Source organism: Brachypodium distachyon, chromosome 3 (genome assembly GCF_000005505.3).
Source record: "Brachypodium distachyon strain Bd21 chromosome 3, Brachypodium_distachyon_v3.0, whole genome shotgun sequence".
In the NCBI taxonomy this organism is placed as follows: domain Eukaryota; kingdom Viridiplantae; phylum Streptophyta; class Magnoliopsida; order Poales; family Poaceae; genus Brachypodium; species Brachypodium distachyon.
In genome coordinates, this window is record NC_016133.3 from 33,243,308 (window position 1) to 33,382,097 (window position 138,790).

At 48.6% G+C, this 138,790-nt stretch overlaps 11 protein-coding genes, 2 long non-coding RNA genes and 1 other non-coding gene across 17 annotated transcripts; 5 read left to right on the forward strand and 9 right to left on the reverse strand.

The window, feature by feature from the left end:
* Positions 1–13,424: 13,424 nt before the first annotated feature.
* On the reverse strand, positions 13,425–20,604 carry LOC100835343 (plant UBX domain-containing protein 10). Its single transcript, XM_003574162.4, has 4 exons — positions 19,667–20,604; positions 15,688–15,858; positions 14,707–14,910; positions 13,425–13,833 (listed from the first exon to the last, which is right to left on the reverse strand). Exons 1-4 carry the CDS (start codon positions 20,447–20,449, stop codon positions 13,603–13,605), a joined length of 1,389 nt encoding a protein of 462 aa, XP_003574210.1. The 5' UTR covers positions 20,450–20,604; the 3' UTR covers positions 13,425–13,602.
* Positions 20,605–20,876: 272 nt separating this feature from the next.
* LOC100835650 (zinc finger HIT domain-containing protein 2) lies at positions 20,877–25,295 on the reverse strand. Of its 2 annotated transcripts, XM_003574163.4 has the most exons (5): positions 25,013–25,295; positions 24,807–24,879; positions 23,368–23,521; positions 22,263–22,304; positions 20,877–21,956 (listed from the first exon to the last, which is right to left on the reverse strand). In XM_003574163.4, the coding sequence occupies exons 1-5, from the start codon at positions 25,096–25,098 to the stop codon at positions 21,079–21,081; spliced, it is 1,233 nt and encodes a 410-aa protein (XP_003574211.1). In that variant the 5' UTR covers positions 25,099–25,295; the 3' UTR covers positions 20,877–21,078. The 2 variants fall into 2 exon arrangements, with proteins under 2 accessions (XP_003574211.1, XP_010234920.1); XM_010236618.3 differs by lacking the exons at positions 24,807–24,879; positions 25,013–25,295 and adding an exon at positions 24,650–24,796.
* Positions 25,296–26,756: 1,461 nt separating this feature from the next.
* On the reverse strand, positions 26,757–31,119 carry LOC104583686 (5-oxoprolinase). The gene is made up of 2 exons (XM_010236619.3): positions 30,912–31,119; positions 26,757–30,774 (listed from the first exon to the last, which is right to left on the reverse strand). The coding sequence occupies exon 2, from the start codon at positions 30,718–30,720 to the stop codon at positions 26,956–26,958; it is 3,765 nt and encodes a 1,254-aa protein (XP_010234921.1). The 5' UTR covers positions 30,721–30,774; positions 30,912–31,119; the 3' UTR covers positions 26,757–26,955.
* Positions 31,120–31,804: 685 nt separating this feature from the next.
* On the reverse strand, positions 31,805–35,751 carry LOC100843174 (probable S-adenosyl-L-methionine-dependent RNA methyltransferase RSM22, mitochondrial). The gene is made up of 12 exons (XM_003571930.4): positions 35,505–35,751; positions 35,150–35,427; positions 34,978–35,051; positions 34,808–34,902; positions 34,278–34,375; positions 34,032–34,115; positions 33,868–33,948; positions 33,688–33,792; positions 33,517–33,612; positions 32,841–32,920; positions 32,641–32,729; positions 31,805–32,557 (listed from the first exon to the last, which is right to left on the reverse strand). Exons 1-12 carry the CDS (start codon positions 35,638–35,640, stop codon positions 32,223–32,225), a joined length of 1,551 nt encoding a protein of 516 aa, XP_003571978.2. The 5' UTR covers positions 35,641–35,751; the 3' UTR covers positions 31,805–32,222.
* A 2,798-nt stretch (positions 35,752–38,549) lies between these two features.
* LOC100843476 (probable trehalase) lies at positions 38,550–42,902 on the reverse strand. Its single transcript, XM_003571931.4, has 11 exons — positions 42,127–42,902; positions 41,492–41,611; positions 41,226–41,341; positions 41,028–41,128; positions 40,820–40,929; positions 40,579–40,651; positions 40,237–40,404; positions 40,052–40,139; positions 39,366–39,483; positions 39,039–39,252; positions 38,550–38,842 (listed from the first exon to the last, which is right to left on the reverse strand). Exons 1-11 carry the CDS (start codon positions 42,714–42,716, stop codon positions 38,753–38,755), a joined length of 1,788 nt encoding a protein of 595 aa, XP_003571979.2. The 5' UTR covers positions 42,717–42,902; the 3' UTR covers positions 38,550–38,752.
* A 2,042-nt stretch (positions 42,903–44,944) lies between these two features.
* LOC106866513 lies at positions 44,945–46,759 on the reverse strand. Its single transcript, XR_001406890.2, has 3 exons — positions 46,566–46,759; positions 45,619–45,710; positions 44,945–45,444 (listed from the first exon to the last, which is right to left on the reverse strand). It is a non-coding gene; the product is annotated as an uncharacterized LOC106866513 (long non-coding RNA).
* Positions 46,760–48,677: 1,918 nt separating this feature from the next.
* Positions 48,678–50,344, reverse strand: LOC100835958 (actin-depolymerizing factor 10). Its single transcript, XM_003574164.4, has 3 exons — positions 50,087–50,344; positions 49,613–49,881; positions 48,678–49,131 (listed from the first exon to the last, which is right to left on the reverse strand). Exons 1-3 carry the CDS (start codon positions 50,132–50,134, stop codon positions 48,975–48,977), a joined length of 474 nt encoding a protein of 157 aa, XP_003574212.1. The 5' UTR covers positions 50,135–50,344; the 3' UTR covers positions 48,678–48,974.
* A 3,672-nt stretch (positions 50,345–54,016) lies between these two features.
* Positions 54,017–54,087, forward strand: TRNAC-GCA. Its single transcript has one exon. It is a non-coding gene; the product is annotated as a tRNA-Cys (tRNA).
* Positions 54,088–77,501: 23,414 nt separating this feature from the next.
* Positions 77,502–83,527, forward strand: LOC100836268 (mitochondrial inner membrane protein OXA1-like). Its single transcript, XM_003574165.4, has 9 exons — positions 77,502–78,049; positions 78,163–78,253; positions 79,034–79,075; positions 79,434–79,492; positions 79,819–79,894; positions 79,970–80,101; positions 81,403–81,510; positions 82,925–82,979; positions 83,085–83,527. The coding sequence occupies exons 1-9, from the start codon at positions 77,589–77,591 to the stop codon at positions 83,330–83,332; spliced, it is 1,272 nt and encodes a 423-aa protein (XP_003574213.1). The 5' UTR covers positions 77,502–77,588; the 3' UTR covers positions 83,333–83,527.
* A 17,904-nt stretch (positions 83,528–101,431) lies between these two features.
* Positions 101,432–102,919, forward strand: LOC100836884. Its single transcript, XM_003574167.4, has one exon. The coding sequence runs from the start codon at positions 101,600–101,602 to the stop codon at positions 102,653–102,655; it is 1,056 nt and encodes a 351-aa protein (XP_003574215.1). The 5' UTR covers positions 101,432–101,599; the 3' UTR covers positions 102,656–102,919.
* A 2,102-nt stretch (positions 102,920–105,021) lies between these two features.
* Positions 105,022–107,184, forward strand: LOC100844686. The gene is made up of 3 exons (XM_003571933.4): positions 105,022–105,720; positions 105,843–106,588; positions 106,705–107,184. Exons 1-3 carry the CDS (start codon positions 105,702–105,704, stop codon positions 107,038–107,040), a joined length of 1,101 nt encoding a protein of 366 aa, XP_003571981.1. The 5' UTR covers positions 105,022–105,701; the 3' UTR covers positions 107,041–107,184.
* LOC100837191 (probable E3 ubiquitin-protein ligase XBOS33) lies at positions 107,154–111,763 on the reverse strand. Of its 2 annotated transcripts, XM_003574168.4 has the most exons (10): positions 111,342–111,518; positions 111,190–111,249; positions 110,793–110,864; positions 110,488–110,696; positions 110,246–110,406; positions 110,096–110,154; positions 109,935–109,981; positions 109,661–109,804; positions 108,825–108,916; positions 107,154–108,073 (listed from the first exon to the last, which is right to left on the reverse strand). In XM_003574168.4, exons 1-10 carry the CDS (start codon positions 111,516–111,518, stop codon positions 107,532–107,534), a joined length of 1,563 nt encoding a protein of 520 aa, XP_003574216.1. In that variant the 3' UTR covers positions 107,154–107,531. The 2 variants fall into 2 exon arrangements, with proteins under 2 accessions (XP_003574216.1, XP_024317561.1); XM_024461793.1 differs by lacking the exons at positions 107,154–108,073; positions 108,825–108,916 and adding an exon at positions 109,181–109,573 and having other exon boundaries at positions 111,342–111,763.
* A 586-nt stretch (positions 111,764–112,349) lies between these two features.
* Positions 112,350–118,928, forward strand: LOC112271802. 2 transcript variants are annotated; one of them, XR_002965252.1, is made up of 3 exons: positions 112,350–112,363; positions 118,660–118,686; positions 118,789–118,928. It is a non-coding gene; the product is annotated as an uncharacterized LOC112271802 (long non-coding RNA). The 2 variants fall into 2 exon arrangements; XR_002965253.1 differs by lacking the exons at positions 118,660–118,686; positions 118,789–118,928 and adding exons at positions 117,941–117,944; positions 118,067–118,204.
* A 4,125-nt stretch (positions 118,929–123,053) lies between these two features.
* On the reverse strand, positions 123,054–127,726 carry LOC100837498 (shaggy-related protein kinase alpha). Its single transcript, XM_003574169.4, has 13 exons — positions 127,322–127,726; positions 126,161–126,415; positions 125,984–126,076; positions 125,648–125,707; positions 125,269–125,541; positions 125,099–125,173; positions 124,911–124,967; positions 124,697–124,837; positions 124,237–124,287; positions 124,063–124,158; positions 123,903–123,986; positions 123,541–123,643; positions 123,054–123,446 (listed from the first exon to the last, which is right to left on the reverse strand). Exons 1-13 carry the CDS (start codon positions 127,379–127,381, stop codon positions 123,385–123,387), a joined length of 1,410 nt encoding a protein of 469 aa, XP_003574217.1. The 5' UTR covers positions 127,382–127,726; the 3' UTR covers positions 123,054–123,384.
* Between the last annotated feature and the right edge of the window lie 11,064 nt (positions 127,727–138,790).

Here is a 138,790-nt window from a genome sequence, read left to right on the forward strand (position 1 = left end):
GCCATATCAGCGGCATGGACCCCTACTGCTGCAGGGGTTCCCTCGGTTGCCGGAGGGACGTCCCCGGCAGCCATCTGGGGGGTGACTGAAGGAGCCAGTTGCTTCTGACAGAACACCCCCGCCGGAGGCTTCCGGCGCTCTGCTGCCATCTTGGCCAGCTCATCAGCAGCGAAGTTGTCCTTCCGCTTGACGTGTTCGAAGCGCAAACCCTTGAACTTCCGTTCCAGCTTGCGGACCTCTTCCACGTACGGCGCCATTTGAGGGCAATCGTAGTCCTTGTTCACCTGGTTGATCACAAGCTGGGAATCACTGCGAACAACCAGGCGCTTAATGTCGAGGGCGACCGCTGCCCGCAGCCCGGCAAGCAGCCGTGTTGTTGGTGGAGTTAGCGAAGTCGAGTTGGACGGCGAACCGCAGCTGGTCCCCTGTGGGTGACTCGATGACGACCCCGGCTCCCGCTCCCTGGAGACTGAACGCACCGTCGAAGTAGAGGACCCAGGGGCCCTCGTCCAGCTTGCCGGGAAGGCCGGTCTCCGACTCACTTTCTTCTACGCCCGTGGACGTCCACTCCGCTACGAAGTCCACCAGGGCCATGCTCTTGATGCTTTTGGAGTTGGCGAAGTGGAGGTCGAACTCCGACAGCTCCATCCTCCATTCGGCCACTCTCCCGGTGGCTTCACGGTTGGTGAGGGTCTTCCCGAGGCAGAACCCGGACACCACCGTGACGCGGTGCGCCTGGAAGTAGTGGCACAACTTGCGGGACGCAAGGAGAATCCCCAGAAGGAGCTTCTGTACTTGCGGGTATCTTGTCCGCGCGTCGCGCAACACCGTACTGACGAAGTACACCGGTCGCTGCACCAACCGCTTCCGCGGCGCCGAGATTGCCGACTCTGGGGTGGTCCCTGGGCTTGTGGTGGTTGCCGGAGGCTGCTCAGCCACCTGCCCCGCAGCCCCAATACCCGGGACGTCTTCCTCCCTCTCGGCAACCAGCACCGAGCTGACCACCTGGTCAGTCGCCACTAGGTAGAGTAGCAGCGGCTCGCCCAACTTGGGGGCGACGAGGATGGGCGGTGACCTCAGGTATCGCTTGAGTTCCTGGAGCGCCGCCTCGGCCTCGACAGTCCAGTCGACTGGACCCTTCTTCTTCATTACCCGGAAGAAAGGCAGGGCACGCTCGCCCAGCCTGGAGATGAAGCGTCCAAGCGCGGCAACGCAGCCGTTGAGGCGCTGCACATCTTTCACCTTGCGGGGGGCCTCCATCTTCTCGATGGCTTCTATTTTGGTCGGGTTGGCATGTATCCCCCGGTGTGATACCAAGAAACCCAGAAGCTGCCCGGAGTTGACACCGAAGGTGCACTTATCCGGGTTCAGTCTGAGCTTGATCTTGCGGAGGTTGTCAAATGTCTCCCGCAGGTCATCAATCAGGGAGTCCCTACGCTTCGATTTGATGACGAAGTCATCCATGTAGGCCTCCGTGTTGCGGCCTAGCTGGGGCCCCAAACATTCTCGCAGGGCGCGCTGGAATGTGGAGCCCGCGTTCTTCAACCCGAAAGGCATGCATGTATAGCAGTAGCAGCCAACCGGGGTGATAACACTTATCTTTATTCACAATAACTAGTGGTTTACACGCGAGGGCTGCCCGGCTACACTAGTTCGAGAGGTATGCATCGGCGGCATCACCGATCATCAGCAACATGACGATGACCAAGGTGTTGGTGGACAACGGAGCGGGGCTAAACCTCCTGTCCGCTAGGTTGGTGGAGAAACTCCAGTTGCCGGTGGAGCAGCTGAAACCCACTGACCCATTCCGGGGAGTGAACCCCGGGATCGTGCGCCCCCTGGGGCGCATCACGCTGCCGGTGACCTTCGGGTCCAGGGAAGCGTTCAGGACCGAGCACATAGTGTTAGACGTGGCGCACACCCCGTTGCCCTACAACGGGATCCTTGGTTGGCCGGCGCTGATCAAGTTCATGGCAGCGATGCATTGCGCCTACGGCGTGATGAAGATGCCGTCCGTATACGGAGTCCTCTCCATCAGGTGCGACCTCAAGGACGCGGCCCGCTGCGTCGGCGAGGCCATCAGGGCCGCCGCTGCAGTCGACGCCGGTGACGAGGACGTTGCCGGAGACGAAGGCTCGCCGGGCGACGCCCGGCAACGAAAAAGGCCCGCGCTGCCCCGCAAGAGCTTGCCGGGGGAAGCGCAGGCTCGAGCTCGTGCCCCGGCAAGGGCCAGAAGCTCCGGGAGGAGGCCAACAAGGTGAAGAAGCTGCCCCTCCAAGCCGGCACCAAGGAGCGCACCGTCACCATCGGTGCGAACCTTAGTGCCGAATAGGAAAGCGCCCTCGTCACTTTCCTCTGGGAGAATGCCGACGTGTTCGCTTGGGAGCCATCGGACCTTCCCGGAGTCCCTAGGGAGGTGATTGAACATGGAATCGCAGTGCGCCCGAACGCCCGCCCCGTCAAGCAGAAGATTCGACGGCAAGCGCAGGAGCGCAAAGATTTCATCAAGCAAGAGGTGGACAAGCTCAAAACTGCCAGGGCTACCTGGGAAGTTTTGTACCCCACTTGGTTAGCTAACCCTGTAGTAGTGCCCAAGGCGGGGAATAAGCTTCGCATGTGTGTAGATTTTATTGATCTAAACCGTGCATGTCCCAAGGATCCTTTCCCTGTACCCCGCATCGATCAAATAGTTGACTCCACCACTAGTTGTGACTTGCTGAGCTTTGTAGATGCTTTTTCCGGCTACCATCAAATTAAGATGGCGGTTGAAGACGAGGAGAAAACGGCGTTCATCACCCCGGTTGGTTGCTACTGTTACACGTGCATGCCTTTCGGGTTGAAGAATGCGGGCTCAACATTCCAGCGCGCGTTGCGCGAGTGTTTGGGGCCCCAGCTAGGCCGGAACGTGGATGCCTACATGGACGACATCGTCATCAAGTCGTAGCGCGGAGACTCGCTAATTGATGACCTGCGGGAGACGTTTGAGCAGCTGGTGAAGACGTGTGAGGCGTGCCAGTTCCACTCGAAGAAGAGCAACCACCCGGCGCAGGCCCTGCATGGCATCCCGTCCTCGTGGCCATTCGCGGTCTGGGGGCTGGATATCGTCGGCAAGCTGCCGAGAGCAGACGGCTACTACGAGTACTTGCTCGTGGCCATCGACAAGTTCTCCAAGTGGGTGGAAGTGGAACCAGTGCGGAAGGTGACCGCCCAGGCGGCCATCAAGTTCATTAAGAACATTGTGTGCTGGTTTGGTGTGCCTAACGGCATCATCACCGACAACGGCACGCAATTCATGAGCGCGGTGTTCCAGGCCTATTGCGAGGGCATGGGCACCAAGATACACTTCGCGTCCGTTGCTCACCCAAGGAGTAATGGGCAGGCGGAGCGAACCAACGCAGAAGTGCTACGGGGCTCAAGACAAGAACCTTTGACAAGCTCAAAGGCCACGGGAAACACTGTGTCGAAGAACTACAGCCCGTGATGTGGTCAATCAGGACCACACCTAGTCGGGCAACGAGCGAAACCCCTTTCGCCCTTGTCTACGGGGCAGAAGCAGTGCTGCCCTCGAGCTCAAGCACGGATCTCCCCGGGTACGCGCATACGGCAACTTCAGCCAACACGATCAAAGGGTTGACGATCTGAACTTCATCGAAGAGCTTCCATGCTGGGCTGCTGTGCGAGCCGCACGCTACCAGCAGGGATTCCGTCGTTATCACGACAGAGTCCGTCCCCGGGGGCTCAAGAACGGAGACCTTGTCCTGCGCCGGATACAAGGAACGAAGGCCGGGAACAAGTTGACTCCGAAATGGGAGGGCCCCTTCCGGGTAGTGGAGGTGACCAGACCGGGGGCTGTCCGGCTGGAAACCGAAGAAGGCTTGCCGGTGCAAAATAGCTGGAATGTTGAGCACTTGCGTCAGTTCTACCCGTGAAGCGGCGGAGCTCGACCCTCAGGTGATGCCGCCGATGCATACCTCTCGAACTAGTGTAGCCGGGCAGCCCTCGCGTGTAAACCACTAGTTATTGTGAATAAAGATAAGTGTTATTTCCTGAATTTTAAGATTGCCTCATTTATTTGCATGTTCCTCCTTCTTCTGTCTCCTGCTCTCGGTGCACAGAAGTGTCTTTCCATACTGGATTGTGAGCAGGGGGCTGCCTGGAGCCTCGAAAACATAAACCCGCTGCCGGATCGCTCCGGCACGGGACATGTAGTTGTCGGGCTTCCCGTAAGATGCATCACGGGACATGCGGTTGCCGGGCTCTCCGCAACGTGCATCACCGGACATGCCGTTGCCGGGCTTCCCGCAACGTGCACCACGCAGTCGCTACGTCTCTGAGAAATAAAGTGCTCACATCCAAGTTTGGCATCGACCCTTCCGTGCCCGGGGGCTGGGAGGCAGGAGATTAGAGATTATCCATATTGCTCTGTGTTTTCATGAATTTCGAAATTTTTTGCAGCATCTCGGGCTTGGTAAGAATCTAATGTGCAGGGTAAATGCGGAATCTTGCGCACTGTAATGCTCATGGACCGTCCACAGGCTGTGGCGCGTAGCGACGCCTTGTGGTGTGGAGCGACCGCATCACGAGGGACTCGCCGCACTCCGAGGCCTTTGACTCAGGAGGAGGCCGCCACGTGTGCCACAGCAACTTGGCATGAGGAGTGGCGAAGACCGTACCGCACTTCAAGGGGCGGGGTGCCACGGGTGCTGCACTGGCCCGTTGTGCGCGGTGGCAAGCCCTTACCCCGCCATGGAACGGCTCAGAGTGAAACCAAGAGGCTGCAAAGGCGGGCGGTGCCGCAGAGGCGCGATGGGAGTGCATGCCATCCGCGCCCAGCGCCGACGGTGCACTGTCGTCGCGCCCTTGCCGCATCCCCCACCGAGCCCACTCCGAGGGGCGTCGCAGAGACACGGTGATGGTGCATCCCACCAGCGCTCGGCGCTGGCGGGTGCGCTGCCACCGTGTCCTTGCCACACCTCCTCTAGCAAGCGGCTCCGGGGCGAGGGCTGCCGCGGAAGCACTGTGGTCGTGCATTCCATCGGCACTTGGCGCTGACGGGTGCACTGCCGCAGTGCTCCTGCCGCATCCCTCCAGAGGGTATCTCCGCAAGGAGCGAGGGTTGCCGCGAAGACACTATGGTAGTGCATGCCATCCGCGCTCAGCGCCGAGGGGTGCACTGCCATAGTGTCCCTGCCGCACCCCTCCAGAGGGTGCCTCCAGAGGCGAGGGTCGTCGCGAGGATGCTGTGATGGCGTCGGTGCCGGCGTCCGCCGTTTGCTCCGGCCCACCACAGCGTCCCTGTTGCGTCCCTCAGGCCAACTTTCCCCAAGCAGCGAGGGCTGCTGCGGGGACGCCGTGATGTCGTCACCACCCGCGTTTGCCCGTGGTGGCGAGGAAGTCACGACGTCCCTGCTGCACCCCTCGGAACAGGTTCCTCCGAAAGCAAGAGCTTTTTCAATGGCGAGGGTTGTTGTGGAGGCGCGGTGGTAGCATCATCGTCGGCGCTTGTCGCCGTCGGCGATCCTGCCACGGCGTCCCTACCGCATCCCTCGAGCAGGCTCTCTCAAGGGAGACGTGCCAGGCGCACACCTCCGGCAAGCGTGCCGAGCACGAGACCGAACGAAAAGCTAAATGCTTGAACCTGAATGATAAACTCTTTAAGAACTGAACGTAACTGAACGCTGCCTCGCTAAGTGTGACCCCGGAATCTGCGTGTGGCCGGGGTGTTAGAAGGACGCTTGCGGGGGGAGTGCGCTCCCCTTGCAGCTGCCGGGTCCGTCCCGGGAAGGCATGGCTTGGAGTAGTTACCCCGCAAATGGAGTGGCTCGCCGCTACTGCTTGACCCCAGGTCAACACTGCGGGTCCATCCCGGGTCCCTGGTTTGGTCAAGGGTGAGGCGCGCGAGTCCCCGGCAACACAAAGCATAACACACAAGGGCGAAGGGATCCACCCCGCGAGGCAGCCCCGGGAACAAGGAACAAGGATTAAGCAGAACTAAAGAGCTTGCCGCAGCTCGCTCACCTCATTGCCACAGCTCGCCATGCTGGCTCTTGGCGATCGCGTGGTGCTCCCTCACCTCGTTGAAGGAGGTGACGAAGGCCAGTTGCTGGTCCTTGACGGCATCAAGGAACCGGTGCCCCCGGTCGAAGACGCTCGGATCCCAGGTGATGGGATTCCAAGCCACCCCAGCAAGGGTGCCGAGGTCGATGTCGAAGGAAGCGGCCGACGACGACGAAGCCCCCGCCGCTACCATATAGCTGGGCGGGGGGTCGTCCGCTTGCGGCGAAGCGTCCGGTCGCTCCTCCCCGGCAACCTCCCCCTGACCCACGCCCGGGAACTGCGGGGCTAGTGAGGTTGCCGCGCCCCCGGCAGGGACCGCCCCATACTGGGCGGCAGAAGGATCCGCGCCGGCGGCGTCTACGGCCGCCGGCCCGGCACCCCACACCGTCCCAGTGGCGGTGATGGTTGCCGTTGCCGCTGCGGCCGACGCAGCAGGGCTTGGCGTGGGGGCTGCTTCCGGCCCCTCCGCCGTCCCTATAACCTCGACGTCGGAGTCGAGGTCAACCACAATAGCACTCACTTCCCGTGCGGGTGCGCTCGGGCCTGCAGCAGTGGGGAGTGTGAGAATTGGAAAGCTAAAGAAGTTGCCCGGAGGCGGACAAGGGTGGTTACCTTGCAGGGCCGTTGGGCTTGCGGGGGGAGCCTCCCCCTCCTCTTCCGTCCCGACAGGGGTCTGCAGGAGGCTTGCTGCGGGTGGAGTGCCGCCTACGGAAAGACAAGGTACGGTTACATCATTAACTGACAATTGAAAATGCAGGAAAGGAGGAAGAAAGGAGTTGTACCTCTTGCCGGCGCCACCTCCGTTGGGGCTGGGTCGTCGGCAGGTGCTATGGCGGCGCCACTGGCCCCTGTGCCGGCCGAGTCGGCAGCACTGCCGGCGTCCGCGCGCGCCTTCTTGCTCGGCACGGCAGGTGGGGAGTCGTCCCTCCCCCACTTGCTGGCTCTTGCCGACGAATCAACCTTCCGGGGCTTGCGCCGAAGCGCAAAGCCCCGGAAGACCCCCCGAGCGGGCGGGGCCGTGGGTGCCCGTGGGGGTGCCGCGGCCCGGGGCACCGCGGGAACCGCCGACGGGGCCGCCACGACGTCAGGGGTCGTCACTGATGTGGCGACCGCCGCGGCCCCGGCAGCTGCTGCTGAGGTAGCCGCCGCCGGGTCGCTAGCGGTCGCTACCGGGGTAGTCACCGCCGTGACTCCGGCAACCACTGCAGGGGTGGTCGCCGCGGAGGTGCCGGCGGACGCCCCCAGGGCGGCTGCCGCCACGGAGCTGGTAGCCGCCATAGGGGCGGATGTCGCCGCAGCCACCGTGGAGGTCGCTGCGGCCGCTGCGTGCGCCCTTGATCTGCGCACGATCAGGGGCGCGTCGTCGCTGTCCTCCTCATCGTCGTCCACGGGGACGACTACCTGGGATGCGGCAGGCTGGCCCGCCTCGTCGTCCGAAGAATGAAGGGAGGGCTAGCTTACCTCCGACTCACCCCCGCTCTCCTCGAGCACCTGCTTCCCGCGAGGTGCCGGCGGAGGAGCGAGCGGAGTTTGAGTGGGGGAGTTGTCTATCAACCCCCACTCGTTGCAGGGCGGGAAGGAGGCGACGATGTCGTTCAGCCCCTGAACGCCAACATGGAGGGAGATAACCCCCGGCGGGAACCCCGTAGCGGGAAGGTCCTCGCCGGAGATCCCCTTCACCCACACCTGCAGGGATTCCCGGTCCACACCCTCGCGATGGAGGCGTGTCCTGTCCCCGGGCCCCGTGTACATCCACGCGGGGCGGGAGCGCAGTTGGAGCGGCGCGACTCGCCAGCTGATGAAGGTTCGCGCCACGTCGACGTCGGTGAGCCCCGCCAGCCGCAAGGCCTTGATCTTCTCCACGATGGGGAAGAGATCGGCGTCGCGGTGGTACAGGTCCCGCCAGCCACTGTTGGGTTGCAGCAGCTCGGTGGGCGAGAGGATGAACTCCTCGGGGTCTTGCACCCGGACCCAGCACCAGTCGCCCCGCCATTCCTTCTCGATATTCTTTTTCGACTGGATGATTAACTCGGACTTCATCCGGTCGCGGGCGCGGAACACCACCCTCGACAACATCGAGTTCGCGTTATCGATTCGGGGGTAAAAGTAATGCCGGAAGAGTGCCACCGACGGCATTACCCCGACGAATGCTTCGCAGAGGAACTGGAAGGTGGCGAGGAGATAGAGAGACGTGGGGTGGAGCTGCGCCACCCGCAGCTGGTACGACTCCATCAGTGCGTGGAGGAACAGGGAGAACGGCAGCACTAGACCGGTAAGGATGAAGCGCCCGAACACCCGGAAGTCATTTTTCTGGTGGTCGACGCCCGCGGGGAAGATCAAGGTCTCCCCATGCTCGTTGAACCCGGAGGCGACGGCGTGCCGGATCTTGGCCAGCGCCTCGCTGTTGTAGCTAGGCCGGTAGAAGGCGAGCGTGGCCCTCATCGCCCGCTTCTTCTGATCCTTGTCGGCGGCGGCCTTGGCGGCCGCCTCGCTTTTGCTGGCCGCCGGTTTCCTTGGGGCCTTCCCCTCCTTTCCCTTCCTGGTGGTGGGGGGCGCCATGGGGGGCGGAGGCAGAAGCTAGCAAAGCTCTTGGGCTCAAGATGCGAAGAAGTTGGAAGACGAAGGCTGGGGGGCTAAGGGTTTTCCCCTCAACGCAGCAGTAAAAGCTTTATAACACCCCGCCATTTGGTAACGGCCGGTTCCGCACCCTACGGGTGCACTGGGATAATTGCTAATGAAAGGGATAATGGGAAGAGTGGCCTTAACTTTCTTGTTTAAGGGGGAGGTTACAGCGGAGATCTTGACCCACTACTCTGTCCGTAACGGCAGGGTATGTGAGACGGCGAAGAGATGCGGGCCCGAGGCGAGTCGGGACCCACGCGTCGATTGGGGCGTAGCCCGGCAACCGACCAGGGAAGGGTCCGCCCGGGAACGGGTGTTGCCGGCCCACGCCCGGGGGCTACTGTCGCACCAGTGGCACCCGGGGTACCACTGCTGCACGACACGTGGGTCGCATCGCTGAGTTCCCGGAAGGATTTCACCCCGGGCGGCAACGTGCAGGCTGCCCGGCAAGCTACCAGCCCGGAAGGGCTAGCGGGGCTTCGGGGAATAATCCCGCCTGGGCACCTCTTGGGAAGGCACTTGCCGGGAGGAGGTGTTCCCGGGCACAGGTTCCCGCCGTGAGGGCGGGGCCGAGCGAGCAGAGAAGTGGCGCCACATGGGCGCGCGGCAGGCGCCCAGTGTGCAGTCTCGCCAGGGCAAGGAGTGAAACGCACGACGCATTTAATGAGCCGACAGGAGGGACGTTATCCGTCTAGTCGGACGAACAGTGGCTGTCCAGTCCTATTTTTTAGGCCCTAGGCCCCTAGCAGCGGGGTTGCATGCCAGCGCACCGAGGGTGAGCTGCCCAAGCTCCTTGCTCCTCAAGCACTTGGACAAGTTTTATAATAAACGAGATATTCCCTAGGTACAACTTCTGTGGAATTCTTATTACACTGATACTGTACCCCATGCTGTTGCCCCTTGTGGCTCTTTTTGGTGGAGAGACATATTCAAACTGAACCCTATCTTCTGAGGTTTCTCGAATTGCGTTGTGTCAGTCGGTGATAGCTGCACTTTTTGGAAGGACTTATGGAACGGCCGTATCTTGTCGGAGGAATTCCCTCGTGTCTTCTCCTTTGCACTTCAAGAAGATATCAAGAGCTTCATCGATGACATGCCGCAGGCGCAATCGTTGCAGGCTCCTGCCCTAGCTTTCACTGAGTTCAACACTCTTCAGCAAAGCTTAAATCAGCTGACTTTGGAACCTAGTGAGCAAGATACTTGGATTTATCACTGGCAGAAACCTTTCACACCTAATTGCTTCTATGGTCATTATTTTGCCTCTCTGCCTAGGCACCCGATGCTGTTGCGTATATGGAAATCCAAGTGTGTTATGAAACACAAAGTGTTTGCCTGGCTGCTCATTTTGGACAGGCTGAATACAAGGAACATGTTGAGGCGGAGGCATTATATCATTGCATCTGGCTGGAATTGCTTGCTCTGTACTTCCCCTCCCGAAGATCTTGATCACCTCTTTTTTGCTTGTCCATTGAGCCAGCAATGTTGGAATGATCTTGGCATCCAGTGGCAAATGGGTCTGCCATTGACTGAGCGTCTCTCAGCTGCACATAGTGTGTAACGCTTGTCTGTTTCACAATACCCCTCACTCTAAAGCCACCTGAAGGATTCTCCTGCAAACTGAGTTAAAGCTTCTGGCTCATCCCTCCTCCAAGGAGAAATTCAAAACCAAACTTAACCAACTTCTTTTTTTAACCTCTGACCTCCTAATGTAACATGTACAGTTCTGCTAACCCATTAATACAAAGTGCGGTAGGAGTCTCTCCTGATGTTTTCTCCAGTCAAAAAAAGACCTATCGGGTTTGCAGGTGTCGGATAACCATTGCCATCCATAGATCCATATAGTTCCTATTGCATTTTGTGTGCACAAATCTGATCGGTAGAAAAGGCAAAACCATTGACCTGCTTAAACTATGGGCAGAGACCAGCAAACTTACTGACCAAAATCACCAATTCCATCGTCCTATGTCGATTTATTAAAATAATCTACTACCATTTACTCTCTCCGTTTCATAATTCTTGTCTCATGACCAAAAATAGATGTATGTATTTATAAAATGTGTACATGTGATGTTTTGACAAGAATTACGAAACGGAATAGAACTTTAATATATTTTTGGAGATTCTAAGCGGGGCACTGCACTGCCCCCCTTAGTCTTACCATACGGCGCATTCTCGTCCGTTCGATCAGTTCCATCTTTCTTTTTTTGACGAAATCAAATCCATCTTCCTCTCCGTCTTCTCCCGATCCCCTCTCCCTCTCTCATTTCCTCCTCCCGAATCTGAGATGGCGCTGCAGACCGTGGCGGGGCCGCGGGGGCCCAAATCCTAAGCAGGGAGCGACGGACGTGGCAACGGCGACGGAGCAGGGCGTGGCGACGGCGACGGTGCAGGGGCGGACGCAACGGCAGCGGAGCAGTGGGGCGACGCACGACGGAGGAGCAGGGTGGCCATGGCGGCGGAGCAGACTACAGCCGCGGCACAGCGGAGGGCGCGGCCCCCAAATACCGAGGAGGGCGCGGGCTTCGGCGCCGGTGAAGGCGCCGGCGGCTGCGGTGGGTTCGGCCAGCAGGAGCCCGGCGTCTCGCCTGAGGCGGAGAGCGTCGACGAGGACGATGGCGAGGTCCTGGACCAGGAAACGGCAGATCGACTGACCAAATGCCGCCATCAATTCAGGTGCGGGTCGTGGCGGCAGTGGAGCGGACGAGGCAGCAGCGCACACAGCGGTGCATCACCAAGCGCGGCTGCGGCAGAGAGTTGATGTTGAACAGGAGATGCCGACCATTCCTTGGTTCCTTTTTTTATCACTGATGATGTGTTGTTGAGAATACAATGCTACGGTGGGTAATCTTCTTTTTAGTCCGTGCTTGCTAATCCGGCTAGTGCTTGTTTAATCTTTGCTTGCCAGTTACTCACATTGCTGAGAAGCAGGATTAGAAAGTTAATGTGGGTTTTCAGACCTCGGTAAACTATTAGAGCTTCTTAATTATCTTTGAGATATCGGTCCGTGTGCATGTATATTTGGGGCGATAAATAAGCATGGATGAACCGAAGAGCGGACACAGCTAACATGATAAGCATGTGTAGTTAAACCGATAAGTAGGTGTGAATGAGCCGACATGGATAAACTTGCAAATAGACGCAATTAAACCGGCAAGTATACGCCGATAAAGTGACAAGTCGGTAATTAATTATGTACAAAACGGTAAGTATGCTAGGATAAAACAACAAGTATGCACAATTAACTTCACAAATGAGCATGATTAACATGGCGAGTATGTGCCGATAATCTGGCAAGTAGGTATCGATAATCTAGCAACTAGGCATAGTTAAACTACAACTAAGTGTAGATAATTTGACAGTTGTGTGCATAATCTGGCAAGTAGGTGTAAATAATTTGGCAACTAGGCACACTTAATATGACAAGTATGCACAGTTAACCTGGCAAATGGGCATAATTAACATGGCAAGTAGGTGTCAATAATCTGGCAAGTAAGCATAATTAAACTAGCAACTAGGTGTGGATAATCTGGCAGTAGATGTGGATAATCTGACAAGTAGGTGTGGATAATCTGGCAAGTAGGTGTAGATAATTTGGCAACTAGGCACACTTAATATGACAAGTATGCACAGTTAACCTGGCAAATTGGCATAATTAACATGGCAAGTAGGTGTTAATAATCTGGCAAGTAGGCATAATTAATCTGGCAACTAGGTGTGGATCATCTGGCAAGTAGATGTGGATAATCTAGCAAGTAGGTGTGCATAATCTGGCAAGTAGGTGTGGATAATCTGGTAACTACGCACACTTGATATGACAAGTATGCATAGTTAATCTGGCAAATGAGCATAATTAGCATGGCAAGTAGGTGTCAACAATCTGACAAGTAGGCATAATTAACTGACAATTAAGTGTGGATAATTTGGCAGTAGGTGTGGATAATCTGACAAGTAGGCACACTTAATATGGCAAGTGGACACAATTAAACTGGTAAGTATGTGTGGATAATCTGACAAGTAAATGTAAATAATCTAGAAAGTAGGCCTCGTTAGTCTGGCAACTAGGCACACTTAATCTGACAAGTATGCATAGTTAAACCGGCAATTAGGTGTAAAAAAATTGATAGTAGAATTAATAAATTAACAAATAAACACAATTGAACTGGCAAGTAAATGTGGATAAACTAGTAAGTAGACGGGATCGATAAATTAGCAAGTTGATAAGTAGGCATGTATAAAATAAAATAAACGAGTAGTACGTACGGATAAACTTACGGTATAACTTTGTGATTATGTTAAAGTGCCGCTGTTTTTCCAAAGACTGAGTAATCTAGAAGAAGAAAAAAAAGACTAAAAAAAGGTGGGCTCAATGCCCAGGAAGACGACAGTCACGCCGCTGGGATGGGCTTGCGCTGTGAGGCTTGCGTGGGCTGGCGCGTGGCTGCGAGCGGGGCAGCTAGCGCGGGAGCGCGAGCGAGCGCACGCGGCAAAGCGCCGCTGGCAACGCTTCGGTGGGGCACGCCGCTAGGTAGCTTTGTCTTGTAACTTCTTGATATTATAGAAATTGACAGATTTTTTTTAAAACATAGTCTAAGTTTGACTTGAACAAAGATATGACTTATTATCTTATTTACGAACGGAGGTAGTATGATCTAACTTAACTCGTAGAATAACTTGAGATTTTAGGTCACGTGACTACCAAAACAGATCCACAAACTTGATAGATAAGACACATTGCAGCAGTCAACTGATCTGGGTGAACCTGAACTTATTGAACGAATCAGTAGCACAAAACCAGCATTTGCATCGAAGTCGTTTCTCAGTATATTGTCATACAACTGGAAGTCCCACTGTTGTCAAACAGAGTATAAAAGGAGCACCTATACTTCGCAAGTTTCAGTACAGAACTTACAAAACTGGAGACATTCACTGTTCTATCTCGATAAACAGGCTTGCTTGTGGATGCAAACTTGCTTCCACCAGTGTTTGGGAGTGCTTTTCTGGACCGTATGTTACCCGTGGAAAATTTGAAACTAGGCTGTACTTTTCTGCTTTCAAGCAATCCAAAGAATCAACATAGTCATATAGGGAGGTAATGGTGGCGGAACTGTGGAATCTCCTTTCTTTGCGCTCTCCAGTTGGAAATCTTATGAGAACCTGCATAATTATAAGTGCATGGCTCCCAGTTAGTCCAAGGACCGCTGATGAAATTTTGACACTATTACTACAAGTGAAAACATATACTCCCTCCGTCCTCAAATGAGGGTACTTCTAGCTCTTGTCCCAAGTCAAAAGATTTGAATTTCGACTAACTTTATTGAAAAGAATAGCAATATATATAACATAAAATCAGTATAATATGAAACTATATTTCAAGACGGATCTAGTGATACTAAATTGGTGACATAAATGTCGTTGCTTTTTCCCATAGTTGGTCAAACTTTAAAATATTTGACTTAGAACAAGAACTAGAAGTACACTTATTTGAGGATTGAAGGAGTACTCATATTCAGACCATGAAGTTTGTGTGTATGTAGATACAGCAAATTCAGGTACAATGTGTTCGTATCTAGGTGTGTTTGGTTTGGTGCCAAGACATGCCAGACCAAAAATTTGGTAATTGTTTGGATGGTTGCCAACTACTCCGTATTTGGCAAGCCAATTTCCTTTAGTCAACTCTAGTTTAATTTTTTAGCCAAAGTTGGCCAACTCAAGAGCAACCAGAACTACAACCAATTATATGGCAAGCCAAATTTTGGTAGGGCAAGTGTGGGCTCAACCAAACACACCCCTAGCCTCTCTTTAAAAGCTGTAATAAGTATCTCACGACAGAACTAAAGGAAGCTTAGCAAGTTTCATCACTAGAAATGCAGTATAAGGTAGGACATAAGGAACGGAAAAGATCCAGGTACAACATTGATAGCCGGTGATCAACGACAGAAGAAAAAAAAATGCCTCAAAAGAAGAAAGAAATGGTTCTGAGAAAGAATTGGTAAGAGGTTGTTGAAGGCAAAAGAGAGTTCGACATACTCGAGTAACGTCAGGCCCTTTCTCAGGCTCAGCTCCAAGAGCCATTGCCTTCTCTTGTCGCCTCCTTGCAAGAGCAGCTTCCTTTTCAGCTGCTTCTTGGACTGCCCTGACTTGTGCTTCCTCATCTTCTTTACGCTTCCTCTCAGCTTCTGCAGCTTCTCTTTCAAGTATTTCTTGTTCCTCTCTCCTTTGGCGTTCCCTGGCCTGGTAAAGTTATATAAACAATGCCCATAAAGAAGATTGATTAAATTATTGTTACCATCACAACATTTAAATACTAGCAGAAATTTTAGCTGCATGTTTCTACAATCTGCTTGAATTACACCTCAATTGATGCATTTACTCTACCAATATAGCATGTACAAGTAAGATCCTAATGAAGGCATGGTGTCCTTTACTGAAGAAAACCAAGTCACAACGTGTCTGACCCACATTCTGTTCTTGTTAGGGCATCTCCAATAGTCAATGTCGCAGTTGCTAAAAACGTGCCACGTCACCATTTGGATGATGTGGAGGAGAAAAGAGAAGAGAGAGAAATAAACCATTACTCTGGAGAGAAACCACTTGGCTCGTGTGCCAAGACGTGGTAACAACATTGTAGTCTATTGGAGACATCCTTGTTACTAAAATGCTCAACATGTGGGTTCCCCCCTCTCACACAAATATATTACTCCCTCCGTTCCATAATTCTTGTCGAAATATTACATGTATCTAGACACTTTTTTTGAAATAGATACATCCATTTTTGGGCGAATTTAAGACAAGAATTATGGAACGGAGGGAGTACTGTTTTATCTTAGTTAACAAGTCCTAGTAACAACTTGTTGGAGTGGTTGTCACTATTGGTACATTGAGATATTCTCTTTCTCTTCTAAGTAATGGTTTTAGTAACCACTTTGGAATATCCTTATTCACAGAGAGACCAAAGCAACAGCACTGTAAATAAAGAAGGATGCATAGGGACTATATAGCTCAACATACCTGATCAGCTTCAAGTGCAGCCCTGTAAGCAACATCTTGTTCCTCGCGCAAACGTTGATTGTTTAGTCTCTCTTCAGCTTCAATCCTGGCAGCAACAAGTGACGCGGTGCACTCTTCAACCACCCTTTGAAGAATTGTTATCATCTGTTCAGGTGATTTGGGGCCCTCAACCTTTGAAACATCAAAAGAAATGCATGAGGCCATGAGCAAAACTGAACAACTGTATAAAAACGTAACTGAAAATCCTGACACTTCAATAGGCTATAGTAGGAAACATAGTGGAGAGTAACAGTGAAATCTAGAGAGCTCTGAATACATTAATGACTAATGTTCTTCATTAGATGCATAATTTCACTCTACAGTCAGGTAAGGAAAGGAACCTATTAATCACACATGATGTACAAATGGAATGCAAGCAACAGATAAGAATATAACACGACATTTTACTCCAGAATCATATATTTTAATGTAACAACGTAAGAACAGAGCATTAGTCCTAACAAAAATGACAGCTAAGCTAACCAGTAGTAGCATCACCCATAGTACAAAATGGCATTGCATCATCAAATCATACATGATCACACGCATACAAGTCATATGCACTCCAACTAGAGGTGGTAACCATGGATCAATGTCCAAATCCAAATACAAAGGGTGCAACTGAAATCCGACTCAAATTGATCTAATCCATATCCAACCAAACGAAATAAGCCAACATCCAAGACCATCCAAATCCAAATACGGAAGGATATACAACAAGAATAGTAGATTCTACCTTCCAGTACTTGCAATTAAGACAAGGTTGCAACTAGAATTGGATCAGGCAGATATACAACAAGAATTCATTCAAACAAAGAAAAAACGGCTAATCTAATCAGAAGACGTGCTCATGGTTATCTTTTGGTGCGGCGGATTTCCAGTGAAGTGCGGCCTATAGTGGACCGAAGTATGCATGGACAACATTTAATTGGTAAATTCGAATTTTCAAAATGATTTATCTCTTAAATCGTTAATGCGATTAAAGATCCGTTTTCATGTTGAGTTCATCTCGACGAGGGCTTCAAAACAAGACCACATCTCATTACGTTTTGATGATTTTTTTTGGCGACACCACAAGTTACCAGATTAATCCATCATGGTTATCATGTTAGCAGTGAACGGTTACCATATTAATAAGAGATAAATGCACCCGTGGTCGTACTATTATTGAGTTGGTGTCACTTTAGTCCTAAAATTATGAAATTGCACACTTAGGTCCTAATTTTATTTTAAATGGCTCACACAAGGCCCTAAGCTGGTTCTGGAGCGTTTGACCCGCTACGTGACACGTTGACCCGATACATGTCAGCAATGGGGGCCCACAGACCATAACCAATGCCAATGTAATTTAGCAGAAACCCCCTCGCGGAAGGAAAACAAGGGGAGAAATAAAAGAGATGGCCCTTATGCAACGGGGTTTCTGCTTAATTACATCGCCATTGGTTATGATCTGTGGGCCCTCTCGCTGACGTGTACCGGGTCAACGAGCCATGTACGCGGGTCAAACGTGCCAGAACCAGCTTAGGACCTCGCGTGAGCCACTTAAAATAAAATTAGGACCTAAGTGTGCAATTTCATAATTTTTGGACTAAAAAGACACCAACTCAAAAATAGTAGGACCGCATGTGCATTTACCTCTATTAATAATATGTGGTTACCAGTTAAACAATTACATGTACTTTATGCACTGCAATGTTTGCAATCTCACAAGTGAGTATCCAATGATAATCAACAATTAAGAGATGGCATCAGACATACAATGATCCAAGTTTTACATGGGTGTAGAGTGTTCTTCCAGAAATCTGTGACCGAGGGATATAACCTGGTAAACATGTGGTCATAATATGGTAAACAAGTGGCTATAACCTGGTAAATAATGACTGAAAAAAGTCATCAAAACATATCAACACAGGATCTATTTTTGAACATCTCACCGCGATGAATCTAACAGTGAAAATGGATCATTAATCGGATGCACGGTTTGGGAGATAAAAGAATTACCGCTGGATCGAACTTACGGTGAGCACGTGTGCTGAATAGTTCAGTCCAAGAAAAAATATGGAGACGCAAGCCTGATTTCTGAAAAAGAAAGGGACTCGATCTCGTGATCTCTTCAGTTTCTTTTATTGTTTGGATTCAGTAGGAAGAAAATGTGAGGTTGCTAGTTCCTGAGGTCTGGGAGAAGACTTTGACTCTCAATATCCAAACGGGGTGCTAACTGAAGCAGGATAGGAGTCACAGGCTGACGCGCCACCAGGCCCACGCGGCGCTTCGGAGGAGAAAAGCAAGCGCTGCCTTAGCTGACACAAGACAGGAAGATGAAGATGGGACGGGGGAGCCGCCGGTTGACATGGCACGCAGGGACGAGGAGCGGCGCCGACGCAAACCCGAATATGGGGAACAAATACCATGCTGGATTCAATGAATCTTGGACACACCAGTATAATACCCAAAAATGAATCCAATCCTAATTGGACTTGACGACATACAGACATCCAAGTCCAACGCAATTAGGTCCAAGGCATTTTGGACAGCGCAGATCCGATGCCATCTCTACCTACGATAGAGTACACATGGAGTGGAAGACAAGTATACCAATTTTGAAGTAAGTAATAATGCACACATTTAGCCTAGTAGCTTACAAAATAACCAAAGATTGGCTGCTTAGACCAAGTGAATTTTCCTGATCTCTTTTTGTCATTAGTCTAACCATCCATCATTCCATCTACAAGAAACTGCATCAGCTACTTAGTGACCGGATGGTAATGTGATGCAGTAGTACGTGAGCATTTATCTACATGGAAGGACCTATGCTTGTGCACAAAAGATGATGTTTCTTGTAGGGAAAATAAGGTAAAAGTAAAACATTATAAGCACTTTTTTTCAAAGCACCATTCATTAAGGAAACTCCAGTCCCCTTTCTTGAATCTTGTGGTGATTCCTGGGTCTGGTTGATAAAAAAAATCTCAGGAATAATTACCGAACTAATTTACTCGTATCAGGAGCAGTTTTTGCTTAAATTCATTAGAGTACATGCAATTCTAGTATAAAGGTTTGTTGAGGAATCATGTAAATGCAACAGTGCCCTACAGTATGTTGGGTTCATGCAAAATTGGTTAACCGGAATGGGAAACAAGGGGTATATTGTTGGGTACAGGACTAAAGGACCTGATAGTTTTTGGGATTGTGTAATCTGAAAGGAGACCATTTCAATTGTTGGAGGAGATTGGGAATTGAAAATTGAGTACAAAAAAACTCCAATCAAGATTGACAGGGGACAGGTTGTGAATGATAGTAATAACTGAAACTACTCACCTACCCAACCCCACCTCTCAACTCAACTTTAAATCCCCATCAATGTAGACAAATAAACACTAGAAGAATGCTGATAAAGAACTTGTTAAGGATATCACGCACTTTCCTGTTCTTGATTAGGAGTACATTACAACATATGCAGTTATGCACACGTCCATAACAAAAGCAGTAAGATAAAAAAAAAATGTAGCTATAGAGGGCAACATTTCAAATAATCCAAATGTGTATGACAACATAAACACATCCACACCACCAAACTCAAATATCTATCAAGAGAAAATTATATCCTTAATGCAGGATCCAGCAGCAAGCCTATAAGCACAAGGGTATAGCAATATGCTTACCTAACTCCCACACGGCCATAATTATTTTTCTAAGCTACTGGATAGACACATCATAATAATAATCAAACATTCTAATTAAGAATCACAATCTCCTCTCAGCAGGCCCTACAAATAACGCGCATACTCTACCAAGATTACCTTATATTATGAAACTTTATCAACCTAAATCCAGCAGATCTGAAGGTTTTACACAAAGACCTATAGTATCATATCTGTTAGTAATCTACGCAGCACAGAAGCTAGACCTTAGACAAAAACTGAGTGGCACACAGACACCATACCTGCTGCAATAGCATAATTCTCTGGTTCGTAGATGCCATGACTAGCGCACAAAACGGGAACCGTGATGCATTCAGGCTGTTGCTCATCTTGAACCCTTCAGTCCTTCTGATGCTACCACCCCACGCAACAAAGTTCTCATCTATGAAGGCAGCAACCGGCTCGGAGCAGAGGCAGCCACCGCAGAATGCAGGGGTATCCGGGTGGTCAGGGGAGTGGAGGTACACGAAGAGAAGCTTGTACTCACGCTGAGCACGCTGCAGCGCATCAGCGAAGCCCTCAGCAACGAAGTGTGGGCCACGGCCAGCCCCGAAGTCGCGCTCGAACTCCGCTAGGAAGTCGACCGCCTCCGCGGCGGATGGAGCCATCTCGAGCAACCGGTTGCCACCGCCACCCTGCGCGAGCCCGAGGAGGGAGAGGGACCGGGACAGCACGCCGCCGGCGACCCAGACACCGAGGCGGATGGAGCCGGTGATGAGGCCTACCCCACCGGAGACCACGTAGAAGGGGAGCGTCACCAGCCTCCACGCGATCCCCGGCTGCTGCTGCGGAGCCGGCGCCGCGAGCGCGGACGGGGACGCAACGAATTCCGGCTGGAACTGCGGCGGAGGCGGCGGGGGAGCGTATGCGGACGGCTCGGGCGAGGAAGGGTTGGCGGTCATGGAGGAGACGGCGAGCTGGAGGTCCCAGTTGTGGGCGGCGAGGATCTCGGTGCAGAGGTCGGGGTCGGAGATCCCGGTGACGGCCTGGAAGTAGCCGACCTTGTCGTCGACGGTCTCGGCCATGGCGGCCGGTGGTGAGACGGGGGTTCCGAGCTAGGGTTTGGGGATTCGAGGGAGGGAGGGCGGTTGTTAGGACTCGCGAGGAGGAGATGCGAGCTAGCGAGATGCGAAAGGAAGTCTCGACTCTCGAGTTTGATTGGTGGCCACAGCGAGGAAAGAGACGACTCGGTGGTGACGTGACGTCTCGCCTTCCTCCTCTACTGGATCAAGTCGCCAACGGAACGGAAATACGGAATGCTGCTCTACCGTATCTTTGTGGGAGTGTGGTGTAGTCTGGATTTTTCCGCGAGATCCTTTGTGTGCACAAGACATGAATTCCGCAGGAAACAGTGTGCGATTCTACGATGGGACAAAATGATATTAGTACACCGAAAAATCTTTGGCGCAATACTGCTAGCTGCTAGGAAACATATATTTGCACCTTAATACGGAGTATGAGCTACAGTATATTTTTTTCGCTTGAAAAGTATGATCAGAACAACAGAATTTTGAAAGATCACATATTCAAAAGATCATAATTTATACATTGAACCAGTGCACTGGAAGGTGAAGAAAAGCACCGAGATGTCCTTAACAAAGATAGAAACCAAGTTACACGGTGCGGTATTCTAGCAGCAACTGCATTCATATGCTTACACCTCCTCGATAAGAACTTTGGATTGCGGGTTGCTCTTCCTACCTGCATTTCGCGGCTGGCTACCACTATCCAACTCCTCAAGAGATGCTTTCTGCACCTCAACAATGCGAGCCAACGAAGGCCATGAATCATTTGGTTGCTCGTGAGCCCAGCAGGTCATGAAGAACAGCTTCCTGTTCGCGCTGCGGAGCTTTTGGGAGCTATGCGCCCTTTCCGTCCTGCCCACTTTCTCTTCCTTGAGCATCCTCTCAGCGGCTTGAATGAGCCTCTGGAAATCACAGAATGCGCACACAACAGCGGTGCCTCCTAAGGAGATGATGGTGATAATATCATCTACGAGTCCGATGGCAAACCTGAAACCTCCGGTGTGCCTGTAAGCTGGAGAGCATGTCTCCTCTATGCAGGTCGCGAGCGCTTCTGATACAGTCTCAGGTTTAGCATCCTCTCCCATGACTTTCGACATTGATAAGGCAACAGTTGAAGCACCAAAAGGATCAGAATGCCAGTCACCATTGTAGAGGCGAAGCGTGAAGCAGTAGCTGTACAGAATATCAACCAAGTGAACAGTGAGCAGAGGAGATGGCTCTGCCCTGGTTAGCTGTTTGAGTGATGGGAGAGGAATCTCTGGCCCTTCTGGGATTTCATTGATGACAGACTCTGATGCAGTCATTGGACTTGATAAAGCAGTGTCATCTGTACTTATTTCTCTGATAAGCTGGCTCCCATCAGGGCTAAGAGAGATCGATTTAGCAGAAGGATTTTTCCACCATGGTGTCCATGGCTCAATCATCTTGCTGAGTTCACCTGATGCCAGAGCTTGACGAAATCGTTTGATTTCATCGTCAGAGAGGTCCTCAAGCTTGATACTGTCACCTGTTTGGTAGAACGTAACAAACAAGAAGTTAAGAACCCAATATAAAAGCTGGCAAATATGGGAAATTTACTGGTTCGCACAAACATCCAATCTAATATGACAAAGCCGTAAACAAAAAATAATGTGGGGGCAAAGAAAGGTGGTAAAAATCAATTATCTAATGCTGTTAACATCTGAACTACACTTAAACACCAAATAAAACAAAATTGGAAAATGAACGACATTGTTTAAAGAACCTATCATAGTGTTGCCGAAAGTTACTGATATGTCACACTATAAAGGCATCAGGAGTACATATAGCATACCAGAGATGGCTTTCTGGATAAGTTCCTCGGACAACATTGACTCTGCAGGATAAAAAAAAGTTTAATATTGTCAAAATGAGAATCATTGCTGGGTGTAAAAAAACAAAAACCTGATTAATTATCTAAAAGATAGATCAGGGTTTATCCATGATTACCCAAAAGATGCATAGAATGAATTCGCAAAAGCCAGGTCTTACTAACTGATAACTACATTCAAACCAAAGTGTACATTAAAGACTCCAGGACCAAGATTTGGTCGCCTAGGAAGCTGCTACATATATTTCCAGATTCCAGAATGTACCACCAAGTAAGGAAGAGGTGTCCTCCTTTCCCCAAGAGTAGGAACTAATTCAATTATTTTCCCCAAAACCTTAATTTCAACTATTTTTTGTGTAATGCAATTAGCTGGCAATTGCAGCCTGCGGGTTTCTATCTTTGGTGACTATTACAACCAAATATAAGCACCAACTAGACATTGCACCATATATCACGCTAAGTAGAGAAGCCATCTAGTTTGCTACTCGTGACCAATAGACGATATAAGAATAAAAAGAACTCAGGTGAGTATCTCAAAGCAATCAAAATGCCGGTTAGAATCAGTAACTGAAAAGGCAAAGATCCACTTATAGTATGCAAATCAGTTTGAGAGGAAATGGTATGCAAAAAGACATAATATTTTTACAAGACTGACAAACGAGGAGATAATTCCTAGAGCTTCTACTTCACCACAAAACCTAAAACAATATTTCAATAAAGCTCAATGTGACTAGGGAGACAAGCAAACACATTGAAGCAATACACGGCAACGAAGGCTTCAACATGAGTGACAGATGCACAGCTAAATTGCAGGAGACTGGAAATTGGGGTGCCTGTGGGCAGGGGCGGAGCCAGCACATAGGCATTGGGCTCAGCTGAACCCAATGGAATTAAACTAATTCCTTTAGAATTGCTATATGTTTGATCTTTAGGACTGAACCCATCTATATAATATGGTGAACCACATAATATTTTCTAGCTCCGCAACTGCCTGTGGGTATGCCAATGGTCACACTATGGCCTGTAAGCTATCAAGCATAACAACGAAAATCATGCGCAACCGACATACCATCTCCAGCATCTGACTCCATCTCTTCTTCCAAGTGGAACCGTTTAAGTATATCGAGCATCTGCTTTTTCGATTCATCTTCAGGCTGAATCTGCTTAAGCTCCTCCGTTACATTCTCACGCATGAACAATTCAGTGCATTGAACACTATGCCCCTGTTAAACAAGAATCAAGATTACAAACAATGGAGAGAAGTAAGACCCCCGTGATGCAAAGTGAACTTAAACACCTCAAGCAGTCAAAAACAAATTTTATACATGCATACAATATCAGACACAAATTCCACGAGTTATTATGTGAATGATACTACTCCCTACATCCAGAAATAAGTGACTTGGATTTGTATAAGAATCTACAAATCCAATTGACATTCTTATGCAAATCCAAGTCACTTATTTCCGGGCGGAGGGAGTAATAAATTATATCTCAAAATAGTGAAATGAAATTAACGAAAATTACAGCTGCCAATAGTGAGCACAATAACGTACTCCCACCGATCCATAATAAGTGCTTTGTACTAAATTCAAGACACTTATTATGGATTGGAGGGAGTAGTATGAAGTATAAACCCACAGAACCAGCTTGCTTAACTTGACCGTATTCTTGCTCAGGAACGTGCAAGTATTCTCTTCCAACTAATTGATACAACGGTCCTAACAATAAACATATATATCCATTCAAACTAGCAAGTGATGTGAAGTATGGTACCTAAATGCATGTGACCAAAATCCCACCATCCTTGGAATTTCTACACCTTGCCCTTGCTTGAAATGTTTACCCAAGTTGTGTTTGCTTGAGTCTCAAATAACATGCATTATCAACACAGGGAAATAGCATGGTTTTTGTCCTTTCTAATCGATTTCTCTTCTAATGCACATTTCTCAAATCCAGTATGGCACCCTGTATTGCTCGTGTAGCACAGCACACTAAACCTTTTCCAGGATTTTTTTTTTTAAAAAAACTGTAAGGGACACCCCCAATGGTATAAATAGGAACCTAAATCGCATCCTTAAGGACTTGAACCCAGGAAGTGGGATTGTACATCCACTCCCCCAAGCAAGTCAGCTAGGCTAACTTCCTCCTTTTCCAGGAATTGGAACCAGACAAAGCAAAGAGGCAACTCCTACAACTCCATCAGCACTGAAAAGGAGCAGATACACAGCCAAAAGGTAACTATCTCCGCCATTTTTTTAGCCTGGTTTTCTAACAGAACTTTCATGTAACATTACAAGCAAGAAGCAACTGGACGTTCGTCAGTGAAATTAATCCCTCCAAAACCTTACAGCTTCAATGCAGCAATTCGACGAACACCTCGTGGTCATACCCACAGGCCAACTCAAACTTCGAATCGAAGAGTGTAATTAATCTCCCAAATATGTGACATCTCTGAGGCAGGAAGATAACGTGCACGGGGAGCAGAAAGAACGAGATAAGGTGCACCTTGTAGCACGTGAGCGAGCAGTAGCGGGAGTTGCAGCGGGGGCAGGTGTACTGCGCGAACTGCTTCTGGCATCTGCACAAACGCATCACACGCACAAAGGAAAATATCAATCCCAACTCTTGAAATCTGCGGCCCAGAGGAAAGGGAAACGTAGGACGGGCGGAAGGCCGGAAGTGAGGTGCGGTGAGACTAACTAATAACTCACACGCGGCAGATGACCCTGGTTTCGGCGAAGGATGACGGCGGGGCAGAGGCGGCCGCGTCCTCGGAGACCACGACGTCCCTCTCCATCCCCCGCGCGCGGTGGCTGCTCGTGCTCTTCTCGCTCGCCGTAACGGTCGTGAGCGGGCGGGCGTTCTCGATGGTTTTCCCGGCGTGCGGCGCTAGCGCGGGCGCGGAGCTTTCTGGAAGCTGGAACCGGAAAGAGGGCTGCGGAGTGCGGACACCGTTGGGGTGTCTCTAACATATTTTGGGACGACATATGGGCCGTGGCGTGCGAGTACCTGTGTTGATGGAATGTTTTGTAGGCTGAAAAATCAGGTTCTACACTTGTTTTCTTCTACGGGAGAGAATACGAATTACTACAACCTCCTTTTTAAATACAAAATGTTTTAGTTTGTTCTAAGTAATAAAATTAAGTTTGTAATTTTTTTATCAAAATCTAGAATTCCAAATTAGACTTACTTAAATATATCATTACATATTTTCATAGTATACTCATTTGATATTGCAGATTTTAGTACTCCCTCCGACCGGTATTACTTGTCTCAAATTTGCCCAAATACGGATGTATCCATGTGTAAAAAGTGTTAGATACATGTAATATTTCGACAAGTAATTCCGACTGGAGGGAGTAGATTCTTTTATAGACTTGAACAAATTTGAAAAATCTTGACTTAGAATAAAGATAGAACTTCTTATATTTAAGATAGGGAAGTATCTCTCTTTTTAGACACAAGATGTTCTAACTTTGTCTTGAGTCAAACTTCTTTAAGTGTATAGGAAAATGTACTAATATCTACAAGATCAAATAAGTATATCGTAAAGATATATATCATGATGGACCAAATAAAACTAATTTAGAGATCCACAAAAAAACTAATTGAGAGTTATTAATATTGGTTGATTTTTCTATAAACTTTGATCAAATTTTGAGAAGTTTAACTCAGGACAAAGTTAGAACATTTTATATTTGGAAACGCTGTGAGAAGTATCTTTCAACTGAGCTGTGCAGGTGCTTCAAACAAAATTCAACTTCGAAATTCCAAGTATGTGGAAATGAGGAGATTTTAAGACATACATTAGCGGATAGTGTCTCCTCCTGCACGGCCTACCCTCCAGCTTCCGGGACTCATCTGGCCATTTTTTTTTAGGCCTCTCTTGTACAGTAGAGCTGTAGCCCCAACCGGGGATCGAGTTAACCCGAGCAAGTGACCCGAGCCAAGCTCGGTTCTCAACTCATCTGGCCATCTGGGCAGGATAACAACACCGTTGTACAGAAGCACAATGCATCAAGTTAACACATTTATATTCTTGATCATCTGAATGGATCATAGTCCCTCCAAAAAAAATCTGACAGGATCACCTAAAGGAAGTCACATCTTCTAAACAAATGTTGCAGCTTTGCTATATCTAAATCTCTTGATTTTTAGTTAGGAATAAGTCGATTGCTCAACAGTTGAATCTAGTTTGTGCTTTAGAGAGTAGTGGATATGGCACACTAACCAACAACAACAGCAATTTGCAGCTATTAAATCTCAAAGATCACCGAACTGAAAAAAGGTACCATCCCAAAGGTGACGAGCAGAAAAGGCATTAAGATATCAGAGGTAATGAATGGAAACAGATTAATTTGCATGTACTGAAAGGCATAGAGTACAGGTGCAGCTAAGATGATACATTGATACTTGCCAGAAAACAAGATGCAGAGAAGGAAACACGCAGCACAGTTCATCGTCAACAATATGATTAGTTTAGCGCAAGAAAAACACTGAACACTGAATATTCGGACAAAGTAACCAATGACCATAATTTATTCAGTTCTAATGCCTCAGAAGCATCTGCACCAGATAAAGTTTATGCAAGTTTTATTCTATCTAAATACAAATACAAGAAAAGGAAGGCAGATGAGTCTCCACAAGAAAGTCGTCAAGGAGAGCCGAAACCGCCACCACCAGGAGTGAAAACCTGAAGAATCTCACCAGCATTAACTGTGACAGTGTTCTTCCCTCCAAGATAAACTTTGCGACCATCTTTCTTGACTAAATAGTTTGCGCCACGAGCTCCATTTTCCCCTCCCTTCAGTCCCCTGGGAGCATGCACACGTCTCTCAGAAAGAATGCTGACAACAACAGGCCGTCGGAATTCGATCTCTCTTACAAGGCCATCACCGCCTCTGTGGAAACCAGAACCTCCGCTGCTCTCTCTGATGCTAAATCTGTGCAAGAGAACAGGGTACCGCTGCTCAAAGATCTCTGGGTCAGTCATCCTCGTGTTTGTCATGTGACACTGAACACCACTTGTACCATCCCAGCTTGGCCCTCCTCCACAACCACCTCCTATAGTCTCATAGTAGCCAAAAGTGTCATCTCCGAAGGTCAAATTGTTCATGCAGCCCTGAGAGCAGGCACAGGCTTGGAACGCCATTAGGACAATGTCTGTCACTCTCTGAGAAGTTAACACATTGCCGCCAACTACAGCAGCCTTGTCGCTTGGTGAAAGGAAAGAGCCTTTAGGAATGATGATCTTCACAGGAGCTAGGCAACCTTGATTTAAGGGTATATCTACATCCACCAAGCATCGAAGGCAATATATGACAGCAGCTGCTGTTACCGCTTCAGGAGCATTCCAGTTACCGTACACCTCAGGACTGGTACCCTCAAAATTAAAGGTAGCCTCACCTTGACGAGAATCAAGAGTGAGCTTCAAATGGAGAACAGAGCCATCATCCATATAATCTTCATCTTCAATAACACAAGACCCTGTCTCCTTTTCAACTCTAGATGCAACCACCTTCAGCATCTCTCTCACAGCTACCTCAGCATTCTTTTGGACATGGCTCATATAAGATTGCACAGTGATCAAGCCATACTGATTTATCAGTTCTTTGATAAGTGTTATGCCTCGCTGGTTTGCTGCCACCTGAGCACGGAGGTCAGAAAGATTATCTTCAATCTTACGTGTTCCTGGAATCTTATGATCGGTAAGCTCATCGGAGCAGGGTGACTGCAGCAAGCGAACTATTCCTTCCTCTTGAAAAACACCTCTTTCCACAAGTTTAAACGCTTTGATGGCAGCACCTTCCTCCCAGATGCATTTTGAGAAAGGAGGCATGCTTCCGGGCGTGATACCACCGATCTCTGCATGGTGACCTCTACTAGCAACAAAAAAGATCAGCTTACCATCATTAAACACTGGTGTGACAACTGTGATATCTGGCAGATGGCTACCCCCAGAACATGGATGGTTCGTTACAAGAACATCACCCTCATGCAGGTTGTCACCCCAATAGCTAAGCTGCCAGCACACAGTGCTAGACATGGCTCCCAAATGCACAGGAACATGAGGGGCATTTGCAACAAGACCGCCATCCGAACCAAATAGAGCACAAGAGAAATCCAGCCTTTCCTTTATGTTTGTAGAAATAGAAGTTCTTTGCAGTGTCCGGCCCATCTGTTCAGCAATACCCATGAATCGGTGATTAAAGATAGAGAGTTGAACTACATCAGCTACTTTTTCTGATATTTCTACAGTGCTCAGAGATGCACCAATCTTAATATTTATGTTACCATACTTGGTGATGACAGCCTTGCAGTCTTTTTCTACTATCACTGTACTATTCCCATTCATAATAACCACAGGGCCTTCCAAGACATGGCCATAACCCAAATTCTCGAGCTTGTACAGTGGAGTTTCTTGCCATCCGTATGAAAAATATATTTTACATGAACTTTCTTGCACAGGTTTGGTTGACAATGGTGTCAGTTCACGAGGCTGCAAAATGTTTGTGGCACCAACACCCTGGACTCTCACATCACATATGAGTATCTTTCTGTGTAACAATTTGAAACCATACTCTTGCTCAAAGAGTTTAACAAACTCGTCAGCATAATCACATCTGGATTCTGTATCTGGCTGTTTGACCATAATTGCTGTATCAGTTCCCTCATACCTCAAGTTCAAGTATGAGTCGGTCCTGATGCTCTCCTCTCCAAACCCCTGCTCTACGAGCTTTTCTTTCACCTGTTTTACCAAAAGAGCTACTCTTCGAGATGCCTCTGCAGCAGAATCTGCATTATAAACAGCAGAGTACGGTTCTTGCAAATCTTCAATAACATCAGCAAGGCCCATCCCGTATGCACTTAATATGCCACAATAACGATGAATAAGTAACTCAGACATGCCTAAGGACCTTGCTATAGCACATGCATGTTGAGGTCCTGCACCACCAAAGCATGCTAGTGCATGGTTCTTAGTGTCATGCCCCTTCATTTCAGTTAACTGGCGTATCGGTCGACACATTGCCTCGTTTGCAACATTGACAAACCCAAGAGCAATCTCTTCAATAGTCATACTTCTCACCAATGGGTCCTGACTCTTCCTGTGAGAATTGATCTCAACAGCAAGCTCCTCAAATGCCTTCCTTGTAGCCTTGTAATCAAGGGGAAGATTTTCTTTAGGACCAAATATGGATGGGAAATACTCAGGAATAACAGTTCCCAATATCAAGTTAGCATCAGTAATTGCCAGCTCACCACCTTTCCTGTAGCAAACTGGACCAGGGTGTGCTCCAACCGATTCTGGGCCAACCTTGAAAGCCCCAAACTGAAACTTAAGCTTCGATCCACCACCAGCAGCCACTGTGTTTATGTCAAGCTGGGGAGCTTGAATGATTGCCCCAGCAATTTGGGTCTCAAGAACTTGTTCGTAGCTTCCATCATAGCGGCTCACATCGGTAGATGTACCTCCCATGTCAAACCCAATTAGCGGCTTCGATGTCTCGAGTTCAAACAAGGTCTGCGAGTAGCCAACCACACCACCTGCAGGACCTGACAATACTGCTTTATGCCCAGAGAATCTGCTCTCTGGGGCAAGACCACCATCTGACTGCATAAATAGCACATTCACTTGTTCATTCCCCTCTTGAAATCTTGACATGAATGCTGATAAGTACTCTTTGATTACTGGTGTTAGGTAAGCATCCACACTGGCTGTAAGGCCCCGGGGTACTGCACGGACCATCGGTGTCAATGATGAAGACAAAGATACATGCTTGAATCCCATTTCGAGGGATAATTTCTCAATGAGGAGCTCGTGATGGGGATATGTATACGAATGCATCAACACCACTGCCAAACACCTTATACCCTTATCAAGCAAACCTTTCAGTAAAGGCTTCAATGCTTCTACATCAACTGGCTTCCCCACCCTGACCAATTCCCCTGAGATCCCTTCAACAGACGAATCATCCCTCTCACCGTCAAGAACCAGTTCAACCCGCTCATCGACCTCAACCACCTCCTCGTACAGATTCGAAGGCTTCAAGACCTTGAGGTCGAATATGTTTGGTCGGGCCTGGTTACCAATCTGAAGCAAGTCCCTGAAGCCTCGGGTGACACAGAGCGCGATCCTCTCGCCCTTCCTCTCGAGCAGCGCATTTGTGGCAACCGTGGTACCCATCCGGATCCAATCTATCATACCGTTCGGAATCTTGGACGACCGGGGGATCTTCTCGCCGGAAAACTCCTCTAGGATCCTCCTGATCCCCTCGATGGGAGCATCGTCGTAGTTGGACGGGTCGACGGAGAGAAGCTTCATGACATAGCCTTCAGTCCTCCCGGGGACTTCGGCGTAGATATCGGTGAACGTGCCGCCCCGATCAATGCAGAACCTGAACTTCTCAACGCTTCCCATTCCCTGATCCCTACCTCTTTCCTCCGTGATCAACAGGCGTGGAACCTGAGCCCTCTGCAAGCATCAAACAACATGGGCCGTTAGACCCCAACTACGAGCTACCAAATTGCATCGCTCGCGAAGCAAGCTAGGGTTCTCCGCTCCAGTGCAGTCCGGTAGAGAGGGAAGGGGGCAGGAGGGAGGAAGGAGACCTTGGAGGTGTCGTGCTTCGGTGAGGGCACCGGCGGAGTGGTTGGGCAGCGACGATGATGCGCGAGAACTCGGGAGAACTGAAACCGGGAGGAAGTAGGGGCCGAGCCGTCACTTGGCGGCGGTGGAGATGGACTCTCGGTGTCGTGTCGCCGTAGCCGTCGAGACTAGAGAGGCAACGAGGAAAAAGGAAGACCTGGAAGAGGATAAGGAAGTAAGGAGTACTCCGCATAAAAAAAATACTGCAGTCGTGTTTTCAGGATTTGTTTTCGCACTCGAGAGCATACAATTTTTGCCATTTGAAACTTGGATTTTGGGCATGGTGTTAAGTGATAACTTCACATAAAAAAATTCCACAAAACCTAGCGGGCACATATATTATGAGGATGAGCCTGTTGTATTTCGTTATAACATAGTGGATGAGGAAAAAAAAATCATGAGGACGAGCAATCAGATACCAGAGAGAAAGAAGGGCCTGAAGCCTGAATCTCGTTGGAATTTCATCTGCCACTAACAAATAATCCGCCTTGATAATCCACAAAGCAGGGATACAACAACATTCATTAGGCCATGGTTATCATCCTTTTGAAAGAAAAGAAAAACATGCATTAAATAATTGCTTGGTTCTTGCCTCCTGCGCAATTTAGTTTGGACTCGAAGGATTTTCTTTTCCCTTAAATAATTGCTTGCTTGGTTTTGATTTAAATTATCTTTAAATGACTCGCAGGATTGCAGCCTGGTAAAAAATTTCCGTAAGTAGATTACTTGAAACCCACTAAATGACATGCTCATTAGTTGCTCTTCTTTACAAATCAAACGAAATTGGTCGGTGGTTCGGCACAGTTGCAGCCAACGTGCCACCCTTCAAATAACGTTATGATCAGAACATACGTTGTTGAATGGCATAGCGAGTCATTACGTACATTTCAGCTCCGATCATGTATTAACAAAATTCATACAAATTTAATTTAATCATAAAAACTGAACGTTATGAGCACTGCTGGTTGTCATTATACAATCAGCTCGTTTGGCAGAAAATGCAGAAGTTCATGGTCACTGACATGTGGACCCGGCCTCACCTGTGACTTTTAAGTCAGGGGATCCAAGTCCTCAGGCATGTCCTTGATGTCGACAATCTGAGATGAAGTTTTGCCGATTATCTCCATAACAGATAATCTATGATAAGCAAAAGTCTAGCCCTCACAGCACAACCACAAATGCAACATTCGCACTTTTACCAAGCAAGTCCGCTGCTGAACAGATTAGGAGCTCCCATAAAACAATCGCTGTGACCAAACTTAGGAATATGTAGCTCAAAATGGCCAGAGGTCGCCCCAAAGTGACCTTCGGGCCTGGAGATGCAAGGCAGGGTTCTTGCTTTGAGTGACCACTACACGTTCAAACGCACCCTCAGATGCATCCCGTTTGGTGGCGCGGCATACATCCATCTGTACTTGCCTTCCTCTTCGAATGGGGCTGTATATTATCCGGCCCCAACCTCCTCCAAGATCAGCACGGATGGGTTCATCTTCCTCCTCTCTGCTCTCATGGAATAAGCTTAATTCTTGTGTGTCAGAAGTGTATGGGACCAAACTGTCCTCATGGCCAGCAAGAGTTTCTTCATCTTCCTCACTTGGAAATTGTTCCTCTGAGCAAAAGGAACAAGTATGCACGATTTTAAAAATACTCATATAAGATAGGACTAGAATAGTAATAATGAATAAATGATACCATAGTCGATGATAAGATCTTCTGGGTTTCTCTTGGCATGACGTTCTTTAAGAGTATCAAATTTCATGCCATCAAGTGGCCAAGCTTCCCTAGTTCAGAGATGAGAAGGAATTATCGTTAAGTTCAGCTTGCAGGAACATACGAGTGTACAGAGTTAGTGGTGATTGGATAAAGGTGGGTTCAAAGTCACAAGCCCTTACTCTGGTCGTTTGCCCCTTCTTAAAGCAACATAACAGAACTTCTCATCCTCAAAACCACGCAAAGGGACACCTTTTGACCTCTGCAGTAAACACAAAAAGGGGAATTTTAAAGCCTAATAATTATGAAGCAGATACTTGTTAAGAGGTGTAAAATATTGCAGATCTTACAGACCTTGAGAAAGGAAGTTCTCCAGTGAGCTCCTCAAAAGTCAAAAGAACAACTTCTAAAGCATACTAAGATATGATTTGCAAGTTGCAACAATCCACTTCTTAAAGTACTCCCTCCGTTCCATAATTCTTGTCGAAATATTACATGTATCTAGACGCTTTTTAGGAATAGATTATAGATACATCCATTTTTGGACAAATTTGAGACAAGAATTATGGAATGGAGGAAGTACTGATTTAAGATCAGCACAATTTAGGAAGAGCATTGAAGCTTATCCTACATGCAGCAATAATCAATCAATCATGCAACTCATGTTCCGTATAACACTTTTAATCATAGACTAATATATAATTGTGACATTGCTCAATACTACCTCTAGTGATTCTCATCAGATGTATGGTATGCAAAATTTCTCAACTGACTGACAAAAGTGCATTCTAAAAAAAAAATAGATATAGCATACAGCATGAAAGAAAGGTAATGGAATGGGTGAAAACGAAAAGGAACCTTGTAGATACGCTGTGACGACGTCCTTTCCAATCTCTGAACAAAATGGCAGTATTTATCTGAATTCTCCAATGGACACCGACCATCATGAGGACACTGATATGGAGTACGACATTAGTTTTACTCTGGAACACAAACTAAATGATTGGAGCATTTGCAGTTTAAACTCACCGGGGCAACCACGAAGGCACCATTTTTCAACAAAGCTTCTTGATGAACAATGTTCTTTGTTTTACTTGGAGCACCACCTGTGGATTTTTCGCTTTTGCGGCACTTCTGCAAAGCACAAATATTATGTAAATCAAATGCTACATAGCCAGGGATGATGTCAAGGATCTTAATGGTGCATACTCTCTTTTCCATCCAAAGGATATATGAGCGCATTTGGCTTATAATCTTTGATCCTTGAGGAGTTCCAGGCTCTAACAGAACCTAAAAATGATTACTTTTATCAGATACAAGAGTCAAAAGAACATCCCCAAAAGCAAGCGCACACATAGGAGGAATCATTATACCAAAACATCTTTTGTTAGGTCCCAAAGCTGCCTCACGATTGTTATACGGTCGCTCAAAGAAGGAATCTCCCCAAGCGCATAAGACTAGACATTGAGCAAAAATATTCTATTAAGGTTGAGAAATAAGGAATTGTAACAGAAAACAATTCAGTAATAGCAGCGTGATCAGAAGTAGTTCCTCAACTGCGACGTCCGTTAAACCAATATTATAAAACATTGCACGAGAAAAGAAGTCAACTAACTTACTGATATCACAAGGTCATGGCCCCGCTCATGTTTTTCAATGGTGCGGTTCAACTCTTGGATGCTATCATAGCTGTGGATAAGTGGCAAGCCCTTCAAATCTATAAACATTTGAAGAGTAAACAGTGTAGATAGATTTATCAGTGAAGTTATAAGCACTTGCAATGAAAACATTATAACCAACATTTATGAAAGTTCACAAATGTAAATTACAAAAGCATTAACAAGACAATCGACAACTTTCAGTGTTTGCCATGTAAAGCGTCACCATGGCAATTGCAAGCGAAGACCACTAAATACTAATCCAAGTTATTATCTGGGCACAACAATGAATTTAAATTTCAAAGTTTAAAGTAACTGGATATGGTTGGTGGATCCATCAATGAGGTTATGTTATTACATTGCATGGTAAATTATTAAACCAGGTTTTCACATACTCGCAACTTAAACTGAATGCTACCTGAAACCATCAATCACTTCTCCGGATATGCATTGTGCCATTTATAGAGAGAGAGAAAGAGAGATCATCTTACTGTCAAGAAGGGTCTGTCCTGCTCTCTGCATTTCTTTGGAGGGCTCCACCAAATTAACCCTCTCTATGGACTTCGGCCACACTGCCCTCATCGCCCTGCATTCTTGTAGCAAGATTAAGGTTGTATAAAACGAAAGTCTTAGTAATATATATCAACTAGGTCATACGCACCATAGTGCTGAACTCGGCCCCGCTCCAAAGTCCAACACCTTCTTAGGTGCAAAGTCTGGTGACCGCCGACGGACCTGCAAAGCGAGGCCAGTCCATGAAAAATTGAAAACATCCCAGCATATGACATTTAACTCATTAGCGACAACAAAAACAGGCGATGGTGCTCTTCGACCTCACGGAGCACGCGGTGACATGCGGCATAGATAGCAGGCATGCGGGAGGCAACATAAGCGACTGTCTCATCCTCACGGTACTGAAGGCCGGTGTCACCGTAGGAAGACTGAACCTTCCACCGCGCGGTCCGCTGCTCGGCACCAGCGGGTGCGTGGGGATCATCGAGGAGCGCGCCACGGGTGGCAGCCGCGGTCAGCTCGGCACCGGTGCCCTTGGCACGCTCGAAGGACGACGAGAGCATAAGCACCTTTCGGTGCATATGAGTCTTGTCCTGATCTGCGCAAGCACGGTGTTAGGCGCTCAAGTGAGCAATTCGTCGAGCAGGTTGTAGGCGAGGAGGGGAGGGGCGTTACCACGCAGGTAGCGCTTGATGGCGCGGCGGAGAGAGATGGGAACGAGGTGGATGCCCTGGGACTGTTTGGCCGCCGTGCGGAGAACCTCCGGCGTCAGCAGCCTCGGCGCCGTTTCCGGCAGCAGTGCGGCCGCCATGTCTCGCTCCTTCTTTCGCGGCGGCGTTCAGTGTGTTTTTTTTCCGGAAAGGGCGGCGTTCAGAGCTGACCGACTCACTGTACGAGAGTTTGAGAGCATGCTAGTGAGGCCAACTCTAGCGGGGAGTCGCATTTGGGTCCGACCGCACCGCAGCGGGGGGACCGGTGGCGTCCGGATTTCGGTCCGCCGCGAGCCATTTTCATCTCAAAATTGGATTGAAATGGGTCAGGACGGACATCACGTTTGCACTGCATTTGTCCTTTTTTTGCTCTTTTTCCACATGTGATCCGCATGTCTATGATCAATAAAACGGACTAAATGGGTGGCATCAAGTAGTGAAAGTGTGGTGGGTGACGTACCCGTCAACAGCGAGGCGTCTGCGGTGACTTCATCAATCTCTCAAAATCTGCCGGCTCAGTCTTGGATAGGGTGTGCGTGTGTGCATTCTTAGGGGTGAGTGTACGCGCGTTTTACGAGCGTCTGCGTTTGTACTCTGTTCCTAAAAAAAAATGGGTGGCATCGTTAGGGGCACTGGCAGACCCAAACGGACAAAGTCCTTTAGCCTGTCCGGACCGCGACCCAAACGGACAAAAACGACCACAAAACGGACCGAAAATGGGTCTCCTCGGTCGAGTTGCCCTAACCCACCGTTTGATGGGAGGCAAGCAGCTGAAATCAGATGGCGGTTAGGACGAGGTACATGTATATTTGCAGAAGAAACCCTTGTGTTCGTGAAATCCATGTTTAGTCTACATAAACAAGAGTCTAGCAGCTCCTTAGGTCTCTCACAAGTTGGCTTGGCCACCAAGTTCATCCGGTTGCCGATAGGGTTAATCCATCAGCGGGTTATCTGGAATTTTATTCATGTTTGGGCAACATAAAATAAATTTTCATGTGTTTCTGTATTGGTGGTACCAAAATCACTTCAGCGACTCACAAGAAAACCTTTGAAGTGAGTCAACGGTTCTAGGCCTGTCTACTTCACGACTGCTCTGAAACATTAGAAGGCTTTTTTTATTCAACGGATTGAAAAAAATGTAGAAATAGAAGAAAAAAAGGGATTATAACGTCATGCTTACTTGATTCCTACGGGGTTTGTTTGCACCAAATTTTGCTTGAGGGCCTTTTTAATTCGCAAGATTGGAAAATGTAGAATAGGATAAACGCATGATTGTAATGTGATGCCCACTTGATTCCCGCAGGGTTTGTTGCACCAAAGTTTGTTTAATCGAGCCGGAGGAAAAATGAATTATTCTTCCCAAGAGGTGTATTGCAAATTAATCCTCCAATCCTATCAAACGGCCACACCGGGAAAATTCCTAATGATTCGAACTCTATAAAATTCCAATGAACATCTTCTTACTCAAAAGAGGACTGCTTGAACCATGGGAAAAACAAAGCATTATCTCCAAACACTACTAGAAATCCGAGAGTTATCATACATACCCGATGGTACAGCCCTCGGAAAAGATTAGGATCCTAGTAGTGAAAAGGGTTGAGTGGATGGAAAGTTTCCTATGTAATGTAGCACAAATGAATCCTATGAAAAAGTCCTATAAGATTCAATCCTATAAACCAAATGAACCGCATAGAAAAATTCCTAATGATTGAAACAATCCAACATTTACAGGAAAATCCTTTAAATTGAAGGGTTTCTAAGATGTGTGACAAAAGCTTTCGATAAGAAAAGGAAGGGCTTCTACTGGGCTATATGTGAAGCGATATTGGGGCGGGGAATGTAAAGTTAGTTTGGACGGGGCACCTACCGCCTAAAGGAGCTCGGCGGTATGCCTATTTGGATCATAGGAATTTTGGAGAGAAAAAAAATAAGATTTGAATCCTAAGGAATAACTCATATGCATGTCACTTGGATCATAGGATTTACACCAAACAAATTTAATAGGATATGAATTTTCCCTTCAATTTTTGGAGGAATCCAAGCATGAGGTCTAAGTCTAACCTCATGGAAACTTTCGTACGAAAGTTCCAATCCATTTTCTCCCTATCTCTTTCCTCTTTTACTCCATCTAATCTCAAAATCCATGTATTTTTCCTATTGAATTTTTCCTTCAAATTTTGGAGGAATCCAAGCATGAGGTCTAAGTCTAACCTCATGGAAACTTTCGTACGAAAGTTCCAATCCATTTTCTCCCTATCTCGTTCCTCTTTTACTCCATCTAATCTCAAAATCCATGTATTTTTCCTATCTAGCAACCAAACACTCCTTTCAAGCAATTCTTATGTTTTCAATTCCTATAGTATTCCCACTTCTCAGTATGCCATGGTATACCAATCCTACATTTTTCTTATTCCTGTGTTTTTGAATTCTTATAATCCAAAGAGATTCCATGAATAGTACATATATAGCTTCCAAATGAAAACATTTCTTCATGAAATTTTAAAGATTGTACAAGTTCGCATGGGAATGTTTTCAAAATGGTCGACATCAACATATGGTTCTTCATTCAGTCAAAAAGAACGTATGGTTTTTATCTTTGAAAATAATGGGATACATGGATCCCAAGAGCCAAACCTCCGGATTCCACAACAGATGTATTTATTTAAAACCATGGTCATATTATGTTACCTAAGACCATTTTGTTATTTCTCTTTAAATTCCATGTTTTCTTTGTTCGTGCGCATGGTGGGATCACATTGATTTTTATAAAGGTTTTAAATTTGCAAGGGCCATATATTCTCTTTGTTTTGCAGAGGCCGGGGACGTGCCCTCCTTTTCGATAAAAATATGTAGAAAGGTTATCCCATTTTATTTTTTGTGGGGAATAGAAAGGTTCCTGTTGATTCCACATACGGACCCTTCGAAGCTATATCCCGTTCTCCGCCACAACTATGAAACACGGAGCATTTGTTTTATATTAGTGATAACTAAATGCTTACAAACTATGACAGTATGAAAAAATCATGATAATATATTGATATTTCTGTTTTTACAATGAACATCGTGATTTTAGTACACGATACTAAGATATTAGTAACAACAGAGAGGAAGTAACTGCACATTTTGCATCATAAAGACTACACTAGGCACACGATTAATAAAGTGCTTAATTAACAGTTGCTTAAGGAGATAAAGGTGGCTCGCTTGATCCCATCAGGATGAGCACCCTATTTCCTTGTCCTCAGGCCACCCGAATTCGTCCAAGAATGACAATATCACACCATTGGACCAACCAAAACCAGTCTGCAAAACAATCGATGCCCATGAGATCTCAATCAGAACCTCAGATGCTAGTTGGATGATAGGACTAAGATTAGAACTGAGGCTATTGGTGTGCAAATTGTGTAAGCTTAGTCATTTATCAAGAAGCACAAAGATGCTGCATGAACACAAACAGAAGGTTTTTTTCACTTCCATTTGTAACATACAATCCCAATACCTGGGGTTTGTATTCACCGCCACCTCCAGATTTTCCACAGGCCTCCACATCGTACTTCTCATGCATCGCGCCGGTTGATTTATAAGCTGCGTAGTTTGTTCTCACCCATCTCGTGGCAATGTCCTCAGCAAACTTCTTTGCCTCTGCTGAACCAGAGTTCAGCAATCCCTCAACTATCAGATGCTGCAACGGTGCCCATCCATTTGGGAAATCCCTGTTTAATTATCAGAACTCTTGTTTAAAAAAAGGGAAGCTAAATAATTACCTGTGCAAAGTTGCACTAGGTAGAGTTTTACCATCTCCAAGTGTCCTTTTCAGGAAACTAACCATTGCTGCCCTGTATTTGATACAGAAGTTGCTATTCCTGCTGGATGGACCAATCCTGACGTCCAGAGGCTTCTCATGACTCTCATGGATTTTGCTTCGTCGAAAAATCGTGCAAAACCTGGTTAAGTTCCATACAGCAATTTGCTCAAAATAAGACAAAAATACTCAATCGAGTGCAATAGAGGGCTAAATATTCAGAAAAGCAAGAGTTGCACAATAGTTGTTATTCTAATACTAAGAATGGTTCATTAAGTTGTGGCAATGCAAGGTTGGCAGTTGAAGCGGATGATATTAGCTTATCTAAGGCTGTAGAGTAGTACTTATTTGCACCAAAAAGGTATACCATATATACAGGAGCGTTTAGGAATATTTTCCTCTAAAAAACTTGTTCTCGTTTTTCTCTCTAGATCTTAAAGCAAAACATTATGGTAGAGAGAACGAATCCAAAAAAATATGCCCATATGTATCAGTATGATCTAGGTGGGGGTGCACCCTCTTATGACAAACATGTTGGCAGATAATTGCCTACAGAGACTTTACAGTCTATATGACCATTTGATAGCAATAAGTTCATTTCACCAGATTCTCAGATTAGCACACATAGAACAAGACATGAGTTGTGACTAACATGCAACTAGATATTAGAAGAAGAAAAAACACAGGGAGACACCACATACAGGACGCACCTGAATTATGTGCATTTAACCACAACGGTATGAAGTTAGAAGCAAAGATGTTGCGGTTCTGTGACTTTGATTCCCACTGGTAGATTCCCTGGAACAAAATAATAATATTATTAAATTAATTCCAACAGAAGTGTGCACCAGTCACATCAGATGATAAGAGATCAAGCTGCTTCCTTTGTGATCACCTGGCAGTTTCCATCAGTAGGAAGCCAGTAGTCAAGCCACTGTTCCATCTCAGAGTTCCATAAAATAGACTCAATTGCCTTATGGCGTGCTTTTGATGCCTCTGAAAAAATTTCTGCAGTTGCATTCTCTCCGATGAGTTTAGCAAAGACCGCTATATCCCTTTCCATCTGCATTTTGTGTATAAAAGGTAAGGACCATGTCACATCAATGAACATTACTGATTTGAAACAGCTAGAACTTATTTCCCAACAAGCGTCCTAATGGCTTACTGAATCCGACTCATCAAAACCACACTAAATCTTAGATCAATCAATCATATAATGCCAAGCTCCATACCTTACCTTGCATATGAATGTGTTTAAGTCCACAGGTATAATGAAAGTTGTCACCAATGTTGTCATGTCAGTAGAATTGCTGTTCAACCAAAAAGTGAAATCATTAGAAACAAAACATGGTACACATTATGAAATCGGTACCCATAGAGTTCCCAGTGTCTTATTTTGGAAGGACATCTCTTAATCAAAGGAAGAATCATCACTCTTTCGCTTTGTTGATAACTGGTGAGTTATTGAACAGTCGAACCTCATCCATCGAGAGCTAAAATCCCATCCTGATTCAGCTGCTGAAGCAATCTCGTGGTACAACTTTTCCTTGGCGGATGTAGAAGTAAGCTTTGAAGCCAGTTCCTCATCCTAAAAACAGCACATACAATAGTTAGTTCATCCTTGACATGGTAAGACATCCACTGCTATCGGCATGGTGAACAACATAACAAAGTTAACGACTTTACAATTGTTGCACTTTCTGGCCTAGGTTTGTTCCACATAGCTTGGTAACGACTCAAGTTGTGTACCAGTCCATGACTGTCCATTATTGCCACGTTATGTAGCTCTGCATAACAGAAACACAGCGAAGAGAGATGATTCTTAATAGTGTGAAGTTGTAAAAAGGTATGCTGAAAAAATTAGCGCCTTTTATCGTCTGTTACCTGATGTCCAGAAGCTATGCTCTTTCAGAAGAGAGGGGAATACTCTCCTCACAAAGCCCAAATCACCTGTTGCCGTGTATATTTCTAAAACCATCGAGCTTAAAAGTGGTGGTTGGCTGCGCAGCGAAAGCTAGAAGATTTAGATGACATAGCCACAGATTGCTACAATTTCTAAAAAAGCCATAGATTGCATGAACATTTTTTATGTCCTTCATTGGGAATCAATATTGGTATTATATTTTTTTATTAAACCAAGTCCAGCTGACCTTCGATTAGTATAGTACGATCTAGCACCGTTGAGAACAAAACCATATTTCTCCACAAGGAATACAAGGTTAAGCACGATATCCTTCGCCGTGTCGTACATTTTGCTCACAAGCAAGCCTCTGCATGCATCAAAGCCACAAAACACACATTAGAAATAAAAAAAATCATAGAGAAGAAATACTATCGGTACACGTAACTGTATATGACAGTCTCCCTTGATAAACATCGAATGACAGCAGGAATCGAGGACGGATCAGCCTAGGCATTGCCAATATCGAATGGTCAAAGCCGCCGTCCACAAAAAAGTGGCGGGCCCGGTCGGCCGGCGAGCAAAACTACTCCAGTATGCAGAAGGCGACATCTAGATACGCGACAAGCCTAAAATAAGTGCGTGCAATTTGGGACGAACCGTCAGACACAGCTGCTTTATTACCGAACACAAGTGGAAGGACACGTGTGGTACGCTCGTGTGTGAGAGCCCACCCCGGATTCATCGATAATTGCTTCGTGTCGAAGGACAGTACGTGATCTAGCTCGGGATTTCCGGCGCCCGTGAGGAGGAAACGTGCGTAAAGTACCCGCGAGCAGACCAATAATGGAAGAGGGCAGAGGTGGAATGAGGCGACGGACGGACCTGATGACCCAGTAGGAGTCCCAGTAGTAAACCTCCCGGAACCTGGACCCCGGCACGACGACCCTGCGGGGCAGCGGCAGCAGCGTGTGGCGCCCCGGCCGCACGGCGACGTCCGGCGCCACCTCCCGCGCCAGGTCCTTCCACAGCGCGTGCACCTCGAGCGCCCACGCCCGCGCCTCGCCGCCCGGCCCGACCACCCGCGGCAGGAACCCCCGCGGCTCGGGCTCGAAGTCCGGCGGGTCGACGGCCACGAGGTCGGACCCCGCCGCCGCGAAGTAGCGGGCCAGGTACGCCTCCATGGCCTCCCGCGACGCCGACGCCGAGGCGAGCGCGGCCTCCGCGGCTGCGCGGTCGGCGGCGAGGGGCAGGTCGACGTAGAGCTTGGGGTCGAAGTTGGCCGGGCCCAGCGCGCGCAGCGCCCCCGACTGCACCCGCTGGAGAAGCCCCAGCAGCGCGCGGGAAGAAGAACGTCCCTCCTCGGCGTCGGTGTCTCCCGCGGCGGGCTCCATCCGGGCAACGAAGAGGAGGATGAAGACGAGGACGGTCGGGAGACGAAGAAGATGCCGGTGGTGGTGCGTAGGCGGGGCCATTTGATTTGATTTGGAAGGGCGGTTAATTTGTGACCGGGGGCGGGACCGCGCGCGTGACGTGCGGGGGAGGGACCGGGGCGGTTACGTGCGGCGGCGAGGGAGACGAGACTAGACGACGGCGGACTCCTCTCCCGCGGTTGGCTGAAGCGGAAAGTGGTGGGGACTTTGAATTGCTGCCCGGTTTGGGCTTTGCGACTCGTGGGTTTTTGAATGGGGAGCAGGCGTCGGGAAGCCGGGAACTTGTTGCCCATTCTGGCCGGCCGTTGGCGTTGGGATCCATGCGTGATGCGTCCTGTCATCTTGTCGCTGGCGTTTGTCTGGCCTTTCTTCTGCGCGGGTGGGTGGCTCAGCTGGCGGACACGTAGGCCAGGCCGTGGTCGCCGGATGGACACCGATCCTACCATCGCGGCGCCGACCACCCGAGAACGTGAGCTGTGGCTGACGGGGCAATCTGTCCTGCGATTTGGACGCTGTGGTCAGGCGTACCTGATCCGGGTAGCAGTTTGTTTGCGTAGAGCATATGTACTCCTACGCATAATGCATGTTTTGATCGCATCCGACGATTCCTACGTTTTGTGCACACGTATCTCTGCTACCGTCCCGTGTCAAAAAAAAAAATCTCTGCTACCGTCCCACACCATGCCGCTGCGCATGAAGTTACAACCGCTGATTTCGACGATCTGCTCAAAAGTCGCGGGTTGACTGGCCGCGTTGTTCACGATAAGCACGTGGTTGAGGCCACACAGAACATGGCGGTGCAACGGGTGCCGCGTGCAATCCTGCTCAAAACTTAGCCCTTGACGGTGAACAGTATCAAAGCCCAACATCGATTGTACTCCGTAGATTGCTATTTGCGTCTGACGATCTCTTTTCTGCTACTCCCCCCTTCCTTAAATAATTGCCATGATTTTAGTTCAAATTTGCATAATTCTTTCTTGTGATAAACTGACGATCTTTTTTCTACTACTTCTTCCGTTACATAATTCTTGTCGAAATGTTACATGTATCTAGACACTTTTTAGGAATAGATACATTTATTTTTGGACAAATTTGAGACAAGAAATTATAAAACGGAAGAAGTATTAAAGAATTAATTATTTGCCATTTCAACCGAGAAAGAAGAAGAGTCTCAAGACTGACTTAATAAAATCCGATGTGAATGTGAGTATGGACATGTTTGGTTGATGTCCTGAGATCAATTAGCCCGGCCTCGACATAGCCGGAAACTATCATTACTAGCAAAAGAACCCATGCGTTGCTACGGAACAACGGAAAATTGTATCAAAATGTCAAATTAAATGTTGATGTGCTTATGATATGTTTATTTTCGGTGTTATACTCTGGTCTCTTTCTTTTTTTCAGATGTCTTATTTATATATTTCTCATTGCCATGTTCTCCTATTGCTCCTACTCCGTACATTATTTCTCAAATCTCTTCTCCCAATTTCTTGCTCTCTCTCTGACTATCCTCTCTATCCACCCTGAGTGCAAACTCCTCCTCTCACCGTCCCAATTCATCCCGCCACCGAACATCACGCCGCCATGCGCGGCCCCCCGCTTGTAGATTCCCACCGTCCGTCCACTCCCGTGCGCCGTCTGCTCCCACTTGCGCTGGGTATGCCTGTGTGACACCCACACATCGCGTCCGGCCACTGATCGCCGCGCGCCACTGCCCATCCGGAGGGCCATCGATGGCTCGCGCCGACGCTGTCCTGCTGCCTTGCGCGAGGCCACCCCCGTCCCGGCCTTAGGCTCATCCCATCACCGTCCAAGTCCCGCGGGGAGCCACCGGCACGCACGAGCCGGTGGAGGCGACGGTCGGAGCGCGCGACGGAGCCGCAGGTCCGTAGCCGCGTTCCGAACACGGACACCGCCAACGCGCACGAGCTAGTGAAGGCGACAAGAGCGGCGGCGAGCGTGGACGAGATCCGGATCGAGCAGGTGGTGGGGGTGAGATTCGTAGGAGAGGAGGAGCGAGGAAGGCTCTGTTTTTTTTTTAGGCGGTACATGTTTTTTCTGCGCTTGAGGACTGCAGGAGCCGGGATTAAGAGACACATGGAGACATCGGTGGCAGATTCGTAATTTCGGTGAAGTGACGGACCGCCGCAACCTTACCATCACCACCAACTCCAATTTAATATATTGGTATTGGTATAGATTCATACTAATACAGTGCCCGTGCTTTGTCACGGCCTCTGAATAAAAGACAAAACCACCCCTCATATTGCTTTCGCTTTCACATTAAATATAATATATGCGAAAATTCACATGTACTGCAAAGACAACAACATAATCTTATAATCTAAGTCTCGCTGTCATGGAATACCAGTATCTGTGCCAAGCTACTAATTTCCATAAGAAAATAATATCAATTTTTTTCTGGGAAATTGTCCTTGACAAATAAAAGAGCGATGCCAATGCTTTTCTCGTATAGGTCGTTGTGTGGTTAGAGAATTGGACATCAAATTCAGGACAAACCGGAGAGAAATCTAGATCGGCCGATTGGAATTGGAGTTCGGCAATGTTTTGAAAAGATCGGGTAATTATGAGCCAATCATATGAACATAAATTTGTCCTCATGGTAGAAGTGTCTAAATACTGGCACGATTGGAGAGATCGTCACCCGGATCATTACCTAATATCCTCCATTCCCAAACAAGCAAAATACAGTGCAGCTTTGACGAAGTTGTTTAGTTTTTCCTAGATTTCAACTTTAACAGTCTTTCTGCTGCAGAAATAAAAACATAGAGTAGTTTAATCACCACCGTCCAGATAAAATCCTAAAAGATACAATGTCTGGTGTCAAGTCAAACAGTTATGTTTTTCTCTCAATATGTCAAGGTGTTATTTCCGAATCGGTCAAAACATTCACCAACAACAGATGGTGCAAATGCAAACGTACCTTTGTTGCCTGTTCAACAGCCTTGAAGCAACTTCCTCCCCTGCAGTGTTTGAATCAGCATCGGTCTGATTCCCATCAAGAATTGGAGACACCTAATGAATGTAGACTCTCAAATAAGGATATGAACAACAACAACAACAACAACAGGTCTATGCATATGATTTGTGCTATTTTTACAGTTAAATAAAACACTTGTATGAAAACGAAGATATGAAATTAAGAAAAAGAATGGCACTCAATTTACAAATAAAAGCCATCGGCACCGTCAGCTGATAGGAGAGCTCAAACTCTCAGTTTGTAAGCAAAGTGGTCAAAACCAATGAACGTGCATTACACGCTTCGTCAAGGCGCTCCCTCCAACAGTTCATCCAAGGCTAAAACAACAACTTCCCTTGTAACCTCTTTTTATAATATTAACATATTTTGGGAGTTCAATTTTCCATTAGTCAAGTAAACACTGAGGCAATATCCAGTGGCATTTCTCAAATCTCAACTCAGTATTGGTCCGATACCCTCTAAGGCTTCTTCGTAATTCAACTGCTGGCACTATAACCAACTGACCAGAAGGCAACGAGCCAATTCTTCATCGAATGCCAATCCAGTGTAGAGGCTAATTGGATAATAATATTTCCAGTACTTTCTGATTGAGAAGACGTGTTACCAGTTACCACTGATCACCTAATATGACTAATTGACCAAGCTTTCATGAATCATGATGGTGAGTTGGAGACGATTATAAAAAGGAAATCCCAAATGCATAAAACCCGAAACCGAATCCCCAGCCCACCGAAACCAACCAGATACAATCAGCAAATAGTAAAATCATACAAGATACTGGTAACTGAGAAGAAATGAGTTTCGAGTATCTGCAGCAATTACATCATTAGTACTCAGAATCGCATCCCTAAAACCACCATAAGGCGAAATCGTCGTAAGGAACACCTCACCTGCACGGCCCGCACGGCGAAAGCCGGCCGCTTCTCTGCTGCCGACGCTTGCCGCTGCTTAGGCCGGAGTCCACGAGGGAAGGCGGCGGGTGGGGCAGTAGGGGAGGTTGCCGCTGCCTCAGCCGGAGTCCACGAAGTGAGCGGAGGAGGAGTAGGGGGCTGGCGGCCACGGGAGGGGCGGGGGGGGGGGGGGGGGGCGGCCTCGGGCGGGAGGTGGAGGAGGGGGTCGGCGGCGCCGGGCACGGGAGCAAGGAGCGGCCACGGGAGGAGGAGGGGTGGAGGCAGGGGGAGATTTGCAGAAAAGACCCCGAGTTTTTCATAAAAGCCCAGTTCCTTCCTCAAATTGGACTGCGCATTGATTTCTGAGAAAAGGAAGGACCAAAATGAAAAATCGCCCCGACGAAGACCAACAACGGAGACACTGTTGCCTTTATTATTAGGTACAGATTTGCTTGCTCCGTGAAGAACTTTGTGGTTCAGGCTTACGAAAAAGGAGGGCCGAGCTGATGCATGTGTTAACTGCTATCTAACCGATAAATGATGCAACAAAACAGCTTGCTCATGCATTAGTTTCCAACCAAACAACAACTACTCCGTATGTTTCATGGTGCTTGCACAAGCAAACTGACACAAAATTCAAGGCTCCACACAGCTATAGTTTTGTTCCAGGCACATTGCTGAGGGCTCTAATCAAAAATATTGCCGAAGCAAGACAATGCCGTCCTGTCCTTCGGTGCAGCGAAATAATCATGAATCGCTCACCGCAACCGATGAGAACCTATAATATCGTTGAACGCACTCTGACCGGGGACACACCCCTTGCAAGGCAGGTTGTCGATCTGCTAATTCGTTGCCGAACCGACTAGAAAGAAAACCAAAATAAGAAAAACAAACAAACCGTGAGATCCGCTAGCTCCATGGAATAGATCGTGTTGACTACGTCAGGAAGAGGATGGAGCCGGAAGACTATTATTCCATACGCCGTCGCCTCCTCCACCAAGACGCCATCGCGAGGACACAAAACATCACAAAGAAGGTAGACAAACTGCAACCAGACGTTAATCTATGGTTCCCCTCGTCACCGATGCCTAATTGGCGGTCGGAGACCAGGGGAACCGAAGAAAAATGCTGATCCGAAGGCTCCTGGTGGCTAGGGTTCCGTCTAGCTCCTGGCGGCTAGGGCTAGGATCCCTCGTTAGATAATCGATCAATTCAAGTGTCCCTCATTTTCTAATCCCTGAATTAAGACCCTGACTTTGATAATCCGGTGTGATCTCGACCTTTAGGCCCACTATGTCACTCGGGTAGCAGGTTGTGCGTTGTAAGGAAAAACGCGGCGTGCAGAAGTCTGCGGCTTGTAGTATGATGTATGATGTAGAACGGGAGGCCGATAATGCGGAAGATGAGTGTGAGCTCGTGCAGTGTGCGGTTCCTTGGATGAGTCCAAGCTCGCCGCTCGTTGCACCATCCATACACCCCTGCAACTAGATTGGCAGATTTATAAGCTATGCACAAGATTGATATGAGTGCAGGTTTTCACGATGGTACAGATTGAAATTTTAAGTTGCAAATTGGCTTGTATGTCCGCTAAAAAAACCTACCAAGCTATTAAAATGTTTGTTCAACTATAAAATTTAACCTCCTAGTTGTAAATTCAGTCATAATGAGTCTAGTTGGATCATTGCAAATTCAGTCATAATGAGTATACCTGGATCATTGCAAATGACTGTTGCAATGGTCCAGCTAAACTCATTATGACTGAATTTGCAATGATCCAAGTAGACTCACTATGACTGAATTTGCAATGATCCAACTAGACTCATAAAGCATTACCCTAAAGTTGGACTATTTCATAAGTTTTCTGGAAAACAACAGGACAACCTATTTGTATATTTGCTTGTCAAGTCTGCCTCGACGTTAAGAACAGGTAAAACACCACATAATAGCAGCTATTTTTGACGCTGGAAAGTCCATGTTTACACTTTAGAATTTATAATCCACTATATGTGCATAGGACAGTAATACATTCGATACTCCACCAGCACCAAAATGTTGACCAAAAATGGCACAAGAAGCACGACAAGGCCACCAGTAGTAAATCATGGATCACCATCGAGATTGACAGCAGTTTCAGCAGCAAAACGCATTAACCGGAGTATTATACTAAACCAGTCCGCAGTAGCAGTTCAAGCTCGGAAAAAAATTCTTGCTTAGCAGCAGACAGTACTCGGGCAATTAGACATTTAAAACAGAGCACATTCATAGGAACTTTTCTAGTTAGATTAACTGCTATCTCAGGGAAAAAGGAACATCGCATGCTCGGGTGCGATCAGCAGCTGGATCATACTCGCATCGGCATTTCGAGCTATTGGCTTGTATCAGCAAGCTTAGCAGAATCAACCTAGCTTATCAGGTTCTATTGGCTCGGCCCCTAAGAACTTCCAAGTTCATGTCATCAGGGTCAGTCGCCTGGATCTCGAAGTGCACCCCGTCAAGCTCATGGCGGAACTGGTTCCTAGACACCGCGTATATGGTCTTGGCACGGATGCGAGAATCATCAGGGGACCTGAAAAGAAAGGGAACATCCGTTATATTCTTTTGATTTAGCAGCAGTTGTTTGTGACAGAGTACCGTGAAATTTTTTGAACCGAAAAGTAGGTGTTCCTAACCATGAATGACATTTATCAATTGTTGTCTAATGAGTTTGCTGTCATGGACTACCAAAACTTTGAGAGATAAACTGATTCCTTTGTTGCATACGGAGAATTAAGGTGGTAGCTGGATAGTGCTTGTAGGATAGAGTGTCATGTAATGCGTACAAGCAATAACTATTTTTGAACAATTAAGATAGCTGTATTTTTAGAAGCAACAATAAATACAGCAACAAATCTTTTTAAATAATTAGCTCAGCAATAAATCTTTTTGAGCAATCAGCACATCCATAAACAAATCAAGACAGAATCTTATGTCCTTAACCAAACTGAATCAAGTCACGACTGAACAAAACGGGGGGCAAGAAAGACAAGGCTAAGAAGAGGTTAACCAACCAGGAGATGAAGAAAATCTTGCTCTTGCGACAGTTGTCGTCGCTGACGAAGTCCAGGTCGTAGACGGCGTAGCGGCAGTCGTCGGCGGGCAGCGAGGCCGTGAAGTCGTCGTAGCTCTCCCCGGGCGCGCCGGTCTTCTCGACCACGACCTCCTCCCTCCTGTCGTCGATCTTGAATATCACGTACCGGTGCACCTTCCTCCTCTTCAGCTCCATGAACGCGCTCTTGCTCCGCTCCGGCACGTCGACCCACGCCCGCGAGCCGCCACCCTGCACAAATAACCGACCGTCTTCCCCCGTCAGCCACAACAGACATTCCTCTTGCTCCCCCAGATCGGCAGAGAAAAGGATAAAGAAAGAATCGCGGAACAACCATAAGCGTGAGCCCAAGAAACTCCATGGCGCTGTTGCTATTGATACGGAGGAAGAGCGGAGGGGTTAAAGCTTAAGAAGGGGACAGGGCAAGGGGACTCACCAGGCATGGCCACGCCAGCGCCGCCGCCGCAGCCGCCACCACCGCCATGTGCTCTCGCCAAGATCCTGGTCTCGCGGCGGGGTGGCGCTGGTGGATCCGAGGGAGGCGGGCGGGCCGAGGGATCGATCCCACGGGCGGAGGGGTAGGAGATTGGGGGGCTGGGTTGGATTAGTTTTAGTTCTTGGGCGGAGGAGGTGGTATCGAGGAGGAAGTGTGTGCTGATATTGATGGGACCATGAGATTTGTGGGGAAGCGCGGCGCCCCGCCCCGCCGCATCCCGTTGAAATACGCTTTTCGTCTCTCTCTTTTCCTTTTTTTTCAGGGGTGTTTTTCGTCTTTCTTTTACGAGTCTGGCGAGAGGTGGCTCAGATGGGCTGCTTTCTTCTCTTCTCAATTCAGCTCAGATGGGCTGCTCATTTTTCAAGGGTTGTTTCGGATGGGCTGCTGCGTGAGACTCTGATTTGAGCCCGTCCAACAGAAGGACTTGCAATTCTCAAAAAAAGAAAAGAAAAACAGAAGGACTTGATCCAGGCATCGTGTTCAGACATACTCCTTGCATCTTTTCTTTTAGAATAGAATAATATTTTTTAGACCTCAACCATGTCGGAGCCAAAAAATCGTTGTTGATGTAGGTGCCGTGAAGTCGCCAGTCAGACCCAGAAGACGCCACCGACAGTAATCTGAAAAATAGACCACCGTCCCGAAAAAGAAGGCGACGAAGAGAGTTGGATGACCATCTCAGATCCGTCCAGACGGATCTAAGAAGACCTGGCCGCGGTAACTTCACGATGAGGTCGAAACTGATCGAGTCTCATCGATCGAAAAATGAACCAATAAATCTATACGCGTAGATGACCTGCAAAACACAAACACAGAACTAGATCCACCACTCTAGAAGAGTAGCGACCAACCGTCCCGCGCTCTTCAACGCCACCAACAGGATTGCCGTTGACGAGGTGGATGAGGAGTCGAAAAAACCTTATTATTGTCTGGAATGAATTGCTCAACTACTTAGGTAACGAAACGTTCATCTATGATCTTTCTTAAGAAAAGATAGGAGGCTTCTAAAGCCACTCGATTAGCTGCTGCACCAGATGCATTTCCCCAAGGATGTCCTAAAGTTTCTCCACCAAATTGTAATACATAATCATCCCCAAAGATTTCAGTCAGAGCTGGCATATGCCAAACATGAATCTGTTCCCATACAATAGTCAGAAATTCTTGACGATATCTAGCTGGAACAACCTGCTCTTCCTGAATACCTTGATTCAAGGATAAAGAATTTCCTGCTGCTATCATATAATATTCATATCTATTTGGTGATAGATAAACCACCTGTCTCTCTTTTCTTTTCTTTTGCTTTCTCAGCAGATATTTCATAAAACGGACTCTCTACAGATCCCCACAAGTGATCAATTTTTGGATGAATTGCTAAGGATCCAGTAAGTCCAACATTGATTCCTCCGGACGTGTCAATTGGACAAATACGTCCATAGTGACTCGGATGAATATCTCGGCTCCAAAAACTTGCAGTTCTCCCAGTCAACCCTCCAGGACCTAAACAACTCACTTTTCGCCCATGAACAGTTTGTGTCAATGGATTCGTTTGATCAAAAACTTGAGATAAGGGGTATGCGCCAAAAAAAGGTCTCATAAGTAGTTATTAATAAAATCGAAGTTGAAGTTGGAGTTACTAAAGTATGGGGAGTCGGTTTCGATTGACGTATGAATACTCGACGGATAGTTTTTTGAACCGCATGTTGTAAACGACCAAGAGCCAATTTGAATTGATCTTGTAACAGATCTGCAACCGAACGAATACGTTTATTTTTCAAGTGATTCATATCGTCATTGTCAAGTATACCCGTTCCAAATTTCATTCCAATCAACTGATCCATAGCGGCCAATACATCTCGTGGTAACAAGAATGTATTGTTCTGAGGTATATCAAGATTCCGTCTCCGATTCATATTTCGTCGACCAATCCTTCTTAATTCACATTTTTGTTGAAAAAATTTCTTTTGTAATTCCTTACATAAGGACTCCGAAAATACCAGGTCCCCACCTACACAAGCAAATTGTTGATAAAACTCTAAAATAGCTTTTTCTTTTGACTCAATCCTCTTCTTCTCCTTAGCATTCGGGAAAGACAAGAAAATTCAGGGTAGGAAACATAATCTAGAATTTCTTAGATTCGAACCCATAGCTGATGATAGAACTAGAATAGATATCTTTTGTTTTCTACTCACGCGAGCCCATATCCTTTCTTTTTTATCAATTGCTAATTCCGATCTGCCTCCCCAATATGATATTATAGTCCCGGTGTAGATAGAAATTCCCTTATGGTCTAATTCCGAGCGGTAGTAAATACCAGGACTTAGCAATATTTGATTGATCACAATTCGGCAGATTCCATTTATTATAAAGGTTCCTAAGGAATTCATTATAGGAATGTTTCCAATAGAAATGGTTTGCTTTTGCACATCGAAACCAAAAATCAATCTCGCAGATACATATAATTCGGAAGAATAGGTGAGTGATTCATACACAACATCCCTTTCTTTTATCGAGGGTTCTAGCAATTGATATCCTTTCGCAAATAACTGAAATGCAATTTCGTGATCTGGATCTTTAATTGTTAGAAACTTCTCAAGCTCTTCTGCCAAGCCTTGATTAATGAACCTACAAAATCCCTCAAATTGGATTTGACTAAATCCGAGTATTGTGGACATTCCCTCATTCCATTCCGGAGCATCTTAATATTAAGTTTCCTGTTTATCAAAGAACAATTCCATTATCAGCTCACTCTTCATCAACCCCTACGGATCGATCTAGCAATCATGGAATCTATATTCTGTTTACTGAATCACATGAAATTCTAGGGAACTCCACATACGTATTTCATATATGTATTTCATACATATGAATAGAGACAATTTCGACGAAAGTTCGAATTTGCCAAGGGTACAAATGGAATGAAAATGAATTGATAAAACATTCTTATAAAAAAATTATGCCACTCATAACTTATACTTTATGATATTCTAGTCAGATTGAATGATGATATTCTAGTCAGATTGAATGGCAAAGATTTCTCATTTTAACTCCTTTCTATGAATGCGATAAAGCCGTAATATAATACACTAGAGAGTTTGTTGACTTTACTTCGATTTCGAATAGCGCGCTTAGTTTAATTTCGAAAAAGAATTTGAGGGTTCCTCTTTTGTTTCAGTGTAGTAGAATTGCTAGCAAATTTAGGATTTCATTGTAGAATCCTAAAATAAAGTAAGTGCCCTTTTAAGTACATGCCAATCTAGTTATCCGCCTCTCCACATATCCCTGCTTTTCTTTTATTGTAATTTCACTTGGGTGGGTCAAGATAGTTAGCTTATACTCTATATCAGAGAAAATTTCCTTTTTTTATTCAAGATATTTAATGCTTTGAAAAATTAAAGCACGATTCCCCATAGAGATATGTACATAAGGGAGATCTTTGGATAATAATGATGTTCGGACCTGGAGTTTACCTATACACGGATTAGGTATAAAAAAAGAATCTTTTATTATGCCTTTAAAAGGAAGAGGGGGGGAATACACATTTAAGAGTCGTTTACTACTGCAAATAAAAAAAGAATTCTAGTTAATGGTTCCCATTTTTTATGAATTTTGCAGTCCTAAAAATCTACTTTTTCTCCTTTTTCATCTCAATAGAAAGAAGCAGAAAGTTTTCTAGTGTTAGCAATGTATGTTTTAACATAGAATCCATCGAGGAGAATAACCGAAACAGGATAAAAAAGAAGCAGGAATATATTTTTTGAAAAAGATTGGAAAAAAGTAAGTAGAATTAGATTCAAAATAAAAGAAAGGGGATTTTCGTAAGAAAACGTGGGTGAATACTTGCTCTTTTCTCAATTTTCGATCGGAGTTTTTGGCGGCATGGCCAAGTGGTAAGGCAGGGGACTGCAAATCCTTTATCCCCAGTTCAAATCTGGGTGCCGCCTGATCGATAAAATACTTAGGCTTATAGTACTGATCGAACTTGAGAAATTCATACTTCGCATAAGTTCGGGCAAGTAGGCTTGGCGATACTGGATTTTGAGAATCCATAGTTCTATCCTCAAACTAGGGTTTGTTTTGGCGGTAGTGGCCCAAACCATTATCACTAGGGATAAGGTAGCGTTTTCTTATTCTTTTATTATATGAATTTGAATTAGTTCTTAATTGATCCTATTTTAGAATTAAAAACTACAAAGCTAAGATCTCAGAAATCTTGGTATCCAAAGAAAGGAAAGGTCCCTAAGGGGCATTCCGCTTTTTTCAATCTAAGATTGAAGAAGGGACTCCACGAAAGACTATCAAGACTTCCTAATTATCATACATTTTTTTATCGTACATCTTATGTTACCTACATACACTAAAGTAAGGGCTACTTATTCTAACGAAAATCAGATTAAATAGGCTGATCCTAAATAAATTTAGGAGTTGTGGATAAAGTCTCTTCATTTCTTCGTAGAATGATAGAAAGTGAGATTGTAGGATTTAAGTCAAAACTAAACATAGGTAAGGTAGGTATCCAATATGTGTGGAAAGCCTTCGATGGCTTTTTTGTGAAAACATCCATTTGTATATGGGTACAGACGGTGCACAATGCCGCCATCTCCACCATAGCTCGGCTGTCGATTGACCAAATCCTAATTTTTAAAGATCTAATGTAGCCGGCCGGCCGGCCAGCCGCCCGGAAGGAGAGAACGATCTAGAGCTCTAGCGGCGGCAGCTATGGCACATGCTTCTTTTTCTATCGGTCTCGTAAATTAGCCTATTTTCATCTTTATGCAGCCGTATGAGCACTGATTCAACACCTGCTGCTGAACGGGGAAAGAACGGAAGAGACGACCGGCTGAACGGACGAGGAATGGAGGAGCGACCAGCTGCTGAAGACGTGCAGGAACGACGGAGGCTGGGTCGAGGCAGGTAGCTGAGGAGGCTGCCGGAGCTGTGGCGGCGGCGAAATCCTGCTTGCTGCTTCAGTGGCAGGATGCGACGAAAGTCCGGGCTACCGGGGAAGAGGGGCGCGACGGGGAAGGCCTGGCCGGCAAGGGCGACCGAAGGAGGGCGCGACCGCGGGGAAGGCCTTGCCGGCGGCTGGGGTTCCCGCATCGGGCCAAGGTTGGGGAGGCAGGGGGTCGGGAGAATGGATCGAGTGAGAAGGGGAGCGGGCAGATCGGAGAAAAATAGATCGTGCTAACGAACAGTTTTTTACTTGGCGGTGGCAAAATGGGTGTAAATTCGTCTGCTTCCAGGAATCTTTAAAAGAGGTGCTCAAGTTTTGGACTCCATTCTGAGTGACTCAAATTTGTGTATCCATTCTAATTGACTCAAATTTGTCTATATACACGTAATATTTCGGCACTTAATATGAGATGGAGGAAGTACAAGAAATCTTACTAGCTTTTCAAATCTAACTTTTTGGAGTTTTTGCGTTCGGCACTGCTCCATGATGAATTTCCGAACATGCCATTCTATCTCTATGGTCCCCACCAATACATCTGTTGTTGTTCTCGACAACAATTAAAGTAAAGGATGCTAATGCTCGATGGCACAAGTGCGGATATAAAAGTAGGGCGTGTATGTCGCCTTATAGCGAAGGTCGCCGTACACTTGAACAAGTTGACACGTCGATATTTTTTGAATAGGTTCGGTCGACCCTGCGGGTGCGACTTAATCCTATGTTAGGAAAACCTCCGAGGGGGTTGTTAGCCAAGGGCTTGGGCCGAGCGGATCTTACCAAGACACCTTTTAGCGAGAGATTCGTCGGGGCCGCCTCGTACTTGGACTGAACGCGTCTTTCCAAGTATCGACGTTAGGATACCCTCGAAACTCTAATCCAACTCCTTGTCCTTCGAGCCCGTGCCAACCAAGGTTAGCTCGGAGGCTCGAAACTAGAGTCCCCTAGAAGGCTGTTAGAATTAATCTTGAGTTTGAGTTCTACTAGGATTAGGTGAGTTTGAGAGTGCTAGTCCAAGTAGGATTAGGAGTCATGGCCGTGTGTGAGCCAGGAGTAAAGCTAGGTTCAAGTACGAATTGGACTTGTAGTCCGAATAGTACTAGGTGTGTCCTGGCCGTGCGTGTATAAATACACGGATAGTCAGAGTAGCTTGTAATAAGAGTTGTGAGTTTTGAGTTCAGAGAAATAAAGAAAGAGGGTACGTCACGTGCCCTTGGCAATAATCCGGTGATCGTCGTGTGCGTGTGCGTTTTCATGTGATTGATCCTTGGGCAAACCCAACATTTGGTATCAGAGCCAGATCCAAGATTTGAAGACGCGCTTGCTCCGGGGAGGTGATGTGCTAGCGCCTCGGGGCGGGCATCTACGGCGGAGCGGCGTCCGTGGATCAGGGTGGTGATCTGCGGTTGTGCAACGGAGTAGCGTGGAGTGGATTGGATCGAGTTGTCATCGAGGTGGGCCGATCTTCCAGTAACGGGAGATCATAATACTGATCGCCGGAAAGTACTCGGCATCAGGGCAAACTGTTGTAGGCAAGCTCGTGAGGAGTTATGTGTTTTAGCGTCAGCGTCCGTGAGTCGTGGTTGTGTCCAAGTGCTCGTCGGTGTGAAGCTCTGTTGCAGCGGAAGTGCGTCATGGTCGAAGGTTGTCCGGTATGGTGTGTCATCGGAGCAAGAGATCGACATGCGTGCAGACGAGGTGGCATGTGGTCATCTGCGTGTCTCGACGAGACGATCAAGCTTGGCGTGTAGTGGGATCATGACCAGTTTAGTTGAGTTCCTGCGTGAGATTAATGGTGTGTCTAATCTGCACGTAGCACGCGAGATGTGTCCGCGTGGGCTGGTAGTCCGGATCATGCATTGAGTTGAGTCGACGAGTCGTGAAGCTGAAGAGAACCAAGATCAGGGAGAGCGCTGAAGCCAGCAACTTCAAGATTAGGAGGAGATTGTTAGAATTAATCTTGATTTTGAGTTCTACTAGAATTAGGTGAGTTTGAGAGTGCTAGTCCAAGTAGGATTAGGAGTCATGGCCGTGTGTGAGCCAGGAAGCTAGGTTCAAGTACGAATTGGACTTGGAGTCCGAATAGTACTAGGTGTGTCCTGGCCGTGCGTGTATAAATACACGGATAGTCAGAATAGCTTGTAATAAGAGTTGTGAGTTTTGAGTTCAAAGAAATAAAGAAAAGAGGGTACGTCACGTGCCCTTGGAAATAATCCGGTGATCGTCGTGTGTTTGTGCGTTTTCATGTGATTGATCCTTGGGCAAACCCAACAAAGGCTTTCTCGAGGCCGATCGACTTTTAGTCGAGAGTGGCGCGCGAGAGCGAACCTTAGAGGGAGCACTCTAGCCCTCTCCCCTTTAGTTTATTCAAGTGAGAGTGAATGGTACATGCCCCCATGTGGGGGTATTTATAGCCTAGGGGTATATGACAAAAGACCATGGCTATCCTTGAGGGAGAGAGAAAAGTGGGGACAAAATTGTAAAAGTGGCTCCTTGTTCCATAGCTTTTGTGTGCACCATGAGAGGGAAAGTGAGGGTTGGTCCATGGTCCACCATGGACCAAAAGCCTCATGCTACACCTTTCTTGCCCCCTACTCTAGCTCATTCCACCCTTTGACTATGGCATGAGATGCTTGGCTTGTTGACTTGTCTTCTTTTGCCATGTAGCATTGACTGCGCCACGTGGGCGTCTTGACTCATGCTTGGGAAATGTTGACTTAGTCGTCGCCAAGTAGGATTTACGGCCCGGCCCATATAAGGATTTTATTTTACTACAACAGTAGCCCCCTTGAGCGGGAGGCATTGAGAATGCCTTCGGGTCAACCTTCGATGCGAGACTTTTGATCCTTTTTCTCGTTCTTGTATTTATGATGGTGTCTTTGAAGGATTCCATGGCGAGCTTCCCTGTGAGAAACGGAGGCACTTGGTGGTTTTCCTGTAAAGAACAGGAGCCTTGGAGGCGTTTTGGGGAAATTCCATTCCTATGGCGATTTTTCCTGCGGGAAATCGAGTTTCGGGAGGTATTTTAGCAATAACTTGGACCACAGGGGCCTCTCTGCGAGAAAACCGGCGTCCGGAGGACTTTTTTTGCAAAAATCAGGGGCCTTGCGGGCCTCCCCGAAAATTCCGAGGTCTTATTGGTAATTTTCCCGAAATCTTGGGCCTTTTTGCAATATCTCCGAACCCTGCCGGCTTCGCGGGCTTGCTGGGCTGGCTTTGCGCGCGCGGACGTGTGTTTGGGCCGAAGTTTGGGCTGTGGCGCGCCACCCTTTTTTTTGCGGGCCATCTTTTTGGGCACTGCTGGGCCGTGGCCCAGCCAGGCCCGGTACCGGTTCAGGCTTTAGTAGGGAAATTGGACGGTCCCGAAAGACCGGGATCCCTAGATCCAAGGGTTTGGAACCCTTCTTCCTCCTTCGTACGGGGGAGGAAAAGTGGCCGAGCCCTAGCCCTCTTTTCCTCCGTCCTGGACGTGGTGACGCCAGCGCTGGTCGTCTGGTCGGGGTGGCCAGGGGAGCCACCCCCCCTGCTTCCTTTTCTTCCGTCTTCCTTTTGCAAAGTTGGGACCCTTGTTTTTTCCTTGCTTTGGACAGGGCATAGGACGGCGAGGTGTCGCCCCGCCATTGGCCCGACTCGGACGCCTAGGAGCTCTGGCGGCCTATAAAATTGCACCTCCGTCCACTGGAGAAGCCTACACCATGCTTGTTTGATTTGTCCGGCGTCGAAGATGAGTTCGGCGGCGCCCGATATCTCTTCGAGAGGTTGGTGTATTGTAGGCGCTCCGCAGGGGCAGTAGCCACTTGCTAGCAACGACGGAGGTCGAGTTGGTTGCCAAGGAACCGCCGAGGAAGCTTCTTGTCATCGAATCTTCGTGGGGGCGCGGGGTGCATCCGAGGCCGCTAGGAGCGAGGTGCCGATCGTGCCTCCAAGTTCACCTGGGAGACCCTCGTCGTCGGCCGCGTTCTTCCTGCTCCTGTGTCGCATTAGTGCCACCCAGGGTGCCACCGCTACACGACGCGTGGGTCGCATCGCTTGGTTCCTGTAAGGATCTCATCCCGACCGGCAACGTGCAGGCCGCCCGGCAAGCTACCAGCCCGGCAGGGCTAGCGGGGCTTCGGGGAATAATCCTGCCTGGGCACCTCCCGGGAAGGCGCTTGCCGGGAGGAGGCGTTCCCGGGCACAGGTTTCCGCCGCGAGGACGGGGCTGAGTGAACAGAGCAGCAGGGCCACGTGGGCGCGCGGCAGGCGCCTGGTGTGCAGGGTCGTCAGGACAAGGAGTGAGGCGCACGGCGTATTTAATGAGCCGACAGGAGGGAGGTTATCCGTCGAGTCAGGCGAACAGTGGCTGTCCAGGGCTAGCTTTTAGGCCTTAGACCCCTAGCCGCGGGGTTTGCGCTCGTGCATGCGTGCCAGCGCACTGAGGAGGAGCTGCCCAAGCTCCTTGCTCGTCACTTGTAATCCATGCACCGTGACACCTGTGGTATCCCCTTGGCTATAAAAGGAGGACCCTCGCCAACGGTCAAAGGGTTCAGTCTTTGGTTCGTTTTTCCAAACAACTCATAGTTCTGCACTAGCGATAGCCCAGAATAGTAAGGAGCACTTAGCCAGAAAGGGAGCACCCGGGGACCCTTCCCCGGCAACTTGTAAACACTCGATCTATGGATAATACGAGCTCAGACAAGCAGGACGTAGGGTTTTACACCGCAAGGTGGCCCGAACCTGGGTAAAAAGAGTGTGCATGTGTTCTTGGCGTGTTCATAGGCTTTGCATTGGCCTCGCCAGTGATCACCGGAGCGATCCCCGTAGCCCACTACCGAACCTAAAAGGGGTGCCTGCGCATCCCCGGTGTCGGAGCCCCGTGCGACGACATCTGGCGCGCCAGGTAGGGCGCGCGTGAGGAGAGCTCGTCGGTGACTGCCGGTGGCAGCGTTTACACCAATATTGGCCTCGTCTTCCTCGATGACAGAGCCAACCACCATGCCTCCCAAGCATGCTGGTGACCCTCGGATCGACCCACGTGACGCCCCAGCGGCACACACGCGATCGCACGACGCGCAGCCCGCGTCGCTGGTTCAGGAAAATCCTGAACCCTCAAGAGCGTAGCAATCGCAGCTGCCACCCTCACCTCATCGGCTGTCAGCAGATAACCTGCTGAGGGGGCCGACGGCCCCCAGTGCCGGGGCCAGCCGTGTGAGCGGACAAGGTGCCGCCCGCGCTGGCCAGCGAGTCGAATCGCGGGCCGAAGGCGCGCAGCGTCAGCTGCGCCACGAGCACACCGCGTCGCGAGCGACGCCGACGGGGTTGCACCACGCGCACCCGGGTGCGTCCGGGGATAGAGCGGAGGGCAGCCGCTCGGGAAACCGGCAGCCTCCCGCGTGAACCCCGTTGGAGGCCATCATCGCCGCGCGGGTCATGGTGTGGTACGAGCTGCAGCAGGGCACGCCGGCGCACGAGGTATGGAGCGAGGAGCTGGACACGCTCCTCGCGCTCGCCGCCCAACAGCCACAGGGCGAAGGCGGCCCGGCAGGCTCAGGCCGCAGGCAGAATCCGGGGCACGGAGACGCGCCCCGCGCCTCGCGACAGGGGGAAAAGCCTCCCTAGCAGGGAGGCTCGGGAGGTGGGGACCCGGAGGGGTCCTCGGACTCGTCGCCCACCGTCATGCGAGGTGCCGCGCACGGCGTCTTGACTGCCCGTCAGCAGGAGGATCTGCACCAGCGCCTGGAGCGCCGGCGCCGGCGCGAGGTAGAGCGCCAACGCCCGCAGGAGCAGGAGGATGCTCCTATGGGCCCGAGGACGGCTGCACTGAGTTCACGCGCGAGCTGCGGCGGGTGACATGGCCCCACAGGTTCCGAGCGCCCGCGCTCGGTACATACGATGGGACCGTGAATCCCAAGGATTTCCTCCTGACCTACACGTTGGGGATGCATGCCATCGGCGCCGACGACAAGGTCAGAGCCAACTGGTTCCCCATGGTCCTGAAAGGATCAGCGAGAACCTGACTGCTCAACCTGCCTGCTGGGTCCATCGCCACTTGGGCAGACCTGCGCGAACAATTTGTGAGCGCGTTCCAGGGAGGCTACAAGCATCCGGGAACCATGGCGGAGCTGCACACTGTAGTGCAGAAGCCGGGGGAGACGCTGCGGAGCTTCGTCAACCGCTTCTCCAGTCTCTCCTACTCCATCCCAGAGGCGGAGGCTGCCGCCATCGTCAACACCTTCGCCATCAACGTCCGTGACCCCAAGATGCGCGAGAAGCTGAGCACGCATCGGATCCGGACGATGCAGGATCTGTACGCCTTGGCGCACAAGTGTGCCATGGCCGAGTAAGGGCGCTTAGCGCCCGAACTTGCAGCTAAAGCTGCCGCGAGCCCAGGAGAGGGTTCGCAGAAGAAGAGTTCCCGCAAGCGCATCGGGAAGCAAGTCCTCGCTGCGGAGTCAGGGGTTGCCGCGAGGCCTGCAAAGAAGGCCTCGCCCGGTGGCGGGTCTGGCGGCAAGCAGTGCGACTCGCCCCGCTGCCCCATCCACGCCAATTCCACCCACGACGCACAGGATTGCCGCATCCTGCAGGGTATCAAGCAGCGGCGCGAACAGCGCCACGAGGAGCGCCGAGCAGCCGGTGCCTACTTCAACTGCGGCGACATCGGGCATCTCTCCTGAGATTGCCCAAACGACCCTAGAGCGGGGTCGAAGCTTGCCGGCGGCAACGCCGGCAGGGAGGAAGCCCAGGGGGGCGCGGCCAAGCCCATGCCGGCAGGGAGCGCGAGTCTGACTGCACTGGCGGCGACGAGCCGGGCTTCCAGGAGCCCCGCGGCGTCGCCTGCATCCATGGGGGAGCTTACGCTCTCCCATCTCATGCCACGGTAAAGCGCCACACCCGTGACGTGTGCGCGCTGTTGCCGGACGCGGAGCCGCAGCAGCCGCTGAGGTGGTCGCATGCACAGATCACCTTCAGCGCCGACGATGATGAGGACGTTGCCGGAGACGAAGGCTCGCCGGGCGACAGGCCGGCAACGAAGAAGGCGCCCGCTGCCCCGCAAGAGCTTGCCGGGGAAGCGCAGGCTCCAGCTCGTGCCCCGGCAAGGGCCAGAAGCTCCGGGAGGAGGCCGCCAAGGTGAAGAAGCTGCCCCTCCAGGCCGGTGATAAGGAGCGCACCGTGACCGTCGGTGCGAGCCTTACTGCCGAATAGGAAAGCACCCTCATTAATGCCGATGTGTTCGCTTGGGAGCCGTCGGACCTTCCCGGAGTCCCTAGGGAGGTGATTGAGCATCGACTCGCGGTGCGCCCGGACGCCCGCCCCGTTAAGCAAAATATTCCCCGGCAAGCGCAGGAGCGCAAAGATTTCATCAAGCAAGAGGTGGACAATCTCAAGGCTGCGGGGGCTATCAGGGAAGTTCTGTACCCCACTTGGTTAGCTAACCCTGTAGTAGTGCCCAAGGTGGGGAATAAGGTTTGCATGTGTGTAGATTTTACTGATCTTAACCGTGCATGTCCCAAGGACCCTTTCCCTGTACCCCGTATCGATCAAATAGTGGACTCCACTGGTGGTTGCGACTTGCTGAGCTTTCTAGATGCTTTTTGCGGCTACCATCAAATCAAGATGGCGGTCGAAGACGAGGAGAAAACAGCGTTCGTCACCCCGGTTGGCTGCTACTGTTACACGTGCATATCTTTCGGGTTGAAGAACGCGGGCTACACATTGCAACGCACGTTGCGCGAGTGTTTGGGACCCAAGCTAGGCCCGAACGTGGAGGCCTACACGGACAATATCGTCATCAAGTCGAAGCGCGGGGACTCGCTGATTGATGACCTGCGGGAGACGTTTGATAACCTCCGCAGGATCAAACTCAAGCTGAACCCAGAGAAGTGCACCTTTGGTGTAGACTCGGGCCAGCTTCTGGGTTTTCTTGGTTTCGCACAGGGGGATACAAGCCAACCCGCAGAAGATAGAATCTATCAAGAAGATGGAGGCTCCCCGCAAGGTGAAGGATGTCCAGCGCCTCATCTCAAGGCTGGTCGAACGCGCCCTGCCTTTCTTCAAAGAGATGAAGAAGAGACCGAGGCGGCGTTCTAGGATCTCAAACACTACCTGAAATCGCCGCCCGTCCTCATCGCCCCCAAGCCGGGCGAGCCACTGCTACTCTAGCTAGCAGCGATTGACCAGGTGGTCAGCTCGGTGCTGGTTGCCGAGAGGGAGGAAGACGTTCCGGGGACCGAGGCGGCGGGGCAGGGGGCGGCGCGGCCCTCGGCAACCGCCTCGGACCCGGGGACCACCCCCGAGTTGGCAACTTCAGCACCGTGCAAGCGGCTAGTGCAGCACCCAGTGTACTTCGTCAGCACGGTGTTGCACGACGCCCGAACGAGGTACCCGCAGGTGCAGAAGCTCCTCCTGGGGATTCTGCTCGCGTCCCGGAAGCTGCACCACTACTTCCAGGCCCACTTCGTCACGGTGGTGTTGGGGTTCTGCCTCGAGCGAGCCCTTACCAACCGTGAAGCCACCGAGAGGGTGGCCGAGTGGAGGATGGAGCTGTCAGAGTTCGATCTGCGCTTCACCAACTCCAAGAGCATCAATAGTGCGGCCCTGGCGGACTTCGTCGCCGAGTGGACGTCGACGAGTGTAGGAGAGGAGGAGCCGGAGACCAGCCTTCCAGGCAAGCTGGACGAAGGCCACTGGGTCCTCTACTTCGACGGCGCGTTCAGTCTCCAGGGAGCCGGCGCCGGAGTCGTCATCGAGTCACCGACGGGAGATCAGTTGAGGTTCGCTGTCCAACTCAATTTTCCGAACTCCACCAACAACACGACCGAGTACGAGGGTTTGCTCGCCGGGTTGCGGGCAGCGATCGCCCTCGACATCAAGCGCCTGGTTGTTCGCGGGTACTCCCAGCTCGTGATCAATCAGGTTAACAAGGACTACGACTGCCCGCAGATGGCACCGTACGTGGAGGAAGTCCGCAAGATAGAACGCAAGTTCAAGGGTTTGCGGTTCGAGCATGTCAAGCGGAAGGACAACTTCGTGGCTGACGAGCTATCCAAGATGGCAGCAGAGCGCCGAAAGCCCCCGGCGGGGGTGTTTTGCCACAAGCAAGCGGCTGCTTCAGTCGCCCCCAAGCCGGTTGCCTGGGAAGCCCCTCCGGCAACCGAAGGAAACCCCGCAACAGCAGGGGTCCATGCCGCTGACATAGCGGCATGCGTTGGCAGGGAGACCCCTCCCTGGGCGGTGGAAATCGCCCGCTACCTAAAGGGAGGGGACCTCCCGGAAGACGACGTTGCCGCAGAGCGAGTGGCCCGGCAAGCCAAACTGTACGCCGTGGTGGACGGGAACCTCTACCGCAAGCGTGCGAATGGAGTCAAGCTCATCTGAGTGTCGCAAGACGAAGGGCGCGCGCTGTTGGAAGAGATACATCGAGGCACATGCTCCCACCATGTGGCCTCCCGGGCGCTGGCTGGCAAGGCGTTTTGGCACGGTTTTTATTGGCCCACGGCCCTGGCCGACGCGGAGCAGCTAGTGAAGACGTGTGAGGCGTGCTAGTTGCACTCGAAGAAGAGCAACCAGCCGGCGCAGGCCCTGCATGTCATCCCGTCCTTTTGGCCATTCGCGGTCTGGGGGCTAGACATCGTCGGCAAGCTGCCAAGAGCAGTCGGCGGCGACGAGTACTTGCTCGTGGCCATCGACAAGTTCTCCAAGCGGGTGGAGGTGGAACCCGTGCGGAAGGTGACCGCCCAGGCGGCCATCAAGTTCTTCAAGAGCATTGTGTGCCGGTTTGGAGTGCCTAACGGCATCATCACCGATAACGGCACGCAGTTCACGAGCGCGGCGTTCCAGGCCTACTGCGAGGGCATGGGCACCAAGATACACTTCGCGTCCGTTGCTCACCCAAGGAGTAACGGGCAGGCGGAGCGAGCCAACGCAAAAGTGCTGCGGGGGCTCAAGACGAGAACCTTTGACATGCTCAAAGGCCACGGGAAACACTGGGTTGAAGAACTCCCGCCCGTGCTGTGGTCAATCAGGACCACACCTAGTCGGGCAACGGGCGAAACCCCTTTCGCCCTTGTCTATGGGGCAGAAGCGGTGCTGCCCCTTGAGCTCAAGCACGGATCTCCCCGAGTACGCGCGTGCGGCAACTCCAGCCAACACGAGCAAAGGGTTGACGATCTGAACTTCATCGAAGAGCTTCGATGCCGGGTTATCACGACAGGCGAGTCCGTCCCTGGGGGCTCGAGAACGGAGACCTTGTCCTGCGCTGGATACAAGGAACGAAGGCCGGGAACAAGTTGACTCCGAAATGGGAGGGCCCCTTCTGGGTAGTACAGGTGACCATACCGAGGGGCTGTCCGGCTGGAAACCGAAGATGGCTTGCCGGTGCAAAATAGCTGGAATATTGAGCACTTGCGCAAGTTCTACCTGTGAAGCGGCGGAGCCCGACCCTCAAGTGATGCCGCCGATGCATTCCTCTCGAACTAGTGTAGCCGGGCAGCCCCTGCGTGTAAACCACTAGTTGTTGTGAATAAAGATAAGTGCGTTTTCCTGACTTTTAAGATTGCCTCGTTTATTTGCATGTTCCTCCTTCTTCTGTCTCCTGCTTTGGGTGCACAGAAGTGTCTTTCCATACTTGGTTGTGAGCAGGGGGCTGCCGAAGCCTCGAAAACATAAACCCGTTGCCGGATTGCTCCGGCACGGGACATGCAGTTGCCGGGCTTCCTGCAACGTGCATCACGGGACATGCAGTTGCGGGGCTTCCCGCAACGTGCATCACGGGACGTGCAGTTGCCCGGCTCCCCGCAACGTGCACCACGCACTCGCTGCGTCTGGGAAATAAAGTGCTCACACCCAAGTTTGGCATCGACCCTTCCGTGCCCGGGGGCTGGGAGGCAGGAGATTATCCATACTGCTCTGTGTTTTCGTCAATTTCGAAATTTTTTGCAGCATCTCGGGCTTGGTAAGAAACTCATGTGCAGGGTAAAGGCGGAATCTTGCGCACTATAATGCCCGTGGGCTGCCCACGAGTCGTGGCGTGTAGAAACGCCTTGTGGTGCAGAGCGACCGCACAACGAGGGACTCTCCACACTTCGAGGCCCCTGATTCAGGAGGAAGCCACCACGTGTGCCACAACAGCTTGGCATGCGGAGTGGCGAAGGCCGTACCGCACTCCAAGGGGCGGGGCGCCACACATGCTGTGTTGACCCGGCATGTGTGGTTGCAAGCCCTCCCTTCCGTCCCTATAAAAGGAGCGTCCTGGCCATGGAACAGCTCAGGGCACAGCCAAGAGGCTAAGAGGGCGGGCGGTGCCATAGAGGCGCGATGGTGGTGCATCCCATCGGCGCCCAGCGCCGACAGGTGCACCGCCGTCGCGCCCTTGCTGCATCCCCCCTCCGAGCCCACTCCGAGGGGCGTCGCAGAGACACGGTGGTGGTGCATCCCACCAGCGCTCAGCGCCGGCGGGTACACTGCCGCCGTGTCCTTGCCACACCTCCTCTAGCGAGCGTCTCCGGGGCGAGGGCTGCCACGGAAGCACTGTGGTGGTGCATTCCATCAGCGCTTGGTGCTGACGGGTGCACAGCCGCAGTGCTCCTGCCGCATCCCTCCAGAGGGTATCTCCGCAGGGAGCGAGGGTTGCCGCAGAGACACTAGGGTAGTGCATGCCATCCGCGCTCAGCGCCGACGGGTGCACTGCCGTAGTGTCCCTGCCACACCCCTCCAGAGGGCGCCTCTAGAGGTGAGGGTCGTCGCGAGGAAGCTGTGATGGTGCCGGCGCCGGCATCCGCCGTTTGCTCCGGCCCACCACCGCGTCCCTGTTGCGTCCCTCAAGCAGATTTTCCCCAAGCAGTGAGGGCTGCTGCACGTACGTCGTGATGTCTTCGCCACCCGCGTTTGCCGGTGGTGGCGAGGAAGGCACGACGTCCCTGCTGCACCCCTCGGAACAGGTTGCACCGGAAGCAAGGGCTCTTCCAAAGGCGAGGGTTGCTGCGGAGACGCGGCGGTAGCATCGTCGTCGCCGCTTGTCGCCGGCGGCGATCGTGCCGCATCCCTCAAACAGGCTTTCTCAAGGGCGGCGTGCTAGGCGAACAAGCAAACGTTCTGAGCACGAGACCGAACGAAAAGCTAAGTGCTTGAACCTGAATGATAAACCCTTTAAGAACTGAACGTAATTGAACGCTGCCTCGTTGAGGGTGCCCCTGGAACTTGCGTGTGGCCAGGGTGATAGAAGGACGCTTGCGGGGGGAGTGCGCTCCCCGTGCAGCTTCCGGGTCCGTCTCGGGAGGGCATGGCTTGGAGTAGTTACCCCGCAAGTGGAGTGGCTCGCCGCTACTGCTTGGCCCCAGGTCGGCACCGCGGGTCCGTCCCGGGTCCCTTGTCTGGTTAAGAGTGAGGCGCGCGAGTCCCCGGCAACACAAAGCACAACACACAAAGGCAAAGGGATCCACCCCGCGAGGCAGCCCCAGGAACAAGGAACAAGGATTAAGCAGAACTAAAAAGCTTGATTAACTAAGTAGCGAATGATTACATGGATTAATGAAAATGTAATTGTTCAAACGGCGCGAAGCGCCGCACTTGCAGGACGAAAACAAAAGAAGGTAAGCAAGAAAGCAGCAAGGGCCGGCAGGAGGCCGCGACAACTAGTTGCCGGCGTCTTCCGCCGGGGGCTCCAGGGATGGCTCGGGGTCCGGCTTCCTTTGCATCCGCTCGACCACCTCGTCGACGAACCCACGCACTGCCTGAGTGTGGGTGGGTTCGTCCTCGCTGTCTGACCAGGCGTCCAGCAGCGTCTCGAAGGGAAACTCCAGGTCCCGAAGGTGTATCCTCGGAAGGATCGTCCTAACAACCTCCCGAGCGCAGTTGGTGACCTCGTTGGCACCGAACTGGGCAATCCAGACGTCGAACGCCCCGAGCTTCCTCACCAGGTCGGAGAAGAACGGGATCAGCGTTGAGACATCCGTACCGTCCACCGCCGCGGCCTGGAGCTCGAACCTGGGCAGCAAGTCGCGCAGCGCCTGGGCAATCTTGAGCAGCTTCTTCTCGGTCTCTAGTTGCCGCTGCCCGATTAGCGTGCCGTGGTGGAGCCGGGCGTCATGCGCGGCCTTCTTGGCCTTGCGGAGGTGGCTCTCCATCATCACGAGCTCCGCGGCCTTGGCCGTGTTGTCCTTGCCAGCCTTGCTAAGCTCCTCCCGGACAGTGGCTAGCTCGTTCTCGAGCCGGGCCGCTCTGTCCTTGGCGGCGCCGAGCTGGATCTCGTGCCGGGCCGCTGCGTCCACCGCGCTTTCGGTGGCCTTGACCTACACCTCCAGCTTGACACGCAGGCCTTGGATCTCACCGCGGTAGTTGGCGATCAGATCGTTCTTCTCGTCGATCCGAGCCTGGGCGGCAGCAAGCACCTTGGTGTGCTCCTTCTCGGTTTCCGCTTGAACCGCCAATAGCGAGTCCAGAGCTCCCTGGAGCTCGGCGTGCTGTGTGTCCAGTCGCCGGTAGAGCTCTTCTTTCGGGGCGACCGGTGTGCTGACATCCTCCAAGGCCTCCCGGGCAAGGCGCGCCTCCTCTCTCGCGAGGCGCGTCTCCTCACGCAGCCGGGAGAGCTCTTGCCGCTCCTGTTCCACGGCTTGCCGCAGCTCGCCAAGCTGGCTCTTGTCAATTGCGTGATGTTCCCTCACCTCGTTGAAGGAGGTGACGAAGGCCAGTTGCTGGTCCTTGACGGCGTCGAGGAACCGGTGCCCTCGCTCGAAGACGCTTGGATCCCAGGTGATGGGATTCCAAGCCACCCCGGTAAGGGTGCCGAGGTCGGTGTTGAAGGAGGCAGCCGCCGCCGACGAAGCCCCCGCCGCCACCGTGGAGCTGGGCGGGAGGTTGTCCGCTTGTGCCGGAGTGTCCTGTCGCTCCTCTCCGGCAACCTCACCCACGCCCGGGGACTGCAGGGCTGGTGAGGTTGCCGCGCCCCCGGCAGGGGCTGCCCCCTGCGGGGCGGCGGGAGAATCCGTGCCAGCAGCGTCCGCGGCTGCGGGCGCGTCGCCGGGCGCCGTCCCGGTGGCGGCGGTGGTCGCCGCTGCCGCCATAGCCGGCGCAATAGGGCTTGGCGCGGGGGCCCCTTCCGGCTCCTCCGCTGCCCCCGTGACCTCGACGTCAGAGTCGAGGTCAACCACAGCAACACTCGCTCCCGGTGTGAGTGCACTCGAGCCTGCAGCGGCGAGAGGTGTGGGAAGCGGGAAGCTAGAAAGTTGCCCGGAGGCGGATAAGGGGGCTCAGGATGGTTACCTTGCGGGGCCGTTGGGCTTGCGGGGGGAGCCTCCCCCCCATCCTCCGTCCCGGCAGGGGTCTCCAGGAGGCTTGCTGCGGGCGGAGTGTCGCCTACTGTGAGAAAAGATTCGGTTACGTGATTAGCTGACAATCGAAAGTAAAAGGAAAGGAGGCAACAACGAGCTGTACCTGTTGCCGACGCCAGCTCCATCGGGGTTGGGTCGCCGGCAGGTGTGATGGTGGCGCTGCGGGCCCCAGTGCCGGCCGGGTTGACAGCGCTGCCGGCATCCGCGCGCGCCTTCTTGCTAGGCGCGGCAGGCGGGGAGTCGTCCCTCCCTCTCTTGCTGGCGCTCTCCGATGAATCGGCCCTCGGGGAATTGCGCCAGAGCACGAAGCCCCGGAAGATCCCCCGAGCGGGCGGAGCTGTGGGTGCCCGTGGGGGTGCCGCGGCCCGGGGCAACACGGGCACCGACGACGATGCCACCGCGACGTCAGGGACCGTCCCCGGTGTTGCTGCCGCGGCGGCCCTGGCAGCCGCGGCCGGGTCGCGGGCGGGCGCTGCCGGGGGGGTCACCGCCGTGGCTCCGGCGACCGCCACGGGTGCGGCGGCCGCCGCAGAGCTGGTAGCCACCTCTGTGGCGGACGCCGTCGCAGCCACTATGGTGGTAGCTGCAGTCGCTGCGTGCGCCCTTGATCTTTGCACGATCAGGGCCGCATTGTCGCTGTCCTCCTCATCGTCGTCCACGGGGACGACTGCGTAGGACACGGCAGGCTGTCTCGCCTCGTCGTCCGAGGACCGAAGGGAGGGCTAGCTTATCTCTAACTCGCCCCCGCTCTCCTCAATAACCTGCTTCCCACGAGTTGCCGGTGGGGGAGCTCACGGGGTCCGAGTGGGGGTGTCATCCATTAATCCCCACTCGTTGCAGGGCGGGAAGGAGGCGACGATGTCGTTGAGCCCCGCAACGCCGGCGTGGAGGGAGATGACACCTGGCGGGAACCCCGTAGCGGCAAGGTTGTTGTCGGAGATCCCCTTCACCCACACCTGGAGGGATTTCCAGTCCACGCCTTCGCGATGGAGGTGTGTCCTGTCCTCGGGACCCGTGTACATTCACGCGGGCCGGGAGCGCAGTTGGAGCGGCGCGACACGCGGGGTGATGAAGGTGCGGGCCACGTCAACATCGGTGAGCCCTGCCAGCCGCAAAGCCTTGATCTTCTCCACGATGGAGAGGAGATCGGCATCGCGGTGGTACCGGTCCCGCCAGCCGCTATGGGGTTGCGGCAGGTCGGTGGGCGAGAGGATGAACTACTTGGGGTTTTCTACTCGGACCCAGCACCAGTCGCCCCGCCACTCCTTCTCGATCTTCTTCTCCGACCGGACGATGAATTCAGACTTCATCCGGTCGAGGGCGCAGAACACCACCCCTGACGACATCGCACTCGTGTTATCGGTCCGAGGGTAGAAGTAATGCCGGAACAGTGCCACCGACGGTATCACCCCGACGAATCCTTCGCAGAGGAACTGGAAGGTGGTGAGGAGGTAGAGCGACGTGGGGTGAAGCTGCGCCACCCGCAGCTGGTACGACTTCGTCAGCGCGTGGAGGAACAGGGAGAACGGCGACACCAGCCCGGTGAGGAGGAAGCGCCCGAACACCGGGAAGTCATTTTCCTAGTGGTCGGCGCCCGCGGGGAGGATCAGGGTCTCCCCGTGCTCATTGAACCCGGAGGCAACGGCGTGCTGGATCTTGGCCAACGCCTAGCTATTGTAGCTGGGCCGGTAGAAGGCGAGCGAGGCCCTCATCGCCCGCTTCTTCTGGTCCTTGTCGGCGGCGGCCTTGGCGGCCCCCTCACTCTTGCTGGCCGCCGCTTTTTTGGGGGCCCTCCCCTCCTTTCGCTTCCTGGTGGTGGGGGGCGCCATGGGGAGCGGAGGCAGAAGCTAGCAAAGCTCTTGCGCGCAAGATGCGAAGAAGTTGGAAGACGAAGGCTGGGGGGCAAAGTGTTTTTCCCCTCGATGCAGCAGTAAAAACTTTATAACACTCTGCCGTTTGGTAACGGCTAGTTCCGCACCCTACGGGCGCGCTGGGATAATTGCTAATCAAAGGGATAATGGGAAGAGTGGCCTTAACTTCCCTTTTAAAAGGGGGGGGGGTTACGGCGGAAATCACGCACCCACTACTCCGTCCGTAACGGCAGGGTATGAGAGACGACGAAGAGACGCGGGCCCAAGGCAAGTTGGGACCCACGCGTTGGTTGGGCCGTAGCCCGGCAACCGACCAGGGGAGGGTTCGCCCGGGAACGGGTGTTGCCGGCTCACGCCCGGAGGCTACTGTCACACTAGTGACACCCAGGGTACCACTGTTGCACGACGCGTGGATTGCATCGCCGAGTTCCAGGGAGGGTCTCACCCCGGGCGACAACGTACAGGCTGCCCGGCAAGCTACCAGCCCGGAAGGGCTAGCGGTGCTTCGGGGAATATCCCCGCCTGGGCGCCTCCCGGGAAGTCACTTGCTGGGAGGAGGAGTTCCCGGGCGAAGGATCCCGCCGTGAGGGCGGGGCCGAGCGAGCAAAGTAGCGACGCCACGTGGGCGCGTGCCAGGCGCCCAGTGTGCAGTTTCGCCGGGGCAAGGAGTGAGGCGCACGGCGCATTTAATGAGCCGACAAGAGGAGCGTTACCCGTCTAGTCAGGAGAACAGTGGCTGTCCAGTCCTATTTGTTAGGTTCTAGACCCCTAGCAGCGGGGTTGGCGCTCATGCATGCATGCCAGCGCACCGAGGAGTAGCTGCCTAAGCTCCTCGCTCGCCACTTGTAAACCATGCACCGTGGCACCTGTGGTATCCCCTTGGCTATAAAAGGAGGACCCCCGCCAACGGTCAAAGGGTTCAGTCTTTTGTTCGGGTTTTCTGGTTAGATTTCTCTTGGTTGGTTCGTTTACAGAGCCAACTCGTAGTGCAACACTGGCAGTAGCCCGAAGTAGAAAGGAACACTTAGCCAAAAAGAGACCACCCGGGGGCTTCCCCCGGCAACCTGTAAACAGCCGATTTTACAGTAATACAGGCTCAGACAAGCAGGACGTAGGGTTTTACACCGCAAGGTGGCCCGAACCTGGGTAAAAAGCGTGTGCATGTGCCCTTGGTAGCGTTCATGGTGGATTCGTACACCTCGCATTGGCCCCGCCGGCAATCGCCGGAGCGATCCCCGTAGCCCACTGCCGAACCTAAAAAGGGCGTGCCCGCGCATTCCCGGTGTCGGAGCCCCGTGCGACGACATGTTGTCGCCGTTGGGATACGACTCGGCTTCGGCGTCTTAGGCCATGGTTACGAGCCATGGGTCCTAATACCCTTGTGAGGGTCGCAATCGATATGCCGGTAGTGATTCGGACATTTCGACCTGCCGTTCGGGAAATTGCATGCGGAATTTTCTCTCTTCGGACTTCAGGAAGCTATGCTTTCCCGCGATTATTATGGAGCCTTAACCTGGTTACTATCATGCAGGCCCGTGCGTGACGTCTCGCATACGGGTAGCACGGTTCTCCGAGGTAAGTAAGCTCATGCATAACTCGCTTATTTATGGTTCCCCTTAAATGTGTTTTAAGGAGCTTCCGGTCCTCGAGGGACTTGGTTCTACCTGATGGATGGCCTCGAGGCATGCTAGGACCCACCAAGGAACAAGTCGCTAGTAGCGACCTATGTCTGTGGACATTTTTTAGAGGATGCTCGGGCCAACGGAGGCCTTTCCGCGTTCCTCGGTGCGCGGCACAGGGGCAACGGCTCTTTTACGATGATGAGTCGTGTGAGTGTCTCGTGTCACTCTTAATTTTTCCTCAAGGACTTAGCTTTATTGATCCTTACTTCCTTGTCTTAAGGTATGGCCCGATGCGCACTTACCAGCCTTATGTAGACGTGACCTCGTTGGCGCTTACGATCCCTCGAAGTTTCATAGGGAAAAGGTCGGTTGGGTGCTGACAGTCTCCTTTTGAGAGCGGCATGGATTGCCCTTGAAGGTCCTCCTTAGGCGTAGAAACGCCGGAGTTTGTCGCCGTTCCAGGCATGGACAAGGTTTTGCCCTTTCATATTCTCGAGGTGGTATGCACCATTTCCCAATACTGCGGCAATGTGGTATGGTCCTTCCCATTTAGGGTTGAGTTTGCGCTGGAGCTTTGGGTCGACATTCTTTTTCAGCACGAGATCTCCTTGGAAGAAGGCTCGTTCCCGCACTCTTGTGTTGTAGAAGCATGCGGCGCTTTGTTCGTAGACGGTGTGCCTCATGAGGACTTTGTCACGAGCTTCTTCCACAAGATTGACGGCCGTATTGTGATGCTCTTCATTTTCGACGAAGGCAATTGGGGTGGCTTCTTGGAGCCTTTCGACCCAAGGTGAGTGGAACTCGACCTCGACGGGAAGAACTGCTTCGGCTTCATACACCAAAGAGAATGGTGTTCAGCCCGTGGAACGGCTTACGGTGGTGCTTATGCCCCAAACCACGCTACCGAGTTCATCTCCCCATGCTCCCCTTGCTTTGCTAACCGTGTGCTCTATCCTTCGGTAGAGTCCTTGGAGGATTAGTCCATTTGCCCTTTCGCATGCGCCGTTGCTCTTGGGGTAAGCTACGGATGCGAAGTGCAGCTTGATCTCAAGGCATTCACAGAATTTGATGAATTCCGCACAGTCGAACTTTTTGCCGTTGTCCACGGTTAGCTCTCGCGGGACGCCATATCGGCATATGATGTTTTCCCAGAAAAAAATTTGGATGGCCTGTGACGTGATCTTGCCAAGCGGCGCTGCTTCTATCCATTTGGAGAAGTAATCAATCGTCACCACGAGGTACTTGTAGCCCCCGTTGCGTGCGGGGAAAGGCCCGAGAAGGTCCATTCCCCAGCGTGCAAATGGCCATGTTATCGGGATGTTCTTCAGGAAAGTCACGGGCGCATGGATTGACTTAGCCATTTTTGGCAAGCTTCGCATTTCTGCAATATGGTGATTGCGTCTTGCACCATGGTGGGCCAATAGAATCCCTGACGTAGGGCTTTTGCCGCGATGGCTCTTGGTGCAAGATGGTGGCCGCATATTCTTGAGTGGATTTCCATGACGAGCTCGGCTCCTCGGTCAGGAGTTATGCATTTAAGCAATGCGGCCGCTCCTTTCTTGTATAGGATGCCGTCGAGGAGGACGTACATCTTGGCGATTTGGCTTCGCACCTTCGCAAAGCGATGGAAGAAGTTTCGGAGGGATTCCCCCAGCTTTTGTTTCACGGCGTATAGCTCGTGAGCCTGCACGGGTTCTTTGAAGTTTCCTTGAAAGTTGGCGATGAAGACCTCTTGGAGGCGCTCCCACGAGTGCCAGGAGCTCTTCCGCAGGTTATAAAACAAAGTTTGCGCCATCCTGGTGAGCGCGAGCGGAAAGAGGTTGCACATCTCGACGGGACTTCCCCCGGCGGCTCGTATTGCGGTGGAGTAGACATCCAAGAATTGAAGAGGATTCGATTTCCCGTCGTACGGCCATATTGTAGGCGGCTTGAACCTTGGCGGAAAAGGCGCGTCTTGGATCTCCCGCGTGAGCGGGTTGCAAGTCGGCCGATTCTTCTGGTTCTTTCGGTGGCGAGGTCCTCCCTTGTCAAAGTCGCTTTTGTCGCTAGAGGGGTCGCTCGGAGAATGATCTCGGCGTTTTCTTGGGTGGTCGGAGCGTCGACGGGAATTCCTTTCGCCGCCGGCACGGGCTCCGGACTCCGCCACTTGCTCGTTCCCATGCACGCTGGGGTCTCATTCCCTGCGAGGCGCAGCTTGAGGTGGTACCTGGTTGCCACCTTGCTCGACCCCGACGGGGGGAGCAAGGGGCGCTTGCAGGGCACTCGCAAAGCGAGGTTGGTGTTGAGCGTGTGCGACTTGAAGAGCGCCTTGCGGCGGAAGCCCCCAATAAGGATGATACCAAGGAGCTCCATGGGCGATCGCGGCAAGTGCCAGTGGAGCCGATCCCGGGTTGGAGGGGTCGTAGGCTGGGACTCTTGGCGCAGATTCTCCTGACGCCACATTGTTTCCTCTTGTAGGTTCTGAGGGCAAGGTCACTACCGGTTGTAGGGAAGGTGGCGTGAAGCCCATCGAGCGAGGCATGCCGAGTTCCGTTTCCCCTGCGGGGGCTGCAAACGTAGGCAGCTCACCGATTCTTGCCACCACATTGGTGAGTGTCGAGGGACCGCCTACGACGGTTTCGAGCACCTTGGTTCCTTCCGGGACAGCCGGTAGTGAAGGGGCGACTGCGACCTCCGTCGTGGCGACCATGCATGTGGCGACGTCTGGATTGGTGAGGATTCCTTCTTCCTCGGGAGCCCCGAGGCACTTGCTTTCTTCGTTTGCAACCATGTAGACTTCGCGGCAAGTTGGGGACCCGATGAAGTAGGCTTCGTCGGGGCCATTAAATCTTCAATTGTGGCGAGGGTTCCCCACGATCGGCGCCACTATTGTTGTTCTCGACAAGAATTAGACTAAGGGGTGCCAATGCTCGATGGCACAAGTGTGAGTATAAAAATAGGACGTGTTCGCCGGCCTGATAGCGAAGGTCGTCATACAATTGAACAAGTTGACACGTCGATATTTTTTGAATAGGTTCGGTCGACCCTGCGAGTGCGACTTAATCCTATGTTAGGAAAGGCTTCGGGGGGGTTGTTAGCCAAGGGCTTGGGCCGAGCGGATCTTCCCAAGACACCTTTTAGCGAGAGATTCGTCAGGGCCGCCTCGTACTTGGACTGAACGCGTCTTTCCAAGTATCGAGGTTAGGATACCCTCGGAACTCTAACCCAACCCCTTCTCCTTCGAGCCCGTGCCAACCAAGTGCTCGTCGGTGTGAAGCTCTGTTGTAGCAGAAGTGCGTCACGGTCGAAGGTTGTCCGGTATGGTGTGTCATCGGAGCAAGAGATCGACGTGCGTGCAGACGAGGTGGTCATCTACGTGTCTCGGCGAGACGATCAAGCTTGGCGTGTAGTGGGATCATGACCAGTTTAGTTGAGTTCCTGCGTGAGATTAATGGTGTGTCTAATCTGCACGTAGCACGCGAGATGTGTCCGCGTGGGCTGGTAGTCTGGATCATCAATTGAGTTGAGTCGACGAGTCGTGAAGCTGATGAGAGCCAAGATCAGGGAGAGCGCTGAAGCCAGCAACTTCAAGATTAGGGGGAGATTGTTAGAATGAATCTTGAGTTTGAGTTCTACTAGGATTAGGTGAGTTTGAGAGTGCTAGTCCAAGTAGGATTAGGAGTCATGGCCGTGTGTGAGCCAGGAGTAAAGTTAGGTTCAAGTACGAATTGGACTTGGAGTCCGAATAGTACTAGGTGTGTCCTGGCCGTGCGTGTATAAATACACGGATAGTCAGAGTAGCTTGTAATAAGAGTTGTGAGTTTTGATTTCAGAGAAATAAAGAAAAGAGGATACGGCACGTGCCCTTGGCAATAATCCGGTGATCGTCGTGTGCGTGTGCGTTTTCATGTGATTGATCCTTGGACAAACCCAACAAAGGCTTTCTCGAGGCCGATCGACTTTTAGTCGAGAGTGGCGCGCGAGAGCGAACCTTAGAGGGAGCACTCTAACCATCTCCCATTGAGTATATTCAAGTGAGAGTGAATGGTACATGCCCCATGGGGGGTATTTATAGCTTAGGGGTCTATGACAAAAGACCATGGCTATCCTTGAGAGAGAGAGAAAAGTGGGGGCACAATGGTAAAAGTGGTTCCTTGTTTCATAACTTTTGTGTGCACTATGAGAGGGAAAGTGAGGGTTGGTTTATGGTCCACGATGGACCAAAAGCCTCATCCATACACTTTTGTTGCCCACTATTCTAACTCATTCCACCCTTTGACCATGACATGAGATGTTTGACTTGTTGACTTGTCTTTTTTTTGCCATGTAACATTGACTGCGCCACGTGGACATCTTGACTCATGCTTGGAAAATGTTGATTTAGTCGTCTCACGTAGGATTTACGGTCCGACTCATATAAAGATTTTATTTTACATTAAATCAAATTATTATTGTTTGTTTTTAAAATCATATTCATGCGAGCATATATAATTTTTCACGGCGACGCCCGGGGAATCACTGAATTCTTTCGCGCAAAAGAAAAACCAATTTATCCAACCAATTTTTTTTTTCTGAGAGGAATTCATCCACCTGACTGACCTGCGCCGTTGTACGTGATGGCCCATAACATCCGGAGGCCCAAAGCTCAGTCGGGAGTGCTCAGTCCACTCCATTGCTCCCGCCGTCGTGTCTGTCCGCACGCCGCCTCCAGAGTCCAGAGCCATGGCGTTCGCCGCGCGGAGAAGCCTCGCCTCCCGCTTCTCCCACCACCTCACCCGTCGCCTCCACCCCTCCGTACCCCATCTCCTCTCCTCCCGCTCCAACGACGACGATCGCCCAAGCCCCTCGAAACCACCGCAACTCCCGCCATTTCGCTCCCCTCTCCCGCCCGCTTCCAGAGCGGCCCAAACCCTAAACCACCTCCTCCCCTTCTCCCTCCACCACTCTAGTCTACCCCGACGCAACTTCTCCTCCTCCGCCCCCGCGCCCGCCTCCGCCCCCGCCCCAACCGGCGAGGCTGATGCTGCTGCGGGCGTCCTCGCCGACGCCGCGGAAGCGGCCGCTGCAACGGTGCCGGCGCCGTTCCCGGGGGAAGTGGCCGCCGCCGCCGCCGATTCCTTCTTCCCCGTCGCAGCGCTGCAGCACCTCATCGATACCATCCATACCTTCACCGGGCTGAACTGGTAAGCTTCGCGATGCAGCTTCTAAGGTTCGGGATCTGTTTCCTTGTATCGTGTTCTTGGTTTGCTACTTTGCTACCTGTTCGCCTTTGATGTGTCGTGCGTCTACTGGTCAGGTGGGCTTGTATTGCACTGACGACGGTGCTGATTCGGAGTGCCACGATCCCGTTGCTGGTGAACCAGCTCAAGTCCACGCATAAGCTAAATGTAAAGTGCTCGTGTTGTGATTCTACTAGCCTAGTGTTTGCTCGATGCTTAATGTGTGTGTGTGGGTTATAAGCTTCTCGTGAAAACGTTTGCAACATGTAATAACTAACTTCATCCGGGAAAAAAAAATGAAAACACTGTATTCCCCAGATCAACAGACTAGCAGATGTGGGCTGTAGCAGTGGCGATGGACCTACCTCCAATGCTTCTGCGCTCCCCTCCCATGATTCTTTTGTGTGATTAAACTACTTAACAGTATTCATGCATTTTAGAATTCCCAGTAAAGTTTAAAATCCTCCATGATTATGCGATTCTGGTGTTATCAAATATTCCTCCGATCCTAAATTCTTGTGAACTAAAACAACGACAACAATTTAGAATTGGAGGGAGTATATAATAAGGGGACTCACTTTTGGAAACTTAACTTTCTCGCATGCAATCATTTAGTGATGTAATGTGCTACTCTTTCCCTACTCCTGCCCACAAACTTGCCCCTTGCACCAGTGCCAATAAGACAAATTCTAAGTTTGCCCACTAATACGTTTAAATCCTGCATTCCAATCAGCGAACCCTAGTTACCCTACTATGCATAATGTAGATGGTATTTCTGAAGATATCTATACAAAGTCATTTGATATTGCTGTATTTAGTTTTAGTTCCTTCATCTTCCGGTCTTCCTGAAGTTAATTTATTTGAGCTTTGTATGTAACAACTGGTTTCTTTAATGTAACATTTTCAGATGATTCTTTGCTTCTCCCAAACTTATGCCTTTTTTTCCAGGCAATAAAGCCAGAGATGGAAGCCATTAAGGACGAAATGAATGTGAGTCTAAATTCTTAGCTTGTCGAGGGTATTATTATGTGCTCCCTCCGTTCCTAAATATTAGATGTTCTAGCTTTGACCTAAGTCAAACTTACTAAAGTTTGTCCATGTTTATCAAAAATATGTATCAACATCTGGAATATCAAATAAGTATAATATATAAGTATATATCATGATGGAATTTATAAAACTAATTTATATTAGTGTTGGTAAATTTTTCTATGAACTTGTTCAAAGTTTAAGAAGTTTGACGTAGGACAAAGCTAGGACTTCTTACATTTTGGAATGGAGGGACTATTAGTTATTTTCATCTATGGCTAATTCCTTAACGCATTTATTTTGCAATTTTATTTGATAGAGTATGGATCAAAAATCAGCAATGGAGGGGAGAAAGAAAATAAAAGCACTCTTCAAAAAGTATGGAGCTTTGAATAGATTATTCTTGTCACTATTTTAATCACAATGGCATCTGATGTATATTTCCTGATTCATGTTGTACTGTCCATGGTTCCAAAATCTGTTAACTAGTTTCTTGTTGCTGATGGATTAAGATTCTTTTGGTGTGAATGGCTGTATTAACATGTTTGAGAACACATTCTCTACTCTCTCAGTCCTCTTTCTATCTACTCACAAATTCAAAATTGAACATATCAGGGAGATAGCTTTTGTTCTATGGTACATGATGTATTACGAACACTGCTTTTGCTGCAGTTCCTCTAACTTCTTTTGCACTTTTCTTTTAGGCATGGTGTTAGTCCATTTAGTCCACTAAAAGGACTCCTTATCCAAGGGCCAATGTTCATGAGCTTTTACTTTGCTGTGAGTTATACATCTTACTGCCCCTCTGATTCTTCTGCTTTTTTTACTTACCTTGTTTTTTTTTTCCGATTGTAGATAAATAACATGGTTGAGAAAGTCCCTTCATTGAAAGGAGGTGGAGCATTCTGGTTTACCGATCTGACAACCCCGGATCCTCTTTACATCCTTCCTGTGTTAACAGGATTGACATTCTTAGCTACAGTAGAGGTATGCAGTTTGTGTAATGTGTTTGTGGTGTGTGTCTGTCCAGCATTGTACGCTTGACTTGGTGTACCAAGGTTTCTTGCTTGCATGCTTAGTGTTTCAGTGTTTAGGGGTGATCATTTTTTATTTATAGTCCGGACCTGAATTTACTTCCATCATGGATATCTTCCTAATGTGAGGACGCCGTTGGGGAGGGTATGGACTATAACCCGTGTGTTACCGTCCCCATACGCAAAGAAAAAATTCCCTGTATTTACCCTCCCTGTAATACCCATTGCCCATTTTACCCATACCCACATTGGACATCTGGGTGCACGGAAAAAACAATCTCCCAAACAAGCTGGCGGCTGGATCAAATCGAGGAAGAAGAAATAAATTATCGAAGATCCATCGAAAAAAAAAATCCAATCACAATCCCTGTTGAGGCAATGCACCACAATCCAGGAGGACGAGCGCCAGCAGCACCCACGCGGCCCCGTCGTTGAACGCTGCCGCCACCAGCACTGTCCCCCCGATGGGCGTGGTGAGCAGCTTGAGCTCGGCAAGGATGTGTGCATGCTGGCATGGGGAACGCTGTGATGGAGAGCGCCCACCCCCCATGAAGACGAGGAACGGCACGTAGCCAGCGTCGTTGGCGCCCGGGACAACGCTGGCGCAGACAACGAAGGCGACGCTGATGCCGCAGGCGAACGGGAGCCTATGGCGGAACGGAGCGGAGGTCGAGCTCAAGGAAGAGGAATAAGAGTAGGTCGATGCTGGCGGCGGACTAGAGCACGGGCATGCTCCGGGGCGGGAAGAGCGTGTGGAGGTAGGCTTCTTCCGGCCGAGCGCAGAGGAGCACGGTGGCGGCTCAGGCCCTAGGCGAGAACTAAGAAGCAGGTGCCCCGAGCGGCGGCGGCGGGGAGCCTGGGATCGAAGATTTTCTGTGGGGAATTGGGTAATACCCATGTTCCCTTGGGCCCTTATGGATAATTCCCCACACCCGACCCATACCTTTTGTGGGCAGAAAAGTTTTGACCCATACCTGACCCAATTGTACGGGTAATAGATCAGGCAATGGGCAATGGATGCCCAGCGGCATCCTGATGCTAATGTAATCGTGCATGCCTGTCAAATGGTGCATTCATTTGTAAAACTTGCAGAGGTAAACAAACTCTTCGTTACCTCATCCAGCTAACTAGTCAGCTTTCTTGGGTAAACATCCAAAATTTCAAACAGCCGATTTTGAATTAGAAACATCTACTCTCCTGGGTGTATTTGCCAATACTGAAGTCTAAAGCTAGATGTTGTGTGTGTTATTTCAGATTAACTTGCAAGAAGGAATGGAAACCAATCCTATGGCTGGTAAAATGAAGATGTTTTCTAGAGGAATGGCTGTTATGACAGTCCCATTCACAATGAATTTTGCCAAGGTATAACAATGTTCATATGTGCTATGATGCTTAGTTTTTATACATAGATGATATATCTGATCTTACTTGAGATGATCAGTACTCCCTCCGATCCATAATAAGTGTCTCAGATTAGTACAACTTATGTACTAAGTTAGTACAAAATCTGAGACACCTATTATGGATCAGAGGGAGTAGTGAAATACATGAAAGAACTGGGAACGAGTAGTAACCAAGATTTGAAATGTTTGACAAATCTGATCTCACTTTCTTGGTTGACAAGAACTAAGAATCTGGTGTAACTTCTTCGTTGAGAACATGAGGAGTCTGATGTTAGCTTTTTTGTTGAGCTATCTCAGGCCTTCAGTTTTATGAGCTAGGAGTTATGTGAATGTTTGACCAAAGATAATTAGGATTAAGGTCCAGCTTTATTATGGAAACACAGTGCCTAATTGGGTTTATGAGCTTTACAAGGAAGCACTTCTGAGAGTGATGTAGATTCTCCACAAACCAGATAGAGAAACTAACTACTGCATCTTATAACCAGATCGTCCAGACACACCTAGCACATGGCGAAAGAGCACACACATAAGTAGGAAGCATCTAGGAAAAACCAATTAGCATCACCTCCAGTTAGTTCCTGTTGTTCCAGACAATTCCACTACACAGGTAGCAGAAAATAAACTCTCGTTTAAGTTTCCATATTCTCCAAATACCAACAAGTATCCTAAAGTAATTCTCGTTAAGAAGAAAATATATCCAGAAAATTGATGATTATGTAAGATTGTCTCACGGGGCTGGCAAAATTAATCTTAATATTAGATTGGCCTCTGTGTCACAAAGAAAGAAATAATGGCTTAGACAGATTTCTCATGTCTTGTGGCTGAGACAACTGATGACTGTAGGATTGATTTTCTTTCATGGCGAGGTTTTCTTTGTTGTTAGCAGATATGTATATGTTGCTCAGAGACTAAGATAGCTGTAGGAAGTATGGTCATGAGTTAGTGCTAGAAATTTGTTAAGCTGCAGCAAGCTTTTTTTCTCCATTTTTTTTTATTTCCGTATGGCCCGGGTCGATTCTACTACCGTCTACCTAGCATATAAGCCAGACCACAAGGGTATGCTTGGTTTCGCTAGCCAGAATTTTGGTGACGGTTTTGCTTTACCATGAGTTGGCCAATGTTAGCAAGAAAAATGAACTGGAGTGGACAAAGAAAGAAGACTAATTTTGGTAGGGTAATTTTTTTTCAAACATATACACAGATACACGCCATTGCCCATTAGTCTGCATAACGAGCAAAGATAAGGCTGGACTACTGAGACAGCATCACGTATTATCCCTACTTGTCAAGTTAGCTCTAGATACAACCATTTTCATAGTATTCGCTATTCACAGCATTTTCTTATTTCCTAATCTCCTAATCGCTTTCTCCAGGGAATTTTCTGTTACTGGATCACGTCAAACTTATTCACCCTTGTATATGGTATTGGTGAGTATGGTTTGAATCTTTAAGTGAGACATGATTGCTCTAGGGCATAAGGTTCTGTTTCATGGTCTAATAGTTTATAGCATATGGTATTTTGATTTTTATCAGTTATCCGGAGACCCACGGTGAGGAAGTTGTTTAATCTTCATGCTTTGGTTGCTCCGTCTGCACCCGGACAGAAGTCAGCTTTCAGTTTTTTTGGTGGATCCAAGGCAATACCTTCAGCAGATTCACCTTTAGCAATCATGTCAGCCAAGCAATCTTTGGAGAAACCTGATGCTGCTGCTCTTGGCTATCGGGTCAAAAATCTTGATAAGAAAGTGAAATCTCGAGGCAAATCTCGAAAACGCAGGTAAAATGTGGGCACGTCAGGGCTTAAATGAGAAGTATGCCCTTTGACCTTGTGGTCCGTTGAGATTTGATTTATCCTGACTTGGTCTTGAGCAAATTTTGCATACGGAAGTTGTCATTGTTTCTTCATCACATGTGGCTGCTGTTGCCTTTCTTGATTGAATAAGACAGGTTTTTTATAACAGAATAGCTTATACACAGATGTAAGTTCAGAAAGTTTTGATAATTAGTCTCAGTGTTCATCTTCCAAGAATTCAGATGACATTAACTGCTTCCTCTGAAGTTTTAGAGAGCCTCATCGACACCGCAGGGTAAACTATGGCACCAATAATTCAAATCGTTGAGAGGTTTATTTAGTGCAGTGGCAGCAGTTGCTGACAGTGACCGGTGCCTTCAAGTGGTTGGTATTTGTTTGTATCCAAATGCTTCTAGTTGATGCAAATGTACGGAAACTTCAGCCGGTTTTCCTCAATTCTTCTATAATCAATTGCGTCTCCAGCTTCAGGGATGAGTATCCAAAAAAAGATGTGGGAATAAAAACTAAAGTATGTTTTGGATACTACTTACATGTGCTATGAACGTGACAAGCAAGAACGAAGAACGAAGTAGAAATCACAGCATAAAGACACATGTATTTAATGTGAAAAATCCTCTGAAACAACGATGGAAAAGAACCACGGGTGTCAATCAGTGAAACTTCACTATATGAGAGTGTTTACAACGTCTGGGAGATTTCACGAGATCAAGTCATCCCGAAACGGCGGCTTACAAGGGGTATATATAGCAAGAGCATTAGGGCAAACCAGATCCGGAACGGGCACACCGGAAGTTCCGGTCGGAGGCCGGAAGTTCCGATAATTCTTGAATATCCGGAAGTTCCGCAGCAAGTTCTGTATTTTCCCGAAAAGCAACAGAGAGCAATCAGAGGTTCGGTCGGAAGTTGGGCCGGAACTTCCGGCACCTAGAACGCCCGGATGCTGGACCGGAACTTCCAGCCATTGGAATTTGGATAACATCCAACAAACTCCACCTTGAAACAAATTCCTCCTTGAAGCAAATTTCTCCTTGTAGCATGAATGGCAACAACTCCTGAATCAACAAAGAAAACACTTTCGGCGCCAATAACCACTAGAGCCTAAACATTTATACCAACTAAGTTTGAGTATAGCTCAAACTTAGCAATAGAAACAGGCTTTGTCATCATATCAGCAGGATTATCATGAGTGTTGATCTTGCATACTTTCAATTTATCTTGTGCAACAACGTCGCGAATAAAATGGTACTTGCCATCAATGTGCTTGGTTCTCTCATGGAGCATCTGATTCTTAGTAAGGTAAATAGCACTTTGACTGTCACAAAACAGGTTAATGCAAGAAACATCTTGACAAAGCTCAGCATACAAACCCTTCAACCAAACAGATTCATTGCAAGTTTCAGCAATAGCCATATATTGTACTTCGGTTGTAGATTGAGCAACAACTGGTTGCAGTGTTGCCTTCCAACTCACAGCACATCCATCTACCGTGAACACGTAACCTGTGAGGGATCTCCTCTTATCCAAGTCGGCAGCAAAATCTGAATCCACATAGCCAGCGAGTCCCTCATCAGTCTTGCCAAATTTCAAGCAAGTATTAGATGCGCCACGGAGGTACCTGAAAATCCACTGAACAGCTTTCCAATGTTCTTTACGGGGATTAACCATGTAACGACTGACCAAACTCATAGCATATGATAAATCAGTACGTGAACAAACCATGGCATACATCAAGGAACTAACAGCACTAGAATAGGGAACTAGTGACATATACTCAATATCTTCATCAGAAATAGGACTTTGCAACGCTGACAACTTGAAATGAGAAGCAATAGGAGTACTAACACACTTTGCATCATGCATATTAAAACGGTGAAATACTTTCTCAATGTAACTTTGCTGACTAAAAAATAGCAACCCTAGATTTTCTGTCCCTTTTAATTTCCATACCTAGGATTTTCTTAGCAGCACCAAGATCCTTCATCTCAAATTCACTACTTAGTTGTGCCTTCAAAGTATATAATTGATCCATCAACAAATTTAATGTAGACACAACTGTCATACTGAGATCATAAATGAATCAAACCTTTTATACCACTGTCTAGGAGATTGTTTCAAACCATAAAGGGACTTCTTCAACTTACATACAAACTCCTCTTTACCAAGAACTATGAACCCTTCAGGTTGGACCATGTATATTTCCTCCTCAAACTCTATGCAAAAATGCAGTCTTTAAATCTAACTGCTCAAGCTCAAGATCATGCATAGCAACAATACCAAAGAAAGTACGGATGGAACTATGCTTTACCACTGGAGAGAACACATCATTATAATCAATACCTGGTATTTGACCGAAACCTTTTGCCACTAATCTTGCCTTAAACCTCACAGGCTCATTAGGAGACAAACCCTCCTTTCTCTTGAAAATCCATTTGCAGCGAACGGCATTCTTTTGTTTAGGCAAGGGCACAACATCTCATGTGCCATTCTTCTTAAGAGATTGCATATCCTCTTGCATGGCAGACAACCACTTCACATGGTCGCCGAAAACAACTGCTTCATTATATGTGGCCGGTTCACTATCATGGTCCACCTGTTCTGCACAACTCAAAGCATAATAAACAAGATCACACTCTTCAATTAAACGTGGGCGAGGACCTTTATTCCTCTTTGGACGGTCAGCTGCAATAGACCGTGTGGGTTGCTGCAAAACAGGTGGTGAGAGTGGAACAATATCATCATCATTATCATCATTGTTCCCATCATCATTACCTTTATCAACCTGAGCATCAATGTTGTCAACAATTTCATCAACGTGCTCCACCTGCACTCTAAGTCTCTCCTCTTCAATGCGAGAGGAATCAGTGGACAAAGTATCATAATACATAACTTTTTCATTAAAGACAACATTACTGCTCAGCAAAATCTTTTTAGCTTTAGGATTCCACAACCTGAAAGCTTTAACTCCGGAACCATAGCCAAGAAAAATGCACTTAACAGATCTAGACTCTAGCTTTCCATTATCAACGTGAGCATAAGCGGTGCAATCGAAAACTCTCAACTGTGAATAATCAGCAGGTTTACCAGACCATACCTCAATGGGAGTTTTCTTGTCAAGTGGAATAAAAGGTGACCTGTTTATGAGGTAGCATGCGGTGGAAGCTGCTTCAGCCCAAAAACGCCTGCCCAAACCTGCATTGGACAGCATGCAACGGGCCCTCGATATGATGGTTCTGTTCATGCGCTCAGCCACGCCATTTTGCTGTGGAGTACGGGCAACCGTGTAGTGCCTAACCACACCATCATTGCTGCAAAACTCCTCAAACTCATCAGAAACAAATTCACCAGCATTGTCAGTACGCAAAACTTTTACCTTCCTTTCAGTTTGCTTTTCTACCATAGCTTTCCACTTCTTGAATGCACCAAAAACATCAGATTTATGTTTCAGAAAATAAGGCCAAACTTTTTTTGAGTAATCATCAATAATGGTAAGCATGTAATTAGCACCACCAATAGAAGTCTTACGGGAGGGTCTCCAAACATTAGCATGTACATAATCTAATATTCCTTTGGTGGTATGAATGGAAGAAAAGAACTTAACCCTTTTGTGCTTACCATAAATGCAGTGCTCACAGAACTCAAGCTTACTCAAGTTGCAGCCATCGATCAGCTCTCTCTTGACCAACTCTGCCATCCCATGTTCACTTATATGCCTAAGACGCATATGCCCCAGATTACTCAAAAAAGCACCGAGCTGACCACCTGGTCAGTCGCCACTAGGTAGAGTAGCAGCGGCTCGCCCAACTTCGGGGCGACGAGGATGGGCGGTGACCTCAGGTATCGCTTGAGTTCCTGGAGCGCCGCCTCGGCCTCGGCAGTCCAGTCGACTGGACCCTTCTTCTTCATTACCCGGAAGAAAGGCAGGGCACGCTCGCCCAGCCTGGAGATGAAGCGTCCAAGCGCGGCAACGCAGCCGTTGAGGCGCTGGACATCTTTCACCTTGTGGGGGGCCTCCATCTTCTCAATGGCTTCTATTTTGGTCGGGTTGGCCTGTATCCCCTGGTGTGAAACCAAGAAACCCAGAAGCTGCCCGGAGTTGACACCGAAGGTGCACTTATCAGGGTTCAGCCTGAGCTTGATCTTGCGGAGGTTGTCAAATGTCTCCCGCAGGTCATCAATCAGTGAGTCCCTACGCTTCGATTTGATGACGATGTCATCCATGTAGGCCTCCGCATTGCGGCCTAGCTGGGGCCCCAAACATTCTCGCAGGGCGCGCTGGAAAGTGGAGCCCGCGTTCTTCAACCCGAAAGGCATGCATGTATAGCAGTAGCAGCCAACCGGGGTGATAAACGCTGTCTTTTCCTCATCCTCGACCGCCATCTTGATTTGATGGTAGCCGGAGAAAGCATCCAGAAAACTCAACAGGTCACAACCAGCGGTAGAATCAACTATCTGGTCGATACGGGGTACAAGGAAGGGATCCTTGGGGCATGCACGATTAAGATCGATAAAATCTACGCACATGCGAAGCTTATTCCCCGCTTTGGGCACTACACAGGGTTAGCCAGCCAAGTGGGGTACAAAACTTTCCTGATCGCCCCGGCAGCCCTGAGCTTGCCCACCTCTTGCTTGATGAAATCTTTCCGCTCTTGTGCCTGCCGCCGGATCTTCTGCTTGACGGGGTGCACGTCCGGGCGCACCATGAGCCGATGCTCAATCACCTCCCTGGGGACTCCGGGAAGGTCCCACGGTTCCTAGGCGAACACGTCGGCGTTTTCCCGGAGGAAGGTGACGAGGGCGCTTTCCTATTCGGCGGTCAGGTTCCCACCGATGGTAACGGTGCGCTCCTTGTCGCCGGCTTGGAGGGGCAGCTTCTTCACTTTGGCGGCCTCCTCCCGGAGCCCCCGCCCCTTGCCGGGACGCACGCTCGAGCCCGCGCCTCCTCCGGCTAGCCCTTGCGGGGTGGCGCGGGCCTTCTTCGTTGCCGGGGCGTCACCCGGCAGGGCGTCGTCCTCGACCTCGCCAACGCACCAAGCAGCGTCTTTGAGATCGCACCCGATGGAGAGAACTCCGTAGACGGACGGCATCTTCATCACGCCATAGGCGCAATGCGTAGCCGCCATAAACTTGATTAGCGCCGGCTGACCAAGGATCCCGTTGTAGGGCAACGGGGTGTGCGCCATGTCGAACACTATGTGCTCGGTCCTGAATGCTTCCCGGGACCCGAAGGTGACCAGCAGCGTGATGCGTCCCAGTGGGCGCACGATCCCGAGGTTCACCCCCCGGAATGGTTCGGTGGGCTTCAGCTGCTCCATCGGCAGCTGGAGCTTTTCCACCAGCCTGGCGGACAGGAGTTTAAGCCCCGCTCCGTTGTCCACCAGCACCTTGGTCACCATCATATTGCTAATGATCGGCGACACGACGAAGGGTATTACCCCGGAACCCAATTGTCGCACCGGGTGGTTGTCGGCGCTGAAGGTGATCGGCACGTGCGACCACCTCAGCGGCTGTTGCGGCTCCACATCCGGCAACAGCGCGCACACGTCGCGGGTGAGGCGCTTCACCGCGGCGTGGGATGGGAGAACGTAAGATCCCCCATGGATGCAGGCGACGCCACAAGGCTCCTGGAAGCCCGGCTCGTCGCCGCCGGAATGGTCGGACTCGCGCTGCTCCTCGGCGCGCGCCCTGTCACGCCCGCGAGGAGGGCGTTCCCGCGCAGCGAGGGGCTGACCGCGCCCTCCATGGGGTTCAACCCTGCCGGCACCACCGCCGGCCGGCCTCGGACCCGCTCTGGGGTCGTTCGGGCAATCTCGGGAGAGATGCCCGATGTCGCCACAATTGAAGCAGGCGCCGGCGGTGCGGCGCTCCTCGTGGCGCTGCTTGATCCCTTGCAGGACGCGGCAACTCTGCGCGTCGTGGGTGGAGTTGTTGTGGATAGGACAGCGGGACACGTCGCCCTGCTTCCCGCCAGATTCTCCCCCCGGCGAGGCCTTCTTCGTGGGCCTCGCGGCAGGAGCCCCCGAGTCCGTAGCGAGGACTTGCTTCCCACTGCGCTTATGGGAACCCTTCTTCTGCGAGCCCTCGCCAGGGCTCGCGGCAGCCTGGGCTGCCAGCTCGGGCGCTAGGCGCCCCTCCTCAGCCATGCCGCACTTGTGTGCCAAGGCGTACAAGTCCTGCGTCGTCCGGATCCGATGCGTGCTCAGCTTCTCACGCATTTTGGGGTCGCGGACGTTGATGGCGAAGGTGTTGATGATGGCGGCCGCCTCCGCCTCCGGGATAGAATAGGAGAGATTGGAGAAGCGGTTGATGAAGGCCCGCAACGTCTCTCCTGGTTTTTGCACGATGGTGTGCAGCTCCACCATGGTTCCCGGGCGCTTATAGCCGCCCTGGAACGCGCTCACGAACTGCTCGCGCAGGTCTGCCCAGGTGGCGACGGATCCGGCGGGCAGGTTGAGCAACCAGGTTCATGCTGATCCCTTCAGGACCATCGGGAACCAGTTCGCCCTGACCTTGTCGTCGGCGCCGATGGCATGCATGCCCAGCGTATAGGTCAGGAGAAAATCTTTGGGGTTAGCGGCCCCGTCGTACGTACCGAGCGCAGGCGCTCGGAACTTACGGGGCCACACCACCCGCCGCAACTCACGCGCGAACACGGTGCAGCCGTCTTCTGGGCCTAGGGGAGCATCTTCTTGCTCTAGTGGGTGCCGGCGCTCCAAGCGCTGGCGCAGATCCTCCTGTTGTCGGGCATTCAAGATGCCACGCGCATCGCCCCCCGGGACGGTGGGCGACGAATTCGAGGACCCCTCCGGGCCCCCGTCTACCAGGCCCCGCTGAGGAGGGGGAGGGTTCTCCCCCTGTCGCGAGGCGGGTGGCGCGCCTTCGCGCTCTGAGTTCGGCCCGTGGCCGGAGCCTACCGGGGCGCCCTCGCCTTGCGGCTGTTGGGCGGCCAGGGCGAGAAGCGCTTCCAACTCCTCGCCCCACGTCTCGTGCGCCAGCGTGCCCTGCTGCGGCTCGTACCGCACCATGACGCACGCGGCGACGATGGCTTCAGCCGGGGTTCGCACGAGGGGCAACCGATTTCCTGAGCGGCTGCTTCCCGCCCTGGCCTCGCACGCCTCCGGGTGCACAGGGTGCGAACCCCCAGGGGTCGCCCGTGACGCGGCATGCGTCGGGTGCCGCTGCCGCGGGGCATCCTCGGGTCGCGACTCCACCCGTTGGTTGTCCTGGGCGACGCCATGCGTGCTCACCCAACTGCCCCCAGCACTGGGGGCAGCTGGCCCCCTCGGCCGATTGTCGGTCGATGGTCGGGGAGGCGGTGGAGGCAGCTGTGTTTGCTACACCCTCGAGGGCTCGAGATTCTCTTGAGCTCCCGACTCGGCTCGCACGTCGTGCGACCGCGTGTGCGCCGCTGGGGCCTCACGTGGGTCTATGCGTGAATCACCAGCCCGCTTGGGGGGCATGGAACCTCCTCCCGAGAAGCAGCTTCCCGGGAGGTGCCTAAGCGGGAATATTCCCGGAAGCCCCGCTAGCCCCTTTCGGGCTGGTAGCTTGCCGGGAAGCTCGTCGGCGCTCCCCGGGATGAGACCTTTCCGGGAACCCGGGGGAGGGGGCCACGCGTCGCGCAGCGGTGGTACCCCGGGTGCCACTGGTGCGACAATAATCATATAAATGGTTGATGATATTTCTGTATTTAGGTTTCAAACTTTGCATGGGACATGATATTAGTAGTATACACTCAAAAGGACAGGTGTTTTAATTTTTGGATGTACACATAATTTAATATGAATTTAAAACTTGATTCAGAAATTAGTATCAGTGGCGGTTTTGCGGTCAAACCACCACTAGTGCTAGATGCAGGAGCACTGGTGCAGCACCAGTGGCCGGTTTTGCAAATAGACCGCCACCCGTGCTCTCTCCAGTGCTATAGGCACTCAGAAGCACTGTTAGCAGTTGGTGGCACAAACCCCTCCTCCTCCCCCACCCGCCGTTCCCCTCCTCTTCCCCTTCTCCTCCCCGACCGGCCCGCCGTCCCCGACCCGTCGCCACAGCCGCCGCGCGACGCCATGGTTCGCACTCATGGAACCGGCCGCCGCCGTGGCTTCTCCACGGCGTCGGCCACGACGGATCTCCCGCCCCGCGACGAGCCGATGGAGGAGGCGCCACCACCCCGCCGCTCGGCAGAATCGGGCCCACCGGACTTCGTGGACGAGGTCCGAACTCCGGCGGCCTGCCGCGACACACCATCGGGCTCCCCGGCCGGCGGCGCCGACGAGGTAAGTTCCTCATTTTGAATTTTTTTCATCTTTGATTCTTAGTTTTGCTTCAATTAGGGATTAGGGTTAGGGTTAGGGTTAGAATTCAATTTCATACTGTTAGAAATTAGGGTTAGGGTTAGGGTAAAATTAGCAATTAGGGATTATGAATTAGGTTTAGGGTAAAATTTATATTGTTAGCAATTAGGGATTAGGGATTAGGGTTAGGGTTAGGGTAAAATTAGGTCAGAAATTAGGGTTAGGGTTAGGATTCAAATTAGGTTAGAAACATGCTTGATAGAAGTTAGGGTTAGGATTCAAATTAGGTTAGAAACATGCTTGATTCAAATTAGGTTAGAAACATTCAAATTAGGGGTTAGGGTAAAATGTGGCATGCTTGATAGAAGTAACATGCTTAGGGTTTTTCTGAAGAAATTAATTATGTGATGATGTGGCATGCTTGATGGAAGTAAAATGTGGCATGCTTGATGGGGGCCGGCCATCGTGCCGAGGCCGTTGAAATTTAGGGGGCCGGCCATCGCGCCGAGGGGGTATATGTGGGTGGGTAATTATTATGCAGGTATCATTGTCGGGTAGACCAATTCGCTAGCTTTATAGCACGGGTCATGCCGAATTTTTTTAGATTTACAGTACGGGTCATGTCAAAATTTTCAATTTTTTAAAGTAATCCATGTAAGGGCATTGTATAGGAAGCCCAGGGTCGCGATGGAGAAAACCCTGAGGACTCACCTCAGGGTTCTTCGTCGTCAGGCACACCAATAGCCCATAGCCAAGACGACGAGCCTGAACACGGCGACGGTGATCCTTCGGGCTTCAACGCAGGCTCTGAGGCTACCACGTCGCAGGCTACTTCTAAGAAGAAGAAGAAGAAGGCGCCGTGTGGGTCTAACAAGCCGACGAAGGAGAAATTCATCGTCACCAGGACTGACGACGTGGGGAAACCCAAATCGCCAAAGAGCGTCTTGTTTCGCCAACACTTGCAATGCAATCGTTCGCGAGTTCACGAACATCAACCAAAGATGGACCGAGGTGCTGGAGAGCGTAAAGCAACATTGTTACGCCAAGGCATGGGAGAGGTTCGAGGTGCCTGTTCCCGCGCTTTGTGAAGAAGTATTCGGAGTGATGAAGACCACAATGCGTAGGGGTCAGAGCAATTGGGGTACCAAGGCCAGAGCTTTTTTGAACGAAGATTGGGAGACGGTGATTCATAAGAAATGGTCGAGGATCACAGAGGAGGACTGGGAGGAGTTCAAGGAGAAGGAAAAGGATCCAAATTTCAAAGCAACCCAAGAGTGGTACGCGGCGCTACGTGCCAAGAGGAAATTTAACCACCGCGTTGGCAATCGTGGTATCGAGGGAAAGAAGCCGGTGTGGGAGAAGGAGGACGCCGAGCTTGCGGCAAGAGGGATAGCCCCTCCTGTCCCAACAATGCTCCGTCATGACCGGTCCACCACCTTTGTGCGGAGTACCATGACAAAAGAACAGTGGGCGGGCCTGAAGCCTATCCGCGATGACCAGAAAGTTTTAATCGTAAGGCCTCAACCACCACTTCTTTTTCAGTTTAGCTTCTAACACACGCACTTATAAATTGGCACCAACTTTGTCTTATTTCAGGACAAGGTCGCCGAGTTCGAGTCGGAAGGCTCCCACGACGAGCTCCGTGCACAGTGGGATTCACCACTAAGCTATGCTCTAGGAAGAAATGAGCACGGGAGCCATATTCGAGCCTTAGGAACCGGGGCCCTTTGCCGCAAAGTCTTTCCTCAAGAGAAAAAAGCCCGGAGCCGTAAAAGATAGGCCGAGAAGCACGAAGAAATAATAGAGGTGGCGAAAAGGGCGGCGAGGGAGGAGTTTTTCGCTTGCTTGAAAAAAGCAAGGGACTCCGGCCAGACTATGGAGGAGTTCGTTGCTCCATATGATGGCAACCGGGGAGCGACACCGAGGCCTATGACTCTGCATGATCATCAGTCGACTCCGAATCCTTCGCCGCCACCGTATAAGAGCAGTGCTGGCTCTGGCACCGAACTCCCGAGTGACCCTGATGACCCATCTGATGACATCCCGGTAAGCTCCTTACTGGTACCATAGTATTTATATACTCAATTACATCATTCTTCACACCATAACACTAACGTATGTATGTTAATTTGTTTGTCACGCAAATAAGAGTATTAAGTGTCGGATATTGATGCCATCCACCGGGAATCCGTTAGGCGCGCGTGGTTTGCTAATGCCAAGAATGCCGGTCATGCCCAACACGCCCATGACCCTGGATCATGTCAGGGTGCAGGTGGACTACGTGCTCCCGGAATTGGACAAGACGCCGGTCCCTTATCCTCTAGAGGAGGAATCAGTGACTCTAGGGCAATGCCGGGGCACGTACATCCAGTGGCCCAGGAGGTTGGTTGACCTCGCTACCCAACCTTCTCCCTCTCCATCGTGTCCCGGAGCGTCTCCACCGGCTTCCGCTCGACGACTTCCCTTTCCATCGCCCCTTGGCCCAACCCCAATAAGCCGGCACGTCCGGATTCACCAACGTCAGGGCAAGGAGTTAGTTCCATGTTCTCATAGAGGGGAGGGGGGTGAATAGGCGCTTTAAAAGTTTTGCGGATTTGGCTCTATATATCCTAAATACGGAATTAAACTAGTCGGATATTTTCAAGCACAAATCACAAATATGCTAGGCTCAAGTATAGTGCACCAACAACTTAAGCAATAACAAGATGAACACTTATATTAATCAATAAGCTAGCACAGGATAAATAAGATAGCACAAAGCACATATAAGATAATATATGACTTCAAGCACGATGGCTATCACAAATTAATGCACAAGTGAATGAACTCGGTTTAGAAATACCCGAGGCACGCGGAGACGGTGATTTATCCCGATGTTCACTTCCTAAGAAGCTAATCACCGTTCAAGAGGTGCGGGCACCACAAGAGGTAACCCGAATAGCCGTGAAAGGGCATACCCAACTCCTTGAGCCTCCCACACCAAAGTAGGAGCTCAATCACTAAGATGGCTAGTTTCTTCCTCCACTCCGGAGATGGCAAGCTCTACAACCAATTCACAAAGCACCACAAAGGAAAACCTCAGGCCTCTTCACAATCTCCACGAAGAGGTCACCAGGGCAACAACCACTAAGCCGTATAGGAGGAGAACCTCCAAGAGTAACAAGCTCATGGGCTCTCACTCGAACTAATCAAGGTGGAGAGCTCAAACCAATGCACCAAATGCAAAGCAAGAACACAAGAAATGCTCAAATCCCTCTCTCCCAAATCTCACCCAAATCAACAAATGGATTGGAGAAAATAGAGAGGAGGAACAAGGAGGAGATCAACAAATGAACCCTCCAAATAGATCTACAAACTCCCTTCAAATGGATGGAAGATTTGGGGCTTGGGGGAAGTGGAGAAAGCTCTCAAAGATGGGGAAATTTCGGCTCCAAGAACCCTAGACCCGATGGGGAAGAAGACCCCTATTTATAGGGCCCCAAAAATATGCCCATTAGACAAAAATTTTGCGATCCGAAGGCTCCGGGATTAATTCTGGACCAAACCTGAAGCTACTGGACACACCCGGAGGCAATCCCGGAGGTTCCGGATCCCAAAACTGCAGCGCAACACACACGAAAACGGCGATAACTTTTGCAAACGAACTCCGATTTTGATGAACTTGGTATCGTTTTGAAGAAGACAACGAGATCTACTTAATAACATAGAAAACCAGCAAAGATCAACCAAAAGAGATGATGAAAAATATGCAAAGGTTTGAGCACTCTACGCACGACGAGTTCAAGCTACCGCCTGAAAGCCCCTCTTGATAGAATGGCTATCGAACCTATAAACCGGTCTCTCACCAAACTCCTTGAGACCAGTAAAACTAGAAAAACCTAGGTAGAATATACCTTTGCCTTGAGCAATCCACTTTAGGTTGATGTAGGCGTCAATGCTCGTCTCAAGTTGGAATCTTTCGCTTGATCACGGTCACTTGGTGAAGATACTCAATTTGCTCCCCCATACTCCAATGTGGGAGACCTTCACTTTAAGCTCATATTCACATGTCCATTATCACCAAATGGATGGCAAGCTTCAATATGCTTATATTGAGCTTGCCCTTTGTCAATCTTGATGACCGTCTCCATATGGGCTATATAAGATTGTTTCTTCAAAGCTCGCCCATATGTATCACCTAACCCTCAACCACATAACATAGACATAATATTGGTTAGTTCATAAGTGCAATATACAATTGCTTACCATATGATTCATGTATATAATCCTCGGAGTGCTTTTCTTGATCTTGCTCTTCTCAACTTTGACGAATCATCACCACTTGATCTCATCTCTCATGGGCTAGATGACATCTTCCTTTTTTTATCCAAACCCATGAGTTTCACCTAACCCACATATAGATATACCAAATACATAGTTTATGGGTTAGTTCACAAAGTGCAATTGACAAATGCTTACCATACCACTAGATCTCATGTGGTACATAATTACGCTTGTGAGTTGACCAACTTCAATCCAATATTTGCACTTATTCTTGGTCAACTTTCATCTTTGCTTTACTCCATCTTTATGATACCATGAATATCACTTTAGTCCTCTTCATCTTCTAACATAAAATCTTGAGACACCAACTGGATTCTTCAGGGCTCCATGACTTGGTTAACCATGACTCAACTCATGAGCTCAACATAACCTTATCATGAAACCATATGTTGAATCCTTATCTTGTAATCATTCTTAAAAATATTAATCCTTCACGGGAATTTCACTTTCTTCTTCTTGATAATATTTGATTCACTCATTGAAATCCAATAACTTCATGCCTTCAATTCAATATACTTTTCTTACTAGCATTCCTTGAATTAAAGCTCAATGCAAACAACTTATGCAAAAGGATTGTCATCGGATACCAAAACCACACATCCAATTGTCAACAACTCAGTGTATATCTTTATCTTCATGACATTTATCATTGAATTAACCAAGTGGTCTTCATTCATTGCCTATGAAACATTCCTTCAAATATATCTCAACTAAAACATTAGTCCATAGGGATTGTTATTAATTACCAAAACCACACATAGGGCAACATGCACTTTCAGTAGTCCAGCTGCGGCAGATCGAACTTCAGGGAAGACATGTCGCAAACCCAGGCGGAACCTGGGGCTCTGATACCACTTGTTATGAACGCGACAAGCAAGAACGAAGAACGAAGAAGAAATCACATCACAAGGACACACGGATTTAACGTAGAAAACCCCCTCAAACAATGAGAGGGAAAAAAACCACAGGCGCCAGCCAGCGAAACTTCACTATATGGGAGTTTTTACAACGCCTGAGAGATTTCACGAGATCAACTCATCCCGAAACGGCTTACAAGGGGTATATATAGCAGGAGCATTAGAGCAAATCAGATCCGTAACGGGCACACCGGAAGTTCCGGTCGGAGGCCGGAAGTTCCGGTAATTCTTGAATGTCCGGAAGTTCCGCAGCAAGTTCCGTATTTTTCCGAAAAGCAGCAGAGAGCAACCGAAGGTTCGGCCGGAAATTGGGCCGGAACTTCCGGCACCTAGAACGGCCGGAAGTTGAGCCGGAACTTCCGGCCACTGGGTGGATCTAAGGGAGCTGTGCAACAGATGTGTGCCTGAATAAGAAGTCACAGTTCACATTTTGTCCTTAAACTTTCGCCTTCTTGTCTAAAAGATTTTATCGGTGCCGAAAGAGCCCTGAATTTCCGAAATTGTTGGCCATCCATGTTCTCTGTGTTGTTTCAGTACATTACGTCAGGACCTGGTGTTTCAGTATTTTCCTTTGATTTGTTTCAGTATTTTCCTTTAATGAAATCAGTACACTACTTTGATAGGTCTTTTCATCTGATCTCTAGATTCTTTCTTGCCAACATTACAACAAATAGTACACGAGAGATAGAAGTTTTATCTAAAACACAGTATATTACTCCCTCATTTTCACAAAAAATGTCATGCATGCATTTCGAGGTCGAACTTTGACCAAAAATTAGATCAATAATATGTATATTATATGTTATAAATTTTATATCATTGAAAATGTTTTTGAAATACGAGTCCAATGATATAATTTTTGTAGCACGTAACCTTCAAATCATAAGTTTAATTGATGGTCAAAATAAAATCTCGAAATGTGTGTATGTCATTTTTTTGTGAAAAGTCATTATTTGTGGTAAGAGGGAGTATTCCAACATTCACAATAACAGCATGTTTGGACGTAGATATTGGAGCTTGAAATTCGGAATTGGAATTAGGTTTCCCCAAATCGTCTGTTTGGTTGTCCTAGGAATTCAAAGTTGGAATTTGCAACTCATTTCTTCTTGTTGGGCTACAACTTAAAGAACCCCTCCCAATACCAAGCTCCACCCTTCCGTGTTACTCCTTCACTTTTGGATAGTAAATTCAATCTCTTAATTCACACTAACCGAGGAGTGTCTAATTAGATGCTAGACTAATCTTGTTTGCAAGGCAAATGGGCTTACACACTAAAGTGTTGAGATTTTTAAGATAGGAATTGGAACTGCATGCAGCTTGCGCCATTCTTGTACACCATACACGTGTTGATGCCACCCTTTGCCCTGCCACCACCATGGGAGGCTCCTCGTAGCCGATCGGCACCAATGTCGCTGGTTTGCCGCCGCCCACCAACACAGAGATTCATTGCTGGCTACTGTCGTCGCCGGATATATGAGTGAAGAGCCGATTCTTGCTCTTCTCCGATGCACGCCCCGTGCTTGGTATCAACGCCTTAGCACCAAGGTTGTTCGGCAACCACAAAATCCAAGGGTGTTGGGAGGGAATGGAAGGGATTGTAGATCATTTCCCCCTCAATCCTTTCCATTCCCCCAGGATCAAGTAAGGATGGGATTAAACATACAAGGCCCTAGTGGGCAGTGGGGAGGAGAACCTTCAGAGTGTTGTAGGAGCGAGATAGTAGAACCTCTGGTGGGTGAGAGCGGATAGTTGGCCAGGATGTGCGGTGGGTTGAGTAGTCAACCCGCTCCAGAGGAGGAGGAGAAAGTGATGTTTTATATATGTGTAAAATTTCAAGTCCATACTGAATTGGGTTTCATAGCAGCAAAAAAATCCAGTATGAATAGTGGTCCTTCACTGTTGACACTATTTATTTATATATTTCTCTGTTAATTCTTTCCAAATGCATTTGATTTTCAACTTGAAGTTTGCCCATTTGTAGAGTATCGCACCTTCAACATATGATAGTTTTGTTGGAATTTTTTTAAAAATTTATAAATGATTTTTATGGAGTTTGCACAGTTTGCTCCTAACTAAAGCATTACTCCTCCTCTAGCTATTGTTAACGATGTTATTTTTCTTCGGCGTTGTATCCAATGAATCCGGTGACCTTCCTGCATCCGTTTATCCATTGCGTATCGGCCGTTTGATCCACATCCAACGCCATAGATGAGAAACCTGATTAATTTGCAAATACACGCCCGCCTGCTGGCTTCTACTTGGCCTTTGTTGATGTAGGTTTGCAATTACCCCCTGCTGCCCTGCCTCCGTAACTCCTGCGAACGGTAACACTTCCCGGCTGCGATTCACATGGTGCGCTCAGCCCGATTCAAAATAGCAGCTATCAAGGCACCCATGCCGTTTATTCTTCTTCGACTACATCCACGGACCAGCAAACCGGAGACAAAGGGCGCGGCTACCACCGACAGGCAACATGGCCTCATCGTCTGCCTTCTGCAGACAACTTGCGCCCCTGTATACTTGAATAAAAGTGCTCAATTTGAAAAGGTGTATCAGATTCGTAATTTTCTATAGCAATGGAGTCGATCAACAGCTGGACAAATTCAGAATGTGCAAGTGCAAAAAGATGGCCATTCAATGTTGCACTGTTCGTCAGACGAGTTTTGGACTAGAAGAAGTTGGAGAATGAGATGGCTCTGAGCCTCTGACTAAGGACTAGATGCTACGTCCAGCCAGACACGGGCCAGCCATCCTAGGTTCCTAGCAGGGTGAGAGACAGGTCTCCGCCTTGCCGGGATGGTCGCAAGCCTCTGCCTGGCCTTTGTCCTTTGTGGGTCGTCGCATGCCTCCTCGACGATGTGGTCGCCGACAACACAGCGCAGGCTTCCGTCACGAGCCGCCGTCGCCGGGATGTGCTCCACCACCGGGATATAGTCCATCAACGCCGTCGTCGGGATGTGCCGTCGTCGTCGCAGACGCACGGGTCGCCGTCATTGCAGGGTGCCGCACAGGGGATCGTCGGAGCCGTGAAGGGATTGGGAATCTACGGAGTGTTGGATTAGGAGACAATGCTTAGGCTTAGGTGAGGGGCTTTTGCTAAATTAGCACGTAGTAGTACCAAATAGCTGGGTTGCGGGCGTGTATTTGCAAATGAGCCAGGTTTTTTATCGGTGCTGTTGGGTGCGCACCAATGCACCCGGATTCACAGGATCCTTTTTCTTTCTTCAGATATTGCTAACTAATCTTCTATATTTAAATAGGAAAAATCCATTATTTGATTTCTCTCAACATGCAAGCATGTCACATCATCATATCATTAATATGTTCACACCTATTTAGTGAGAAATCCATATTTGTTGCACATGCATGCATGATATTTTCTATCATGATATTCTCACTATGTGAAGAATTTTCTATGTTTTGAGTTTTGGATACTCTTTCTTTCGTTGCTATACTCAATTTCACTAATGCATGTATATTAATTAAAAATTTCCACAACAACGTGCACGGCATCATCTCTAGTAACTCTATAGATTCATGGGCATGCGTAAATTTCCTTCAGCGATTTGCTAACGATGTCTCATTTGTTCCGTGCAGACTGATGAAACATAATTGGGCAACCTAACGGGCTAACGGCGAGTGTACGATTTATCCGTTTTTCTTTTCTAGGCCGTTTACCTACTTTGAGATGTGATACAAACGTTTTAAAAAAAAAAAAGTGATACAAGCGCTTTCCTATTCACAAACCTACAAGCCTGCTTAGCGTGGGAGTAGATCTTTTGTGAGCTACAGCAGCTCACTTTAAATGTGTCTTTGCGACGGGTGAGAAGAGTAGCAGCCAAGAGCGAGCGTGCGTGCCCTGCAAGTGGACCGCCGAGAGCCGAGCGGCGAGCGACCGAGACCATTTTCCAAGCCCTTCGCTTTACCTGGCTACGTACCAGAGGTTGGTGAAAACGAGCGACACCCAAGTAAACGACGGCCATCGTGACAGACATGAATGAATTGCACGTCACGTACTACGTCGCTGGTAAAAAAATTGCATACGTACGTACGCGTGTCTGTACGTGCGTGCGCCGGTGCATGCATATGCATGCGTGGACGGCTGAGCTGCCCGTCTGAGGGCGTGTACGTGTATAGTCGTGTATCAGTGGGCGCAGTGTTGAATTGAGGTGCCTGCTCCTTTCCATACACGTGCAGCTCACACGAGCAAAAACTCGGAGGTTTTGTACCCTAGCAGTGTAGCACCAGGCGTCATTTAGCCACAGGCAGTGTCGATCAGGTAGCTCATGCGCACGGACGAAGCAGGCCGTACACCGGCCGGGGACTCGGCGTGGGTCGCCCGAGAGTGAGTTTAACGGCGCGCACCGGCGCCCAAAAGTACCCCGTAAAACCGCGTTTCCCGAGCCAAAGAATGAACAAAAATAAAATTAAAATCAACCAAAGTTGCCCACCAACTCCGGAATCCCACGACCACGTCTCCACATTCCACACACAAACACACACGGGTCCAACTCACTCCAGTATATAAACACTCCCCCACGATGCTTGCTCGCCACCTAACCACCCCGGCCAGATCAACCAACAATCCCAGCTTAACACAGCGCCGACGCCGAGGCAAGCAAAGAACGGGCGGCCGGACAGGCGGACATCACGCCCCAACGGCTGTAGCCACTACAGTAGCTAGCTCGAGATCGGCCGTACGTTCACATGGATCGATCGGTTGAAGGGGCAGCGGCGCAGTACTACTCCTCGGCGATGGGCCCGCTGGCGGGCCAGCTTGGCGAGTGGCTGTGCCGGGCCGTGCAGCCCCCGGCACCGACGCCGTGCGGTTCCCCCGGCGGGCCGCCCGTCACGGCCCGGCGCGTCCGGCTGCGGGACGGGCGCCACCTGGCCTACGAGGAGACCGGTGTGCCCCTGCACCGCGCGCGCTTCCGTGTCGTCTTCTCCCACGGCTTCACCGGCTCCCGCCTCGACTCCCTCCGCGCCTCGCCGGAGGTGGCCGAGGAGCTAGGCGTCTACATGGTGGGCTTCGACCGGGCCGGCTACGGCGAGAGCGACCCCAACCCGGCCCGCACCGTCGAGAGCGCGGCCCTGGACGTGGCCGACCTCGCCGACGCGCTGGGCCTCGGCGACAAGTTCCACCTCGTGGGCTTCTCCCTGGGCTGCCACGCCGTCTGGGGCGCGCTCCGCTACATCCCGCACCGCCTCGCCGGCGCCGCCATGCTGGCCCCCGTCGTCAACTACTGGTGGCCGGGGTTCCCGCCGGAGCTCGCGGCCCAGGAGTACGGCAAGCAGGCCCGAGGTGACCAGTGGGCGCTCCGCGTGTCGCACCACGCCCCGGGCCTCCTCCACTGGTGGATGGAGCAGAGCTGGCTGCCATTGCCGACCTCCACCGTGGCCTCCAACACGACGCACCTCCCCAACAAGCGCGACGCCGAGGTCCGCCGGACGCTCGCCGCCGACGGGACGCTGAGGGCCAAGAGGGAGATGGCCACGCAGCAGGGGATCATGGAGTCTTACTACAGGGACATGGCGGTCATGTTCGGGAAGTGGGAGTTCGACCCCATGGCGCTGCCGGAGCCGGAGTGCGAGGTGCACCTGTGGCAGGGCGACGAGGACGGGCTCGTGCCCGTTGTGCTGCAGCGCCATGTCGCCGGGAGCCTCCGGTGGGTCAAGTACCACGAGCTCCCCGGCACCGGACACTTCCTCTCCGCCGTTCCCGGGCTCGGCGACACCGTTCTCCGGACACTCTTCAGTAATTGAGCAGACGACAGTAAGACAAGACAAAGACAAATACTAGTAGATGTAGTCACGGAACTACGGTAGAATGTTTCCTTCGTTGCTGATGCTAATTATACATGTGGACATCACCTGCGGCAGAACTTAGATTCTGTCTTTTCCATTTTTAACTTTTCTGTACTGGAAAATTATGTTGCCAAGAAGCCCTCAAAAGTGAGAAGTTAACATTATTATCCACTGATTGTGAATACTAATTATATAACTGGCCACCGGAGCCACTGAATTTCAGGCAAAGATCCCTTCTTGTCATTGACGAAATGGCAAAGATTACTTCTTCTCATTGACAAAATCATTGTTGGTATACAGAAACATTGTAGACTTCTTCGCCAACAAGACCCGGTCACAATTGAGGAAAAATACAGTTTGTAATTCAGATAATTTCAAAATTTGTAAGCCGGATAAAGCCGTTTCTTTCTTCACTTAAAATGTGAACACTGCATGCTTGACATAAATGGAGTAGTTCTTTCCATTGACGGTGCTAATTGATTTGGTATTCTGAGGATGTTAAGAAGAATACAATCATGCAACACTGCAATATATCAAAAATTGGAAGCGAATTATCACATAGGTGAATTACCAATATATACCATTCACTATAGAAGTACACTATATACAATTTTGAGAATTATTCAACCAACATATACTTTAAAAAAAATCACTATATAAGTATATACTCTCTTCGTTTCAAATTATACGATGTTCTAACTTTGTCCTAGGTAAAAACAAAGTGACCAAGATTATAGAATATGTACTAATATCTAAAATATCAAATAAGTACACTATGAAGATATATATATCATGCCAAATTTAATAGGACGAATTTAGAGTTGTGGATTTTGGTGAATTTTTCTATAAATTTAAGTTTTTTTTTGCGAGAATATAAATTTAAGCAGTTTGACTTAGGATAAAGTTAAACATCTTATAATTTGGAAAATATGGAGTATTGTATAATTTTGAGAATTTTTTTTGTACTCCCAAGTTTGATTTTACCATATTTTTCTCCAGATAAAGGGCTATAGGTGCTAGTTAACAAAGTCTAAAGAGAGATTCTAGTAAAGCAGTCTGGTCAAGTAGTGCTGCACCTTGACCACAACACAGTGTGCATTGACAAGGTTATTGTGTACCAGAGAATTCAGCGAGGAACTTCTGAAACAAGTCTTTAACTACCTACCAAGATCACTACTGACCCCAGAAGGCCATCATCATCCACTCATTGGCCATAGGCTTACAGGTTCTCTCAATGGGTCAGCATTTGGGGTTGGTGAGAAGATTCGAGAAACGTACTTTGACATGAGACGCCAAAGGGAGTAGGCGATTGTTCATTTGTTCTCCGTTTCATACTTCTTCACCTACTCCAACTACAAATATGATGGACTAAAAGGACTCCGCAGAATCAGAATTTGGTTCTTGGTAGCACCATCCTCCGTAGAAAGCAACGGCGCCAGGTGTAGCTTTTTGTGAGACATCATCACCTAGTGCCATCCCCACGTATAAATGAAAACTATTGCAGTTTCACAACTTGGTACAAAATGACTAGAACTGATTCAAACGTAAATCTCATGTACGGGACACATGTGGTGTTATATCACTCACATTTACTACCTCCGTGATATATCGGGTTTTGACCAATAATTATTTCATTTCACCTGGTTTTCGCGCTCGATCTGGTGAGTACTCTGAATGCCCTGTTCATCGCGGCACCATTACAATCAGTTCTGACTCCTGGAAAGAATCGAGAAGGCCTGAGAATTCAATCGAGAGGTGGGAACCCTAGAGCTAGTGGCATGAAAACCTCATTTCTCATCTTTCAAGTTGGGCAGCATAGGGTGCCCCGGGTTCTTGATTTGCTCTGTAGCAAGGTTCTGTACAAGAGGAATGAAGCAAGGAACTTCTGAAAAAAGTACTATTTGCCAACCTAGATCACTACAGACCTCAGAAGGCCATCATCATCCACTCATTAGCCATTAGGCATCAGCCTACGTGCTCTGTCAACATTGGACAGCGACTGGGGTTGGTGAGAACCTCCCGTAAAGGTACTTTGACATGAGATGCCAGAGGGCAGAGGAGATTGATTGTTCATCTCTCTTCTCCCATATCACACTTCTTCACCCACCCAACTACAAATTTGACGGGCTGCATATATATACTTCTGAGAAAAGGAGTCCGGAGAGACAGGAAACTGCTTCTTGGTGGCACCATCCCCCACAGAAAGCAACAGTCGGTGTAGCTTTTTTTTGTGAGACACATCATCACTTATGTCATACACAATTTCATAACTATAAGTTATCACCAGGTTCATGCTCCACTTGCATCCATGATCCATGGTTGGTTAGACTGAAGGCAAAATGGTTTTACATCACTGGTAGGAACGAATTTCAGTGAAACCATCTTAGAAAATTGAAGGACATAACTTCAGATAGGTTTTTGTTTTCCTTAACCTAGACAGAAAGCCTGCCTTTTAGAAGAGTTTATAGTACAAATGACCCAACGGTCACCGAAGAAAAAGGCTGATTTAAAAAATTATGTGTTACTTGATTCGAGAGATGGTGCATTCATTACGTCTTAAAAATCACATGACGTTAGAGCTCACCCAAATTTCGTAGGAAAACGTTTTTCCTGTAAAATCCTCTGTTTTGTCTGTTTTGTCAGAGAGATCTTATAAAACTAAAGAAAACAGAGCCTGTCAGCTGTGCTTGTGAAGACCCCTGTCAAATTAGTAGCAGGTGAAGATGTTTTGGTGCCTAGTGACCAGTACTGCATATATGCAAAGGACGTTGGTAGGTTGGCTCGAAACTGAAAACGTCTTTGGCCTGGCCTGGCCTCCACTGGAGAACATATATTCCTGATTTCCTTCAGCAAAGTGACACCACTGTTCAGCTAGCACTAGCTTTGGCTTACCCCATACTCCCATAGGCCCATACCAAACACATTATAGCTGTCCTCCTCCTCCTCCTCCTCCTCCTCCATCAACGCCGGCCATCCATCTGATTCTCTCGCAGCTCCAGCATCAATGGCAGCTGCCTCTACAGGTAAGCACACGGACACTGCAATTCTGCATGCAAAGCTTAACAAGAAAAATGTAGCCATTTGTGATCGATCGATGACATGCATGCATGTGCATGATGTTGTGGTGCGTGTGTAATTTTCGCAGGGAACGGGAGCCCGCCGGTGGGGCTACTGGCGCTGATGGCGGCGGCAATGGCGGCGGGGTGGTTCGCGAGCGCCGTCCGTCCACCGCCGCCGACGCCGTGCGGTTCCCCCGGCGGGCCGCCGGTGACGGCGCCGCGGGTGCGGACGCGCGACGGGCGGTTCCTGGCGTACGCCGAGTCCGGCGTGAGCCTGGCCGCGGCGCGGTTCAAGGTGGTGTACTCGCACGGCTTCTCGGGGAGCCGGGCCGACTCGCCGCGGGCGTCCCCGGCCACGCTGGAGGCCCTGGGCGTGTACATGGTGTCCTTCGACCGCGCCGGGTACGGCGAGAGCGACCCAGACCCGGCGCGGTCGCTGAGGAGCGCCGCGCTCGACGTGGAGGACGTCGCAGACGCGCTCGGGCTCGGGGACGAGTTCTACCTCGTGTGCTCCTCCCTCGGCTGCCACGCGGCGTGGGCGGCGTTCAGGTACATCCCGCACAGGCTCGCCGGGGCGGCGATGATGGCGCCCGTGGTGAACTACCGTTGGGGCGGGCTGCCGAGGGGCCTGGCGCGGCAGCTGTACCGAAGGCAGCCGCGGGGCGACCAGTGGTCGCTCCGTGTCGCGTACTACGCGCCGTGGATGCTGCACTGGTGGATGCGCCAGCCGTGGCTGCCCACCTCCACCGTCGTCTCCGGCTCCGGCTCCTTCCCCAACGCACTCGACGAGAAGAACCGCCTCTTCGCCCTCTCCACCGGGATCTTCCACAAGGTTCGTTCGTTCCATCGATCCGTCACCTTTTCCAACCTTCCACTCCCTGTTCCGCTCCATCCGCCATGGCGGCAACAGCAACGGTGATCCTTAAGAGCTAGTGGTGTGTCTTGCAGAAGGCGAAGCTGGCGACGCAGCAGGGGGTGCAGGAGTCGTTCTACCGCGACATGGCCGTGATGTTCGGGCGGTGGACAGAGTTCGAGCCGATGGATCTCGAGGAGGCGCCGCCGTTCCCGGTGCACCTGTTCCAGGGTGACGAGGACGGCGTCGTGCCGGTGCAGCTGCAGCGGCACATCTGCCGCCGGCTTGGCTGGATCAGCTATCACGAGCTCGCTGAGGTGGGGCACTTCCTGTCGGCGGTGCCAGGGCTCGGCGACAGGATCATCAGCACGCTCCTGCCAGCACCGGCAGATAACAGCTCAAACACCACGGGCAGCGTCTGTGCATCTTAAAACGAAGGATGACTGGTCTTCTGTAGGTAGAAAACTGTAGAGGCAATGCAGAAGACGAATGAACACATTTCATGTGAACTGAACTAAGCCCCTACTGTACTGCACTGAGAAACTGAAGAGATCATGGCATATGTGTATATATCATTAGATGGTAATCTGATGTCACTTTACATAAATTTTATCATCAGAATCAAATCAACAACCCCATCCAAACCCTGAAAATTACATACAGCTACAAAGAACAGTAACTAACTTGATATTTTCAAGCTCTGATCTAGACTCACAGGCACATATGAAATAACACAAACAGATGTAACCCCATGTTACAGTACAGTAAAAACTACAGCAGCCAAAAGCTGTGTGATCACCAAAATCTTGGCTGTAAATAGGAGAAAAAGGAACACAGCCGGGGAGGAAAGAATGGCCGCTGATCATCTCCCACATTGAGCTGCTATGAATCCAAATATATTCACAACCAGGAAGGAGAAGGATCAAGCATTGATTTCCGCATTGCACTGCTGCTCCCTCTGGCAGCTTCTGCGACTCCAGAACATGCCCGAGCAGGTGGTCTGATCAAGATCCTGCTCACTACTCTTATCCATCTCCGTACTTGCGCTATGCGAGGGGCGAGGAGATTGCACTTCAGAGCCATCCTGTGTTTCTGTAGAGCCGCATGGATCATCGTCGCTGCACCTGCAGGTTGGGAGGGCGGACGAGGGAAACGGGCTGCAGGTGAGTGGGCAGACTAACTCGGAAGAGACAGCTGCAACACGGTTGCGCCTGATTTCAGCTTTGCAGACAGTTGCTGGCGAGTCCACAGATCGGGTGTTCAGGATGCATGGATTGCAAAATGTGAGTGCTGAGCTTGATTTAAGCCCTTCTGTCGGTGTGCCCGGTAACTTAGTGAATGACATTATTCCACTCCGACAGAGAGGGCATGGGATCGACCCAGGTGGGCCTGTGAACTCAACACAGACGTGGCTGGTTGAGCAAAGATAGAGAGCACATTTGATGCAAAACTCATGACCACAGCCTGAAAGAACAGAATGTAATATTAGGATACCACCATTACATTTTTCACCTGGTGGTATACTGTAATGTATGTACGTGATTAAGTGAAAGCTTACTGAAAGAACATACCATGAAAGCTTAAAATCACTCGACAAGGGCAATGTTCAGGTTATACAAGTGTTATCAGTCACTTCATATTTGGTTTCATGTCTCTTCTATTATCACTGTTTTCTAACATTTTGTGAAATAAGGTAATTCACTAAAGGGTGGTATCATATGCACTTGAGCCTTTCCTACGTAAAAATAATTGGAAGGATATAGAAATTTGAGGAAGGGGAGCCTTGGCGCAGCGGCAGAGCTGTTGCCTTGTGACCTGGAAACAGCCTCTTGCAAAAATGCAGGAAAAGGCTGCGTACAAAAGACCCAAAGTGGTCGGACCCTTCCCCGGACCCTGCGCAAGCGGGAGCTACGTGCACCGGGCTGCCCTTTTTTTTATAGAAATTTGAGCTTCTTTTTCAGATTACTATGCCATTGACTGATCACCTAAATTTATCATTACAGCAAGGTATATTTGTCAAAGCAACTCTCGGCATTGAGTGTTTTGAGTTCATGGTAGAATTGAACAGTTCACGTGTTCTTGCCAGGTAGAATAATAAGTTGTAAATGCTAAGATGCATAGTGTTATTCTTCAATAAAAAATGTAGGGAAGATGTAGTTCTTAAGTGAGGAAATAATGTATAAGTGTACAACATGTGCACAGATCAAGATCACACCTTCAGCAGCTACAGAGCAAGACCTTTCCAGGCAAACTGCACAAAGGTCGCTATCATCCACAGAGGATATAGTGTGTTGCAACCCAAATTCTCTGCAAACAAGGAACAAAATTCATAAGTGAAAGATCCAAGAGTTACATTTCTTATTTTGCATCTTTAACATAAACGTCTATAATTGATGCCATGATATAGTGTGGGAACACACTAAATGACTTGGTGTGAGAACGAACACCCCGCTGCCCTCAGATATAGGAGGAACAAGGGAGGAAGGAAGGGGTGGAAGAGCGCAGGAAAGGAGGAAACGGGAGGGGAGAACTGACCGGTGAGCTCCAGCAACACCTTCGGGCTCACCGGCATCCAGACGTGTAACACCGGTGCTCCCCTGGCTTAGATCAAAGCCTGAGTGGAGCAGCAGATAGCAGGAGCAGTGGGTGAGGAGGCGGCTGTGGACGGTGGATGGCCAGAGCAGGAGGAGGTGGAGACGCAGCTATGCAAGAGGAGAGAAAGTGGTTGTGGGGAGGAGGGGAGGCAGCAGCATCGCCAGGAAGAAGCTTGGGACAGTCCCGTGATATGGACTGGGGCATGAACGTTTGCACAATATGGACTGGGGCACGAATGGTCGCACCCCAGTCCAATCCATGTTTATAAATGCCAGATCAGCCAGGAGGCCGAATGAAATTGCTATTGTTGCATCTTTGCTTGCTTTCTTGAAAAGCATAGAATCACGTATTAAAAGCCAGCAGTCATTGCTGTTCAGGAAAGTATGGATTGCCATTATATTTTACTTTAACAAACAAAATCGATAAGTAGTGATTGGTGAGTTGTCATGCACTAACCTGGCTATATTAAGTATGCTCATGAGCGGCAAGGCAAGATAACTCGATGGCTGAATTACAGGGATAATTGAGTGTGAATTTGGAGAAAGTAATGGCTCCAAGGAACGCCGTCCAAATATCCTAGCAACATCAAGAGGAAGCCACCTAAAGAACAGGATGCATGTTAGTATAAAGTAGAGCTGATAAATTTAATTTGATCAACAGTGACTATTGTATGTCAATTTAAGATTTTGAAATACCACTTTGTATTACAAATTACACAACAAATTCATACCCATTGCAATTGAGTGTCAACCTGCTAGCTCCTTTTGCAAGAAGTAGCTGCCATATAATGGGATCGACAGATGTCAGAAGAAAACAATCCATTATGCGAGAAGTACATCCGAGAAATCATACTTGCACAAGGAAGCAATGCTGCTATATGAAGTAATTTACCTGGCAACACTCCTGATTCCCCCCACCGGCCGCATAATGCAAGGGAGTGCTGCCAGCTCCTGATCCATAAGCACATAATTAATTAACTCTTTTTGGATAATAAAATTACATTACTTCAGCATGCCGTCTGAACTAAGAACCATCACTTGCCTATTAGATTTGATGTAGTTCCATAGGGAAATGTGACTGCTGAGACATTTGCACCTAATTCAATCAACAATTGCATGCAATCCAAATGACCATTTAAAGCTGCCATGTGAAGAGCGGTAACACCGCCATCAGCAGGTTTGTTGATGTACCTCGCACGAGCCCTGAAACAAACACACTATACAATTAATTGCTAGTTATTTAAATTAAGTTGTAACAGTAGATTGACATTAGACAGTACGTACTGTTCATTGAACTTCAGTCCCAGTGAAGAATTAGGACTGCTGCCGCTTATCGTCTGACAATCACCACCATCTGCCACTGAAGAGGCACTATCCTCCAAGGATGAACTTGGGACAAAATCAGCAAGTAAAAGCCTTACACACCGAACAAGTCCATCATGTGCTGCAAAATGCAACGCAGTTCGACCACTCAAGTAATCCGCCCTGGTAACCTTCAAAGCAACCCAAACACAAAAAGTAGTCAGCACCTTCCTTATGTCGGGGGAGAAATGGAACACACCTGAAACACCGTACTACAAATGGCATACATTGCATCTGAAGAGCAGAAGCATCTGGACTACCTCCCAGTGTCCATGACGACACGCATGCATCAATGCAGTCTTCATCCATCCATCCAAATAAACGAAATCGTCAGCCAAACGTTTCAACAGATAAAGATTGTAGAAATAAATCGGAAGGTAACACATAATTCATCCTATGTGTCAAGCACGGAGCAGAACACTACGAAAGCATAAAAAGAGAACTCAATTTTTGGGAGGTTTCCAGATTGCAAGATCAAGTCTTTATCATATCTCTGTGCAGAGCAACATAATAAATCACCAGAAGAATTAAATCCTCAAACTACTTTTTCTTGAAACATGACATGAGAGATCTTACACTCGTTGGATTTCTACCCATGAAATGATACAAAAAACTAAGATCTACCTGGCCGCAGTAGTTCCGCGCGTTCACATCCGCACCCTTCTCCAACAACATCGTCACAATCTGAAAACAAGCCAAACAAAACCCCAATTCGTTGATCAAATCGAACAGGAAAACTGCGCAAATAAATAACAGCACAGGTAAGCTTCACGGACGTCGAGGTGGCCCTTGGCAGCGGCGAAGTGGAGCGGGGAGTTGAGCCCCCCGAAGGTGGAGTAGCGCGCGAGCGCCGGGCTGAGCTCTAGCAGCATGCGTGCCTCCACGGCGTCCCCGTCCCGCGCGGCTGATACCAACCGCTCGCCCGAAGCAGAGCACCCCAGCGAGTTCCCCATCGTCGCCCCCCTCGCCCTCGCCGGCGAGTGGCGTCTCCGCGGCCTCGGATAAACCAGAGGGCCGGGCGCCTCGAGCCAACGGATCGACGGAGCCAGGAGTCGGTGGGCTCGCCGGCGGCGAAGGGGCGCGCTCGTAATTTGCGGGAATTTGGGGGGTGGAGTGGGGAGGGGGTCGTCTTCGCTTCTTCAGTTTGGGGTCTCAAATTTTCTGAAGCCCGGAGAAGGGGGGCAGGGACAGGAGAAGAAGCCTTTTCTAATCATCTTATTTATATACTCTTGGTTTCGAATGTGTACGGATTTACATTTACGGAAAGATGCCTCGGCGGATTTATAGCACAAGTCCCTGTAAATACAATTATGTATTTTTTCTGTGTGTTTAATAAATTTTGGCCAGCAAAGCGATAAATTAACTTGTCTAAACATGTTATAAATCTAACGGACGGAACAGTGGATAAGTGAGAAAGATACCGATTTCAGTCCATGTGATGTCTTTTTTTACGTGTGTTTAATAAATTTTGGCTGAAAAAAAGGGCTCATTTGGTTCTTTTCTTTCTCTCTCCTCCCAACCTCCCGTTTGTGCTCTCGTTCCAACGTCTTCCCGACGCCTCCTCTCCTCCTCTTCTCCATCGGCTCCGCCGGTGTGGGGAGAGGAGGGGAGGCGCTCGGATCCCGCCTCCCCTTTGTAGATCCATGTAAGTTTGCCTTAGAGGTGCCTGGCTTGATGCCGAGTAAGCCGGATTTGTGCTCCAACTTCTACTGTTGTGCTCTCTTTCAACCAACCCTGGTGATGGCGAGGCGGCTGGTAGCGATGGAGATACTCTGGTAGGAGCCTGTGCCTCTTCCGAGTTCCACAACCCATGGCGATGTTCATCGCTCCCTGCTCCCATCTCTCTTCTTTCTTCTTTCGACAATAATGGTGAAGCCGCATCTCCGTTTCTTCGTTGGAGCTCATTCCCAACAGTGCCAAGATTGCTGCATCTCTCTTCTTTCTTCTGTCAAGATGCTGCATCCATTGGCCTTTTGAGCAGCTGCTCCATGGGTTGGTGCTGACTGTTGTCAGGCACTACAACCCTATCTTCCTCCCTGCCGATGTGCCAAAAGGGAGGATATCTGACTCCAGTATGGCATCTCACGCCTGCTTCATCCCAAGTGGTGCTGTCCCCGGCGACGGTCCATGTTGCCATGCCCGGAAGTCTCAGCGCAAGAACGGTGGAGAAGGAATCGATTGTAATCTAAATCTTTCTCTTTGAGTCCTTTTTTGCAAAACAGTGAGGACTATGTTGTATTTTTTGTTTATCTTGAGATCCGCCCTGTAAAATGTAATCCCACTGCTCTAATGGAGTAATGGAGTAATGCAGTTTCCAAGACCTTCGGGACCCTTCCCTTGTTCAAAAATAAAAAAAAATGGCTAGCTAAATTAACTTGCAAAACATCTTATAAATGTAACGGGTGGAGAAGCAGAGAAGCCAGAAATTGTGAAAATACGGATTTCACGGAGGAGGCATGGAGCATGCAGCCCATGTGGCCGCACAAGAATGCAAAGAAACGGTAGAACCCCATGAAACCTATGAATTAGCTTTATAAGATGTATAGATTTGATTATTTTAATACTTTTTATTTTATTTTTTCACTAAATGTTGCATGTTGTAACTTTTGTCACATTGTGTAGAGGCATTTGCGATGATGTAGGGTGTCTTCTTTTACAGGCTACCTATAATTTTGGAGATTTGTGTAGAGGCTTTTCCATTTGTCTTACCTTAGCTAAGAGGAAGAAAATCGATAAAATCAAAGATGTTGTAGACAACAAACTAAAATACAAGTGAAATAAGCTTCTCCACAATCATATTGTGTGATTTTATTGTTTTCTTTTCTCTGGATGACACAAAGAGCAGAAGAGAAGGATTTCCTCACAGCTCTCCTAATAATATGTGTCCTAACATTTACTAATAGACCATGGCACCAAAGTGTATGCTTAAAACGATATAATGTCAAACACATAAGGAAAGTTATGTATGGTAACAAAATGTAAAAGCACCTTGTATTTTGTTTGGGGTCTCAAAACTTCAGAAGTGGGGGGTACGGGGATGATAAGAGAAGGACAAGAAAGCTTTTCAAAACATTGATTCAATATATGATTGGTTTTAGATGTATGGTTTTACTACAAGATGTTTTGTGCAAATCCCTAATGAATGCAATCATGACATGTGAGAATTTGACAATGCAATGGTTTCTTAAAGGATACAACAGGAACGGAGTGGCCTCCCAAGAATGCAAACAAATACTCCCTCTGATCCACAATAAGTGTTTCTGATGTACAATGTACAAAGTTGTATTAAATCAGCGACACTTATTATGGATGAAAGGTAGCTAATAAATATTTAGTTGGCATCAGCTTAATTTTGTCATTTTTAGAATGGTTGTGTATTTCAATTATGTGTGTGACCTAGAGCTTGCAATGGCGGTGCCAGGATTCTACGCGTGATGTCAAATATATTAGCATCCACAAATTTTACCCAATTTTTATGTACTTTAACATGAATTTTCACTTATATTAAATGATTTTGCTAGAAAGTTGTGTGATCAATTGACCACACTGCTCAACGCATAGCTTCGCCAATGAGAGCTTGCATGGGAAGCCTGGTCCGATCGATGTGGGATTGTTGGTCTCAAGCTCCAGCCTTCCGGCCTAAAAGCCTCGAACACTGAATATTTTATTTTGAAGAAGAAATAGGTATAATATTTCATTTCTTTGTTCTAAACATGATTAAACTAATATTGTAAAATGCTAAATTGTCGTCCATTTCAGGCTATGCTTGTAGGGGTATAAGAAGTTCTGATGTGATGTGCCTTTTCTTAGTCATGCAACCTGAAATACAAGTGCAAATAAGTTCTGTACGAGTGTTGACCCAGGTGCGCAAGAACAAACAACCTCACCCTCACCTGACCTAGGCCACATGCATGCCCTCGCTCTCGCCACCGGCCACATGCCCATTCGTATACAACATGTTTTTTTTTTTCGAGGAATATACAACATGTTTTCATTGCTATCTCCCACAGGAGAAGGATGTCCTCGCAACTTCCATGTCTAAATTTAGCACTAGATCATGTGACCGAAGTATGGAAAAGACGAGATAACCAAAAAAACATACTCCGTAATAAAATTTTGTGTGGTGGCAAAATACATACTCTCTCCGTCCAACAAAAGATGTCTCAAATTTATCAAAATTTGAATGTATCTAGACATGACTTAGTGTTTAGATGCATTCAAATTTAGTCAAAATTGAGACATCCTTTGTTGAACAGAGTAATAAAATAAATCCCTTTTAGCATGTTTTGCAGGTTCGTGTTTCCAGTCATCTCTACTACTTATAAAGGCACGAACATGATCTTTCCAACGTCCACCCCGCTAAACGAACACAGAGTACCAATAGCCTCACAATCAGACTCACTAAACACAAATTACTTGCTAACCGTGTGCGCTTAGTGATTACCTATTGAGGCTGAAATTCCATCCCGCAGGAGAATCTTTCAGCCTCCCAAACCGTTTTTCCCTTTCTATTCTCAGCCCCGACTCGCACGCCCACCCCCGTCCTCCTTCCCTTCCACTAAGGCTGCAGCCGCCGCCTCCCCTCCGCAGCCCTCCTCTGCCACGCCTCAGCCCGCCTCGCCCGCGAACCTTCTTCGGCCGTCCTCAGCCCGCCTCGCCCGCGCGCGCTCGCCACCCCCGCGCCGTCCGCCGTCGCGCTCGTGCGAGCCCGAGCCATCTCCATGCTGCGACCCCGTCGTTCTTCGTCGTCCGCCGTCCTCCCTCGCGCCATCGCGAGCCCCCGCTGTCCACCGTCGCGACTGGGACCCCGACGTCTCGCCATCCCTGTGATCTCCCCCCCTCCCCATCGAGGTTAGCAATTCCGGCCCCCTTCGAGGTTACCAACTTCGGACCCCGTCAACCATCAATTTCTTGGTTCAATTCAATGCCCCTCCGCCTCTGACCCCCGCGGCCGTGCCTCTGCCCCTGCAGGCGCCACCACCGATTCGTCCAGGCCCGACGCCGAGTCCTCTCGCCCTGCCACCGCCGCTGCCCCACTTCTCCGTCGTGCCCGTCCGTTTTGATACCTGGTGAGTCCAAACGTGTTGAACATATCACTATCGAAGATGCTTGCTGAACATATGCACTTCTATTATTGATTGAAGAGGTGGCCACCTTTTTTGGGTCAACCTGTCAATATAAAAAAACAGTATAGGTGGATCAAATTTAATCAATACATTGTTGGCTCATTCTTCAATTTTAGTGTAGAATAGCATAATAGAGTTTGAGTTATTCAAGATGCGTCTATTATTGCAGGGGACCAATCAAATTAGGTTGAAGCTTAGCTAGGCCTGCACGGGAATACTACACACGAACACATATGTTTTCGAAATATAATCAGGAAGCAGCAGGTAGATTTGTTGTTGCAATGAGTTTTTTTTTTGGTTGATTTCTGGAGTACCAGAGAAGTTACAAGGACAATGCTTTTCCTTAATTTAACAATATCCACTCAAGATTTACTATTACTAATCCATGATTGCTTTGAAATCTTTCCTTCAATGGTTAACAAGTGGTTGTCATAGTTAAGACTTAGAGTGAACAAATGTAAATCTGAGGTGAAAAATAGGTGATTCTCATTTTCTGATGGCACCATCTTACCAGCAGCAGTGAAAATACTTGTACATATTGGTACATTTTGGGATTCTGGAGCTTCAGGAGCAATGCTAAGTTTATGTGAAGAAACATGTAGATGTTTGGGAGAAAAGTGTATGAAGAATGACTTGTTTCTAAAGAACCGACAGCGTTCGAGTGAGCGGGTCATCCCTAGCTGGTTGGCCTAGCCATATAGCAATAGGTTTGTTAGCTTTGTAATGGTGTACTGGCACCAATACTCTCTACTTTTATTACCTATGGGTTTGCTAGCTTTGCGGTCACCAATTGCCCTCTACTTTTATCTAGCTTTGCCAACAGGCAACAAATTTTTATGCAGCTTCAAATTATTGTCTCTTCTATGTTGTTACTCAAGGCATATCGTTGTGTGGTGGATAATCTCATGACCCAGAGAGTTAAATAGGCAAGCATTATGACCACCAAAAATTTATCTTTGTTAGTATTGTTACCAATCCTTTATTGATGTTGTTAATTTAACTCTCTTTTTTGTGGGGCTTTTAATTTAACTCTTTTTTTTGTGGGGATTTTAATTTAACTCTCTTTTTTTGTGGGGCTTTTAATTTAACTCTCTTTGTCTGTTTTTATTATTGACATATGCCCTCAATTTCTGCATGTTGCAATTAGACTATTTGCGTGCAGTGGGCAAGTTTATCTCTGCACTTGTGCAACTCTAGCTGACACACTGCCATGCTCTCTCAAGGGTAGAAAACAGACCATGCAGAATTCCTCTCCCAATGCTGGAAAAAGGTAGCAAAGTGATCCATATTATTTACCGGAATCCGAGGACAAGACACAGTAAAATGATAGAGTTCTCTTTAAGTTTCTGCGTGTCTTCAGATTTCGACTTCGTAAAAGAAAATGGTGTTTCATCTTTAAAGCTTATTTTTCAGGTACCTCCAACTATCAAGTTTGTATTAGACGGAGAATGACACCTTATTTACTTGTGATGGATCTGATTTTACAAGCCAGAAAATAATCTTGGTTTTGCTAAAATTTCTCTTCTCCTTGGTATTTACTCATTGTAACTGGGGATGTCTCATCCTTGGTGATATCTCTTTACAGGTTATTGGCAAGAAATCTGCAACTGGTGCAACATACAAATCAATGGAGTTAGTTGTATGTTTCATCTTCATAATAACTGTATTAAGAAATTGTCATATCATGTATGATGATCAAATCAAACATATAGATCCTTTAGTGACTTCAAATTTGAACACCACCAAAGCTACTACTCTCCTGCAATTGACTTCTAATTATTTTTCTATGTAGCTTGCCTTAGAGTTTAGATAAAGTCGATAGCATGTATGGAGCACAACAATCTCTAACTATCTCGTACAGAAGCTTATGACCAACTCTTTTGCTAACTATCTCGTACAGAAGCTGCTGGATGTTTGTGATGAGGAGCAGAGGCTGAGGATCATCGCTGTACTGACCGAGGACCCTGTGAAGCTGGTGAAAATCTCCCTATAAACCCATGGGTAATGATCTTCTCTTCAAAACAATTAAGTGCATTATGTTCCTGACAGTAGAAGTAACTGGACTTGTAACCAATATATTGATTTGAGAATATTGTGATTTAGTTTGGACAAGTATACTGGCAGCAGAACAAGTTTTCTATGATGCTTGCATCTTGTCAATGACCTTAATGTGAATCATGTCATACAGTAATGCTTGACAAACTTTGGTGCACAGGAGAACAAGGTAAATATAAGTGCTTACTTTACAGTCTGGTTTTTATTATGCAGTGTAGTATCACCTTGGTTAGCTATTTATTGTTAGATTGTTACCTTTGACCAATTATTAGTTTTCATATTTTCTCACAAATGCAACTCCATTTGGTATCGGATCAAAGGAATTTACTTGCTATGTTGTGTGGACAATGCCACATTCCGCACAATCTAGGGTGCTGCAAAATGGATGTCCTCCTTTTGCATTAAAAACACCTCACCTGCAGCCCTTACTTTTTTTCCACATATAAGCTTTCACTGAAATAGGATAGCTTCAAAGTGTCTTTTTCTAAACTCGCTTTTTTGCATCTGAAGTTACTATTCAGTTTTGCATACGGCGCTCACTTCCCTCTTGATACTTCGTACGTGCGATCATGAAGCATACCAGTCAGCTAATTGCTACGGCCTGAAACATTCATGATCAATTTCTAGTTCCCAATTTTACTCGCTAATTTTTTACCGCAGAATTCTAAAATCTCTTTATCTATGTAGGCACCACTTCTAGCATGACATGATGAACAGGGCTTTTCTGATGATGGCTACATAGTAGCTAATTGCTACGGTGAAAGGCTACATTATCCAATACCGACGCCAAGTATTTTCTACATGCTCGTTTGTACCAACTTTGCACATAATTTTTTTATGACGCAGGTGTAGGACGGTTTCAAGCCCAGACAACGATTTTTGGTACATATTTTGAAGTACAAATTCAACGAAGTCGTAAACAATATCTCATATCAACAAGGTATACCTTCTTTTTCGGGAGGCCATCCGAAAGCCTCAAAGATAAGCATGCTTGGCCAAGAGCAATTTGAGGATAGGTGACTGATCGGAAAGTTTCTCCCAGGGCGTGCTTGGCCAAGGGCAATTTGAGAATGGGTGACTGATCGGAAAGTTTCTCCCATGAGCGCATGAGTGAGCACAAAGTGCGCTAGAAAGACATGTGTTGGTATGTGGGGCCAATCTAGAAGATTAGAGAGCTGCCAGAAGTGACGTTGTGGCGTTACATTAAATACTTGTATTTTAAGTATCGCTTCCAATTTATGCCGAGCTTTAATATTTCTATACCTAATTATAATATATTTATGTGCTCGCGGATTTTATTGGTTGCACGCGCAAGTTTTACATTGCTACAGATTCACAACAATTTTAATGGTTCAACGAGAAAACAATAATAACGAATAGAAATTAAATTCAACAACAAATATTGTGGAGACGTGCGTTGCACGTGCAAGCTCACTAGTGTTCCTTCAAATAAGGAATTGTATATAGTACTCCCTCTGATCCTAAAAAATGTTGAGTAAATTTCACAAAACCACATGTTTTGAGACAGCCTTCTCACGGAGCACTGGTAGATGTTAATCTGTCCACAGAACCACAACTTTTGTGTCCAATTGTCTCAGTCCACCCAAAACACGGGTTTAAACTCATTTGACACTATTTCTTACAGGTGGGGCCCGCACGTTAGGTGCCACGTCAGCTCAGATTCTATTACCCTGCCCGAGCCCCCGCATCACATCTTTTTCATTGAACCCCTCACCTCTTTCTTTTTATCCCCATGCGCTCTTCTTCCTCTATGGTGAGCGTCTTCTTGTACTAGCCATGGAATCAGGTCGGTTAAGGCACGTGCTGGAGATGAGGCAGTAGGCGGTGGGGCAGCAGGCCGGTGGCGCGGGCGGTGAGGCAGCAGGCGGACCATCCCCGGGCGGAGCACAAGCCATGCTCGATTTCGGGGCGGACCATTGCGGAGCACGAGCCACGCGGGCGGACTTCGGGTGCCTATGCTGGCCTCGATTCTGCCGGGAATAGGGTCGGTAAAGGTACGTGCCGACGGCGAGGCAGCAGGCGGCGCGCGCCCGCAGACGGCGGGTGTCGGGGCAGCAGGCCGGCGGAGCGGGCGGCGGTGGGGGCGGGTGCGCGGCGGGCAGCAGGGCAGGGAGGCGGCGGCGCGACGTGGCGGCAAGGCAGCAGCGCGGCGCGGGCGGCCGGGCAGAGCAGCAGGGCAGCAGGGAAGCACGGCGAGCGGCCGGGCGAGGCAGCAGTGCGGCACGGCGGGCGGCATGTTGCTTTCTAATCCGCACAAGCAGATCCCGTCGAACATGGTATGCTGCTATATGACCGCCTCTCATGCTCCCGCCGTAGAAAAAGAAGAGCAATGAAGAAAAAAAGAAAAAGACGAGGGGTCTCATGAAAAAGATGTGACGCCTCACATGCGAGCCCCACCTGTAAGAAATAGTGTCAAACGAGATTAAACCCGTGTTTTGGGTGGACTGAGACAATTGTACACAAAAGTTGTGATTCTGTGAACAGATTAGCATCTACCAGTGCCCCGTGAGAAGACTGCCTCAAAACCTGTGGTTCTGTGAAATTTACTCAAAAATGTTGCCCGTTTTGTACTAAGTTAGTAAAAAATTTGTACTAAGTAGGCGACACCTTTTATGAATCGGAGGGAGTACAAGATTGAACGGTGGCGTTACTGTCTTTTGTTGAAAATATCCCTTTTTAGCATGTCTGATATGCCATTAGCCCATTACAACCACATAAATGAGCAGCACCGTGCGTGGACGTTATCATATGTTAGGTGTGTTTGTGCTTAGTGACTGGCGGTTTAGACGATAGCAATCACGTGCCAAACCTTTTTCATCTTTTTGGTTTCCTGGGATGATGAGTGGAAGATGAGCCACATGATTGAAATTTCCCTCATCTTTTTGTTTACTTTGTGTGAATTCAGTAAAGGCGTCGTCGACATCTGATTGGCAATACTACCTAACAATATCTGTAAAAACAAAGTTGTTGTAGATGGCATCTCTTTTCTTGTGTGGTGACTAGTGATGTGTAGTACTTCTAGTGTCCGAGATATATAATGTAGACACTCAGCCGGTTGATCAACACTGACTTCGACAGCAGGATTATGTTCATTTTATTTTCACTGTAATATACATTTATTTACATGCGAGGTGTAAGCCTCTATATGGATCAGCCGTCCTTTTCGTGCAACAAACGCACAGAAGTGTGTGATTGCCTAGCCAGATTGTAATCGCCACAAGCCTACAAGGGAGTATCTACGGACCGCAGGTTTGTCACTTTGGCCCTCCAACGATGTGGAACGTGGGCCGGAGAAAAAAGAAAGCTGAGGTAGGGACAAGTTTCTCCGGTTGGAAGTTGGAACGTGGATCAGGTTTCTGAAATAGACTGATAGTCTGTCTGATAGACGGCGGTTGCTGCCTGTTGGCTGTTGGCGAGCTACTTGTACGGTCCAAGATCACCCCAATTGGACCTGTTAAATTATGTAAACAAAGTCACTCTCACCGGTGGGTCCATAGGTAAGCATTCCATCGTGTTTATTAAAAAGAATATCCGAGTGACTCCTCGCATCATCCATGCTGATAGGTGTGTGTGGTGCGGTTGACTTGCTTCTTTTCATGTGACTTGAGCGAGCACAGTGCCAAACCTTCTGAATGTAATGGCCGGAAAATATCACTGGCTACGAGAGTGACATGTAGGTCCATGTCACACTCATACGTCTCGCCAAGATATTATTAATGGCAGGTAGAGGTGCAAAAAGGTGACCCTCAAGGTACCCTACCCTTTAAACCTGCTTAGTTCAAACAAATGAACTATTTTTTTTTAAATAATGTGATTTTAAATTTGTAGTTCATTTTGTTGAACTAGGCAGGGTCAGAGTACCCTCGGGATCACCTTTTTCACCTCTAACGACAGGTTTCTTTGTTTCGTATCCGCATGACTTAAGAAACACAAAAATAGAAGGTAAAAATATAGTTGACGTGCCGTGTTTTTCCCCCATCTTGCATGACTAGATAGTACCACAAGGATTTTACACCAGACGGTGTTGATTACACCTTAAAAGAAATACTCATTCAAGTGACGCTTACATGTATTTAGATTTTTTTTTACATAAATACATTTATATTTGGACAAAATTGTGTCACATTGGACAGAAGGAATAATAGAAATCTGTCCAAGAGATAGTCAGTGAACATTTTCCTTTTTTTTTAAAGAACGATCTGACTTTATTGATTTATGAAACAAGTAGTACAATAGATCGATACACGAACGGACACAAAACAACACATATACTAAATAAAACTAAAAGCGTTATTGTAGTCCTTCAAAGTAAATTTTTCTTGATCCATCCTTCGCATCTTGATGCTTCTCCACACGAATTCGTTGACAAAATGCAAAATACCACGCTTGCACAAGCTGAACTAACCTCAAAGATTTTGAAGAACCGCATGAGCCGTCCACCTCAAAAGGTGAGAACTTAATATCATTGAATGCACCATGGCCGGAGACATACCCCTTGCAAGACAAGCTGTAAAACCGTTTCTCCGTCAATGAATCAACAAAGAAAAATATCAAAAACACGAAAAAACGTGTCACGAGAACCACTAACTACATGACATAGGTTGTAACGCCTATACCAAAAGGAGGCAGGACACCAATCTTTTAGACGACGGCGTCTTCATCGCCAAGACGCCACCGAGAAGAACACACAAATTTAACAAAAGAAGGTAGCAAAACTAATGCCAGACGGTGATCCGTGGTTCTTCTCGTCTCTCACGGCAGAGTCTCTCAACGCCAGATCTGCCGTGAGAGACGAGGGGAACCGCCAAAGATCGAAGCTTACTCGAAGACAACTGTGTACTATTCAGTGAACATTTTCCTATAAAGTGCAATACAATTACTATTCAGTGAACATTTTCCTATAAAGTGCGATACAATTCCTATGGAAAACATCGCCACACTACCGTATGTGCCAACCCGTCACCAAGACACCGACCTTAGCAGAGTCTCCCGGTCCCGGATAAGCGACACGCATGTTCTGTTGAGGTTTCATTGAGCTACTTACTACACTTGCTCTCTTCATTGGAGTCTCAATTAAACAAACTCCTCACATTGGAGGCCTCACATGCAACTCGTCAATACCAGATCTGCTGGCATCTATTGCACTTGCAGAGAAGCAATGCATATATATTTGTGCTGTCTTGATGGCGTAAAACGCATCTGTCAGAAACTTGGCTAAGTCAAAGGTATCTTCTATCGTGAAAGCCTCAGGTAGGGGACTGGATTTTGAATCGCTACCGATGGGGATCTCGAGAAGTGTGCTTCGATGAGTATTTTTCATGAACACCCTGCTGGCATTGAGATCCATGGAAGCAGTAGATACCATCATTTCATGCTTCACTGGGAAGAGGAAGACTGGAAAAGAGCTGATATACTATTCTTTCAAACGACATAAAACACATACAATTAAAGAGAGGCCCCACAACAGTGTGGGACGGCCCTGGGCAAATGGCCCGGTTGCCCTTCTCTAGAAGCCCCGCAGGGCTGGGCCGGTGGGATAGTCTACTCCAGATAGATCCACGAGGTATTGGTGGCATTTGCCCGTCTCGCACGCACGGTCTATTCTCCAGCCGCTTCCTCACTTCCTTGTGTGCTCAGGAATGATCCGGTGGAGTAGCTCAATAGGGAAGCCTTCTAGCTCTGCAGCCCACCGTGCCAAATGGTTATGCAAGGCAAAGAAAGAAAAGAGGCAAAGGACGTAGAAAAAACTCAACAGATCATCAGAGAATATTACCAGCCACCGAAAAGTCGAACAAAGCTGGCAGTGGCCGTCCATTTGGCAAGCAGGTCTTGGGATCCCGCAGCTCATCGAAGAATGGATGTGCACAAGCATCAACCTGCGAGGATAATCAGATATGTTCGATCAGAACAGTACACACGTTTTCAGAGTTCTTTGCTATTCTATTCCCCAGTTTGGTAGGGTCATGATTCATAAATGCAAGACAACATGAAACTTTCTTAAAGTCAAACTAATGCTTCAGATTATTGCTTCTGAAAGATGTATCCACGAGCGCCAATAATAATTTAACTTTAGGGAGAACTTGGTCAACAATCTAATTATTGGTTCAAATGACTCCAGTCTGAAAAAGGTCTTACAGCTGTGCAGCGCAGATTTGGTGAGTACTGAAGTAGCCTTGACACAAGATCAACTGCTTCAGGTGGCATGCGCTTACCAAAAAGCTAAATGTAGAAGAAAATTAGGTGAGCAGGTTACACCGTCTAGACTAATTGACATGCTGATTAGAGAACCACTAACCTTGTGCCAGGGATGAGCTTTTATCTGAGGGAATTTGAATTCAGAGTAGTTTGGGTTCATGCATCTGATTTCTTCTCTTGTCGGGGTACCCAAAATCTAGAATAGGGGGAGGAATAATGATTTCAGTCTTCCATCTACATAACTGGATTTGATGATTTGGCAGGAGATACAAACCTTTATTATTTCCACCAATTGATCGACACCGCTTTCTCCAGGGAACAGAGGCTGCAAATTGTCCAAGTTCAGGGGAGAAAAACATAAGGTCAAAGGACTTCCATAGAACAGTCACTATCAACTTGATTTTTTTCCCCATGCAAGTAATAGCCCTCTAGAAAGGACTTCCCAATGAATTTGATACTCCCTCCGATCCATAAAAAGTGTCGCCCATTTTGTACTAAGTGGGCGACATTTTTTATGGATCGGAGGGAGTAACAAAAATGTATGATTCAACAAATCTTGACTTATGCAGTATTTGCTGATTTATGTATACTATGATATATCAGGCCTTCTAGGTATAACAGATAAACCCAAGTACCTCTCTTAAGATAAATAAGTGTATTTGTTCAAATGAGCATGACCTCAACTTACAAACTAGGCTGGAAGAAAACTGAGGTTCTAGAATGAGATTCTATACCTGACCAATCAGAAGCTCAGCTAGTACACAACCAACAGACCAGATATCTATTGCTGTTGTATATTCTGTAGCTCCAAATATTAGTTCAGGAGCCCTATAATACCTCGAGCAAATGTATGATATGTTTGGCTCTCCAGGGACCTGAAAAGGGGCCGTGCACTGTCAAATACATGTAGAAGCAAAATACCAACAACATAAGTGAAAGAAAGCATACCAATTTTTTAGCACTCCCAAAATCACAAAGCTTAAGTTGATGCGTATGAGGATTGACCTGCAAGATTAAGAAACATTTGTTGGCAGTCACATCATCACATGAGGGAAGCTGCAAGGCTGAAGTGATACTGCACGGTTTGTATTGCAAGCAAGAATATATGCCTAATAAAGAAGTTTAATGAAACTTACCAACAGATTTTGGGGCTTAATATCTCGATGGCATACACCAACAACTCGATGGATATATGCAAGGGCCCGGCACATCTATGACAAGATATAAAAACAAACAAGTTCTTGAGAATCACCAAAACTAACTGTTCGAAACAATCTACAAAGTGCAATGAAACATCTTCACGAACCTGATATGTATACAACTTAACATATAGTATGGGTACACGCTGGTTCATCCGATTATAGTATTTGGCGACACGATAAACTGTCTCTGGGACATATTCAAGCACAAGGTTTAGGTACACTTCACCCCTATCAGTTGTCGAAAAGAAGTGATGCTTTAGCTGAACTATATTTGGATTGTCGAGTAATTGCATTGTTTGAAGCTCTCTGTTCTTATATCTTTTATCCTGCAGCACCTTCTTAATGGCAAAAGTCTCTCCAGTTTCCAAGCACTTGGCCTGTCAAAATAAATATGATCAATGACTTCACAGCCCCAGCATTATAAATAATAACTAACAGAAAGTGCCGTGACATATGGGAGCAAAAGATGGCAAATTAACACACCTGATAAACTACACCAAATGAACCGGTCCCAACGACACGTTCTGCCATGTATGAGACCTTCTGAAAAACAATAAGCGAATTAGTAACATCATTATTGGGCTGACAAATGTTCCAAGGATTGAACGTATGAAGATTTCAACAATAAACAGCTATCAGGAAAAATAACACTGCTCATAAGTCATAGCCATAGAAGGCATCACAATGTGATTCTTACTGTCAGAGTATATATCAACAAAAAAACAGAACACACAGAGATTTTCTGCACATATGCACTATATAGTATCCGGCGCTAGAACATTTATGAGAAAGTAATGAAGACATTGATTAATGCATCACCTGCTTTGGCTTCCCATTTTGACCTCCTATTGTTGTCACAATGATCTGACCTGCTTCTGTTCCATTTCCATTAACAATAACCCCTTCCGCATCCTATGATCAGAAAAACCATCGCATGAGTATCAAAATAAGAAACGGCATCAGATCAACAAGTGATGGGTAAAAGATGGAAATAACCTTATCAGTGAGGCCATCAACTCTATCATCACTTATTGTCATATCATTCATTCCTTTTGGAAGAAGATCTGCACCTGTTTCTTCAGTTTTAGCAGGATTCATACTAGTAGATGTGCTTGCATCAGCATCTCTATGAGATGATGATGATTCTTGATCTAGATGCATAGGTTTGTCGTCAGATAGCTGTGGTTCAATGACGATATCTCCTGATCCCTCCTGATCAAATTTTGGCCTTTTTGAGCCTGAGTCACCACCCTGACAGGAACAAATAATTTTAAAATCAGTGTTCACAACTGGAGAAGCATAGAGTAGAAGGCTAAAAGCTATGTCAGTTTGAAATGAATAGATCTTGCAACAATGGAAGTCACTTTCCAGCAGTCCCAGGCAATAAATAACAAACTGTATCCACCAATCAGCAATTACACTGCACAATACCATTTTAACAACAACAAAAAAACTTGCTGAGGATACATTTCCTTTTCAATATTCTGTGATTTTGTGCAACTTATAAAGCCTATCATCGCCACAAGCCTTCTTGGGATGTTAATAGACCATGGTTGCATTGTGAGACATAACAGTATAACACATAAGCAATGAGGATAGTTATATGGTAAGCCACTGGTTGATCCATGCAGAAACTTTTTGGCAACTATTTTCGTGTGAATAACCAATGAACAAGTAAGCTACAGAACAACTATCGGGATGGAATGAAAAATCAAATCCCTTCATAAACATATAAAATGCATTGATCGTACATATTAGGAAATAAATATTTGTCCTACAGCATTGCTTTAAAAAATATATTACTTGTATCATTTTAATCCAACTGGACAAATAATAAATAGCAGAAGCAAACAAGCCGTCATCTTTAAAGCGCAAACAAGTTCAATGCCAACTCCAACTCAAGCAAACTAAAGCATTTGCCATCCGACAGCGCAATATGTTCTACGTACGTTTTTTAACGACATGAACAGAATGGCAAACATGCGAGCCAACGAATGAACCACTTTGTTGCTGGGTCGAGCGAGATTAACATCGCATAAAAACGAAACAACGGTTTGGTTTCACGCCATTAGAACCAAATGCAGCTGCGTAAGCCGTCGAGCCGCTGACCGGGAGAGAGAGAGAGAGAGCGGGGGGGGGGGGGGGGGGCATTCTCACCGGATCGGAGACGGAGGAACGGCCAGAGGCGATGCTCTTCAGCCGACGCATCATATGCATCCTCCTCCTCCACGAGCGCCGGCCGCCGCGGCCCTGACCCGGCCACAAACCCTAGCACCGTCCTCCCCCACCACGTCCCCGCGCAGCTCCGCCCTCGCCGCTGCCGGAGGCGGCGATCCGTGAGAGGAACGGGGGAACGGCGGCGGCGGGAGGCCCTAGAAGCCTCTGGAAGCTTCGTGGGTCGTCGACGCCGGGAGAGGAGGCGGGGGCGTGAGGTGAAATTGTTTTGGTACGATGGGAAGCGGAGGAAGGGGGAGGGGACGGAGCGCTCGCCCGCTACACCACTAGATTTCTCGGGTGCTTTTTTTAGCTTTTGACTCTCTCTCTGTCTCTCTCTCCTCCGATTGTTTCTCGCCCAAATGGCAAAGCTTGACGTCCTGCACCCCGGCCCTTCTTATAATCACTCGAGAAGGGCTTGGTTTTAAACGTTTCCACTTTGCTCTGCTCCGGTTCCTCTGCCACATACACACATCCAAGTAACCACCTCTATTTACGGATTGGATCAAGACTAACATTGGCTACATACACACATCCAAGTAATCACCTATATTTACGGATTGGATAAAGACTAACATTGGCTACATCCATGAATGCGCGTTAGATAAACATACACAGATGGGCGTCATCCGAGGTTGAGCAACTATCCAGGATAGCCGAGAGGTAGCTCATTACCGATAACCGCAATGTAATTATGTTGTGCTAAGTATTGATCTGCATATCCGTTCCTTTGCAGTGGTATTGAAATTCTAAAGTACGACATGATGACCATCTGGAGATATGCCATGATATCTGCTATCTCATCTAATGTCCCTATTTTGGTTACATTTAAATTCAGTGTCCATATGAGTCTCGATGGAGAGTGTTTGTCAGAGAAGTGCATGACGAGGCTCGCCAATCAAGCTTACGCGGTTACTCGTTGAGTCGTAGTCTACACTGCCACGTATTGGTTACCACCATTATTTGTTGGTCAAAACAAGGCTTAACTTTGGTTATATCGGTAAACATATGTTAGATAAATGTATAAAGGATGGTCATCATCCGAATTGGGCAGCCATCCAGGGTCGTCGAGAGGTGAATACGTTACTAATAACCGCAATGCAATTATGACGTGCCATGTATTGGCCTGTCTATCCATTCCCTTGTTACGGTATCAAAATTCGGAAGTACAATGTAATTACCATCCGAGATACGACACCACATCCGTTACCTCATCGGTATCTTACCCGATTGAACGTATCCTTTTTAATGCTCCTGCTTTTGTTACATTTAGATCCAGTTCCCACAACGAACCTTGATGCATGGTGAATGTTTTTTTAGAAAAGCACCTGATTGATGGATTGCTGATGTCGGTGATGACGTCACGTCATCCTTGCGTGGTATGGCGCCGTCGCATCGCTCCACCGTGGGCATGGGCATGCCGAGGTTGTACTATAAGTTTTTTTAGAGAAGGTTGTACATAGTAGGTTGTACTACAAGTAGCTTTTTTTTAGAACATGTACTATAAGTAGCTAGGGATGGGTATTCGGTCTTAAAATCTAGCTGGGTATTCGGCTGGCCGAGAGGTTTTGCAATGGATTTTGGGAAAAGAAAGAGTGGAGCGCAAAATAGAATTGGCTGGAAGATAGCTTCTTGGGCCTTGGGCCGGCTGGAACATTCTCTTGTAACATTTTGTTTATTTGTGTTTCCAAGGTGAAATATTGAACTCAACCCATGAATAGACCGACTATTTAGTCTGTTATGGGGTGGTTCGGTCTTTGGGCTCAAAGTTGAAAAGGCATTTCGTTTCCTAATGAGTTTTCGTGTTAATAACAATATAATATGTGGACTAACTGTACGCTAAGTGTTTACATAAATTATATAGAATCAAGCAAAGCGGTTCGTTGCCCTCAAAGGAAAGAAGCGCATAACGATTTAAGGCTTTTTATTTATATTGAGTCATACGAAAATCCGTACTATAAAGAAGGAGTCCATCGGGGAAGGCGGGTGAATCAATTTCACGTACACACAACCACCAAATTGCACCCACCAAATAGCCTCAATCCCACTGGTGAAGATTAACTAAAACCTATTTTTGAACCAAAAGGTTCTGCCAGTTTTCTGTCCAGGGTGGCAGTACCGGTCATCCCAGGCCGATAGTACCGGTCGCGGTAGTACCGCCCCGGTACCGCACCAGTGTTATGAGGTAGCAAAACGCTACTGACATATAGCGGCACTGGTACGGTACCGGTGCTGCACTACCGCTGGCGGTAGTACCGCTTGGGCTAGCGGTAGTACCGTTTTGTGCAGAAATTGCACATAACGGGCAGAAATCGGGGATCCCTATAAAAGGGGGTCTTCGTCCCCAACGGTTCCAAACTCCATTCCTGCAAGCGTTCTTCACCTCCAAAGCTTCAAATCTCGAGATCTCTCTCCCTAGCTAATACTTTGAGGAAGGGTTGAGAAGAGCTCGATCTAGGGTTTCACCAAATCAAAAGTTGATTCCTCTCGTTTTCCTTGGTGGATTTTGTTACTCTTGAGATTTTGGGATCCCTAGCCGGAAGGTGTCGCTTCAAGCACTCCAATCTTGTGAGGAGGTGCTTGAGAATTTGGGAAGGAGCCTCCAATTTAGTTGTGAATTCGTGCCCTTCCCCTTGTTTGTAAAGGTTCGGCGTTCGCCTTCAAGGAAGCCATTAGTGGAACTCACCTCGCCTTTGTGGTGTGGTGGGAGCTCATCCCACCTTTGTGGTGTGGTGAATTGGAGAATAGAGTGAGCCTTCGTGGCATCTCTCCCTTTGTGGTAGAGCACTCCTCCAAACGGAGACGTACACCGATCCCAATAGGTGGAACTTCGGTGAAATCTTCGTCTTCCCGTGTGGTATCATACTTGCCCCTTTACTTACTTGTTGTACTTTATTGTCAATCCTTTGCTTCAGCTATTGCACTTCATAGTAAGGTTGCATTCCCTTTAGAGAATCTAGTAAACCCTACGATTAAGTGTTTGTATCTTTAAAGTAAAGAAAAAGTAAAATTTGTTAGTCGCCTATTCATCCCCCCCCCCCCCCACTCTAGCCGACCATACCGATCTTTCAATGGGTATCAGAGTCTCGTCTCTTAGTTAGGGCTTTACCGCTCTTAAGAGTATGGCTGGCGATGATGGAGAACCCACCATGAAACCCCAAGAAACCGAGGTGATAGATGATAATGCTCCACGAACTTTCAAATCCATCAAATTGCTTTTGGATAGCATGCAAAAAGTGATTCTAGATAGTGTGGACAAAAAGATTAGTGAGCACCTATCTAGCAAAGCCTCTTCTTCTGCTACCGAGCCCTTCCATGCCAAGCCACCAAGTGCGGTGGATTTGACTAAGGAAGATTCGGATGCCGAAGTCCGTAACAAGGCTAAGGCTATCGAAGAGAGTGCTACCAAATCCCAAGGTAGGGGTGGCTATGGGTTGTATAGTGAGGTGGCTCCACCACCTCAATATAATCATCGCCACCATAATTTGCCACCTATGTATAACCAAGGTGAACCCCCATGCTAATCTCTACTAATTACATTGAATTGTTTCATTCCATGAGGACTCACTTCAAGAGCACATCAACGGAGTTGTGGAGAATTGTTGAAGAAGGTTACTTTGTTCATGATCCAAAGAACATGTCGCCAAAAGAGTATGTGGACAATCAACTCAATGAGCATGCCATTGGAATACTCCTAAAGGTTCTACCTTTGGAGTATAGAACCTATGTCCGTGGAGTTGATTCCGCTAGAGATGCTTGGAAGCTAATTGGTGATCACTTTGACAACAATGAGAGTGTCAAGAAATCAAAGTATAAAGTTGTCATCAATGAATGCAAGAATTTCTTCATGAAGGATGGAGAGGTTTCGGATAAGCTATATAGGAGAGTCATCACTCTTGGAGCCAAGATGAAGGACCATGGAAGTCGTGACATCAATGATGAATGGATCAAGCGTCTATTCATAGAAGCCATCTCCCCACACCAAGAGGTCCATGCCGCAATGATTAGGCAAATAACGGACTACTATAGCTTGACTCCAAGTCAAGTGATGGGAGAATTCGTGGCTATGGATATTCTCAAGAAGACCTCTGAGGACAACCTCATTCGCACCAAGTTTCTCTCTCAAAACTCAAACCTTGCATTGAAAGCCAACGTAACTCCCATTTCAACACCAAGTGAAGCACCCCAACAAGAAGAAGTTGAGGTCACGGAAGAAAATTGCAACTATGAGTTCAATGATCACATGGCTCTTGCGACTCAAGCTTTTTGGAAGAACAAGAAGTTTGTCAAGTCCAACACTTTCAACCCCAACAACTACTACAACAAGGGAGCTTCAAGCTCCAAGCCCAAAGGTTAAAAATCTCGTAAATGTTATAATTGTGGTAACAATGACCATTTCGTTGCAGATTGTATCTATGAGAGGAGGGAGGAGAATGGTGGTCGTCTCATCCTTAAAGGGAAGACCAAGCCCTCTTTCAACAAGAAGCCAACGAAGAAGAGGCAACCAAGAATGCTTCTTGTTCAAGAAGAATACACTTCGGTGACGAAGATGATGATGAGGAAGAGACCACGGAGAGGGCGAACATTTCCATTGCTCCTTCACTTCCATCTCTCTCCGACTCCCCCAATGAGAACAAGAACCACTCACCCAAGTGCCTCGTGGCCAAGACATTTTCTTTAATCCCTCCTCCCAGCAAGCATGTAATTCCTAAGAGTTTATCTCTATTTGATTGTGTGGAGGAGAGTAGTGTTGTTAAGCATAACATGAATGAGTTCGACATCTTCATGGCAAGCTTGGAAGGTGAGACCAAAAAGAGGTTTGAGGACCTCTTGGAAAAACTAGGTGAAGCTCAAGCTATTATTAAAGTACATGATGAGCTCATGGATGAGAAGGTAAGACTTGAGTGCGTTGCCGCTCATGAGATTGCGGAGCTTAATGAAGCTCTTGAGGAAGAACAAGCAAATAGGGAAGCAACTAAGGACTCACTTACTAAGGAACTTGCTAAAGTAAAAAATTCCTATGATAATGCTATTTCCCTTTCTAATGAGTACTTGGACAGGATATGTAAAGTTGAGAATGGTCATAGGAACCTCCTTGAGGACTTTGACAAACTTGGAAAGGATCACAAGTCCTTGACAAGTGAGTACAAGTCTCTCAAAGAGTCTTGTGATCATCTTCTATATTCTCTTGTTAAGGAATTAATTTCTAATGATAAAGATGCTTCAACTAACCCTTGTTGTAAGCATCCATCTATGATTGAGGAGAATGCTAGGTTGAAGGCTCAACTTGAAAATGGCCTAGCCACTTGCTTCCAAGGGGAGAAGAACCTCCATGATCTTTTGAATGATCATAGAGAAGCCTTTGGATTGGAGGGAATTGGGTATAACCCCAATGAGAAGAGCAACAACAACAAGAAGGCCAAGGCTCCTCCCCACACTAATGCTTATTTTGTGAAGGAAGGGGAGGCGGCCAAGGAGAAGCCAAAGAACAAAAAGGTGGCAAGGCCACTATGATAATAGTGTCGGGGATTTGAATCCCTTATATGTTCTTTGTCGTACTAATGATGGGAATGTTTATGCCAAATTTGTTAGTTCTCCTTATGAATATGTTCATTGGTCTAATTGGGTTCCTAAGACCCTTGTTGCTAATGCTAAAGGACCCATTCAAAAATGGGTACCTGAAACCAAAGCTTAAACTTGTAGGAGGTCGTTTCCGATGGATCTTCATGGATAGTGGATAGTGGATGCACTAATCATATGACCGGGAGCAAAGAATTGCTTGTGGACACTAAAATGAGCATCAAGGTCCAAGAAAGTTACTTTTGGAGATTCTTCACAATCAACGGTATTGGGACTAGACAAGGTTGTCATCTCTCCGGATACATCCATTGAGAATGTCATGCTTGTTGAGTCCCTTTCATACAATTTACTTTCAGTACTTCAACTTGCACATATGAGTTTTTATTCTTTCTTTGGCACAACTAGTGTGACCGTTTTGTGGAGCAAGACTCTTAAAGTAGTCTTTGTTGGATATGTGGAAAATGGTCTCTATGTGGTAGATTTCGGTAAGAAACTCACTAGAGAAGAAACATGTCTAATGGCGAAAGTTGATGTGGGTTGGCTATGGCATCGCCGTCTAGCCCATGTCAATATGAGATCTTTGCAAAGTCTCCTCAAAGGTGAGCATGCGCTAGGACTAAGCAATGTTTCATTTAATAAAGACCGTGTGTGTAGTGCTTGTATTGAAGGAAAGTTACATGAGAAGGCACGTCACCACAAGACAATTATCACTTCAACGACGCCTTTGGAGCTCTTTCATATGGATCTCTTCGGTGCTCCTACATATGATAGTCTTGGTGGTAAAAAATATTGTTTGGTTATTGTTGATGACTATTCTAGGTAAATTTGGGTATATTTCTTCAAGCACAAGAGTGAGACCCAACAAACCGTCATCGACTTTGCCAATGAAGCCCAACGCCAATACAATGCAAAGATTATGGCTATTAGGAGTGATAATGCCTCATAGTTTAATAATTACACCTTGATTGAGTTTTTGAGTGATGAGGGTATCAAAAGACAATATTCCACTGCGTATACCCCTCAACAAAATGGTGTAGCGGAGAGGAAGAATAGAACTCTCATGGATGCGGTAAGGACAATGTTGGCGGAGTTCAAGTCTCCATACAACTTTTGGGCCGAAGCAATCAACACCGCATGCCATGCTACTAATCGCCTCTATCTCCACAAGATTGAACAAGAGACCTTATGAAATTCTCACGGGACGCAAGCCCAACCTCAAGTACTTTCGGGTATTCGGTTGTAAGTGTTTCGTGCTTAAGAAAGGTGTTCGTTTATCTAAATTTGAGCTTAAAACTTATGAGGGCATATTTGTTGGCTATGCATCAAACTCTCACACTTATAGAGTCTACAACAAATCCACCGGATGTGTTGAAGAATCTTGTAATGTGGAGTTTGATGAGAATAATGGCTCCCATGTGGGGCAAGTTGATGTTGTGGATGTAGATGATGAAATTCCTCCCAAAGCCATACGAAGAATGGGCATAGGTCAAATTATGCCCGTTGAGGATCCCTGTATGGAAGAAAGAGAAGGACAATGCTCAACTCAAGTGGAGCCCTCATCTCCACAAGATCCACAAGCTAGCCAAGAACAAGTCCCTCATGTGGATGAACAAGTTGATCAAGGGCAAGATCAAGCAAATGTTGATGTTGGTGATTCTTCACCAAATGATGCCCAAGATCAAGATTTTCAAGACGTTCAAGCTTCCATTGAGTCTCAAGATTTATTTCAAGAAGCTATGGAATGTCGGACCATGAAAATTGCCTCACGACTTCAACGTCAAGAACATACCTTGGACAATGTCCTAGGAAGTGTGAGGAAAGGGGTAACTACTCGTAGACAATCAGCTAACTTTTGTGAATATCATGCTTTTGTCTCTAGTGTTGAGCCCCAAAAGGTACAAGAAGCACTTGAGGATCCGGATTGGCTTAATGCCATGCATGAAGAGTTGAATAACTTCAAGCGCAATAGAGTATGGTCATTGGTGGAAAGACCAAAAAATTGCAAGAATGTCATTGGCACCAAATGGATATTCAAGAACAAGCAAGATGCACTTGGACGAGTGACAAGGAACAAGGCAAGATTGGTGGCTCAAAGTTTCTCCCAAGCCGAGGGTATTGACTACGGTGAAACTTTCGCTCCCGTTGCTCGCCTTGAATCTATTCGTATCTTATTTGCATATGCATCGCATCATAACATTACTTTGCAACAAATGCACGACTAGATATCACATTTTAGCCGAGAGGGAAATTACCGTCGGCTATGTTCGATCACCGTCGGCTAACAATTTAACCGACGGTTACCCGTCGGCTATCTCCCGTCGGCTATGCGGAGTCAGCCATTACTACAATAGTCGACGGTACGGTCGGGTATTGTATTTGCCTACGGTAATTATCCGACGGTGCCCGCTCGGTCATATGACTCTGATAGCCGACAGTGCCCCGTCGGATATATATTGGTCAACGGTTATTTCCTACCGTCGATATGTTTAATAGTCAATGGTATATTTGCCGTCAATTAGTATAATCGCCGAGGGTACACACACCCCGTCGGAGATACTTATAGTTGAGAGGCCGTCCAATACCTTCGGACTATAAGATAGCTGACGGTCCTAAGCCAGTAGGCCTCTCATATATCCGAGAGGTTTCGTACTGTCGAGGATTTCTTTTGTTGAGGGATGTTGGACAATATGGAATTATAATTTAAATCCTATCTATTGCCACCATAAACAGTATAATATGGAAATTCCGGTGTTTCAAAACAACCCTCTTACAGCTTGCAGTTGCACACAACACACGTGAGGAAAGAACATATATTATATTTCACACAACATCACACATGCCTAATGAGTTGCATAATTAATAAAGATCCCTTTAGAAAGTGCCAGGATGCAAAACAGATAGTAACTACGATAAAATGCTCCAAACTTTCTTCTACAGATAAATTGTTCACAAACTTCAATCTTCAGTTTGCATGAGTACTCAATCATCATCGTAGTGATCACCTTGCAGATTTCCATAGTCTTCATCCCACTCGTCACCATAGTCATACCCATCTCCGTCTTCGCCATAGTACTCGTGTTCCTCGTCACCATACATACCGTGCTCATCATCATCCATAGGAAGATCCTTATCACAACCATGGCTGCCTCCAGCATTAGTTCCCAAGCCCAGAGAAATAAATGATAATACTAGCTGTGAGAAAGACAAAATAGTTTACTTTAGTGAGCTGCATGTTTAAGTCATGATGCCATAGCACCTACTGTACAAGATCATCTCCAAGTAATTATTTGATTAGTGCTTAAAGAAATACACTAACCGGTTCAGTTTCATCTTGTACAGTAGTATCTCGCCCCCTTTCAAATCCAACCTCAGAATCAGAATCTGATGTGGGCTGTAGCAAACACAAAAGATACATTAAAAGGAGTTCCATATTTTCTTAGTAGTTCGGTTGATGGATGCCTACCACCGAGATGTGTTATACCACTGAGATGTGTTAAACTTACCATGCTGGGTGCAACTGATCGCATCTAGGCATCAAAGTCCACTCCTCCTTTCTCAGCAAAGACTAAATATCAACAAGTTAGCACAATCCCAATCACGACACACCGAATCCAATTTAAAAGAGAAGAAAGCATTACCCTCACAACAAGTTCAATGCGTCGATAATGCTTGTTCTCTCGCTGCAAATCATTGTTCTCTCTTTCTAAACGATCCTCTCTAGCAGACCGCACTGGCTGTGAGGCCACCCTTCTAGACTTAATCCTGGACTTCTCTGTTTTGGTAAATAACTCATCAGCGATTCCCAGCCTACCATGTGACATTCCACCTGCTGCTTCATAGATGATTTCTCCATCTAATTCTGGGTGCTCCATTTCCCAATTTTCTCCATAGGCAATCACCATGGCATTATCAAAATTTTCCTATTCCAAATAAAAATTATTGATTAGCTCCTGTATACTGAACATTGTTTAGCAGTTCTTTCTTCACTGCATATATCCTCTTGATCAGTCCCTCGATGCATCTTGTGTATGTGAAGCCAAGCACCAGCAATTCTAGGGTCTGTACTGGTTTTGAGTTTCTGCATTTCAAGAATGAGAAATGTCATTGAATATAATAGAACATTATTTCTCAACAGAAAAAGATGATTCTGGAGACAAAATAAGTACCAGGTATTGGCGTGTAGAGACAACACTTCTCCCTCCGCTAGTATGGAAGATTGTGTCCCCATGGGCTAGTCTGTTCCTCTGGTTGGCGAAAGATTTCTTCCTAAATGCAGCACTAGTCCAATGCTTGTAAAGAAAATCCCAACCTATAGTGGTACCGTCGCACTAGTGGCACCTGGGGTACCACCGTTGCTCAACGGGTGGGTCGCCTCACTTGCTTCCTGCAAGGACGGCACCCTGGGCAGCGCGGTGCGAGCTGCCCAGGAAGGCACCAACCCGGCAGGAGCCTGGGAAGGGGGTTGCCGTGGACCAGGACTAGCCGGGCTGCGGGGGTTACCTCGGAAGACAGCGTGAGGATCCCCGTCAGGACGCCCCCCGTGAAGCCCACTTGCTGGGGAGAGTGTTCCTTGGCGCAGGCGTTTACAACAGGGCTGGTGCCCAGCAAGCAGAGTATCGACGCCACGTGGCTGCCCGGCAGGCTCCTTTTGTGCAGGGCTGGTCAGAGCATGGAGTGTGGCACAAGCCGAGCATTAAATGATCCGACAGGGAGGAGGTTACCCGTCTAGTCAACCTACAGTGAGTAGCTTGCAGTGAGTAGCCCGCAGTGAATCTAGGGCACGTGTGGCCCTAGCTACAGTGCGTCTCACCGTGCATGCATGCCAGCGCAGCGAAGGCAGCTGCCTTGGGCCTTTGTTCGACACGTGTCCTAGGGCGCGTCCCCCATGCAGACTGTGGCACCTGTGGTATCCACTTGAGTATAAAAGGAGAACCCACACCACCGGTCAAGGGGTTCCGATTTCCGAAGGTTAGACTGGAGCGTTGATTGCAATCCCGTGATATTTAGTCCAGAAGTAGCAAGTAGCCACTTAGCAGAAAGGAAAGAGAGCGCTCGGGGGCTCCCCCGGCAACCTTGTAAACGCTTGTTCATTGGCTAATAAACACTCAGAAGCAGGACATAGGGTTTTACACCTCCGGGTGGCCCGAACCTGGGTAAACCGACTTGTGCATTGCAGCGCCCATCATTGGCCTCGCCGGCGATCGCCGGAGCGATCCCCAACGCCCACTACCGAACCAAAAAGGGGGTTCCTTGCATCCCCTGTGTCTAAGCCCCGGGCTACGACATCTGGCGCGCCAAGTAGGGGGGCGTGCAGAGAGCTCGCCGGTGACCGTCGGCGTCATCGTCTACAACTACATCAGCTTCATCTCCTCCGATGGCAGAACTCGTCGCTATGCCTTCCAAGCGGGTTGGCGACTCTCGGATCGATCCGCGTGGTACCCCAGTGGCGCACACGCGGTCACACGACATGCAGCCCACGTCGCAGGATCAGGAGAACCCTGAGCCTGCCCGGGTGCAGCAGCAGCAGCAGCAGTCACAGCTGCCACCGCCACCTCCTCGGCCGTCGGCAGACAACCGGCTGAGGGGGCCTGCGGCTCCCAGCGCCGGAGCAAGTCGCGCGAGCGACCATGATGCCGCACGCGCCGGCCAGCGAGTCAACTCGCGGGCGCGAAGACGTGCAGCGGCAGCTGCGCCAAGAGCACAACGCGTCACGTGAGACGCCGACGGAATCTTGGCCCCACTCACCCGAGGGCACAGGGGGACAGGGTGGAGGGCAGCCGGTCAGAGAATCGGCAGCCTCCCGCCCAAACCCCGGCGCAGGCCATCATAGCC

Coding starts and splice junctions, on each gene's coding strand:
- LOC100837191 (XM_003574168.4), bottom strand. CDS start 111,518: ATGGGGAACTCGCTGGGGTGCTCTGCTTCGGGCGAGCGGTTGGTATCA. Junction 109,982..110,095: donor GGAATCAGGAGTGTTGCCAG/GTAAATTACTTC, acceptor ATTATATGGCAG/CTACTTCTTGCAAAAGGAGC. Junction 108,074..108,824: donor TTGCTCTGTAGCTGCTGAAG/GTGTGATCTTGA, acceptor CTGTTCTTTCAG/GCTGTGGTCATGAGTTTTGC.
- LOC100836268 (XM_003574165.4), top strand. CDS start 77,589: ATGGCGTTCGCCGCGCGGAGAAGCCTCGCCTCCCGCTTCTCCCACCAC. Junction 78,050..78,162: donor ACCTTCACCGGGCTGAACTG/GTAAGCTTCGCG, acceptor TCTACTGGTCAG/GTGGGCTTGTATTGCACTGA. Junction 81,511..82,924: donor TCACAATGAATTTTGCCAAG/GTATAACAATGT, acceptor CGCTTTCTCCAG/GGAATTTTCTGTTACTGGAT.
- LOC100843174 (XM_003571930.4), bottom strand. CDS start 35,640: ATGGCGGCCGCACTGCTGCCGGAAACGGCGCCGAGGCTGCTGACGCCG. Junction 35,052..35,149: donor GTCACCGCGTGCTCCGTGAG/GTCGAAGAGCAC, acceptor CTCGCTTTGCAG/GTCCGTCGGCGGTCACCAGA. Junction 33,793..33,867: donor TCCTTTGGATGGAAAAGAGA/GTATGCACCATT, acceptor TGTGCTTTGCAG/AAGTGCCGCAAAAGCGAAAA.
- LOC104583686 (XM_010236619.3), bottom strand. CDS start 30,720: ATGGGAAGCGTTGAGAAGTTCAGGTTCTGCATTGATCGGGGCGGCACG.
- LOC100836884 (XM_003574167.4), top strand. CDS start 101,600: ATGGATCGATCGGTTGAAGGGGCAGCGGCGCAGTACTACTCCTCGGCG.
- LOC100835958 (XM_003574164.4), bottom strand. CDS start 50,134: ATGGCGGTGGTGGCGGCTGCGGCGGCGGCGCTGGCGTGGCCATGCCTG. Junction 49,882..50,086: donor CGCTGGCGTGGCCATGCCTG/GTGAGTCCCCTT, acceptor TTATTTGTGCAG/GGTGGCGGCTCGCGGGCGTG. Junction 49,132..49,612: donor AAGATTTTCTTCATCTCCTG/GTTGGTTAACCT, acceptor CTTTCTTTTCAG/GTCCCCTGATGATTCTCGCA.
- LOC100837498 (XM_003574169.4), bottom strand. CDS start 127,381: ATGCATATGATGCGTCGGCTGAAGAGCATCGCCTCTGGCCGTTCCTCC. Junction 124,968..125,098: donor TTAAGCCCCAAAATCTGTTG/GTAAGTTTCATT, acceptor TTAATCTTGCAG/GTCAATCCTCATACGCATCA. Junction 124,838..124,910: donor TTGGGAGTGCTAAAAAATTG/GTATGCTTTCTT, acceptor GCCCCTTTTCAG/GTCCCTGGAGAGCCAAACAT.
- LOC100843476 (XM_003571931.4), bottom strand. CDS start 42,716: ATGGCCCCGCCTACGCACCACCACCGGCATCTTCTTCGTCTCCCGACC. Junction 40,930..41,027: donor GGCCAGAAAGTGCAACAATT/GTAAAGTCGTTA, acceptor TGCTGTTTTTAG/GATGAGGAACTGGCTTCAAA. Junction 40,140..40,236: donor CTACTGATGGAAACTGCCAG/GTGATCACAAAG, acceptor ATTTTGTTCCAG/GGAATCTACCAGTGGGAATC.
- LOC100844686 (XM_003571933.4), top strand. Junction 106,589..106,704: donor CCACCGGGATCTTCCACAAG/GTTCGTTCGTTC, acceptor TGTGTCTTGCAG/AAGGCGAAGCTGGCGACGCA.
- LOC100835650 (XM_003574163.4), bottom strand. CDS start 25,098: ATGGAGAGGGACGTCGTGGTCTCCGAGGACGCGGCCGCCTCTGCCCCG. Junction 24,880..25,012: donor ACCAGGGTCATCTGCCGCGT/GTGAGTTATTAG, acceptor GCGTTTGTGCAG/ATGCCAGAAGCAGTTCGCGC. Junction 22,305..23,367: donor GGAGTCAGATGCTGGAGATG/GTATGTCGGTTG, acceptor TTTATCCTGCAG/AGTCAATGTTGTCCGAGGAA.
- LOC100835343 (XM_003574162.4), bottom strand. CDS start 20,449: ATGGCCGAGACCGTCGACGACAAGGTCGGCTACTTCCAGGCCGTCACC. Junction 15,859..19,666: donor GAATTATGCTATTGCAGCAG/GTATGGTGTCTG, acceptor GATGTTTCAAAG/GTTGAGGGCCCCAAATCACC. Junction 14,911..15,687: donor CTGCACTTGAAGCTGATCAG/GTATGTTGAGCT, acceptor TAACTTTACCAG/GCCAGGGAACGCCAAAGGAG.